The 144,179-nt window shown below is 37.9% G+C and overlaps 4 protein-coding genes across 7 annotated transcripts; 2 read left to right on the top strand and 2 right to left on the bottom strand.

Annotated features, from left to right (window-relative positions):
* The first annotated feature begins 1,885 nt into the window (after nucleotides 1-1,885).
* On the top strand, nucleotides 1,886-9,345 carry RBP4 (retinol binding protein 4). Its single transcript, XM_074592352.1, has 6 exons — nucleotides 1,886-1,947; nucleotides 2,114-2,249; nucleotides 2,903-3,039; nucleotides 3,199-3,305; nucleotides 4,961-5,173; nucleotides 8,966-9,345. The coding sequence occupies exons 2-6, from the start codon at nucleotides 2,121-2,123 to the stop codon at nucleotides 8,977-8,979; spliced, it is 600 nt and encodes a 199-aa protein (XP_074448453.1). The 5' UTR covers nucleotides 1,886-1,947; nucleotides 2,114-2,120; the 3' UTR covers nucleotides 8,980-9,345.
* A 2,225-nt stretch (nucleotides 9,346-11,570) lies between these two features.
* FFAR4 (free fatty acid receptor 4) lies at nucleotides 11,571-15,770 on the bottom strand. The gene is made up of 3 exons (XM_074593050.1): nucleotides 15,107-15,770; nucleotides 14,237-14,365; nucleotides 11,571-11,615 (listed from the first exon to the last, which is right to left on the bottom strand). Exons 1-3 carry the CDS (start codon nucleotides 15,638-15,640, stop codon nucleotides 11,571-11,573), a joined length of 708 nt encoding a protein of 235 aa, XP_074449151.1. The 5' UTR covers nucleotides 15,641-15,770.
* A 9,349-nt stretch (nucleotides 15,771-25,119) lies between these two features.
* On the bottom strand, nucleotides 25,120-39,856 carry CEP55 (centrosomal protein 55). 2 transcript variants are annotated; one of them, XM_074591439.1, is made up of 9 exons: nucleotides 39,730-39,856; nucleotides 39,346-39,538; nucleotides 37,354-37,638; nucleotides 33,247-33,312; nucleotides 32,309-32,450; nucleotides 29,937-30,253; nucleotides 27,982-28,053; nucleotides 26,997-27,122; nucleotides 25,120-26,216 (listed from the first exon to the last, which is right to left on the bottom strand). In XM_074591439.1, exons 2-9 carry the CDS (start codon nucleotides 39,526-39,528, stop codon nucleotides 26,010-26,012), a joined length of 1,398 nt encoding a protein of 465 aa, XP_074447540.1. In that variant the 5' UTR covers nucleotides 39,529-39,538; nucleotides 39,730-39,856; the 3' UTR covers nucleotides 25,120-26,009. The 2 variants fall into 2 exon arrangements, with proteins under 2 accessions (XP_074447540.1, XP_074447539.1); XM_074591438.1 differs by having other exon boundaries at nucleotides 33,226-33,312.
* Nucleotides 39,857-41,630: 1,774 nt separating this feature from the next.
* Nucleotides 41,631-112,617, top strand: MYOF (myoferlin). Of its 3 annotated transcripts, XM_074591539.1 has the most exons (54): nucleotides 41,631-41,818; nucleotides 47,897-47,952; nucleotides 48,847-48,938; nucleotides 60,329-60,437; nucleotides 61,221-61,305; nucleotides 63,608-63,768; nucleotides 64,292-64,420; nucleotides 65,502-65,564; nucleotides 65,674-65,724; nucleotides 67,308-67,338; nucleotides 67,813-67,928; nucleotides 69,146-69,272; nucleotides 70,456-70,559; nucleotides 71,499-71,567; nucleotides 71,687-71,730; nucleotides 72,149-72,231; nucleotides 74,484-74,522; nucleotides 76,983-77,107; nucleotides 77,584-77,700; nucleotides 78,066-78,243; nucleotides 79,064-79,188; nucleotides 79,695-79,801; nucleotides 81,958-82,150; nucleotides 83,193-83,348; nucleotides 84,352-84,483; nucleotides 85,840-86,003; nucleotides 87,300-87,414; nucleotides 87,534-87,639; nucleotides 89,501-89,643; nucleotides 89,941-90,114; nucleotides 91,237-91,348; nucleotides 92,752-92,829; nucleotides 94,672-94,853; nucleotides 94,966-95,124; nucleotides 95,280-95,378; nucleotides 95,672-95,833; nucleotides 96,376-96,541; nucleotides 97,143-97,219; nucleotides 100,995-101,006; nucleotides 102,269-102,367; nucleotides 103,025-103,150; nucleotides 103,911-104,066; nucleotides 104,177-104,268; nucleotides 104,974-105,144; nucleotides 105,670-105,818; nucleotides 106,040-106,179; nucleotides 107,150-107,238; nucleotides 107,324-107,419; nucleotides 108,020-108,161; nucleotides 108,461-108,560; nucleotides 109,114-109,307; nucleotides 110,334-110,443; nucleotides 110,798-110,945; nucleotides 111,730-112,617. In XM_074591539.1, exons 1-54 carry the CDS (start codon nucleotides 41,731-41,733, stop codon nucleotides 111,763-111,765), a joined length of 6,177 nt encoding a protein of 2,058 aa, XP_074447640.1. In that variant the 5' UTR covers nucleotides 41,631-41,730; the 3' UTR covers nucleotides 111,766-112,617. The 3 variants fall into 3 exon arrangements, with proteins under 3 accessions (XP_074447640.1, XP_074447641.1, XP_074447642.1); XM_074591540.1 differs by lacking the exon at nucleotides 74,484-74,522; XM_074591541.1 differs by lacking the exons at nucleotides 106,040-106,179; nucleotides 107,150-107,238; nucleotides 107,324-107,419; ... (4 more) ...; nucleotides 110,798-110,945; nucleotides 111,730-112,617 and having other exon boundaries at nucleotides 105,675-105,812.
* Nucleotides 112,618-144,179: the final 31,562 nt, after the last annotated feature.

The following is a 144,179-nucleotide window of genomic DNA, read 5'->3' on the forward strand; positions in this document are numbered from 1 at the left end:
TAAAGAAATAACTGTTTTCTTTGGTATTAAAGAAAGTAACAGATTTAAAGGTTATACATTAAGCTATAATCCCTCTTCATACTATCAGTCATGTGAGACACTCAAGAAAGAAAATCTATGTTGATTTTGATCTTGTATGATGAATTAATATATTAAGACTAGTGAGTGTTTTGTAAAATTTTTGTAAAAATACATATACATAACTGGCATCACCATTGCCAAGGGCCGAAGCAAGGTTTTAAAAGCCACCAGAGGGATATAGATTCCTGTTTCTCTTCAGTCTCTGTAGGAATTAGGAAACTTGAAAATCTCAATTTTAAAATGGAAATGTGTATTGAAAGACCACTGTTGAAAGTTTCAGGACAATTAATATGCAACAACCTTTCTGGTTACATGTGTTAAATATGTTCTTTACTCCAAATAGAAGCTTAGTATTAAACATAATGGAACTTTTAGTGTCTGCTCTTATCCAGGGAATCAAAGACTTCAGAGCAGACTTGGAAAACAGCCCTGAGCATTTGATGTTAAAGAAAATGAACAAAAATATACTCTCTATGCAAAAAGGTTCCAACACAATGAAGAAAAGAAAGAAAAACAGATAAATCAAACAGGCTGTGCCACTGTTTGCATTAGACATGAAAAAGATTGAAAAGGGAAGCAACAGTAAAAAGTTTAATATTTTTCTGAATATATGAAAGGAATAGAAGGCTGAAGTAAATTTCTGAGAAAGGCCATGCTAAATAAATTGTTTTAATTCTGTACATCAGCTACTATTGAATGATTTTTTTTATACTACATTGGTATCTCCATAACTAAATTGTATTTTTGCTTAATTCTTAAAGTAACAAACCTTTCAACTAACAAGCTTCTGCCTTTATTCTTTCAAAATTGGGAGGTGAAAAAAGTAGGCGAATTAGTTCTCTTCGTAACAATCATTCCTGTCCTGCTCTGGTTACATGTCTAGAGAATAATTAACAGGTTTTCTCTAATGCTTCCTAAAGATGTTGAAACTATAGAACAAATATTGACTGAGAGGCAGCAAAACTTGCCTGGACAGGAGAAAATAATGGTTTATATAACTGAAAACAGTTTGCCTAAAACAGAATAGAAATTCTGGAAGCTCTGACTTAAAATTGATGTCAAAAGGGCCAGACATGGTGCATACATGCACCCGGGGATTTGCAGGCCACACATACGTCCTGACACCTTTGCAGCTTTGCAGTACCACGCAAAAGTGCTCTTTTGCCTTCCTGAAGATTTACAGGGCCTCAGTTCCTGTCCCTGGGAGCTGATCATGAGACGGTTTAGCACCCCAGTCAGCCTTTGGGAAGCAAGAGGGAACCAGTCATAAGGATCTGAAGCGGTTCTGGCATGATCAGGCTTTCAAAAACATTAGCAGAAACTTGCAAGTATGATATTTGCCACTTTTTATCGGGGAAGAGAGGAAAGGAATTTGGGGAGGAGGTGACGGAAACAAGTTTGCATCTAGCACATTGGGTAAGAAGGCCTTTGGACTGCAGCGTGTAAAATCACAGAGGAGGTGGAGGTAGCTTACTCTCCCCGATGCAGAGATGGGCTGCCTCCCTTTTCCTTTGTTCTTCCCACACATGTAGGTGCACATGTGCACACCCCTTCCCCCAGATGTGAGCTCTGCCTTTGGGTTAGGAAAACCAAAGAGAGGCATTTGCTCCTAGCGCCTGCTTGGTTACAGGTCAGGGTCAAAGACCACCTGAGCCCACGGGTGTTACGCAAGAGGCTGTTGGTAAGGGGCCCCAAGCCTGCAGCATGCATCAACCCACCTCCCCACTCCCCCTCCAGTGCCGGCTTTGTACCTCAGGGGGTTGCGAAATCCCCAGGACTACATAAAGCTTCCCTGTCTGGGCACCCCGCCACTGCCAGCAACGCAACGCTTGGGCTCTCAAGAGGCTACAGGGACCAGCAGTGCCTGTAAGGGAAGCTGCTGTAGTGGGCTGGGGTGGGCCTTCACTGTGCATGCATCAGGGAAAGCTGTGCGATGCCCTGGGGACCTGTCAGGTCAGCCTTCCTCCCTTACCCGCTTGTGTGACAGAGCCTGTTTCTGATGCTATTCTCTCTCTGTTTGCCATTGCTGCAGGGACAGGATGGCCCACGCGGAGAGAGCTCTTCCCTGGCTGCTGCTGCTGGCACTAGCCTTGCTGGGCAGCAGCATGGCGGAGCGGGACTGCCGAGTAAGCAGCTTCAAAGTCAAGGAGAACTTCGACAAGACCAGGGTAAATTTTCTTTCTCTCCTGGATCTGTGATATCTTGCCTAACTCCTCTTCCCAGGCTACAAAATCTGGCATTCAGGAGTACCAGTGTGTTCATATTTTCATTTAAAGTCACAGACTTGCAATACTGAGAAACAGCAGAAGTGTGTGATGTTGCCCATACCTCCACAGATTCCGGATCCTTGATGCATCTGATAAAGGAATACTGCAGAACCTGAGGTTTAGCAGACTAGTCTCAAACCGTATGGTCTAAACAGAAAAGGAATGTAATGACTTGGTTGTTTCTATGAAAAATTAATACTCTGGTGTTTTCAGACATCATTGCAAGGAAAAAAACATTTATACATAGGTCTGTCAGGATCTGCCAGTTGTTATCCTCTTCCCACCAAAGTTTGTATTCTAAATACTAAAGAACTGCAGATACAAATAAGATGCCAAAAAAAAGTCAATTCTTTCACAAACCCTGGCTGAACTAGGATGTATTGGTGGGTTTAAGCTGTTGTAACAGCTAGGTTTGTTTCTTAGGTACCACTTTGAGGCATGATGTCAAAGATCTGCATGTCTTCCCCTCTGTCACCTCCCCTAGTTTGTAGTATCTGTTTGTAATGTTTTCCATACTTCTGTGCCTAACTGCAGCCTTTCTTATTTCCTTGCAGTACAGTGGCACCTGGTATGCCATGGCAAAAAAAGATCCTGAGGGGCTGTTTCTGCAGGACAACGTGATAGCCCAGTTCACTGTCGATGAGAATGGACAAATGAGTGCCACTGCAAAGGGCAGAGTCAGACTCTTCAAGTGAGTTGTTTGCGGTCTTCTTCTTGTTCCATTTCACTTAGCTTCTGCTTCACTTACTGGTGCTCTAATCCTACCTGCTGTCCCTGTGCTAGTCATACAGTCACACTGAATCTGTGCTGTTAGGTTTGAATATGATGTTTTCTTTCTCTCTGGCTACAGTAACTGGGATGTCTGTGCTGACATGATTGGTTCTTTCACTGACACAGAGGATCCTGCCAAGTTCAAGATGAAGTACTGGGGTGTTGCCTCTTTTCTGCAGAAAGGAAGTGAGTACTTAGCTATAGAAGATGCAGAGCTACTTGGGAGTCTAGTTATATCGTACGCCCATGCTGGGGAAGGAAAATGCAGTGTTGAATTTCTTCAACACACCTAAAACACATAATAACTATCATACAGGAAAGCCTTAATGTGAACAAGGTAATCAATAATTTTTATATGGAACAGCTGGTTGGCTTTCTTTAAACAAGTGAAGTGCAGGCCTTTGGATATCTTTGTATTTCTTTTGTTTGTTACCCAACAATATAGACAAAGGTCACTGTTTAGAAAGAAATGAAAGGCAGAGAAAGAATTTTAAGTCTTGTTTTAGTTCACAACTCTGTTACCGGGTGCTTCTGTTCTCTCTGAAAAGTCTAACATCAGACTTGGTCGAGCAGGGAAGAGGATTTTGCAATTGTTATTTTGCTTGGTCTGATGTCTGCAAATGTAAAGATTTATCTGTTTTAAGAAACAAATATGATCCAGCATATATATATTCATATTATCCTGTCATCTGTCACACCCTATGCAAAATTAGTTTATTGAGCCAAGTAGAGATTCAGATACTTGTAGCTGAAGACATTTCCATGGATTGTTTCCAAGAGAAGCAGGTGGAATTTGGAAGTGGTTGTAGTTCCATTCTCTCCAAAAACACATTTACAAAGAATGCTTTGGATGCCAATTGCTCTTGAATTGTTGCTGAATCCCCTCACAGCGTGCTGCTGAATCATGTTTTCATGGATACTTGAGATTGCTGGCTGACCCCAGGCTCTCCCTTTCTAAAAACTGTGGTCCCCACCCATAGGAGAGATGGGGAAGAGAACATACAGTGTTGCCTTCATCAGAGCAGACATAATACAAGGGAGAATCTTTTGCTCCAGGAGAGGAGGGTGCAGAGATAATGCTTTTTACTGCAAATACCTAGGTTCACTTCTGTTAGCACAGGGTGTCTGTGTGACCAGGTATTTATCAGATTACCTAGCTAAATAGTTAAGAATTCTCTGAAATTGTCACTGTGTTTTTGAGAAGAAAGTTTATGATAGAGCTTGTAGCAAATACACTTCTAATGCACATGGCAACTGCATGATAATCTTTTTCCTTAAAAATACAATTTAAGTAACATCCCTGATTAGGAAAATAGTTATGATTTTGAGTAATCTGCAGCATGACTAGTATGACCAAGAGCTCATTAAGCTTCTGTATTTATTTTTTTAACTATTTTCTGTCTGACTGTTCCCCTTTTTTGGTTAAAATAAGAAACCTTTCTTGGTAGCTACTGTAATACACAGTTCTTTTTTGTGTTTGTTGCCACATTTTATAATGATGTTCAGCCATGGATTCACAAGGCATTTATTAGCACTTCACTTTGCTCTTGTTCTGTGCCCATGTTAGAGGTGAAGCAGTGGTGCCAATCATTTCCTCTTCTCTCCATTACTGTCCCTGATATAGACGCTTATATTCTTTTTCTAAAGAAAAACCAAAACTCCCCCCAAAACCTTGAATTAAATACTGGACACAGGAATAACGTAAGAACTAATCTGTTATCATCTATACCAGTCTTCACCGTATTATTTTCTTTACAGAGTTATGGCAGCAATCTCTTTAGATTTACTGGATTTTACTTGTGTTTCTAACACCTTTGCTTCTTTGCTATGATGTCTTCCAGATGATGATCACTGGGTAGTGGACACAGATTATGATACTTATGCTCTTCATTACTCCTGCCGCCAACTAAATGAAGATGGTACTTGTGCTGATAGCTATTCCTTTGTGTTCTCCCGGGACCCCAAGGGATTGCCTCCAGAGGCACAGAAAATTATCAGACAAAGGCAGATAGACCTCTGCTTGGACAGAAAATACAGAGTTATTGTTCATAACGGTAAGAACTTTTTTTTTCCAAATAATTTTATTTCAGGGTTTAATGACTAAAGCACTGGGACTCCCTTCCTCATTAAATAGCAAGTGCATGAAGTCTTTTACTTTGTGGCTGTAATAGTGTCTTTTGAAAGCTGGAGCTTGTATTAAGTTATTTCCAACTTTTACTTCCCTTATCTGAAGGAGAGTTAAGGTGTATAGCTTTTTAAGTGGCATATCACATCAGCTGAAACAATAATTACAGGAAGTTGTAAAACAATTAAATCAATGTAGGATGAGTAAACATAGTAAGGATAAACTTCTTAGTTGCTGTAAAGAGAAATTGTGTCTCTTTAATCAGAACTCTCTGCCTTTCTCAACAAAATAGTTGTTGAAGGGAATAGAACGTATTTTCAAAAACTTCTTTGAAAAATTCTTCATAAAAGGCTTTTAAGGAAAACCAGAAGTCTTGGAAAGGATACCTTATAGCAGGTCCTTTCTCACAGCTCTGCATGCCAACTGTTTCACAAAGGGTTGTGGAAGAGGGACATATCCCTTATACTGGAAGTATGACCCTATCTTGAGTCATACAGTCAGGCTGAGCTTGCAACACAGGGAAGGATACAGATTAGCTCACTTGCGCTCAAGTATATTAGAACAGGCAAAATGGTAATTTATACTACTTTAATCAATGATCTCAAAGAAAACATAATACACTTACTGATAAAGATTACACCCAGAGTAGGGAATAGTAAAGAATGAAGACGACAGATCAGAATATTTAGGACAAACAAAACAGTAGTGTAGCCATCCCTACCCGGCCCTTGCATTCTGGAAGCCATGCCATCTGCAGAAGACTTCACTGGTTAATCAGCTGAATGTGAACTCCCAATGTAATGCTGTGGCCAAAAGAGTTAATGTGATTCTTGGACACGTAAACCAAGGATGCAAAAGGTGAATTTACAGACTCATATGAGACTGTTGTGCTTGGCATAGGTCTGCTTGCTATGTCATGTTTGATGATAATCATAACTGGAAAGGGTACTGAGGATGAATTAGAAGTTTCAAAGAGCAGAGAAAATGACTGAAAGTTTGTAAAACGTGCCCTCTAGTGAGTACTTCAAAGACCTTGATCTTTTCTTATCAGAAAGAAGTTAAAGGCTGACCTGAGTAAGGTCTATACTTGCCCACACAAGCAATAGGAATTGGATAATAAGGGACTTGCAAACACAGGAATAATAAATTAAAATGGATGGAACTTTAAACTGGACACATTCAAAGCAGAAATAAATAATCATTTGTTTAACTCCAAAGGTCATTAACCTTTGGAACAGTTTACCAAGACCTGTTGTGTGCTCTTCATCACTGAAATCTGTAAATCAAGATTAAAGGCTTTTCTAAATGACATGTTAGAATAAACTGGGATTGACTGAAGGAACTTTTGTGTATTATAAAGAAAGTCAGAACAGATGAGCACAATCAGCTCTTGTGGCTCTATTACCTGTTCATCTGATCTATAAACAGAGAGTAATATATTGCCATGTTGTAAAGTAGGTATGCTGATAACCAGCTGCCTGAAAGATCTGCTGAGGTGGGTGGTGTTCAGAATACTGATTAGTGACCTGGAAAAAGTGCCTGACAACAACGAAAATAAAAATTGTGTCCTTAATGAGAATTTGGAGACAACATAAAAGACAGTTTAGATTGAAGGCAGTCAGGACTAAAAGACATCACAAGCGTAAATTAAATTAGCTTTTGTGAATAATGTGTATGATTGCATAAAGCATAGGATAGAAAAGAAACTATGTAATTATATAAATTGATGATACTTTCTTCTTTTGAATGCTGCGTTCACTGCTCTTCAAATGAAGTATAGCAGGAATAAAAATTTTTGAAGATGAGAGAATAAAATGAGATGATTAGGGATGGTTTTGGATTAAATCTATGATAGAGTGTAGATACACAGCTGTTGTGCTGTGACTTTGAGAGGTGTGTGTTATGGTGGTTCCTTGCATTTCTGTCAAACCCAAAGTACTATCCCACTGTAAAATCAGGATATTGGGCTAGTCCAAGTACTGGTCTGATTCCACATGGTGGAATCTGTGTTTCTATTATTTCTACACTATATGAGGCTTCCAAGGCAATAAATGTATTGTCAATCTTTGCAAGAAAGAAAGTATAAACCAAAAAGAAAAACTGAATATATTAATTTATTCATAGTTTGTGATACAACTTTTTCAAATATCTCAGAGCTTCTATATAATACAATGCTTGCGGTTTTTTGACAGAATATAGAACCAATATTTTAATTTAAAAATAAAAGCTCAGAATGTCTTTTGAAAGTTCAGACTTAAATATTCTTTGACTTCCTAACCTTAATTTAAAAGTTGATCATACTACCTCGAGTTTGTTATAGAAATATCGAATCTACCAAGTTGCACCAAGTGCTATGTTATTTGTCTGCTATCCTAATTTATATTCAGATGTTACGTGTTGAGTGCAGTGTCTGATAAGACTATGTGAGTTCCGTAATGTTTGTAAATGAAACAGAAACATAAAGCCGGCAATTTGCATTTTCCCCTTACTGTGATCAGGACCTGTAATTACCGTAGTGTTAGTAGGACTCGATGATCTGAAAGGTCCCTTCCAACCTAGGCGATTCTATGATTCCATGAGTAAGCCAAAGTTCCTGCAAAGCAAGTACATTTGGGAATGCGAGAATGATTGTGAGCTAAACTGAAAAAGACATTTATTGAAAGCTTTATATCAGAAACTCTTACAGAATACACACTTAATTCCTTCTGTGTGGATTGGAAGCCTTGCTACTTTAGTTTTAATTCTGCTATTAAGAGTGACAGAATTATTAGCAAAAAAAGACAACTTCAATTGTACTGACCTGCATTCAGTTATTATTGTGGTAAAATCCTGACTGACGTTAATAGGTCTTACAAGAATAGGCTTCTGTCTATTGTGCATACTCTATGTCTTGAAGGTAAGTTTTTTCCCAGAGATATTTCATTAGCTTTTTAAATTCACACTGTACTCAAATTAAGTTCCCGCCCAAAAACCTAATAGATGTACAAAACTTACCTTGATGGAAAAAAATATCTAAAATATCTGTTCTTTGTATACTGGATCTTCAAGGCAAAAGAGAAGCCTAGGAAATTACAGGTTTTTTGGTTGTAACTTACATAGCATTTCTGATGGTAGCTGCTTTCCAAATCTGGATCAGGCTGTGATACGCTCAGAGTAATAGCTCGAGGTGCTTTAAGTTATGCAATGTGAGTGTGTATATCACAGTGTGACTACTTGTAAATACAATATGACGTCATGTTAATAGAGTTGAAAGCTGAATCTGCTGTTCGCATTTATTAGAAGCAAAAATTGTGACTTAGAGAGTAGTATATTCCTTCAGATAATTTACCATTGCTATTAATGTTTTGGAGATCAGGAGATTCTTATTTTGTTGAAAGACATTCTTAAATTAATAGTTTTTAAAGGGCAAATAATGGGAAGCTTGTTAAAATAAATAAATAACTCGTGTATCACTGATCTATCCAGTACCTTGTTTGCCAAAGTATTAAAATGCTCAGGACAGGTGTAAGAGGTTGGATGAATTCCGGTTTTGTTCTGAGTTTAAAATTCTTTGGAATTATAAACTGCAGAGCAAGGTATTGGCATTATCATTACAAGGAACAGACTGATGGACTCAAGCGTGTTTTAAAGGAATTAGACATGTATGCATTTTAAATTCATTGAAAGTTTTCATATTTGTCTAGTGTGGTTGAAAAAATTTTGTGGTTTTTGTGTGTTTCAGGATTTTGCTCTTAAGGAGATCCAAAACTATGGAAAGAAACCATGTAACAGCACCATGGATGTAAAGTTAACACAACGATCGGGTGTTCTCTTGAAAACCTTTTAAACGGCTTCATTTAGATTTTGAGTATATTTATCTGAGTTGTCTAGCTCACCTTGTTAACAAACCAATGAAACATTTTAATAAACTTGGATTACAGGGGATGCAAATTGTTTGTATGCACATCTGTACCTATGTCGACATTGGTTTTATAAGTAAACCGTTATCTTAATGCACTATTTTGAATTCGTGACAGATGGCAATAATTAAGAGTATAATCTTTCTTTTTTTAGTGGTTTCAATTTCTGTCTGAGTTTTAATAAAAAAAAAACCAAACCAAACCTAAAATATATGTATTTGCTTTCTAAAACTTTTAATTTATTTTCAAATACAATGTCACCTTTTTCTAGGAAATACTGGAAATCGTTCCCGATAGCATTTTAGAAAGAAGGAAGGAATTTCAGTGACCGTATAGGTCACTGATTGACTTTATTATATGACTACTGAAGATATAAAAAATACGCATCTTTTTTAAAGAACTATTTTACACGTGACAAGTAAACATTTATTTATTTATTCTTTATTTATAAATTAACAGGCATTATGTCCATATTTTTAACTTGAGATGGAACCAAATTTCTCATTCACTTGGTGATAATACATGTTTATCATCATGTTTCCTAGATGATACCAGTTAGTCTGCCCAAATCTATGTTCAGGAAGTCAGTTATCTAAGTGCCTTTTTAAAATGAGATTGAAAAAAAAGAGCAGCTGCTTTCCAAGGATGTACATTTTCATGAGAAAATTGGTCTCTCTTACTCATTAGAAAATAGAGTAAAAATGGATCAGGTGCCGTCTTGATATAGATTCTCTATAACTTCATTAAAGTTGATGACTTTTATGCCAACTGAAAATGTACCCTCATAAAAATTAATTTGTCTGGTAAGTACTTATTTCAACTATTTTACATCCACCAGGTTCACTGCCATATTCCTATTTATTTCAGTTTAAGTGGAAAATTCAATCGATTGGATTAAATTGTCCAAACCTTACTGAGGCAAAGCAGTAAAGTCAAGAGAATTTTACCTACAGGAATTAAAAATACAGATTTAGCTCTTTTTTCCCCCCCCTCTCTGGCATTTAATACTATAACATACTGACCTATTCAACCTGGGATAGTGTACATATTAACATCCAAAGCGTGGCACAGACTTTAAATAATTATCTGGTAATGAAAGACAAATGTGGTTGTTCATGGTTACTTCTTCTTGCAGTGCTTTCTGTACCAGCTCCATGCCTTACAGGGTTCCCTGTACAACAGAGAAGAATTTCCTGACATTTACGTCTGAAATAGGCAACATTGTACAAAATTGGATTGACAGCAGAGTTGGCCAAAGTGAATAATGCTATCCAGAAGAAAACTGATGGCAAGATATTGAAATCTTTTTTGTAACTCTGGACTAAAATTAAAAGAATCATTATTATAATTGGGCTCCACATGATGAAGAAAGAGATCATCAACACAAAGAGGGCTCGGAATAGTTTGTAGTCTTGCTGGGAAACACGAATCTGATGATTTTCTGAGTAGGCTAAACCAGCATTTAAACTCCTCCTTGATGCTTTTGTAATCTGCAGTAAAAGAGAAGAAAATAACTTTCATTGAAACCTAGAAGAATTATTAACACATTTTTACAAGTGCAAGAGTACATCGTGGCACATGATGCTTCTGTTTTGAAAAGTGACTACAAAAAAGGCATTGCAGAATTCCATTTTTACTTTTTGTCAATGGTTCCATTTCAAACATTCTCACTTTATTAGTATTTTTTTCCTCTCAGCTGTGAACTCACCTCAATACTAGTCAAGTTGATTGTTGTGCTTACGGCTCTCTACCAGCCATAAATACTTTTCAGCATAAAACAGAGTTTAAAACTTATTACAGTAACTAAATCACTATACATTTTAAATTTGAATGGGATTTTACGTTTTGTGTAAATGTTTAGGTTTTCAGTCAGCAAGCAGAATTGCTTTCTATGAACTAACCTGAGATCTTACAAATCCGTTTGTCACTATGAAAATCTGTGTCTTGTAGAAGTACTGTCTGATGTAATAAACCAGACTATGGGTAGTTTGGGAATCTAGTATTCATGGGTGTGAATCATCTGTCATTACGTAGAATATTGAATCCCAATGGCTTGCAGAAAACTCTAAATCTCATGCTCTAAATCCCTGTCTTCACTGAAGTTTGCATAGCACAGTAAGTCTGTAATTCACATACCTGATGCAAATAAAATAAAACTGAAATATTCAGCAAACAAACATTTAGGCTAAATAATTGAGATGCAATTTTACCGCCTGCATGGGTAAAGAAGGGGTATTTTCAAAAGCCTGGGTCAATTTGCTGGCTAAGTAGGAAAGTCAAAATTGTAAGACTCTTCCTGATAATTTTATGTGTGACATTTCCCTTTAGCAATAACTAAAGGAAGGTAAAGCTAATACTAGTAATACTTCATAGCTTCCTGGTTCAGGTAAGGATGAAAATGGTTATATATACATATGGAATAATTTGTCATTCTTTCTGCAGTTTTCTGAATTCGTCACAGAGAGAGATGGCCTAGAACAAATATTCATTAAGAACTTAGACATCTACTAAAGATTTCAACAGAATGTAGGTGTATAAACCAAAATCCATGATCCAAAAATGTGCTTCTCAGCAGCTGCTGAGCCTGAGAAGGGGACAGTCTCACTAGCTGCTTCCCTGATTTAAGAGGGACAGAGAATTCTGATGTTTTGAACGTGTAAAACTATTCCAGCCTATCTCCTGCTGTACCCATTTGGAATCCAGAAACTAGGCTAAGTCCTCCAAACAATCCCATCTAAGAGTTGTTCTCAGAAAGCACCTAACCTGCCTTAGTAAGAATGAAGGTTTCATAAAATGCAAAGGACTAATATCCACTTCTAATACAAAAGCAGGAAAAGGTGGGAAAACCAAATTCTGTACCCTCTTCAGCCTCCACCGTTCAAAATGGCTACAGAATGTCCTCATCAGATTCTTCTGTATCTGTCCCATATAAGTACCCTCCACCTTTCCTGCTGGAGCTGCACAGCCTAAAATGAAGAATGCAAGAATCACCAGGACTGCAGGAAGTTAAGACGCAACTGCATCTTAAGGAAGCGCTCAACTGAAATGGGGTGGCAGTGGTATGTTTTGGATCCCTTTTCAGTCTACCTAGCATAAGGAATCTAGATAACCTATCATGGGCATCTGGACCATGCTCTGAGAACCAGGAATTTAGAAGTCATGCATATGCAAGTACATAACTTCCAGAACTTGAACGTCCTTAATAGTCCTAGCCTCTTATCTAAGTCTTACCTGAGAGGGGGATCAGTGCAAAACAAGTTACAAATCATGGCTTCTCATCTGTCATTTTTGCCAGGGTTCTCGAAAGTGTTATGCAAAAATAATACTCAGTTTCAGATTAAATTCTGAAGCATACATTTGTAGAGTATATTTGTTAACAAATTTGAGGTATCCGTAGTGAATCATCATCATAGATGCTGTGTGATTTGAATACACAAATGCTTTGAATTGCTTTCTGCAACACTGAGCACTGTACTCAGTGTGCACTGGCACCATGGAGTGTTCTCACCAAGTGAGAGTGAATCTGCTCTTGGGAATGACTCAGGGATTAAGACATTCTCCAGCTGAGTTCTGGTTGCTTCTTGGAGAACTGTGTGAGGGAGAAGACTCAATTATAACAGATGGGATCCTGCTACGGGCCTCGCTCCTTTTTCAGTCCAGGAGAAATGGTAACACATCTTAGCATCTGTGTTACCAAGTTGGAAAAGAAATGTGAGCATAGCAGCATGGGGCTGTTTTGTAATCCAGTATTCCAAACACTTTTTTGGGCTTCTGGCTCCCTATGTGCCATTGTGTTTTCTAAATTTACTTGTTGTAATCTGGAGTCTGCAAGGACAAGAGGAACACCATTCCTGTCCTGCTCTCTGACCAAGGACTGCGGCATTCCTCAGCCTGCAGTTTTTTGCAGTTCTTTCAAAGGACTCAGATTCCCCACTGAGTTGCTGTATGTTCTTTGCCTACAGCAAATGGGAGGTTCCAAAAGGCAAGTGCCTTGCTTCACTAGAAGAGGTTTACTTAATGCATTTACTTCAAGGTTATAATGAGCTTATAGAGTGTACAGAAACTAAGAGCTGATGATTTTGATTATGAGTTTAAGCTCAATCAATAGAGCCCTGATTCTAGGTCCTACGTTCATGGAAACATCTATGTGCAGCTCTGGTGCATGTACCCACAGCCACTTGGTGCTCAACTCGTCATCAATTAATTCCCTGCTCAATAATCTGTGTATTTTGAGATTCCTTTCCAAAACCTATAATTTTCTTTATGTGTAGTATGAGAAGTTTAATTACCTGATACAGGAATCAAGAATCTTTTGGAGACAGTTGCTAAAAACTAGGCATTGTGGTGCCTAGTTGGAAGATTTCTAGCTCGCTCTCGCTCTGTGTTTAGAAGAGGAAGGGGTATGAAATCAGGTGTTTTAAAAGGATTTTAGGTAACTCGTATCATGCTTGCTAGAATATAGATTAAAACTCTGTGGTGCCCGGTATTTTGGCCTACATTTCAGCCGTTAAACAACATCCACTCAGAAAGAAAGTGGAAGCACAGTGTTTAATTTACAGGTTTTGTTTGCAAGGTTTGAAACTGTGGAGGAATAAGTGTAATCTAATGAGATCTGTGTACTAAAAGTACATGTAGAAAATCAGTAGATCTAAAAGGGGATGGATTTTTTGTAGTCCTGCCTCACTTTGCTTTCTTACAAATTCCTTGTGACTCTGGAGTTTAGGCTCAAAGAAAGCAAAATCTATTTTTTCATTATTTCAAATGCTTGACTCCTTTAGCATTTAGGAGATTGACAGTTTTTAAATACGAACAACAGATAAATGGAGAAGTATATAAATACTATATATAAATGAAGACAAACTTTGTGTTGGGCTTCTGTTAATGTGCTTTTCAGGCATGTTTTTAGTTCAAACATACAGGTTGTTATGTACAGGCTGAAGTGCATCATTTTATATCACATACTTCCCATTTGCTGAGCAAATGGTGCCTATTCCCTTCAGGCGTATTTGTATTCAGTGACGGTAAGTTGATGCCTATTGAGTTACTGTTTACTTCTCTTTGTTCTACAAAAAAAATTTAAGGGAAAACCATACCTGTAAGATTTTGGAATAGCTGATGACAATGACTAATCCTGGTATTAGAAAGAAAACAGTGGCAAAGGTCACATCCCAAGCTATTTCTCCTCCAATGCTGGGCCAAACCAAGGTGCAAATCTGAATCTCCTGTTTACAAAGAATAAAGAAGAAAATCAACATTGTACCATTATTTTACTACAAAGTTGTCCTTATCTCCCTCTGTGCCTACAGAGAAAACATCTGCAAACCAAACCGAGTCCGTGAAAACTTTCTACTCAAACAGAGCAGTCAATTAATGTATTACTTCATCTTTTTTAAAGCCCATACAATTACAAACACATGTGTTGTCCACAATCTAAATACTGCCATAAATTTCATATCAAATGGTAATGGCAACTTTAAAATTGAAACCTATAGATCTTCAACTTAATCATGTATTTGGGTGTCATGTTGGGTGTACTTTTGTACGCATTTCAAGATACCAGGCAGACAAATCTGTGCACGGCTGTTTTTCTACAGAGGCTGCCACCTGTGCTAGGCAGCTACTCGGCTCTCCCGGGATCCCGATGCCTCGATAAAGGGGGAAGGTTGCTGAAAAGGGGATTTCCGAGCTGCACTGGGGAATGCAAAGAAAAACAACCAAAAATCCCAGCCGACCTCACAGCGGGGCCCGCCGGGAGAGCGGGACGGGAGGGGACGGCTGCCCCGCCGGGGGGGGCGCTCCGGCCGCTCCTGGGGCACAACCCGGGCACCCGCCGGCACACGGGGCGCTGCCCTCGGTGGCAGAGGCGGATGAACCCCCCTCGCCTGCCGGCGCCCGCTTTCCCCCCGCCGCCTACGGCCGGCGCCCCGCGGGCCCTCCCCGCCGGCCCCGGCCCTGGTCCTCACCTCGCCGGCGGCGGCGGGCAGCCGCACCACGCTGAAGAACCAGCAGAGCGGGAGGGTGGCGAGGGCGGCGATGCCCCAGATGAGGAGGAGGGCGGCGGCCAGCGCCTTGCGGCGGCGGAGGGCGGCGTGGCGCAGCCGGGCGATGCTGACGACGCGCTCCAGGCTGACGGCCGAGAGGGAGAGGATGATGACGGTGCCGCTGAGGCTCACCACGTAGAAGAGCATGTGGCAGACGACGTCGCCCAGCACCCAGGTCTCGGTCCAGCGCACCACGGTGATGAAGGGGATGGCGGTGATGAAGAGCAGGTCGGCGCAGAAGAGGTTGAGGACCAGGCAGTTGGCAGCGCGCAGCCGGTGCTGCTGTCGTACCAGCAGGCAGATGCCCCAGATGTTTCCTGCCAAGGCCAGCAGGAAAATGCAGGCCAGGGCGGACGACTCGCCGATGCGCAGGGCCGTCACGTTGCGGCCCCTGAAGTCTGAGAAGAAGGGGAAGTAGGTCTTGTTCTCCTCTGGCTCACCCCCGGGCCCCGGCATGAGGGTGGCCAGTGGGCATGAGGGGCCCACTGCAGGCCACGGCACCAGCCCTAGGGGAAGGGCTGCGCTCCCAACCACCACGGCGGCACCCGGGGTGCCCTCCCAGCACGGGGCAGGGTGCTGGCCACCATCCCCATCCCTCCTCTTCCTCCTGCCTGTGCCACTGAGGGCTCGGCTGTACCAGCCGGCTGGTTTATGGCCCTCGTGCCGGAGTGGAACAAGGAAGTGGGAGGGTAAACAGGGCACAACTCACACAAAGGTGAGGCCGCCATGCATGGGGAAGCAGTGAGGGGGCGAGTGGGGCCCTGCCCGGGGAGGGTGTGCGTCAGCAGGCCGGCACCGCCATGCTGAGGGGCACAGGCCTGGCCACCTCCACTAGGACCGGCCCTGGTCTGCCCCGCGCTGCAGGTGGGCCCCTGGGGCACCGGTGACCCAGGGGAGCCACCCAGGCATCTCCCCTCAGCTGGGCTTAAAGCAGAGGGATGGCTGGCAGACTGCTCCGAGGGCTCTTCTCGGGAGTCCAGGGTAACTAGCGCTGTTCTAAAGTTCAAAAAAAAAGAGTAATTTATCCATCTCCTCATGTCTGGACAGTGGTGTTTGGAAACAGCAGTCCTGTGCATTGCTTGTGCTCACCGAGGTCCAGCGTGGAGGGGCAGTGTCACTGTCTTCATTAGTGGGATCTGTTTACTGAGTGGATACAGAATCTTACCCGCCTGTGTTATGAGTTCTTGTGGAAGAAGCCTGGTAAATAAAGACATAGCTAGAAAATACCATTTTTTCTTTGGACTTCAGTTCCTGGAAGCAGTTGCTCAAATTGTAAATCAAAGTAGGCCCTTCCACTTACGCTCTTCATTGCAGATGATTTAGAAATGGACTGGGAGTGAGGTGCATAAATCGTCACGGATGAGCAGATAATGCCTCATAAAAGAAGATAAAATGTTTTCATAAAGTATGTAAACAGTTGTGTAACATTAGACAGCTCTGGATGAATTCACTTGACTCTGTGCCGGTGTAGGTGCTTAAGGGAGCAGTAACAGGCTTGGCAGTATGGGGCTACACCTTCTGATTAGGTGAGAGTTATTCCAAACCAGTGTGCCAGTGGGAGTGCGGTACCAGGCGGTGCGGTACCCTGGGCGTGACCCTGCTGTCAACCACTTACGCAATGGCATTACTGGGGATTCCAGATTAGTGGAGATTCCAGAGACTCGGTCCTTCTAAGGGATGATCTAATGAGGAATGACAAGAGTGAGATCTTTCCTGGACCGCTTCCCACATCTTTGCCAGTGCAGAATTCGCATTGATTTTAATTAGCCTGTTTTCTCTTGAGCTGTAAGTGGTTGTAACTATCTATGCCATCTCATCGAACAGGGAGTTTGCAGGGCAGCTTAAACAGGTGGATGAGATGCTCCTCCTAATTCCTGCTGATTTCTTTGTATGAAATGTGGGCAGGTTTGCTGTTAAGTGGGTGGCTGCTATGAACTCAAGACAATAAGAAAACTTGGAAAGATGATTTTTTTGGCAGCCAGCAGCACAAGTGACTGGCAAGTGTCTCAGAACACATATTTTGTTCTAAATCATTCGCTGTGAGAAAAAAATTCTGCGCCCACATTGCAAAAGTTTCAGCAAATTTAATAGAACTGCTGAGGACAATTATTCCTATTTATGATCAAAGCTTGACATATCTAGCCACAATTTATTTTGGCTTTGCTGTGGACTGAGTCTGTAAAAAGATTAGTGAATCTTGAAATATAGCAGATATCTTCCAGTTGCTAAAACCTCACAGGTCTGGGACTTTATACAAGCTGACAAACTAGCCCTGAAGTTCTGGGCAGCTGGCAGTAGCAGTGGTGTGGTCAGCTCTGAACTCTGAATAGAGGCTGGGAATTGGGAAAGAGCCATCATTAGATGGCTGTTTATACCTGTGTGAAAACTTGGAAGGCATTAGCAGGAGGGATGGGGGGCAGCTAGAAATGGTAGCACAGAATAAATGCAAGTTGTGTTATGAATGAAATCTTTAGCTCCTTTGTCATTAGTGGAAAATGAAATTAGAAACTGGTCCTATCAATTGAGGGTAAAGTAAACACATTTGAAACAGAATAGGGGAAGGGAAACAGAGAAACATCCAAAGCAGCATTATTGAAGAAATGAAGGTATTTTTAGTCAGGGAGGAAAGGAATGCCATAGAGGAGCAGAAGGTTTGCAAATGAGACAATGTGGAAATATCTGGATAGACTTACGATCTTCTTTAGAAAGGATCATCTTTAGCTATGGTCCTTAGGTGTGAATGAGAACCTTCCTTACTTGGCATAAGCCTGTTGGTTACTCAGGAGAACTGAAGCAAAATGCTGCGTTTAGTGTGTTGTTAGGGAGTGAGCTCCACACTGACCTGTGTACAGGCAGAGCAGAGGTGTGAAGAAACATGCATGTTTCCATGGGGTTTTATCAAATGAATGGGAGCTCCTTGCAGGAACAAAACCAGTCTGATTACTCATGGGTCTAATGGATCCATTATCTAAAAAAATAGTTTTCTTTTCCCTCCCATGAAGTACAGAAGCTGTATTTGCTGTTGGGTAGCTACAATCATAGCAACCACCACAACATGAAATCTGAGGAAGGGAGGAATCATAACCTCGATAGAGCTACTCTGGCATTACTGTAATAAGTGGATGCTGTGTGCAGTGTATGCTCCACATGTGCTTATGACAAGGAAGTGATTAACAGAATGCTTGGAAACCTGTTACAGTTGCTTAACCTATATCATTGCTTCAACCTAAGTGCTCTTTTATGCTCAGAAGTGGTGGAACATGGAGTCAACTCAGATTTCATTTTTCTAGGTTAAATGAAAGTTGCGGGGACCACTGTGGAACGGGTTAGCTAGCCTAGTGGGGAAAAATCTTTTTTCCTTTTCCGTGGTTTTTGTCCTGAATGAAAGCCTCAGTCTTTGCCATCTTTATGGCAGATAAGGCCTGTGTTACTTGATACCATAAGTCAAGCTCTGTTTTTCAGATTGTTCCCTTGACAACAGTGAACTGTCACGACAGATGGGGATAGTTCAGCCTTTTTATTTCTTGGGCATAAGAAATCTTCCCAGAGAGAGGGACCTCCTGGGGTAGGTGATTCTGGTCTTGAGACGGGGATTCTTGTTCCATTTGGACGTGACCTAAAGATTTTGCTTTATTTATGCAACCTCTTGCATGTAGATTGGTGTTTAAGTCTTTCCATGCACCTGTATCACAATAAGTAAATAGTACTGACTTCTATAACAGATGTATTCATATTTAATGTTTACTAAGTGATTTAAATTCATTACATTAGAAATGTTGACTCTTTGTCTTCACAAAAGAGGTTCCAAGCTTGTAGGTGACTCAAGCTGTGTGTATGTAATAGGGGTTTAGCATAAGTTGCAACCAAGGTTAGCTTTCTATTTTCATTTTTGCTTTTGCATATCATACTGCAGCTTCCAGACACTATTAATTCTGTGCTTAGAAGAAGTTATGCCATTGTAAGGTTTGTTTCAAATACAAATCTGTTTTGGTTTATTGTGCTTTTTAGGAAGTTTCCTAACTGCTCACTCGTCGTATACTTTCGAATGAGTGAGCTGAAGCATTTACACCAATGTCCAAGGGGCATTTTTAAACTTGTAGTGCAAATATAAATGCATATGTTTGCCTTCATATAGTAGCAAGCTCCAACATCCACTGAAAATACCAGATGCTTCTATGGATCTCTGTGATCATGTCAAGAGCTAGTCCCTGTTTCTTCTGGGGAGTCTCATTGTCCTGTGGTCAATATCCATCAGAAGCCGGCATGCTTCCTAGGATATGTGCCAGCGATGCTGTAGTTTCAAGTTGTAGCAGCAGCATTGCTGACCGATGCCTCAGTCAAAATCAGAGCTGTTGATAACACTCTCAGTAGATGTGCTTTCTAGTAAGAGCTGGATCAGTTTTTTGTTATCAAGGCCATCAGAACTTTTGCCAACAGCAACGCTGAACAGTTTCCACATGACTTACAGTAAGGGAGGGATTTCTCTCCGAACTAAGTGCAAATGTAAGTACATAATCCATGTAACAAAGAATTCCCCTGGAAGGTCAAGATCTCTGTTATGCTGCATGCTAACCAAGCTTCAGCAGGGTGACTCAGCTCCAGCCAGACTGTTCTAAGTGAGGTTGTTTCTTAGCAGTTTTAGATACTGTATTACACTTACATATCTAGCCCATGGATTTAGGGAGTTTATCAGTGAATATAGGGTATGAGAATGGTTCATTTGGACATTGCAGAATCTGGTAGGACACTCTTACTAAGGAACTGAGACCCTGTGCAAGATTTATTTGGAGAATTACAGTCTGATATTTGAGTACCACCGGACCTTTGCTAACTTTCAGGTCTGCATAAAGTACCGACATTCCTGCTGATGAGCTTTGATGCAGAGCCATTGAAGGAAATGCTATGGTGTGCTTCTGAAGGATTTACAAACAACACATATCACCAACCTCACTTGCTCGTGATGGCAGAGATCACAGATGTCATCGTTTTCCCTCATATTCAAGATTAGGGAATGCTCTTATTCATGAGGTTTAAGGAGAGTCAGCTTGCTTTCTTACTTACAAGAGTAACTTCTTGGGAGCAACAGGGGTTCTTCAGGCCAGAATCAGGATAAAAGCTTTACTTCTTTTAAAAGTCAGGTATTCCTGAAGGAAGGTTTACAGAGAGCCTGTCTGCTGCAAAGAAAATCTGTCTGTATTGGAAGGCAAGGCTTGTGCTTAGCTAGCATTAACCTAGGGCTGGAGAAACAGAAAAATGATTCTTGCAAAACCGATAAGAGAAAATACAGATAACACTTTAAATTCTGCTGTAAACCCTTCTGACTTCACAAGTGTAATGCTAAGTCATGTCATTTCCCGCACTGTTCATGTTTTTCATTATCAGTGGCTGTTCGGGGTCTGGTTGCATTATAATTTAATATGAGATGATTAAAGAGCTGTGATTTAGGGCTTCTCGTAAACTGTGTCCATAAACTGTGGATGTCTAAATTAGGCTGTATAGTTTTCTATCTAGTTGAATGGGATAATACTGACCAGACCATACTTGTTACATTGGTAAAACTTGTGCTTTTGCTGATGCAGTGTGCTCATTCACCAGTTTGCAGTTGATCAGGGAAATTGAAACTGGTTGCACATCGGCTAAGAAGCCAGCCGGGTATCACTATGATAAGGTCCCAGGCGTGTTTCTTACAGGATATTCTGAGGCACCTTATCTTGCTCTCTCTCTTTTTTAAACTATTAATTCAGTGTGAAGTACTTAAACTTTTGGTTAGTCAGAGAGACAGCAAAAGGACTATATGTCCGTGACTGCTGGTGGGCAGCTCTGTTGCAGGTCTGAAGGAGGACTGTGTGTAAGGGGAGGTCTCACTTCATGGATATGTGTCCTTCTTGAAGTCAGCTTTTTTTTGCAAGAAGAGATAGTGCTAGAAGAGAATTTACATCTGTGAATCCTCAACAGCACCTCCTTTCTGTGCACCCAGCCTTTCTTAAGGAGTCATGTTTCTCGCTGGCTTGGTTAGCTCCCACTCAATACGCTGCCTTCCCGAGTCCCGTTCCTGGGCACCCTATGGAGGGGAGTCTGAACTCCCCAAATGCCAAAGAATCGGACACCCCAGCGCTGTTCATTAAAACAATGTTTGGATGAGGCATTTCCCAACACTAGGGAATTTTGTGACATCAAGTTGCACTTGTGTCATTTATCTCGTTTCCCAGCGAGGTTGAGATGCATCAATGCAAATATTGATTGTAAATGACTTTGTCTGTTCAGACTAGAAGTTTATACAGACACAGGAATACCAATAATTTTCCAGTTAAGAAACAAGTCAGTAAATAAACTGCTATATTGACTTCTGGTGCAGTAGCTACTGATTTTGCATGGAGTGAAATAACATGAAGTGTCAGTGCAGAACAGCCATTGTGTTACCTGCTTTTTTTATTATTTAAAACTTATGGTGTGTTGTTTGCAGGTCTATATGTGTCATTAAAAATAGAGCTTCAAGGGACTGAGAAATCATCTGGCTGATGTTCCTGACCCAAGGCAGACTTGCCTGTCAAGAATGGTTTAGACAGTTATTTAGGTGTCTCTGTAAATTTCCGGTGGTGGAGATTTTGCAGCCTCCATAAGCAATGTGTTTCATCTCTTCCAACCATCGGAAAGATTTTCTGTATGTCAAAATTTCTCCTGTTGCAATTTTGAGCTCTCTACTCTTCTCACCGAGCATAGGAAGACTTTATATCTTTCCTCTGTATGAAATTTTGTCATTTTTCTTCATTGTCTTTTCTGGACTGTATAACCCTGATTCTCTCATGAATTTGATCAGAAATCTGAAAGATTTCTACTGCATTCACATTAGCTAAATTGTTCTTAAAGTACAATACTCAAAATTGGATACAGTATTCCAGCTAAAAGTCTCATCTGTATTGACTAGAACTGAAAGCTTATGTGTAAAACATGTAAGAGGCTGTTTATTCATCATGTTGTAAAACTTGCAAAATCAGGCAGGTGGAATATTGAGTCGTGTTCAAGTTTCTGTTTATTGTAATCCCAAGAAACTTCCTGGAGGAGCTGATACACTGTCATACTATTTATTTTGGATTTTGGTAGTTGATTATTCCTATATGTAATATTTCATCCTATTTATTTCAGATCATTGGTGTTGGTAAATTGAAAATTCCTGCTGTCCTCTAAAGGGCTCACAGTTCCTACCTTGGAGTGTCTCAGTTTTTATGTCTACTCTAGTAGTATCTGCCTCACCTATGAAAATATCAGTAGTTTTGGAATCAGATAGACTACCATGGAATTGTCTAACACATTATTCTCAGTTAATCATTTCATGTTTTAAGAAGATAAATCCATTGAGAGGTACTAACACATGGGAACCACATCTGTCTCTTAAAGCTTGAGATATTAGAAGGTCCCACATATGCATCCCTTATCCTTAGGCTATATCCTAGGCATCCGCATCAGGCTGCTTGTCAGCGACAAACTATGCTCTGGCCATGTGGGTCAGAACAAAGATCCATTTTTTGCTGCACTTATGTTCTTAGGGCTATAAATTATTGATATTTAATTATGTAATGCAGCTTTTTGGCTACTTGTGCCACCAATTGTATAGACTAGAGGAAGTAATTGTATTTCCCTACATTGTTTGAAACAAAAGGTCCATGTTAGCACATCTTTTGTTTTTTCCCTGTCCACAGTTCTTGCTCAGTTAAGAAAACCGGGGACACATGACATGATTCCCACTGCCAGGTCTATGCCAGTGGGTTTTTTCCAGGAATGGCAGTTAGGTTGATTTGGTCTAAAATTCTTTGGCTTCCTTTCTTCCTTCTAAGGCGCTTGACTTTTATTTCCTTCCCCACCTCTTAAAATCCCGCATATGCTGCAGAATTCTCCAGCACAATTGCTTACTGTGCTGGTGACTTCAGGGAGGTCCTGCGCTGCCCTTCCCTGGGAGCCATGCAGCTGCCTTGCTGTGGGTGACTGCCTTGAAAATAACCCAAACAGACCCCCATACTGACAATACAGTCATGTTTTTAACATGTGGAGACTTTCAGCAGGACCCTTGCTGCAGGGACTACCACTTGGCTTCCTAATTCTGTCACATTTTCCATATTAGAGAAAGAAAAAGATTTAGAAATACTGCAAGTAGTATTCTGAGTTGCATAGTCCCAGTGTATGTAATGGAGCTTATATTACCATATCTTTCTGGTATGATGAAGATACTTGCTTATCATTTTTAAGGTAAAACCATAGCCACAACTGTTACTGTAATCTTAACAGTTCAATCAGATTACAAGATGTGGAAACTAATAGAAAGGTTGATTGCCAGATTAAAATAAAATGGCTTGAGCTCCTCTACTGATACATTTTCATCACTTGTAAACTCCCACCTGTCTCTGCTTTGCTATGGAGATATCATGAGAGCCACATTCCCCCTACTTTTCTTGAAGACATTGCACCATTTACGTTAGTTCTTTGCCAGGTGAACAGTGACATCCTGTTTTCTCTAGATATTTGTGCTGTTCAGTGTGATTCTTTTACAGGATAACCGTCACTACGCCTCCCTGCCACTTTTTATCTGCATAGTTAAACATAAGTGTTTTATTGTATAGCTTGCCTAAACATCTTTAGTACAGTTATTGGCACATGGCATTGGGAGTTATTGGCAGTAGAAAGCCATTTTGGCATTTTTCAACATACACCACACTGATGTTGTGTAGAAATATATCAGTAAGGGGTTTTATACTTAGGTCTAATACTTAGCAAGCAGGCCTAAACGCATTGTTAAAGTTCAGAAAAGGTGCTGGAATGAACAAAACTTGTTAAAGGTTATCCCATTATCAACTTTATGACTCTCCCTCTGCAGTATCAGCTTCTAGCAAGAAAGTGTTTTTCGTTAATTTGAAAAAGCCTCAGAACTATTGAAGAGAAGACTGCTGACCTGTAGCAGGCAAACTTATTTCATCTATAATACATAAAAGATCAGAATTTCTTTTTGCAGAAACTATGCCGAGTATGCAAGTGGGAACTGAATACTAGCTGATTAATGTGTTGTTAAAAGACAACTAACTTAAACTTCCAAAAGAGGTTTAATTAGAGATTAAAATTATTAGTCTGCAATGAAAGGCATAGTTATCATCCTGAATTTAAAAGATGTTTAGAAAGACAGACATGAAATTAAGACAATTTCCCTCATAGCAAAACCTTGTGATTCTGAAACATCATTTCTGTTTTACTTGTTAGTTCGTCATATCTTTGGTCAGAAAACTTGTTGCTACTATTGAGCAAATTGTCAAACACAAAGATTGGCGTGAGACGTTGTCAGTGAAATTGAAAAGCGGATAGATAGCAGCTAATACAATCGATTTGGCAAAGATATTTCAGATAGAAAGGTAATAGCTTTTTAACATTTTCTTTCTGTCTCACAAGCACTGGATTTAATAGATAACAACATCACTTGGTATTATAATAGTTATTGAAAACAAGCTGGAAAACATCCTCGTATTTAAGAATAATGTTTAACTGTTGGAGATTAGGGTGAACATTATGGGGTAAATGCATGTAGTTTTGCAGCAGAGAGTGATGGAATACTAGCTAGCAATCAGAATCAACATACTAGAGAAAGACAGACCTTGGGTATTTCACTGTCCTCAGCAAACCATAAACTTGTAAAACCAGCAAGTTTTTCCTTAACTAGTGTATCTTGTAAGATTTCTTCGCTTGAATAATTTTTGTGGAACTGCTTGTTGGTCTTCACTACAGGAGCAAGGAGCAAAATGCAAGCAACAGATCCAGGTTTACAGTAGGCACTAGAAAAAAAAATAATGCTGTGATTGCAAATCCTAAGGGAATTTTTTGCCAGTTTCTAATTTGTTGCAGGAATTTATTGCTAACCTGTTTTCTGTATTAATACCAAAATACAATGGCACTTCAAATCCGCTAGAGCAATTTATTAAAAACTGCACTTTTAAACTGGGACATTTGTCAAGTGTAACAGATTGAATAATGATATTTCCCAACTTTAACCTCTAAAATACAGAAGTGCAAACAAGTTTACTTCAGCATAATTCTACTTTTTTCAGTTCCAAGGAAGTTTGTATTTGCTAGGAAGTTTGTTTCCCAATGACATTTTTTTTTTTGAGAAGAGCTTAAACCTTGGTCAGCATTTTTATATGAGCTCTAAGTCACCCATGACTGTGGTTCAGGAAAACAAGCTACTTATGATTGATGTTTTCAACATGAATCTGAAGCAGCAAAGACCTCTTAACATGACCCTCCTGAGTTTTTAATGTATCAAGATGGTGATATGTCGCACAAGTATATGATACATGTAATACCTGTATATATACACTATACATATAGACACACCCCATGTATATATAAATATACAGTGCACCTACTGAGATGCAGAAGATTTTTGGCTCATTACTGTCAGTTAAGGTACAAGCACAATCATCAGGATTCACCAACCGAGAACTGGATATGCCGAACATTAAAATAATGTCTGACACAATGGGTGTGCTTCTACTGTTCTCATTTTTAACAGTGCAAAAAAATAAGTCAGTAGTTTACTATTTTAAGATATTCCTAATTCTAAAAATAGTTCTATTTGCAACCAAAAATGTAGTAGCTGGTTTTTTTTGAAGAAACCTCTGTTAAAATATTTGAGGCCAAATAAATTACTATAATGTTTTTGTGGAACTGAATTATAGAATAGTAGTCCTTTATACAGTCTTCAGAAAAAAGCTTTAAAGACATCTTTTGGCTTTGTAGAAGAGCATGCTGGCAGTGCATGTAAAGCAAATATAGTAAGTCCATTTGGAGTTCAAGCCGTACAAAAGTCAATATGTGCTAGTAGTTCTCTATGCTGGCTTGTTGGATACTGCACTTTACATCTGGGACACTCAAGAAAACTTTCATCAAGAAGGCTTGAATGTTTCAGGGAAGGGCTTCTGTCATACATGGTCAGCTTTTCTTCAAACACAGCTTGCAAATCTTCTTGTGGTTCCAGATGTCCAGATTCATGGAGTTTCTGGAAAAGGAAAAGCTTTAGTATAAGACAGGCATGCATGCACTTACCAAATACTGTAGGAAAAAATATTACGGTTTGATGGCACACAAGCCTTGTGTGTGTTACAGCACTAAGGGTAGAATTTTAAGATTGATAAATGCAGGTATGCTACTCATGTTAATAATGGAGGGCCCATTGTACAATTCTAACACCACATTTAAATTAGATTGCACGTAGCTTTTCTGCAGGCTATTTAAGAGAGGTTTCCCCTCAATGTCTGACTGGGAATCCTTCCCCAACCATCTTCCTAGCCACTCACACACTATTCCTTAATAAAACAATGCCTCACAATAGAACAAGTGTCCTTTTTCATTGTGGTAGGGAACTTGTATTTTTGGAAATGAAAACCCCAGGTTTTAATGACTCACCCATCCTGTATCAGATAGAGGTGAGGGAGGAATTTAAACGTACCGCAGCTTTGTCATTGGGCAACAGACAAAACTAGATACACACCGTGGTACAAAATACAGCTATGTTCCCTGCTCAGGAACCTGACTGTTCTGGCTCTCTTTCTGCAGTACTAGTTCTCTGTGCATGCTGTAGAGAAGAATGATGCCTATCTAGTTGACATAGGGTTCTGCACCTTGGGGCCACATACCTAAAGGATGTAAGGGCCTACCATGAATATCTGATGACATTAACAGAAGACTCACTATGCTTAAAATAAGATCCCAAAGTGAAAACATGTACATTTATGCAAAATCCCTGACTAAATCCACTTGCAAGTTATTCAGTACATACCAGAGGTTCCAGACGGGTTATTTGCTCCCTGGCCTTGCGCAGTTCCTTGAGGACTTTGTTTAACTGATGCTGCAAGTTCTGGCGATCAAGCTTTTCATTCTCAAAGTCTATGGTGCATATCTGGATCTGACAACCCCCCAAGTGTGAAAATGTAAGAATTGAAATCAGAATTATTAAGAAAGGGGGGGGGGGTGGGGGGGTAGGAAGAGAAATGTTTCCCCTTAAAATATGTAAAGTAAGTTTTACTCTGCTATCATATCCTAAAATGGGATTTAAAAAAAAAAATTTAAGAAGTCACTTGTTGCATTCACCAGTGAAATTCATACGTGCCCAATTATGAAAGTCTCCCTTAGTAGAGGTGGAGTTTGAAGTTATTTTGGTTGGAGGGTATTTCAAGCTGTCTTGCAATCTTAAACTAAGCATTTTATAGAAAAGCATATAGAGCAAGTTCTCATTAAAAATGCCAGTTTATACTCCAGGATCTTTCTTGTAGCAAGACAATTTGGACAGAAATTATGGGTAACACTGCACACCCAAGCTTAACAAATAAACATAACTATTTTGTTTCCAATAACATCAATTAGATCTGCAAGAACGTACTTGGAAAAAATAAAGAAGATGGAAGAGATGGCAGTGCAGTTATTTGTATAACTTTATCAAGAGTATATTACAAAACTTCAATGAGGTGATTGGTTTTAGGATGTTTCCCATACCTAATTTGAGGCTGTACAGTTGAACAAGTGATTGTGGAGAAAATAGCATCAGGTTTGATCACACCCTCTTATCTATAAAAGGTTACACATTTTCCTCTTGACAGATGCATCAAAATTTTTAGAGGCATCAAGAGATGATTTACAGTTGAATAGTCATATTTAATGTTACTTTATTTAATATACTACTCATTCTTAAATTTGGAAAGTTAGTCTAGAAAGCGTTTGTGCACAATACAGATTAATTATCAGCATTTTAGCATATAATTCAGTACCTGTTTTTCCAATAAAGCTATCCTAGTGTGTTCCTCCTGCTGTTTGAGCAATGATTTACGAAGAAGTTGCACCTACAAGGCAGAAAAACATTTGTAATAAAGAGCTTCCATATACAACAATTAATAAACTTAACAAATAATGAATCTAAGAATGGATAAAAGTAAACTTTTATATTCTAACAGCAACAGAAAAACGTACGCCTGTTATGCAACAGCCAAATCCAATTCAAGTCTTCTACTTCTCTGGGGAAAACCTCAGGGAAACATTATCATTGCATTGAGCAGGGGGAACACAGGATGAGGTTATAGTTCAAAATAATGAAACTGAACTTTCCTAGGTGATTGCTAGGATGTAGACAAAAATGTACACACAAAACCTATGTTTGCACTAACACACCATGCTGTTACAAAAAAACATGTGATACGCCTTTTTTTTTAAAATAGAACAGGTTTAAGACTCAAAGTACTATACTGTAATGGGTTAAGTAAATGTAAAAAAAAAAAGAAGAGTAAAAGTGTCCTCCATTATCAGCATGTATCAACTTTTACAGTGAATGCTGTTGTTCAGCTGAAAAAAAATAACAACACCTTTTAATCATAATTAACCAGTGAGAACCAGCCTGTGCTTAGGGAGCTGAAGTGTTGTTCTGGTTTTAGCCTACTTTGGTGCCTAGTAAGCTTTATTCTCATATTTCAAATTTCAGTTTTACATGCTTTGTTTAGATCACAAACATCTCCTAGTAGCAAGTCTATCTTATTTGGATGCCTTGAGGACAGTCCTTCAAGGGGGACTTCCCAGTTTCTCTTCAGCAGGTACATGGTCATGATTTCATGTCCAGAAGAAAAAACGAGTTTTGGGGGTTTTTTTTGTTAGCATCAACATGCTGATAGGAATATTCCAAGACATCACTGTAACACTCCATGTAGGAAAAGTGGCAAAGTCCTCATAAGAATCACAAACAAAAGGAGATAAGCACTGAGCACTTTTAAATATTAACATATAGCACATAGATGTCTTCCCCCACCTCTGATCAGCCAGAGTGGTTAAAGTCATTAGGCTCAAAAAGAGAAGGAAGGAAGCATTAAGAACTTGAGACATGAACAGAATTATTTCACTGAAGTCATCACAGTACTCTGGGAGATGGGCAAACCCTGTGAACAATTAACCTGATGCAAAAGCAACAGAACAGATCTGGCAACAGGGTAAGCCACACACGTTGAACAGCCTGCCTGACAGGCACTTCTTAGGCTTTATAGGGAATTACAGAACTCTTCTCAGTGGTTTCTGCCATAGCTGTTTTCAAAACAGTGACAACATCCATCCCTTCTCTTGCTTATCTGGCCATTGCTTTTTAGTACTCAGGTGTGCCCGCATATTTCTTAGCCATGCCATCATACGGAGAACCAAACACAGGAACTGCTCTGGATGGAAAAACACACACAAACAAACCCCAGCTGCATGGCCACAGTGGTTGGGACTGGGACACAGCTACTTATCCAGCATGAAACTACAAGCCCACATGGGTATTTGTAGCAGCCAAGTGACAGCAAATATCAGTGATGTTCCATAGTTGGGACCGTGTGATGAAATAGCCTGTATGGACTCAAGTTTTTACCTTTCCTGTTCAAGTTTACTACTAACCTTGAGAATGAATTAGATTAGAATCACTTAAGTATTCTCTCACTTCTCCCTCTTGTGCCCCATGAGACCAGGGAAATAAGCAGACAAGTTAAGTTCCTTGTTTAAACAGGGAAATTTCACAAGAGTTTGGATTTTGATTCAAACCAATATATTAAAGAAGGAATTCAGTTTTAACCACAAGGACATGAGTCTAGATATATGTAAAGACCAGTTACCAGAGCAAGTCAGCGATTGTCCATACTTATTAAGTATGACTTTTCAGCTCTCTTGATTCATTGCTACTGATCTCAAACCTCCAAATGCACCCACTTACCTGACATAAAAGATCTTCAGACTTCTTCTTTTCTTCTCTGAGCTGTCCTTTAATAATTTCATTTTCTTGTTTTAGTCTCTGCACTTTCTCTTCTTTAATTTTATTTTCATTTTCTAGGGTCTTCATTTCAGCAACCTGTTGTGACTGCAATAAGGCATTTAAACTCATTATTTCTTGTTGTGTTTCTTCATACTTCTTTTTGAATTCGTTAAGTTCAGATCTCAGCTGGGTTACAGTGTGTCTTTCAGTCTCAAGATCACTCTTAGCAGTTAACAACAGCTGGTCATAATATTTTTGCTTTTCCTCTTGTAGATGACCTTAATGAGGTAAAAATAATTGAGATTGTAATGAGGGGGGAAAAAAAATATCACTTAAAAATCAGAACACCAAATCCTTGACAGGATTTTAAGGCATATTGATAGAAATTGACATTCTAAGCTATTAAACAGCTCAGATAGGCACCAAACTTTAGTTAAAATAGCTTCCAATCCTTTTAATGCACTAAAGTCTCCTTCACAATATAGTTACTGGAAAATTGCAACTTGGCTTGTGTTTAGTATTCTGTGGTGCAGCCACTTCCTTCACTAACCTTTATAGCAGTATTATATCCTTCACCCTGACTACATGAGCTCCGTGACCCACACATGGTTCTTACCTGGCCTCATGCATTATACTGATGCATGGCAATCAAGGCCCAAAGACACTCGATTCTCACTTCCACGTTTGGGGTCTGGCATTACTCCCTCCCCAGAGATACCCTGGAGACGCAATGGGCTCTTCTTCACCATTGCTGACCAAAGCCAGACTATCCATTGTCTTTTGCAGACTATCTTCTTCAAATTGTATGCCATCATTTACTTCTAAGTTGCAAATAAGAGGGACTAGGATAGTTTTATTGATAAAAAAATGCCTGCTTCTTGGATAGTGACTGTTACTTAAACCAGAATTTGAAAAATTTCTGCTTGTCAACTCAATAAAAGTTTAGAAATAGGAAAAAAAAAATAAAGGAGGCAGTCTGTAGAAATTCAGTAGTAATACAAAATATACCTAAAAGCAGAACAAGGAATGCAGAATTTCACAGGCTTTGCCAATTTTGGCACTGTGAACTTCTTGACTTTTATACTTTTCATATTGAAGGCTTCCCTTCATTCTTCGAAGTGTAATTTACTAGGCAAAGTTTCATGCTTGAGTGTTCTCCCTCCCCTCAACTACTTGAGCTAAGCCTTACCTTCTCATTAGCAATGCTTCTTTATAGGGTGGTGAGATCTTCAGAGAAATACCAAGTTTTTCCTTGGAAAAAGTTGTCATATCTACTTTCAACTTGTATAGCTAGGTTCGTAGAAACTAAGATCTCTGCTACTGTCTAGCCACTTGAAGAGGTGAACTCTTTTTATATCCTTATTCCTAGTCTCCTGGCTGCTCTGACAACAAAGCTTTGACAGCAGTAACTCTGAGTTACGTTTCCTGGTGAGCTACTTCAGTCTGCTTCCCTCTAGAAATCTATGAACTGTATTTTGAACAACATCAAAACAAGATTATGGTATTTTACTGTTTTCCATAAAGATTCAAGCGGCAATGCAGAAACCAAGCCACTGCACATGAATTACTAAGTGCTATGTGTCTGTGGGCATACTCTTACTCCAGATGCTGCTAGTTCTATTTAGTGACTTTACCTTGCAGGTCATTTGCAGCGTATATAAAATTAACAATTTGATGATAAGAAAAGCAAGCCAAATCCTGGTTCTTCTGTTCAGTGTGATTTTAACTTTATTCTACATGCCAGTCAAGCACAACCCAAGTCAATCTGAATGCATGGTACCGAAAGGGCGTTTGTTATTGAGGAGTTACATAGCATGGAAGTGAGCTGGAGGTGGCCAGATCCATATTGCGAAACACTGTTCTAGACCAGTGCCAAAACTTACCACAAGTTTTCATGCCCTGTAAGAACTGTTCAGGTGAGTAAAGAACATGTCAGTCTTGAGTCATTTTTATAATATTTATTTTGAAAAAAAAATTTAAAAATCTGATCCCCGCCTAGCTCATAAATCCTTAGTACTTCTATTATGCAGGTTGAAAGTGTACTTTGAAGGTTGGGAGACATGCATATATTTGCCTTAACACTTTCTGCAAACAGAGGGGTTGGTAATAGAGTGTCAAGGCTGTTAAAAACCATCTTTGAAGTAGATAAAAACATGAAATACTGTTGATCAAGTAATGTAGCTGGATAACAGGAAGCAAAGAAATTTTACATAACCAAGTTTTACCAGTAAGATACCAAAATGTTGAGAAGAAAGTCTTGATTTTGTTTAATTTGTTTATTCTAGAGATAATTATGGTTTGGGTCACTTTTGGTGAAAAAATAAAGTTGATACCTTCTGATTTGAATTCTTTAGATTCTTGTTGACTAACTATTTCTGACTTCTGTTCAAGTTCAAAGATCCTTCCAAGCAGTCCCCTGACATATGCTTCACGTTGCTGGTCATAGAGTAGCCACTGTTGGTTTTTCTCAAGAGCCTTCATGAAAAGGAACAGAAGAACAACAAAAAAGCCTCTCGCAATTTATCAGACTTTAAAAGTATTAGTCATCTTAAAAATGTTAAGAGTTATGTATTACACAGTTTAAAGATAAGCTAGTTAATTCTGCTGCAAAATGTAGTAGTCTTCTCTGTACAATAAATAAAACCCATCTTCATTTGGAAAGATAAGTCAGGTTGTTGAGCATAAGTTAAAATTGCAGCAGTATTAAACATCGATTGGTTTATTTCTTGGAATGGGAAGATAACTTAAAAACAAAGGCTTTCATGAGTCATGCCCAGATTGTGAAGGATTAACCTTTCAGTCTCAAATATAAAATAATATAAAATAACATCTGAAAGTTGAATAAACTAAAACTATATCATCGCAACTTAAGAGTTTGTAAGAACAAGGACATGGATTTTATATCTGGATCCAGAATTATTCAGGCTGAAAGGGACCTCAGGAGGCTCCTAATCCAACCTCATGCTATCCCAGGCAGTGTCAGCTCCGAGGGCCGGCCAGGTTTCTTGGGGCACCTGTTTTGTCAGCAGCCACTTTGATGCTCCAAGCAAGGTTTTTCAAAGATGATGGAAATACTGTCTTTTTATTTTTGCAAGTCTTTTTTTAATTTAAATTATTGTCTTGTCACAAAATAATTTTAGATATTATATTTTAGAGGGCAACATACCCTCTGAGGTCCCATACTACCTAAAAATGTATATGGTGATAATCTACATTCCTATGTATCTTGATACAAGTGATTTATACTCACAATGTTGTACATGAAACTTACGTCTTTCAGTTGTTTTTCAACTTCATACAGATTAGTTGGTGATCCAGTGCTGTTTGTTACAGCTTCCTGCAGACAAAGAACAACCTGTTAGAGTTCTTTAAAACAGATGACTGAAGTAGTAAAGCTAGTCCTGTATGACTATTAATCTCACATAAATAACATGAGAATATTTTAAAAATGGAAAACAGATGCATACATGTGCCTTTTGTGTTTAAACATCTTTATAGTCTTTCATTTTTTAAGTAAAGGATCTAAGTTACATAGAAAACCGTTTCATAGATTTAAAATAAAATCTCCTGGAATATACAGGACAAAGATTTATATTTAATTCATGCTATAACTCTTAACATTAAAAGATTTCCCAGGAAGAATATCATGTGTCTTCTGCTGAACTGCTATCTTGGAAGACCTGAAGGGTACATGACAGCTTCTGAAAAATATTATTTAAATACACAAAAAAAGGTAAGTGTTTGTTCTGTTTCCATATTCTCGCTTATTTGACAATAAGCTAGACCTATAAGAGTTGTCGAGGTTTTAGCTTTCCCCAACAACTTTATTGGGATAACAGGAGGATTATATACATCTGGGAAACCATGCAAGCCTGTCTGGAACCATAAGGACATACTGACTGGTTGTCTGAGGCCTGATCCACAGTAGAGTGCCTGAAGTATGAGTTGAAGAGTTTTTTAGACCCATCTAAAATTAAACAGCAGGTAAACAGTTATACTTCTTGCTGACTATACTGTAATCTGACATGTCTATTCACTGCATGATAGAAAATTTTTTGAAATTCTGTAGGTATAAGTCAGAGGGAACTTTAAGGAAATAAAAGAGTAGATTACTACCAAAATTCAAGCTACATTTCCCCAAAGTTTTCCTGTGGTTTTTGGAACATGATTTAGAACAAGCTTTACAGCTGAAGAAATACAGGAGATATTTGAATGCAATTATTAAACTTTATCACTTTCTAATAAAAATAAAATTTAGAGACACTACAATTTCTCAGATTCTTATTTCTATAAACATTAGAACTCTGTCTCAGCAAAACCCTTCTCAAAATTGTGTCATACAACCATTGTTTCCATTTCAGAGTATACCTGCTGCTCATATGCCACCTAGCAGTTTCAAGCAGCATTGCTAGACTTGTTTTCAAGTTTTCCAAGACATCCAGTCAAAACATCAGTCAAATTTTGTTGCCCTCTGTTGATAAAACAGTAAGAAATTTAAAAGAAAATTCTAATTTTAAACAAAAAGCTATTTTTGTAGTTCATTGACAAAAATATAATGGAAATCTGTTGAATTAACACACATTTCATATTCTCTAACAAAGTTAAAAGTCTCTTGAAAATAAAAATAAACACATCGCAATTAAGGTGGTATTTCACAAGATACTGCAATACTAGAAGTGGTGTGTATATATATATATATGTATTATCATTGAAAGTTAGTAGATTAAGATATTTTGCTATGTATGTGGCTAAAGCTGGATTTCTAGAAATTACTCCACTTCCTTGTAGCGCATGGGGAACCAGCTCCATCTGCAGGTCAAAGTCTGGAAAAGACTCGTAGGCACTAACTTCCCTGTGCCCCTTATTGAGATACTACTGCATTTTCCATGGAACATTAGAACAGGCAGGTGTGGAAAAACAACTGTAGAAAACTAAATGCACAAGTAAAAAGCTGCCACATACCTGGCACTATACCTATCAGCTATTTTAAATGAGAGAAGCAATGCATTATTCCTGTCCTATCTTCTGTCACATTGAAGTACTTGCCATGTGTGATGCCATGTAAAGTACAAGCAACTAGTTTTAACAACTGAGGAGCAAATGAGGATTCACGAGACCAGGGAGGAGACAAATATACTCATTGAATCACAGAATAGTTTGGGTTAGAAGGGACCTTTAAAGGTCATTAGTTGAACCGCCCTGCAATGACCAGGGACATCTTCAACTAGATCAGGTTGCTCAGAGCGCCATCCAACCTGACCTTGAATGTTTCCAATGATGGGGCATCTGCCACCTCTCTGGGCAACCTGTTCCAGTGCTTCACCACCCTCATTGTAAAAATTTTCTTCCTTATATCTAGTCTAAATCCACCCTCTTTTAGTTTAAAGCCATTACCCCTTGTCCTGTTGCAAAAGGCCCTGTTCAAAAATTTGTCCCCATCTTTCCTGTAGGCCCCCTTTAAGTACTGGAAGGGCACAATAAGGTCTCCCTGGAGCCTTCTCTTCTCCAGGCTGAACAACCCCAGCTCTCTCTGCCTGTCCTCATAGCAGAGGTGCTCCAGCCCTCTGATCACTTTTGTGGCTGTCCTCTGGACCTGCTCCAAAAGGTCCAGGTGTTTCCTGGGCTGAGGGCTCCAGAGCTGGATGCAGTACTCCAGGTGGGGGTCTCACCAGAGTGGAGAAGAGGGGCAGAATCACCTCCCTTGACCTGCTGGCCACACTTTTTTTGATGTGGCCCATGACATGGTTGGCTTTCTGGGTTGCAAGCACACATTGTTGGCTCATGTCCAGCTTTTCATCCACCAGTCCCGCCCCTGCCCAGATCCTTCTCAGCAGGGCTACTCTCAATCCCTTCATCTCCCAGCCTGTATTGATACTAGGGGTTGCCCTGACCTAGGTGCAGGACCCTGCTCTTGGCCTTGCCTAACCTCATGAGGTTTACATGAGCCCACTTCCCAAACATGTCCAAGTCCTTCTGGATGGCATCTCATCCTTCAGGCATGTCAACCACACAACTCAGCTTGGTGTTATCTGCAAACTTGCTGAGGGTGCACTTGATCCCACCATGTCATTGATGAAGATATTAAACAGTACTGGTCCCAGTATGGACCCCTGAGGGACACCACTTGTCACTGATCTCCATCTGGACATTGAACCGTTGACCACTACCCTCTGGATGCAACCATCCAGCCAATCCCTCATCCACTGATCAGTCCAACCATCAAACCCATACCTCTCCAGTTTAGAGAGAAGGATGTTGTAGGGGACTATGTCCAAAGGCCATACAGCAGTCCAGACAGACAACATCTTAGCCCTTCCCTTGGTAGTCACGCCAGCATAGAAGGCCACTAGGTTGGTCAGGCAGGACTTGCCTTTGGTGAAGCCATGCTGGCTCTCTCGAATCACCTCCCTGTTCTCCATGTGCCTTAGCATAGCTTCTAGGCTAGGAAGATCTGTTCCATGATCTTCCTAGGCACAGAGGTGAGGCTGACAGGTCAGTAGTTCTTCCTTTCCACTCTCTTAAAAAAAGTGTGAAGTGTTTCCCTTTTTCCAGTCACCTGGGACTTCACCTGACTGCCATAATTTTTCAAATACCATGGATAGTGGCTTGGCAACTACATCAGCCAGTTTCCTCAGGACTCAGATACATCTTACAGACTTCTGTATGTTCAGGTTCCTCAGGTGGTCACGAACCTGATCTTCTCTTACAGCAGGAGGGACTTTGCTTCTCAAGTCCCTGCCTTGTGGTCCATCCACTAAAGAGGTGTGAGGAGAGAGGGCAGTTTCCCGGGGGTCCTACTGACTCACACCTTGAAGAACTGGAAGTTTGCTTTTCTAAAATTCGGCATCCGGACTTTACTCTTCACCTGACCCATATTCCTCAGGACTGCAAACTCCACCAGTGCATGATCACTGCAGCCCAGGCTGCCTCCAATCAGCTTATGACTGAAGCTGGATTAGGTGAGGAGCTTAGTTTGTCTTTATTAATGGCCCACGTTTCTTACTGCTGCCTTCTCAGTCTGTTTAATCACAGAGCATACAAACCTGAGAAGGGCATAATATCTTCTTAAGCAAGAGTGGATCATTACATGTCTTGCCACTAGTCCTACCACCTGCATGTGAGCTTGAAAAAGGGACCTTGCAGTACAGAATTAGAGAATTTCCTCCCCAGCTGTGTTGCCTGAAGTTATGCTCCTTTACTGTTCTTCATTTAGAATTCAATCTGGCTATTATCTCTCTTCATATAAGAATATTTCAGCATGCAATGCAACTTGTAAGAAGATTAAAAATCTATCCTATTTTATAACAAATATCAGTGCTTACTGGGTGCAAATTACAATGAAACTACATTGCCATTACAATGTTTCTTCAGTGCTTACCTGGAATGCCTGAGAAGTACCAGCTCTGTTTTCAAGCTCAGAACATTTTGCAGTAACAGTGGATAAATTACATTTTAAACAGTTCATTTCTTCCGACAGAGAAGAAAATAACTGTTCTCTTGTTTCTGCTTCCTTTGTTTTTTCCTCTAGTTGACTTTGTAACAAGGAGACTTCACTATTCTTGGTTTTGGATCTAAGTTTGTCTTTCAGGTTTTGGATTTCTTTGTCCTTCTCTCCAAGAAGATGGTTGTGTTTTTCTTTCTCTTTTTCAAGGGAAAGTATTTTCTAAATGAAACAGAATAAGAGAGTCACACAAATGAGTAAGCATCAGTCTATGCAACCAATGCATTAGCAAGTTTACAACAGTTTGAGGAGATACTCACTTTGTAAGATCCTCTCAGCCTTTAATTAGCTAAGAATATTACTTTTTACTCAAAATAAACAATACTACAATGATCATCACAACACTACATTGATCATCTGAAATACTTCAAGCAATAGTAAAACAGTCTGAAATATATGAAACAAGGAAAGAATGCAAAGAACCAAATTTCACAGACTTGGTTTTGTATATACATACAGATCACTACAATAGATGAACCTTAAAACACAAGCAGTACAAGAACTCTTGAACATTTCCAGTGAAGAGACTGGTGATACATTTCTTAGTGTTGGTTAGCTTTTGACAAGCAGCATAGCCTTCTTGCAAACTAAATGACAATAAGTGAAGTTACAAAAGAGTTATAATAAAGCATTCAGGAGAAGGAGCCTGTTTTCCAAGTTACCTGGCCTTTTAGTTTCAAAATGCGCTTTAGTAGATATTTTCAACAGGCATTCTCTTTTCAGTAGGCCTCCAGCACAGGTAATTATTACATAGCATTAGTACTACATTTGAGATACCTTGAGGCTCTACGTAAACTTCTGTTACAATAGCATTTCGTTTTCCATGAGAAAGGTTGATGTTGAAATCCTACATGTTGGTATCAAGTCATTAGAAGAGGACAGAGAAACTGGAAGAAACTGAATTTTAAAGAGCCTCATTTAGGGAGTGGACCACACAGTACTCACTAGAATTAAAATATTGACACCAAATAGCACCTAGTGTATCTAAACATGGCTGTGATTTTCCACCTGTAAACTAGGAACCCAACATTAAATAATCAACACTGAGCAGACAGCAAACTCCAGCAGACAGAGCAAATATACTAAGGAATTTAGCAACAACGGTACATGAGCTATCTAACCATAGCTAGTACTTGCGTTAGCATTTCTCAGCTGATGTGGCACAGACACACAAGAAGCCTTATTGTCAGAAGAAGTAGCCTAGAAATATTGGTGTGCCTAGTCTCCATTAGTTGTATCCTTTGCAGGGGTCCATTTAAAGTTTCCCAGTCCTTCTGGGAAACTAACAGTACATGACTTGGTCACATGCTAAGTCATCAACTTCTTTCTCTGCAACCATAGGTTTACCCTGGATGGGCTACAAGGCATGGAAGTTGCAGTGTCTTAGTTTCTGCTCTTTGGTTGTAATGGAAGAATAGTGTGATGAACTGATTACAGTTTTATTTACCTATAGTGCAGTGGGAGCTTGAGAATACAGTTCAAGCAAGTACTCAGCACTTTTTGGCATGTTCTTAGGCAACTGTTTGCAAACACAATATTGTTTGCTGGAAATGCTTAAAATAATTCTCTGTGACCAACCATTCTAAACACATGAGGACAGGTCTTAATGGAATAATTGGGACCTCTGGCCTCAAGTCTTTGTATTTAACAGCCCTATTGGATGATTGTAATTTGATTAGTTCAGCCATCACTGAACAATATTTAAGAACAAAAACGTCAGACTAAAACAGCACTGACATCAAAGTAAGCTAAGTTTTAAGAGGAAAGACTGGCACCTTGCTTTACAGGGTCAGACATCCTCAGACTCACGTTAACCGTGCACAGTGGGGACCTCACAAACACCAGCTCGAGTTCGAGCATCCAGCTCACCTCCAGGAGCCCGTTCCTCTCCGGGTCTGTCTTTTTGCTTTTCCCTTTCTCCGCTTCCTCCAAGGACTTTCTCAGGGCTGCATTCTCCTGCTTGTACTTCTCGCGGTCGCTCTCTGCTCTGGAGCTACCCGACTTTAGGCCCCACTTGCCAGCGATTATACCTTTGGCGGTCTTGGAATTCATCTTCAAGCATCTATAAAAAAATAACCGTAGTGTTAGGGAACAGCGACCCCTTCCACCGGGCGGGACAGGGCTCCTAACACGGTTTTAGTCAGCCACAGGCAGACGCAGGGCTCCCCGGCTGCTGACGGCGGCTCTCGGGCCGGGCCGGGCCGCAGAGGGGCCTGTGCACACCCCGGATAACGGCGGGGGAAGGATCCTTACCCAGCAGCGGCTGCCGCCGGCCCCAGCGCAGTGCCGCTTCCGGGAATTTGAATCCCGCGGCTCCGGTACCGTCACTTCCGCCCGGGGCCGCCTCACAGTTAAAGCGAGGGGCTACGGCGTCTTCGATGGGTCAGAAAAGGCGGGGGGAGGGGTTAAAGACTGCTTCCGCGAAGACGCGGGCTGGAGGGGGCGGGGCCACCAGGCGTGGGCGGGGCCACCAGGCGTGGGCGGGGCCACCAGGCGTGGGCGGGGCCACCAGGCGTGGGCGGGGCCACCAGGCGTGGGCGGGGCCACCAGGCGTGGGCGGGGCTGGAGGGGCACGAGCTGCGGAACGCCCGAGAAGAGGCTCCCCATTGGCTGGCGTGGGCGGCAGCGGGACCTGTCTGGCCAATGCCGTGGGGCCTTTCTTGTCCCTCGTTCGTGTTACTGCCCCCGCACGGGTGCTCGCGAGCGGGCGCTGTGAGGCGAGGGCTGCCCCGCCCCGGCACGGGGCGGCTGGGCCTTTCCGAGAGGGGGGCTATAGCGTTTATTTCCCCCTTTAATTCATTTTCCCTTTGAGGCGATTTCCATTTCCTCGTTAAAAGGTGGTCGTAGGTGAGGGCGAGTGCCTCTTCGTGTTACGTGCCGGCGGGTGGTTCTCCCCACATGCATGAGGCTTTAGTTCACTCGGCCTTGGGACAGAAAGGGTGGTGGCTACCAGCTGCCTGGGGCAGCAAGCCTAGTCTGTGTCTCTGGCCGCGCACCAGCGCGGGGGGACTTGTCTGGGACTGGGATGGGCAAGGGCAGAACAACCCGCCGTGATGCTTCGGCCGAGACTTCTGGGTCCTCTCAGTGCTGTGTTGTATGTGTCTGTCCTTGTGCCTTGCTGAATGTGTAGGCTCTAAATTACCCTTTCTTCACCAGAAATCCTCAGCTACCCAAAATCTAATCATTTCAGAAAGGAAGCAAGGTCTGTCTTGGCTTGAAAAGCAGTAAACTAGGATAGTTCTTGTGTGACTAGGCTGAACTTTGTCCACACATGACTCATTTTGTTCCATCTTGCTGGCTTCCCTCTCATCTCTACTTAAAAACATATTTTGCAGTGGTACTGTGCACCACTTGGTTTTTTACATTTGGTCTGCAGCTGAGAAAAACTTCTGTAAAGCTGAACACATGGTAGCTTAGAGCAAAGAGTTCCTTTTATTTGCCATGTTTTAGTTTTACCTAGTTTCATTTTAGTGGAGTCTACTGCATGTATTTATGTTAAGACAAAATATTTGTAGTATTGTTTGCTCACATTTTTTGCATGTATTTCATTAATTCTTCTTTATTTTTACATATGCATATATGTTTTAATACTTTCTCAAGAGATATCTAAATTCAGCTTGTTAAATGTGGGACGTGTAGTATTTGTTCTGTGTAAATCCTAGAGCACAACTGAAGGGGGAGCGCTTAAACTATTTTTGAAGACCGTATGTATTTTGTGACTATACACTGACGTGGGGGCAAGCTAAAAACATTTACAATGAAGTTCTAAAAATTAAGAGGGAAAAAAAATAAACTATCGTGAAATTTAATACCTTGGTAAACCAAGAGGCAGATGTGATGTATCTTTGAGTACTGGAGTTGTGCTTAATGTTCGTGTTGCTTATGCTTATTCTTGGCTTTGTTGCTTACCAGAGACTTGCAACAGAGTTTAAGAATAAAAGCAACAAAAAAAGCCCCCTGCAGTCCTTTGTACACTGTGCTCTTTCTGTTGCTGAATTTCACTAGCAAGGGCTCTTTTTATGCCGTTTCTGCAGACAGAACTTGGTGTCAATTTACAGGTACTTCTTTTTTTTTTTCATAGCCTGCAGTAGCTAGTCCGTCATAGATCCACCCATAGACCTTCTTTACTGTAAACCAGCTATTCCCAGCCTCCTCTTCCTGCTAGCATTTCAGTCCAGAAGTTAAGGAGTTTGAAACTTAAGACTTCCTTGAATTTCTTTGGTATCAGTCGATGTTTTGTCAAGACTGCAAGCAATGCTTCGGGTGATTGTGGAATCTGCTAGCAATATCCCTAAAACCAAGTTTGGGAAACCAGATCCTATTGTTTCTGTTATTTTTAAAGGTAAGGAAAACTGTTATAAATTACTTAGGGAGGAGGTTTGCTGAAGGACAGTGCCCTATGTAAGTGTTTGAAAATCTGTGAAAATGTGTTTTCCTGAAGTTACATCTGGTGTAACTTTAGGGAAGACGTTTTAGTTAGAGAGACATGAGTTACCTGAATGAAGTTTGAACTGGGTGGAGTGCATTGGTCTTTTCTGGCCAGCAGTGCTTTTGTTTCAGGATCCACATTTTACAAGCTTTTGCTAAGGCTTTAGCCCTTTGCTTTAAAAACCCAAATCCAACTACACGGATCAACAGCAGAATCAAAAGTGGGTTTAAGATTACCTTGTTGCTGTCCTTCTGAAAAAATCATTCCTCTGTCTTGATTACTTCGCACAGCTGCTGCTTACCGTTACACCTGTTTATATTGAGACTGGTTTATTGTTGTTATTACTAGCATGTTGAAAAACAGTAGTACTGAAGGTGTTTTGTTGGTTTTGCTTTTTTGCAAACCCAATTGCACTTTAAAATTTTGCCTATAGAGATTATTTAATTTAAAATAAAGATTTAGGAAGGAAACCACATTTTATACTGTCATTGCTTATTGGAGACATATGGGAGAAGGAGAAAACAGTGTGATAAAATTAGCATTTATATGTAAAGCTAATTATATTTTACAGTATGTTTTACTTGTTGCCATCATTTCCTTACTTGGCTAGACTAAAGGAACTTTATTTCAAGTATTAATTTATCTTTAAGGTGCAGAAAGCTCCCAGCAATTTTGATCTTGTAATATGTTAAACCAAACGGTGACAAATGATCATCTTAATTCCTGGTGACCTCCTTTCCTAACTGCACTGAAATGGAAATGGTATTTCCTAAAGTATGAAAAATCATTGCAGGGTTTTCTCACCTTTAGAAACCAAATCTGAAATCATGACATTTTGCTGGAGGATGGAAAAGGACAGGGCAGTGCACGTCCAGTATCTTACAAAATAAAATGTTTTTGGATACTTTATTTCAGCCTCAGAAAGATGTGATAACATTCCATTTCCTTTCTTTTCCTCCTCTTTTTCAAGTTTGTTTTTTTTACCCCTCCATGTGTTAGGGCAAGTAACTGACCCTGTCTCAGCTTTTGGAACTTTATAATTCTTAAAGTATTATTTTATTTGCCCTGAAAAAAGTGCTGTTACTGCTGTACTGTAATTTCTCTGGTTTGTTACATTTGTTTTTGCTGCTTCTTAAGCATTCATATTCTGTGTCTTTCTCTTTGCTTTCCTGTCACAGTTTTGCCTTTCGTGTAACTTCTGTTTCTGCAGTCTCAAACTCCAGAGTTGGTTTATGCCTTTGCTTCTTTATGCTTTAAGTGTCTATTTAACCCCTCCTTGTAATCTTTTGTTACTACTGTGTGCTCTAATGCAATTCAATTTTACCTAGGAAATATAAGTTAAGGGTTTATATTTTTTTCTGCATTGATGGATTTGTTTCTTAGTCCTTCAGTTATCCAAACACAGGAATTGGGCAACAGACATTAAGGGAATGAGTTTATATTTATCCTTTATGTGCTATAACTGGGATTTTTTAATGTTCACAAACATGCTTAACCATTGTCTGAAATACAACTTCATAGCTGTAACAGCTTTTTAGTAGGATATTTAATTTCTCATCATACTTGCCACTTCTTTTTCTGTGGTTTTACTACATACCAACAGTCTAATTTTTTGCAGAGTGATTCAAGGGTGCCAGAAAATATCAGACTTTTGTCAGATATTGAGGAACTCTGATTTAATTTGTAAGTGGAGTACCTTGTTGACAGGTGCAAGGGTGTAGGGATCATATCTGAAATATGTTGAACGTCTGGCTGTTTATTTTTATAGTTGTTTTTTATATGCAGCCTGTTCCTCCTCACCCTGTTGTGAGTGTGTAAAGATAGGAAACCAACCTTATTTTGGGGAAGGTGTATGTCAAAAGGGCAGTAGGCTTTAACTGTAGTCCATACTCACTGTAGCTCCTGGGGGAAATAAGAAACACAATTGGGAGTTTATTTTCCAGGTTGGGAAAACAGCCATTTGCAGGACTTTGGCCATAGCCTTGCAGTACATTTTCGTGTTCTTGTTTGACTATGGGTTATTCTTGAAGAAGTCTTAGAGAACAGCATTCATTTGACAGAAAATCACTGTGTAAGTTGACATTTCATTGAACAGTGTTTTGTTCATTAGCTTTGTCAAACTATAACTTACATAGCCTTTGCTGATGTCAGGTTCAGTAATTTTAAGACTTCAATGAAAACCCCCAGTATCTCTCAGGAATAGACCCTAACAGCTACGCTGTGAAGAAAAAGGCCATGATCCTTCAGCTATTGGTATGTTAGTGACTCTGCAAACACTTTGTATGTTAACACACATATGTTAGTATAGTTTCATCTGTGTATAGCATAGACCTCATCAAATTTGTATGACTAAGGTAGTTATATACTTATATATATAGTATTATATATACTGATACATATATATATATATAAAATATAAATAATATATATAATATACATAATATAGTAATATATATTAGGTTCATATTAGGAAGAAATAGGCAGCTGTTTCTGTTGTGATATCTTATTTGCAATAGAGGGGTTTTGTGCAAGCATTCAACCTTTTTTTACCCACTTATGTTCAGCCCTGTGGGATGGAACTTTTCTTTTATTTACTTTAAGAACAACTCCCTGTTCAAAGAGAACTACACCCTAAGAGTAAATGAGTATTACTGTCTGGAGCTGGGTGCTGTTACTGCATAATTCTGAGCTTGTTGTCACTCTATGTGAGACCAATTATTAGTCAAATTAATATGAAAAACTGTTGCCATTTGTTGCAGTGGCACTAAGTGGTAACGATTAAACCAGTACAATTCTTTTGGTTTGTGAGGTACACCAAACTAGAGAAAGATGTGTCAGATTTTTGTCTTTGGGTGTGTGGAAATTGACATAATTGCTTATATGTTAATACTAGGACATTGAGTGCTTTGATAATACTAGTTAATACTAGGACATTGAGTGCTTTGATCGTTCCTTTTGACTGCCTCATTCGGCTTTATGCATTAAAAATTGATGTGAAATGGCATTCAGTTTGATTGGGCCAACCTGAATAAAATTTCTTTTTCCATTTGTGCTTAATCTAGGAGCTTTCCATCAGGCCTGCCGTGTTTCATAGCTATGTTAGTTTATATATCTGTGTGAAAGAAAAGAGTATTAAGAGTATAATTATTGCTTAAATTTATATTTTCTGTTTTACAGAGAATTAAATTACCCTAATTTTAATTTCCTGGGTTTTGGAGGTCTCCCTGTTTGATGCTACAGTTGCTGCCACCATGCTATCTTAATTCTTCATTCACAGAAGTTTTATGGAAAACATAAGACTATTAGAAAAGATAATGTTTGCTTCTGCTATTCCCCAACTGCTAAAATTGACAAAAATGCTAGTTATAATAGAAGAAAAAAAATTAATATGTAAGCACTAGTTGTTTTGCAGTACTGTAAATTATCTTTCTAATGATGGAATAGTTATTATTTAAACAGCTCATCTTGAATGATTTTTTTTTGAACACTGTGTCATCTCATTGACTATCACTAAGTTCTTAATACATTCATTTCCAGTTGAGAATATTAAACAACGCATGGTAGTATAATGCCTCCATCAAGATAAAGCAAATAAGTATTTCTTCTACATTACCAAGGTTGTTGTAGTAGGCTTTTAAAGAACAAGTATATAGAGTGTCCTACCTGTGTCTGTTATCATTTCTTACTCTTATTCCTTGGTAGGGCTAAACTAAAAATGGTGACTGGCCCTGTCTTACAGTTTATCCTGATGTAGTTTACAGTCTTGGCTACTGTAGCTGGATTCATTACCAGTAGAGGAAGGCAGCCCGAGGACCTGAAACTTATGTGAGCACCTGGAACAACCGGGCAGTCCATCTTATCCTGCTTGGCAAAGATTTTTTTTGGTGGGAAGAAGAAAGCTTTTTGCCAACAGTTTAAAAAAACAAACAAAAACCCCCCAGTGCATTAAAAGAGTGATAAAAAATGCAATAAAAAGAAAGTCAGTAAAGTGAATAAAATACATGCAAAATATATGTTTGAGGAATGCGAATGCTACACTCAGACTGACTAAAATTACAAGTAAAACTCAATGTAGACTGTCTTTCCCAGTGTTTTTCATCCAACTTTCACTCAAATACATAACACAAAAATTTTTTTTCTTACTGTAATCTAGAATATGCATGTTGTTAGTGGAATCATAAATCTTACTCTTGTTTTTATGAAAATGGATAGTTCAGAGTGGAAAATTTTCCTCCTTGTCAAGAACTGTCTTGACTGTTGTTCAATCCAGGGATTTCCTTACCTTACAGAATTACATTTGAGCTTAGGCAGGGATCATAGGACTTTTATTCACAAGTCCCATCAGGATCAGGTCTATGATTCACTCTCCCTTACAAACAGCTTTTTTGCACCAGCACAGGGAACATCTTTTCCCTGACTCCAGCTCCTATTTGTAGGAGGACTTAGAGTACCAGTGCGATACCCCAGACATTCTGGCATATTCAGTTTTGAAAATGTTTTGTCTCTTATTAGGTAACATGAAGCTGAATTTCTCTTACTAGCATGACAATTAGTTCTTTGTTCTGCAAAATGCGAGTCCCCAGCATGGTGTGTTATGAATGCTCTTTCCTTTGTGGTACTATGTGAGTCAATATCCTGTATAAATTGTAGACAATTCCTGTTACATAAATGTGAGTCAGTTCTCGCAATTTACAGCATGGGCTGACTTTTTTTTCTTTCAGTACACCCCACTCTCATACAATAAAAAAAAAGAGCCGCCAGTCTACTGCTTGAATAGTGGACGTATGAACTTGTCCATGTGGCATATCTTCACTCTTGCTTCCCAGGCCTTTATGGTGTTTTCCTAGCAAAGTATAGCCGTAACTTGCAAATAATAAAAATGCTATTACCTTTACTATAGTCATTAAATACAAGAAGTGTGTCTGAAACTTAGCCTTCTTGTGGTGGCTGAGCATTTGAAAGATCAGCAGTTAGTTTACTGACTACTTAAATATACTCATTTGTTATCACTAATATGTGGAATTTCTGCTTAGACAGCTGCTTGTTTGCAGTGTTCTTTTGTGCTTCTGAGTGTCGTGTCAAGACTTCTGCTCCATTGGAGCCGTATATGTATAGTGCAATTAAAAAGTAAAAATAAACCCGTGGCATGTTACTTGCTTTCAACCTGTTGTAAGAACTGAATTTTGTTTTCCTTTTTAATAGGTGAGGGGGGGCCTGCAAAGGGCCTCTGCAACACTTGACCTGTGTTATTCCTCTCAGGAGAAGGAATTTCAATTGAAATGCCACAGTACATATAATGTACACCACACCCCACACTCCCATGATTTGTACATTGACCAAATGCAAATTTTACCATAAAATATCGAAAATTTGTAATTTTTAGGCCACGGTAAATGTCAGTGAAGTGATCTGCATAACCTCTGGAAACCATTTTTTCAGGAAGGACTGCATTTCCTCTTACATGCCTGTGTATTTCTGCTAATATTTGTTCATTTAAAGCAGAAAGTGCTGACACTGTAAGTGTCAAATTTTCTTGCGAAAATTTTTTTAAAGTGGTTTTATTTCAGAGCTAAACACTTACAAGTATTTTGTAACTCGGATATGGTAAATGTGTAACACATTTTCTTTACTACTGAAGTTCATCACTTCAGGGTTACTGTTTGGTTTGATGTCTCCAAGCCTTTTAGCCTGTCTTCTTTCATCAGTACTGAAGTTGCAGTCAAGGGTCATAAAAGGTTGAGAAACCTAAACATTAATTTTGCTTTTTGGGAATACATCTAGCTATGCTTAAGCAAAACAGCATAAAAAGCCTCAACTACTAAAATTGCCCAGGGGACTTTCTGATTGCAAAATCTGCAGCTACTGGAAGAGGCAAAAAGAATCGGAACATTTGGTTTAAAGCTCAAACTTTCTTTTTAAAAGTGAAAGGAAAAATTGTGATATTTGTGTAATGCTTTAGCAAAAACAGATCATCACACTTTGTATTTGCAGATGAAAAAAAGAAAACAAAGAAAATTGACAGTGAACTTAATCCTTTCTGGAATGAGGTAATTTTTTTTTATTCAGTTCTTGGTCTTTTTTTAAGACAAAATACTTGTAAAATTGCTAAGTCAATTTCTGCAGTTGTGACTATAGGCTAGAAACAGGAGCTAGTGATATGTGTTGTTACAAGGTGTTAGAAAATGCAGGTGAATGGATTCGTCTTGCACCATGGATTACAATTCATTAATTAATGCTTTCATGTAAAAGCAGATGGATATCTAGTGAGTTTCTGGCCTGGTTTTGTTCCCTCTTACTTTTGGACCAGATTATATTCAGCCATTGCTTAGCCACATATATGGGAACATAATTGGATCCTTTATTATATACTAGGAAAAAATCCTACAGAGTTAGAATAAATCATGTATTGCAGTTCCTCATGGTTTAGTTGTAGGACTGGTCCTATTTTGCACCTTAAGTAATGTTTTTCTTGTGGAAAATGTTTTCTTAGTGTTTTTTCACAACGAGAAATGAAAGTTAAAAATTATTCTTACATTTTGTACTTATGAATACAAAGAAAGGGAACCTACAAATATTTGTCTAAATTCAACAGCAACTGACCTCAACCAGTATTGCAGGGGAATCGTATCAGATCTTATGAATGATAAGGAAATACTTATGTTAGTATGAGGAAGTGGAACTGCAAAAGAGGTAAAGGCTCAGTATTAAAATATTTAGTTCTTTTTCTGTTATTGTTACTAGTAACTAGCAAATCAAGAACGTACTACCAGCATGTTCCCAGATTTTTAACTTTGCTTTTGCAACTGTAAGCTGGTCTGGTCTGTCTCTCACAAAATGAAAAAATTATTTGTGAAAAATTTTGTTGTATACGCTGTTCTGCTGTTAATTAATTTACATATAACTTGTAATTATAATTTGTGTTTGCTCCATTTTTTGTTCAGATTCTTGAATTTGACTTGAAAGGAATTGCTCTGGATAATTCATCTTCCCTGACAATTATTGTGAAGGATTTCGAAACAATTGGACAGAACAAGTATGTTCCTTTTTTTTTTTTTTTTTACCCCCAGTATTAAACACAACTTTCAATTGAGAAATCCAGGGAAAAATGGAATTGATAGTTGCTGGAGAGAAATGATGAATGGAATTAGATGGTTTCTGATGTAATACCTACTTGTAGTCTATAAGCCAGTGGGGTTTCCATCCCCCATCTCTTAAGCAAAATGTCAGCTTTCTTTTTATGCTTAATTTTAGACATGCTGAAGCTAAATTCAAGGAACATTTTAGGCATTTAAGGCAGAATTTGGGTAAAATTTAGATCCCTTCAACTATCACTGTCATTTGAAAACCACAGCTGCCATATTTCAGTTGGTGCTTACTTGTAATAAAGGTCCTTGTGTAACTAAATTTATGTCACTACAGATACCTGGTGCAGGTTGTCATCTTGCAGAATGGTGCAGGGCAGTACCTGAGACTACAATACATAACAAGTATCCAGAGAGTAGTTCTGAAGAACTCTTAATTTCATTCTTAGAGCACAGCTAACACAAACCACCAAAATTTACAAAATGCAGTTAAGGCTCTTAGCATCTTTACAAATCTCCACGAGTGGCTATATTTTACATCACTTATTTAAGTCTTGCCTAGGAAACCTAAGTTCAATTTCCTGTCTTGCCTGGAGGGATTGAAGTCCTAGACTCATCTCCTGGGAGACTGACTTAGTCATCAGGATAAGTATGTTGGATAAAATACAAAAACTGTCTTGAGAATGGAATCTGGGGTTCTGGGGTTTTTTGGGAGGCCGCTGAGAATTGCCTTTTCTGACATTCATTTCTTGGAAAGGAAAGGCAGAGACTCTTACTTATCAGTAAAGGATTTAGAGTTTAGGTCTTCAGCAGATAGAAATACCCTTTTTCATGATGCCCCTGGCACGCAGGAATTTAAGGCTCTTTCCCTCCTGCATCATTTCTGTTTTGGTTAGTGCTGTTGGTACACGTCGATAGGCTTGGATCCTGCTCTAAAAGTCTAAACTCTATCAGTGCAGTATGTATAGCACCTATATACATAAAATTGAGTTCTTCATTTTTCAGACATCTAAAAATCAAGTATCATGGGATCTAAGGCTGCAGATCTTTTTATGTATTGTCTTTTTTTTTAGTTTTGTGAGGTCCTAATGGAAAGTTTTGTTTATGCAGTTGTTTGTTGAGTCCTTAGTGCTCAGACAAAAACTTCTTCACGTAGTCGTTAGATGCTTAGTTTTAGTTTTAACAAAACCAGATTTTATTATTAATTTTAGAGAACTGAAGGTAAGCAAAAAGTAGCTATGTGCCTGGAAGGGTATCACACAAACCACAAATACATTTCCTTCAAGTAAAAAATGAAAAATATATCTAGTTTTTGTACACATTAAGTAATTACAGCAGAAAAGATGCACAGAATGTATGATTTTCTGGAAAACTTTTTTTTTTTGTTTAATCTTGCTGTTGAAAACACTGAGAAAGCAGCCACCTAGAAATGAGACTTCTGTCTTTACACAAAAGGAGAGGACGTTACAAAAAGTTTTAGAGTACTGAAATGCTGTCAGGTGTCCATGTTGGCATTTAAATATTTTTGTAGGTTTATATGCTTACAGAATAGGAACAAGTAATAAGTAAACATCTAAGTAATTAAGATGTCTTGTTTGACTAACTTTTAAGAGTCATCTTTGTATTTTTCAAACTGTTTTTTTTTTTTGTAAGAATACATCTGTTACTGTGACTTGAGTTGATAGGACCTTTTGGCTATGGCCACTGAAAAAAATTGCTGCTGTGAAAAATTAAAATGGTATATATGGGAACACTAGAATTCAATTAATTCACATTCCATTAAAAAGCATAATGTATAAGCTTTAGTAAAGATGGAAGAAACTTTTTGTCATTTTGACCTGGACTTTGAGTTTCCTGCTGTATTTGTGAAGAAACAAATACATAATGCAGACTCTGAATTAGGTGATAGAGATTTTAAAAAATATATCTGGAGTTTTGTAGGATTTAAGCTTTAATTTAATAACAGAATTGGAGGAGTACAGGAGACCTTAAAGCAATGCATGCAGATCATTTCAATGAAGAAGACATAAATTACAGGTTAAGAATGTTAGCAACCTCTTGTGTTCTGTATGCCTTTTTTTTTTTTTTTTTTTTTTTTTTTATGCCTTGTCACACAGAAACAAACCTGGTCCCAAAAATCAATTGCAGGAAAAGGGTAAGGTCTTGGGTGGTGGCAAGCTAATTAGAAAGCTTTTCTTTTACATAATCACAGAAAATTGTGACTAGGAAGGGACCTTTAAGGGTCATCTAGTCCAACCCCCCTGTAATGAGCAGGGCCCCGTCCTAACGTGACCTTGAATGTTTCCAGGGATGGGGCATCTACCACCTCTCTGGGAAACCTGTGCCAGTGTTTCACCACCCTCATTGTGGTGAAACTGCAGGGATAATTTACAGCAGGAATAATTTACACAGAGTGTGTATTATTTTGTGTTGAAACATGCGTGTACTAAAAGCTCTGGCAAAGTCTAGGAGTTCTTTCTTAACACTCATAGCAAGATAAACCTTCATCAATGTTTTTAATCTTTAGTGGTTAAGATCTCCTGCCTATCTCTGCTTAAATCATGGGATTTATGTCTAAAAACATACATGTATACATTTGGACAAGCATCACTCACAGAGATTTTTTAAATCTGTACAGAAAAAAAATAATAGCTTATAAAAAATGAGATGCCAGTTCCCTACTTCTTTGTATAAAAGTCCTAGATTTTAAACAAGGATCTATTTCTCTGTTTGCTCCACACTTGCACTCTGTTTTCTGTCAATGCCAAGTAGTGTTGGCTATTGCTATTTTGAAAGGGAATATGATATCATGTTATCATCTTTCCTCTTTTTTTTTCTTTGTGGCAAATTTGGATGTTTTATTACACTGAGCTAGGCATACATTCGTATTTAATGATAGTAGTCGACTTCCATTGTTAGCTTTTTTTTACTACTTTCTGCCTCTTCCCAATATGCAAATTCAGGTTTTTACAATAGTCCAACAGCTCTGTTGTAAAATCACTGTGAGTCAAGCCGATGCCCTCACATCTCTCATTCTTGAGATTCCTGTGGGTCAGTAAAGCAGGAGTATATTGCATGCCTCTGACTTTAGGGAAATCCCAGAAATCACACAACTTGGTATAGGAAAACTTGCCGGTAATCAGAATTTTGTAATGCATTTTATAATGTATCGGAAAATAAAGGAAGTTGCTTGGAGGTCAGTGACAAGTGGTGTTCCCCAGGGGTCAGTACTGGGTCCAGTCCTCTTCAATATATTCATCAATGACCTGGATGAGGGGATAGAGTGCACCCTCAGCAAGTTCACCGATGACACAAAGCTGGGGGGGGCGGCGGCTGACACACCAGAAGGCTGTGCCACCATACAGAGAGACCTGGACAGGCTGGAGATCTGCGCAAAGAGGAACCTTATGAAATTCAATAAGGGCAAGTGTAGGGTGCTGCACCTGGGGAGGAATAACCCCATGCACCAGTACAGGTTGGGGGCTGACCTGCTGGAGAGCAGCTCAGCTGAAACAGACCTGGGAGTCCTGGTAGACAACAGGATGACCATGAGCCAGCAATGTGCCCTCATAGCCAAGAAGGCCAATGGCATCCTGGGGTGCATCAAGAAGAGTGTGGCCAGCAGGTCGAGGGAGGTCATCGTCCCCCTCTACACTGCCTTGGTGAGGCCGCACCTGGAGTACTGTGTCCAGTTGTGGGCTCCCCAGTTCAAGAGGGACAGGGAACTGCTGGAGAGGGTGCAGCAAAGGGCTACCAAGATGATTAGGGGACTGGAACACCTCTCTTAGGAAGAATGACTGGGGGATTTGGGTCTCTTCAGTCTGGAAAATAGATGGCTGAGGGGGGACCTTATCAACACTTATAAATACTTAAAGGGTGGGTGTCAGGAGGATGGGGCCAGGATCTTTTCAGTGGTGCCTGGGGACAGGACAAGAGGTAACGGGCACAAACTTGAGCATAGGAAGTTCCACCTAAACATGAGGAAGAACTTCTTTACTTTGAGGGTGGCAGAGCACTGGAACAGGCTGCCCAGAGAGGTGGTGGAGTGTCCAGCTCTGGAGACATTCAAAACCCACCTGGACGCGTTCCTGTGCAGCCTGCTCTAGGTGACCCTGCTCTGGCAGGGGGGTTGGACTAGGTGATCTCCAGAGGTCCCTTCCAGCCCTATGATTCTATGCTTATCTGAAGCCTCTAAAATGTTTCACTCTGTGCGTGGGTTCCAAGTTAAGCAGGCATGTGAGGTTCTTTTTTTTCAAACCATATTTTTAAATGTCACCTGGACTCGTTTTTGTAGTGCTTAACCCCCAACTTGTGCAAACGCCTGTTTGTTTTGCTTGGGTTTATGCACTAGAAGTTCTCCACCACTTACTTATTCTGTGTACAATTTAAGAAGCAAACCAGTAAAATTCTTTGGGAAAGTGACTTCCATGCATGGAGCTGTGCAAAAATACCAGTCCATACCAGATGCAGAGCAACACCTTCAAAGTAATGCTCTTTGAAAATAAATCATCAAAAACTGCTACATATTTGCAGTGTGTGATGTGTTTGGAAGGGCTGTTGGCAGGGAAACAGGATAAGGGAATGTGAAGTGGGAAGCACATGAGTAGACTTCCTGACCTGTAACAAGATAATAGGAAATGTCATATTGGATTTCTTTTAAAGACACAAAGGTCTGTAACAGCAGAAGAGATTTGGTATTAATAAACATTCACATTTAGACAAAGGAGCATGTGAAAGAGGGACTGTGGAATAAGTTTCCCACCTATTACTTACATGTGTGCATCACCTGTATTTCTGTACAGTTACTGATTCTTTTACTAATACTGAGTTTGAGAGAGATTTAGGACTACCGGATCATAGTTTTGCTATTCTTTCACAGTATCCTCTTTTAATACTTAAGAAAAAGTCTGTAGTTAGATACATGCTTGCAGTGCTGCAGAATTCCAAAAAGATGCTTGGTGGTGGAGTGTGCAAATGATACTCCCTTGCTTTGTCTGAATGCTAGTTCAGGATTGGAAAGACGGAGTCCTACGCCTACCTAAGGTCCTTGCTGCTGAGAGCTCTGATAATGACAGTTTAAAAAAAGGGGGGATGGGAGAGTGAGGGATGGACAATATTGTATTTATTTTTACATGTAAATTTGATGTCATTAACTGAAGTCTTTCAGAGGTAAAAACTTATTATTTCAGAAACCCAGTGTTTGTCATGAGCTTTTGACATTATTCATGAGTAGACCCATTAACTTGGGAGGTGTATCTGGTGTTAAGTGGGCTTTGAGTCTAAATCAAGAGGTCTTTACCTCAGAGGTTTGTGTTTTGATATATTTTACTTTAAAGTCTAGATTGAATTGGGATTTAGTTCTTGAGTGTAAAGGGTACATCTAGGGGATTGTCTCACCTGAGAAAGAGCACTGAGAAGAAATTACACTATGTCTTTGGCTTTATTTTCTCTCTCTGGAGGAAAATAAGCAGTGGATATTGCTATTTTTATTTTCAAGGTAGAGACAACTTTTGCTGAAACATTCTGCCACTGTTCTTTGCTGCAGTGTAGGGTAGAAGCAGAATAATGTGTTTCTCAACCCAGCTCCCTCTGGCTGCTTACTCAGCTCCTAGCAAATACACACTGCTGTTCCATGCAGCGTTACTCCTGACTTGTTCTGGGCACCTGGTCCATTGGTGTGCCTAAGGGGTGACTACAGAATTCATACTCTCCTTGAGAACAACGCAGCAGAAGATTGCAATATAACCCATTATTTGTTACAGTTCCTAGAAACTTACATAGCTGTTCATCCAGCCCATTCTTAACACCGACGCAGGAGGAGGAGCACAGAGGATGTTATTCTCTCTTAACACTGTGCCAAAACGCTTAACTCATTGCTTTGGCATGTTTCTGTAAATCAAGCCTGAAAGAACATTTGAATATTTTTCCATTTCTTTTTTCCTGGAGATAGAATTTGCTGCTTTATTTACAGGATCACTAAACTTTTGCAGATAGATTAAATGAGTACTCTTCATGGCAAAAAGACACAGTCATTGGAAAAGATAAATAAAGCAAACCACTGACATATATGCAGACAGACCATCGTAGGAATAAACTAGAGAAGACTCATATGATCCATGCTTAGCTAGATTTTCCAGCATAAGAATGTTTGAAAAGAGAGCACATCTGTTTTCTATTATGTCTATTACTGTTGGCAGAAAGATTTCAAACTCCCAGAACACAAATCTTTATACAGTTAGAAAACAAACAAACAAAAACCCCAGTAACTTCAGTTGTACCTGTAAAGTTAAGAAAAAAAAATGTTAACAGGAAGTTACCGTGTGCCTGAATGAAGTGATTTTCATTCTATTTGAAAGAGAGTTGGGATTATGCGTTTCCCCATGTTCTTTGCGTAGTTAGTAACCTAGCGAGACAGAGGAAAACCAGATGGGACACACCCTTTTCTCAAGCAGAAAAATGCAGCCACAAATGCACAGTGCAGCAAATTATTTAATCATGTTTAAGTATTTTCCATACTTAAATAATTTCTAGATTGTTTGAATCCTCGTACAGCTTTTGTGTGGGTTCTTGTCCACATCAGTTTGGCTGTGCATAGCTGCAGGTTTTCTTTGCATACATTGTATGCAAGATCCAACCTGATTAAGATTCAGTTTGGGGGGTTTCTGCCTTGTACAAAATAGTAACAATGCTTTGTTTCTTTTTAAAAGTTATAACTGCAGTGTGGGGTCAAGTTTGCTAATGAGAATAATCAATATAAAACCTGGGCCAAAATAAACCCTTAAAAAAAGGTTAAAAGAATTTAAATGCTTGACTCTCGGGATTATAATCACTGGGCTTCCAGTAGAAGCAGCATGTAAACAGCTGCAGGATATGATATGCTAAAGAATTTAGTATAAATTGCTACCTTCTAACAGAGGAGGAGTAATAAAATGGTTGGCACTGTGAGTTAGCATTTCCTGATCCAGGCATGGGTGTGAAGTTTCACTTCTCTTGGTTATTTGGGCAGCTAACAGCAAGTGCTAACCACAGCACTAACGGATTAATTAGCTTTGTCATAAATGCAACACTGTGTTTCGTAGTTGGTCATCAGTAGTTCATTGATTTCATGCTGATAAACTAAGTATTTCCCTTTGATTACTGGGGAGAAGGTATCACAGGCCTAGTACTGATAAGGTATATTTGAAGTGATTTAAAATCTGCTTCTAAATGTGGACTTTGGATTTATCTTTGGCACGTTACTCAGTGGTAGACCAGAATGTTTAAACTGCTTGTGGCAGGACAGGTTTTTTGCTTTACTTCTGTAAAGCTGGAAAAGTTTAAGAGACCTGGCTACCTGGGCACTTCACGTATGCAAGTCTTAGGGATGGCCAAAAGGTACTTAAGCAGAGTTAAGCAGCAATACTCATTGGCTGTCTACTGACGAAACAGCTGAAGAACAAAATGTCAGAGGACGTACTGAGCTATTTCAAAAGCAGAAACTGTTCCACTTGATGGTGTCAAGAGACCAGTGTGATCTGAAATTAAATGGGCAAATGTGGTCTGCCTAGGCAAGAGGAAGGAAGCTGAAATAGCTCCAGCAAAGAGCAGTGTCCTTTGAGGGTGAACAGGTGACAGAAAGTCTTTTCGGCTGTGCTGGAAGGAAAGGACTCCTTGTCACCTTGAAAGTCATGACTTCAGAGGGAGATTGAATGCACTCCTGTCTGAAGGTAAAAAGTCTTCAGAGATCAGAGGAACACGGCAACTTCACAACAGTTGTGCAGAGAACTGGGGGTCTCATTACATGTCAGAAGTAAGTACAGTAGCTGACCTTGCAGCAAAACATTAAACGGCAATGAACTGTTAATGGACATGGTGTCACAACAACAGCTGCTGCTGTTAGCTGACTCGGTCTTACCTGATTTAGCCCAAAGATTAGAGACCTGAGAGAAGCTTCTCAGGAAAAAGGCTTTCTCCAAGACCTGTGTGAGTGGCAAAGATGAGACCTAGCAATGACCTTGTTACTTATGAAAATATTACTTCAGCTGTATGATCAAAACTGGACTGGACATGGTCATGGCAACCTGTTCTATCTGACTCTGCTTCAATGGACGGGTTGGATTAGAGGATCTTGAGTGGTCCCTTCCAACCTCATCCATTATGTGATTCTGCTAAGGGAGGGGTGAAACATCCACAATCCAGTGAACAGAACGACTTCAGGACAGGCAAAAGACTAATTGCCTAAAGCTTAGAATTTGGCTAAAGCTTAGAAGCAGGCTAAGATAGTGTATAGGCTGAATAGTACATTTCTCACTCTTGCTAGAGTGGAGAAAGATTGTGGACTATTGTTTCCCAACCTGTTAAAGGAGGGGGAAACAAAGGACTTTAGAAGCAACTGGTAGCAAGCAAGTAGTCTATGTAACTGATTCCCTCTTCAGTCTTCTGAAGGTGATCAGAATTTTAAAAACAATTACTATGTACTCAAATGTGTGCACAGTTATCATTTGCACAGGACGGATGAGGATGTAGAAATGGAAATTTACACTGGAAAATTTCAAAAGCACTACTGTTGAACAAGCTGTTCTTGAGTTAATGTTACCAGATAGGAAGGTGTGGCTGCTGAAACAGTCACCCAGATGATTTGAGACTGGGTGACTTCTGAACTGAAGTTCTTTTTGGACTTAGTGTAAGTCACTCCAGCTCATAGCAAATCAAAATAACAAGTCTACAAAATTTTTCTGCAAATGTACATAGGAAAATATTTTCTTTGCCTTTCTTTAGAATCAGGTTTGGCCTAGCTGGTTTGGGTAGTCTTGTTGGGTTTTTCCCTTCTATGATACCTCAAACTATGTATGTTTCTCTCTGTTATTCTCAAATGGGAAGGCATAGTCACGGTTGAAGTATTTGGGGAAAATAAGAATATTTGGAATTGAAAGTTCATATTGATTAATTTTGCATTAAAGGAAGAAGAGTGAAGAGAAGTTGGTTTCTTTCAGTATCCAGCTGTGTAAATGAAATTCAAGAATTTGTTCCTCCCAATTGTAGGAATAGTTTCCCATTTGCTTATATTATACTTGCTTTCAAAGCTATTAACATGTTAGAATGCTATGTAATAAAGATAAAAATGCATTAAGCTGCACAGTATTTTTCTCTCTTAACTGCTTCAGGATTTGCAGTCATTAAGGAATTAACCTTTTCTGCTTTTTTTTTGAGTATTATCAGTGGCTGTCTGCATGACGCATGCTCTTTACATAGAAAAGTTTGGTCAAATATAGGAGGAGATGCTCTCTTTGGTGTGTAATGTGAGACTTACTTGACTTCTATGTAACACCAGTTTTTGGAATGTTGAAGACACGGGAAAAAATAAAGCCTCTTTCTGTTTGAGGAGTTGCTGTTGTTTCCTGAGCTAGGTTGACCTTACTGTTTACTGTCAAGATTTGCTACATCAAATCATAAGCAATGTCACATAATACTACAGTTGGAAGGATATATAAGACCACTGCCATGTATATCTGATGTTCCAAGCTAGGTTTGTCTTGTGGGTTGAATGCAATTTTGATTGCGTAACAGGAGAAATTGCTTCTTAAGCTCCCTAGAATTGGGAAATGCATCGACTCAGTGTTTCAGCTAACGTCCAGCTCTGTACAACAATTCGTAAAAAGTGAACATGTACCTACAGTTAATCTAATGCTCACTGAAATAACTAGGTGTATTTCCAATAGTTTTTTAAAGGACACTGGATCGACTACAGTACTGAATTTAGGTGTCTGTTCAGTAAAGGAAGGAGAGGCAGGTGTTAGAAATGATATCAGAGTTTCAGTTCTGGTCATCTTAAAGGTTAGAAACAGCTTCATACATTTCCTCTGCAGCGCAGCCTGATCTTAAACTGCTTTTCATATCTAGGCCATTCCCTGGATATGACACATATGTGAGGCACAGATGGAATATTACTATGCTCTGGCAATTTGGGGGGCAGAAGTAAAAGGTTTGAGTAGTGAGTCAAAACTATCAAAAGATAACTGAGATTGGAGGAGGGAGATGAACTGGGAAAGCAGAGTTGAATGAGGAGGTGATAGCACCACAGTAGTAATTCTAACAAGTCATTCAAACAGAAAGTGTAGGGGGGTTTTGTTCACAGTTAAACAAAAGTTGTGATGTGTAATACCTGTAATGTATATTTGCAGGAAATTAATGTTTTATACTTACCTATCCTAATGTACTTTGCAAAATGTAAATTATGTTCTCACGAAATAGCCCCTGGGAGTAGCTATAATAATGCTCTTGTTCCATGTCAAAAAATGCCCTTGCATCCTTAGCTTCTCCATGAAAAAGCGCTGTAATCTATACACAGGGACCAAAGTTAAGTTCTCCATGTACAGATCTTTTTTCTGCTTTGGCAGCAAAGCTGGTATTTTATTTGTAAAACATGTTCTTTGTAATATTTACAGAGTGAAATTATCTTTGTTTTTTTTTCATTGGCAAAAATCTCAGTTATTCCAATAATCCACTTCAGTATAGGAGTGAGCTCTTATTACATATTATGGGAATGAAATACAGTGCCAGATATCATGAGACCAATGCCACACTGTTAGAAACTCTGCCTGAAAGAAGTTCTTCAGGTTAAAAGTGCATGCAATTTTTACTTTTTTGAAGGATGGGCATGAGAGATGCAGACCCAAATTAGGCAGAAGTAGCTCAGGAGAGTCTGCCACACAATGTCAGATCTCCTGGCCTCTCTAAAGCCGTATCAAAACATTCTGAGAATTTAGAGGCAAGGAGATGAACCTATTCCAAAATGTAGAGTATGGGCAAGAAGATTAATTTTGTGAAGCCTCTAGTAAGCACATTGATTGCATTTGTTCTGTTTCATTGTTTTCATTACAGAGATGTGTGTATGTCTTTTTGTGTCTCTTTCTGTGTAGTACAATGGCTGTCATATCTAGCTTTTATACATTAATTCTCACCTGAAAGTTTACAAAGCTATATAGGGATAGAAAGTATTACATCCTTCTGTTTGCCAGTGAGAATTCAGTGGCTGAAACAAATGACATGGCTGTTGAAAGTTATACAGATTATTTTCAAAAATACACATAAAATTTATTTAAATTCAAGTTTTTAACCTCTTTTAGGTTAAAGCTGTGTCTTCTGTAAAGAACGCCAGCACATTTATGTGTACTGAAACAGAAAATACAAATTAGCAGTACACAATTACTAGATAACATTTGCCAAGATCTTTTGTTACGTCTTGGGTTTTCGAGTCATGGCTGGAGTTATTTGGTCAACTAACAGACACTAGCAGAAAACAAAAGGGAACTTCTGTTTGATGTATACTTGCATTCTAATAATGATTCTTACTTCATTTCAGATTAATTGGAAGTGCATCCATAGCACTTAAGGATCTTGTAGGTAACCAAAGCAGATCTTTTCCCTTCAAACTCATACCACTGCTAAATGAAAAGGGACAAGAAACTGGAGTGAGTGGCTTACATTTCCTTATTTTACTTCATTCTTGATCAAAATTCTCCAGCAACAGGGCTAATAATGAAACAATAATATTTTCAAGGTATTTCAAGGGATTTAAGGGTAATTTCTGCATCTCATCAGCTGTAGTTTAATATCATGGTTAGTTGGTCACAGGGTTGGGCTTTTTTTGCTGACTCCTCATGTTACTGTGGCAACTAGGAATAATAATGGTTTGTTCAATAATCCAAAACCACAGTCAGGCACAAAAAAGACAATTCTATAATTAAAATGGAAAATGACATAGTGTTTTTCTTCCAGGATGGAGGTATGAGCAAGCAATTAGAAGAGCGAGATAGGAAATTTTACTTATGGTTCAGACTTGTATATTGTTAGTTAGATACTGTTATTTCTCACTGCCTTTGTTTTTCCATCTGCAAATTTAGGATGTCACCTAGTCTGCCATGAATATTGTGGAACTAAATAAATTAACATTTGTAGAACATCTTATATACTTGTATTGTGACAGATTTTTCTAAATATAAACACAGTGATTCCATTTGTTAGATATTATTTTAGAGCCTATTCCATTAGCTGCAAATCGTGTCATCTGTATTGTTTGTATGTATATATAGCTTAATAACAGTTTATTAATTTACTAATAGCTGAAATCTTATTATAAACTGTGCTATGACTATGAATAGTTAACTGTTCATGTACAGTGTTAGAACAACTTACTGCTTTAAATCAATTGTGAATACTGTGTGCTACGTAAAAAACCATGTGTTTCTCCATAGGCGACAATTGATTTGGTGGTAGGATATGAGCCACCAGCTGGACCTGCAAATCCAAATGATCCAGGAGGGACCAATACACAAGAAGGTATTTCAGTCTTTTCTCAGAACATTTTTGTTAAAAGATCATGGAGATATTTAAGATAAGGCAAGAAAGTGATTCAGCAGCATTGTTCATCAGAAAAAAATGTAACGAGAAGCAAGCATGTCAAGACTGTCAGATAGTGATTTTAAAGAAATTAAGGATGATTCAGAACTACATCTATGAAGAAAATTGGCATTTCTTGACATAAAATGATGTTTAGCATAATTTTCTCCGGTGGAATCAGGTTACAGAAGAATGATGTTGCTTGAAAGATTTTCAAAACAGCTTTTGTTTAGGAAAGAAAGTTTTTTGAATACTTTTTGGCCTAACCAAAAAAACAGAGAAGTCACATTTTTTGAAAAATATATTTTATTACTTTCAACGTCAGAGAGCTTTGTGAAAAGATTTTCTTAAGTCATTAAACTTTTCCTGGAGAATAAGTAAGTTTTGAAAGACACTGTTGTATGGAGTTGCCATCCCTGGAGGTATTGAAGAGATGTGTAGATGTGGTGCTGAGGGACATGGTTTAGTGGTGGGTTTGGCAGTGTTAGATTGGTGGTTGGACTCCTGAAGGTCCCTCCCAACCTAGACGATTCTATGATTCTGTGATCTTATATTAGGCTTGATATTTGACTAGCCTATGAAATATTGTGATCAGTAGGAAATATCCTCTGGTCTCTATATATCATATTAACCGGGCTTTTGCTGAGAATGTTTTTGAGATCCTCTGGTTTTCCAGACTCTTAAAAGAACTATGAAGTAACAACAGTTTTTTGCAACTGACAGGCAAATAATTACCCTAATATCCAGGCTGTGTTTGTGCAGAAAGAAGTAAACGTAATAAATGTTATATGTTTGAGGAGAAATAACTCAGTTCGACCATAGATAGATAATAACATAAGAGGGAAAAATTGAAATGAGGAGACTTCTGGGGGGCAATTTTGATTCCATTTACTTCACTGAGAGGTGTTTTTGGGGAGTGGAAGGATAGGTAAATGCAAACACAAAAGCCGTGTGTTAAATTAGTACACTTCAAAATAATTTTATAGAAACGTGGATGTGAAGGCTTAAAAGACAAATTAATTTTTATGAGATTATTTTGATAGCTTTTTAAAAAGGTACTTGAACTATAAGGTAATACAGGTAAAATAAAACATGGCAAGTTTTTAGCTAGTATCCAGCAACTGTATGAAAATTATTTCAGTGCAAATTATCAAACATATGTTAGTTAATTATTGTAAATACCTATTTTCATTAAATGAAATCACATCCCCAGCTGAGATTGCTACAGCTCAGTTTCAGAAATTAAAAATTTAGTGCCCAGTCAGGGTGAGTAACCAATCAGTTGCGTGGATCCATCCAGGCAGATGGATTTTGAGAGATGTTAGGGAGGTGGGGTCTTCCAGTTACAAAATATACGGTATGTCAGTCTCCATGGTTTTATGTCTCTTGCAAGGATCACTGAGGACATCATTATGCAAAGTGATTTTAACCCTGTGTCGGCAAACTACTTCATAAAGTTAACAAACATTCTGTTAATGCTAACCATCAGAGACACAGCTTGTTCTTTCTGTAGACTGTAGATTTTACCATAGTCACTGTCCTTCAGTTAAGAAAAGAAGCTGGAAACACAAGGGAGTGACACACTTTTGTGGTCTAGATATTTATGGATCCTGTTTTGCAATACTGGAATCTCACTGTATGATCCATGTGTCATGTGGTTGTAGACAGTCTTACACAGAGGTATTGTGATTTCAGAACTCTCAAAGAGGCTTACTGAGAAACTTTAACTTATTCCACAGTTAAATGCTGTGGAGGAGGATTTGGAGTTTTATTTTGGATGGCAGACCCTAAACGTCTTAATGTTTTCAAGATTCTGAAGTTAAAACAAATGCTATGCTATAGCCTAGTCTTGCCGCTGGGAAACAGCTTCAACTGGAATAAAACTAATCACTTCTGGTGTATTGTGAACTAGTCTAGTGACAACTACAGCTGAACTATACTTTGCTAAAACTTCAGTTGGATGGTTTAAAAAAGTGTATGAGAATTGTATTAGATACTCTGCGTCCTGAAGAGGGACAGATCTACAGTTACTTTGGTTAGGATATAAATTTGTTCTTAAGTGGGCTAAAATGACTAGCTTTCAAAAGGAGTTGCAAGCATGTGGTTAGCAAAACAAATTGTTGAAGAGAGATAATAATACAATTTTAGTGGAACTCTTGGATATCAGACTCCTACTCCTGTAACTTTAACATCAAGTTGTATTATTTTTTCATTAATTGCACTGTTTTTTTTGCTGTATGAGATGGAGAAGATGATGGAGGTTATGAGGATGGCTTGGATGGTCCAGTTGGTGGTAACATACCAACAGTTCCAAGTGGCACGAAGGAAGCCCAGCTAGCTAAACGCATCACCAAAGGAAAGAAAACACGGAGAATCCTTTCTAACAAACCACAAGATTTCCAGGTAATAGATTTATTAAATGTTGCATGTTCTCTTTTTCTGCCTGGCATGACATTGGTCTTTTCACATAGCCTGAATATAATTCAATGTCAGATTGTGCAAATCTAATGCACTGTAGAGACAATTAGCCTTTTCATTTGAAAGCCTGTATTTCAAAAGTATTCTTCAAATTTGCCTGTTACAGAGATGTCCAATTTTGTGCAGTTCTGACTGAAATCTAGATGAACCTTATTTAATGCATAGTTTATAGATAGCAAACTACAATAGCAGCTTTCACTATAAGTAGTAAAAGCAATAAAAAAGAATTTTACTGAAATAATTATCTCCAACTCATCTTGTAAAATTCAAGTAAAATTATACTTGCTATCATAATTAAGTTTGAAAAGTCTGCCCAGTCCATATCTGCCAGCTACTTCAGGTGCTGGGTAACTTTTTTGGTGTTATAGTAAGGAATTGTTGTCACCAGGATGATAGATAATACAGAGAATGAATTAATAAAAATATTTGAATTTATTTTTTTTTTCAGATTCGTGTTAGAGTTATTGAAGGTCGTCAGTTGCCTGGAAATAACATAAAACCAGTAGTCAAAGTTCATGTTTGCGGTCAGACACACCGAACAAGAATCAAAAGAGGAAACAACCCATATTTTGATGAAGTGAGTGTCATAAGAACACTGTAGCTGAACTCTAGTAGCTATCAAATGTATAAAAATAGTTATTACAGCTTTCATTACAATCAATGAATAAGTATTTAGTAGTATTTAAGGGTAATTATGGCTAACATGCATTTTGCAATTCCCAGTCCCTTCCTTTATGTATTCACATCACTAAACACATCTCTGTCGCTGGCAGTCTTAGCAGATAAAACTATCTAGAAGGAAGTCAAACTTCAGCTGAGACATATGGCACATGTTCTTTGATGCAGTTCGCCATGTGACTTAATAATGTCTTTGAATAGTTGTGTGCATGTTATAAAATCATAGAAAAAATAATTAGGAATCATTGTAGACCTTTATGGTGTATGCAGATGAGCTTTCAGTGCAATGCTCTGGGGGAATAAGACTGCCACACAGAATCTGGAAATGTCATTGCCATGCTACCCATGATTTATAAAAGCACAGCTAGATTTCTTTGTCTAGACAGGGATCCGTACATCGAACACGCTGAAATACAGGAGAGAATTCAAAGGTGTATAAGAATGACACAAGAATAATAAGACACAAGAATAAATAGTATCTTTATCTTCACGCTATCAAACTATTAAATTTATTCCTGTGGCCTTGAATTTCAAAGATGCAAGTCATTACAATTGCTATCACCACTATCCCTAAAAGACTTTTTTGACAGCTACAATAGAGGTGGCTAGACCAGGATTGAATGTCCTGGAAAATGAACAACCTTTATAATTCCCAAAGTTGTTCCCCTGAGGAAAATGTGAAGTGCAGAGCAAGAAGCAAGAGCAATGTGAAAGTCTGCAGCATAGCTATGCCTACTGCATTCATTCAAATGGAAGTTGTGACTGTCTTTTGTCTATTTTGTACTAAATTTATTTACTAAATTTAGGTTTTTATTAAGTGCTTGATTATCATATAATGTGTCCAGCAAGGAGGCAGGGTAAAAGTCCTGTAGCAGGCATGCTTCACAAGTCTCTTAAAATAATGTGTTTACATTTTCTGTTCAGACAATTATGTGTTTGTCACTTTGAGAAAGGCTTTTTGTTTCTTTTTACCTTAACAGATATTTTTCTACAATGTCCACATGACTCCTCTAGAGTTGCTTGATGAAACAGTTAGCATTCGGGTAAGAAAAAACGCATCTTCAAAAGGTTGCTGGATGCATATAGCATTGTCTGGCTATTTCGCTATGATGTTTAGGAACATTCCTGTTTCATGCTTATCTGTCTTTTTAGGTGTATGATTCTTACTCTTTACGAGCAGACTGTCTAATGGGAGAATTTAAGGTGGGTGTGAAACAACTTCCATATCTTGAATAAACTAAATAAAATGAGAGAAATTTTTTAAGTATTTTTTTTAAATGTTTAAATTTATGCTACTTTAGCATGGGACCAAAGAATTACCTGATGATGTCTCACTTCTTGTGCTAGAAACCATTTGCTCAAAGCACTAGCAAACAGTTTTCTAATTTGAGTAAAAGGTTATTGATAAAGAAAATTGTATATTTTATAAATCACATTCTCTAACTTGCATCCAAAAGAAAAAATATTTACCAAAAGGTAAATTTTTTCCTCAAAAAACCCCAGGGTGATTATTTGGTATGAGGTAGGGTTTGAAGAGATAATTTTGTTAGATAGCTTATAGGCAGAATAGTGATATGTACGAAGGCATAAAGATACACATTCACAAGTAATGTGGAAAGGTGTTCCTTTGGTCAGAAGGCTGTTAAGTAAAAGAGATGGTGGAAAAGTCTCTTAGTTAAAGTATTTTCTGTGGTCCTGATGATATTAGTGAGATTGTCTCAATTTGTGTTTGTTATGGTCAATATTGGGAGGTAGACATCTGCCTGTTGAAGATGTTCCTAAAGCAATACAGACAAAGAATTCACATGACAATTGTAATTGCTACTGGGATCCCCTATTATAACATTTCCGATATCGGTGTTGGCTATATTTTCTGTTTGCTTATTTTGTACTGAATAAATTCAGTAGGTCTCCAGACCAGCTTTTCCACACAAAAAGTATGGAAGTGTGCTCTTTTCTAAATGAAGCAGTTTCTGCCACAAAGCTGGTTGCTTTTTCTTCTCACTGCTTATTATCTATGTAATTTTTAGTGATTCAGACAGTGGTATGTTGAGCTCTGGAGGACTGATCCTTCACCAAGCAGGTGATAGCATGTCCTTCAGCTGCTTTCTGTTCCTGCAGGCACACATTCCAGGAGAAAACCCCAAGGGTAATTCTCTCTAGAAAATCACTCTTGCAGACCTGCAAGGAGTACTATCCCCAACTGCCATAAGGAAACATACTTACCTTCCTGAACATGTTTGAAATCTGATATAATCAATACAGTCGTGGTATATGTGCAAGATTGTCGAGATTTGACACAGTGCGGGGGGGAGGAATTGCCGATCATCTTCATAAAAGAGAAGGGAAATTGCTCATTAAAAAAAACAAGCTTCATTTCTGGAACTGAAGGATAAAATGTTGAGCAGGAAATAGAAACAAAAATGTTCTGAAAAGCCTGTCTGAACATAAAATAATGGGGGAACACAGGGAATTCAAGAAGCAGTAAGCTAGCCTCATCTTCTGTCTCTGATAAATGAAAAAGCTGGGGATCTGAGGAAAGAAGAAGTAACTACAGCTCTTAGTTCTGTTAATTTTTTCTTGCATTTTCTTCTTGGCTGCTGTATCCATTCAAAATCCCTTATTTTTCAACGTAAGGCATTTTCTCCTCCCAAGAATATGCTATGTAAACTTTTGTTTGTGACAGGAGAAAAATGTAGTAATACTCATTAAAAACTTGAGGGGAGTTGCCCTGGCATTTTTGTTTGGTATTTCTTCAGAGGTAATGCCTTTGATCTTTATTTCAGATTGACATTGGCTATGTTTATGATGAGCCTGGTAAGTACCAGTTACTTCAGAGCTTCTTTCCTAGCTTGAAACTTGAAGTTGAAACTTTTTGTTAAGTTTCTAAAGTAAAAGAAGAAAGTTAATGGAAAATTATTTGAGGTTGCTGCTTTAAATATTAACTTTTAAAAATCCAGCAATATATAACTCCATTCAGTGGTTTCAAGATGAAGTAAAAGCACCTAAAATTTGGATATTAATTTTGGTATCAAAGGCCTAAAATGTGAAAAATAATAATGCAAAAATGTTTGATAATTATGTCCCTGAATTATTCTGCCACAACATTTTAATGCCACTAGATTTCTTGTTTTGAATGACACTATCGAGTCCTGTCTAGAAAGAATAAATTTTTTAAATAATTAGTTTTAGGATAAAGCATGATTTTGGAACAGTTGACTGATTTTATGATTTCTGCCATTTTGTAATGGATATTACTGGGGGCGGGCGGTGGTGTTTGTTTTATTTTAGGCCATGCAGTCATGAGAAAATGGCTTTTGCTGAGTGATCCTGAAGATACAAATTCAGGAGCTAAAGGCTATATGAAAGTCAGCATGTTTGTCCTTGGAACGGGAGATGAGCCACCAGTAAGTTTCATTTAAATGTTTTTCTTCCCCTCTCCACCCCACAGATTCATGTCCCCTTGACATATTTTTGAATAATGTATAATTCACCCTGTGAGCAGTATTTAAGACAAGATTTACCAGTTGTTTCAAAGGCATCCATTGCTAAGTTAGAGCTTATTTTGTTATCCTGTCCAATTAAGCAACCTCTGGACCAGTTCTGGGTGTGTTGATCTACCATTTGTAGAGACTTCTTCACATCCTGGAAGAAGTAGAGAGGCATTAGCCTGGTGTCGCATGCAAGCTAATATGTAATTCTCCTTAGCATGGCTAATCAGGCTAAGCAACATACTGATACCAGTTCCAGGACTAAGTCAGGAATGTCTCCACTACTACGTAATGTAGACAAGCCCATAGAGGAACCTGAGTACCAGAAACCAACAAATATTCGCCAGGTGAAAATCAGACCCATCAATAATTACAAGTTAGGCACAAGTAATTTGATGCATATGAAAGCAGTAGGTAATTTTAAGAATCTAATCCTTAACTGTCTGCTCTTCTGTCAAGGTGAAAACAGGCCCTGTTTTCTGTGCCACGTTTTTCTTATTTGACCATTTTCTGTAGTTTAAGTTCTGCTGTTCTCCCTGCCTGAGATTTTTGCATACTGCAACACCTTAGTTAAATATAATACGGTCACCAGAACCGTGGATGATCTTCTTGTTCCATGTTAACTCTTCTGTTCTGCTATCCACATGATTCTTGAAATCACAAGAATATGTCTAATTACCTGTGGTGAAATCTTTTATTTCCTTTTTTTTTTTTTTAAGTAGGAAGCATTAAGTTCTGGTAAATTATATCAGAGTTGCGTGCATTTTCTAATTGCAGTAAGATGCCTTACAACAATATTTATCTTGAGATAAGTATGAAAATTGTATGAAGCTGACATTATACGAGTGCCAAAATCATCATCATCTGATGACGATGATGATGATTTTAAAAGTATGATTATAATGGGCTCCTGCAATTGAGTACTTTAGAGATAAAGATGTAATTAAAGTAGTTTAGGTAGAATTAATTTTGGTGGCTTGATAATTTGATTAAATTTGATTCTTTATAATGAAACTGACAACAGTCTTCTATCTGAAGAGTGTTGTGGGCACCAGTTTAACTAGTCACCTTAATTCTGTACATTACTCTGTCTTTCTTATATACCAGATACTATGTACTGTATCTCCCAACAGGTTGAAAAAAGGGAAAGAGATAATGAAAGCGATGATGTGGAGAGCAATCTGTTATTACCTGCTGGAATTGCACTTCGATGGGTCACTTTCCTTCTCAAAATCTACAGAGCTGAGGACATTCCGCAAAGTATGCAGCTTCTTACTACTTGTCCACCAATGTATTTGATTACCATTATAAATATTTGTGTTAGCTGTTCAGAAACGTTTCTTGAACATAACACATCTTGAATGTTTTACATTGTTACTTGAGCCAGTAATTCCGTGATGGCTTAGGTAGCCCATTTCAAGTCCTTTGGTAATGCTTAGTAAGTCTATTTAATTCTTTTAATGGATAATTTCATGTGTTACCCATTAGATGGGTAATTGTTCATCTGTTCATCTGTTGCTGAGTGGGCCACAGAGCTTCTGGTAGTGGGAAAGGGTCATCTTCATTAGCCCTTCTCCAAGTAACTAACATTCGAGTGCCACTGATCTGCAGATAAGCTGGATGTTCTCTGTATGTCTGCCTCAAGAATACAGTGCATGTGTCAACTTCCTGTTGGATCCCAACCCTGCCCACTTTTGAGAGGTTATCAGACAGGTGGTTCCCTGCCGCCCTCTTATCCAAGGCCATTTAGATCCTCGTAGATAAATAGTACTGCTGATAGCCCCCCACACCTTCCTTTTCCCAGCAATCCATTAATTCTTCTTCATAGGTACTTATAGCTGCAGCTGTTTTGCACTGGGTGAAAGGCCACAGGACTACTGAAATCAGCCAGCTGCTGCTGTGATGGCCGAGGCAGCCTGTATTGCCAGCAGCCTGCTCCTGAGTGGCCACGAGGAATAAGGAACTGGCTGTATCCCAGAAAGCTGTATGCAGATTTTATTTGTGTCAGCACTCTAATGTTGAGAGAATGGTTATTTCTATCACTATATGCCATATGTGTTTTCTGATAGAATATAGGTGGCTTTTTATCCCTTCTTAGCATAATTTCTCACTTATATCCGTGACAACAAATGACAATGTCTACAGGTATATGCATAATGTTTTTCAAATACAACTATGCCTCTAAATTCAGGAGCCATCAGCACTCCTAATGATGTTTCAGGAATTTATATTCTTGAAATTGCTCCTCAGCCCAAATTCTCCATTTTTACCAGCAACACTGATCAGAATTTGGTTTATCAGATTAGACTTTACCCTACCTAGATCTGTAAGCTGGTTGTTTTTGACGGGATTGCTATGGGAAATTTATTATTTAGGCTGAATAAATAAATAAAATAATAATAAAAAAGCATAAACCTTAATTTCTTCTTTGACACCTCTCCAGTGGATGATGCTTTTTCACAGACTGTCAAGGAAATATTTGGAGGAGAAGCAGACAAGAAAAACCTGGTAGATCCATTTGTAGAAGTTTCTTTTGCTGGGAAAAAGGTAATTTAGTAAATAACTGAATCTTTGCATTCTGATCACAGTCCTGAGAACAGATTTAATATGCCAATATAAATTTTTAAGTTTACTGAAATTATGGAAATAAAAAAGCATTAGCCCTAAAGTTCACTTTGTAAAATGAGGACAAACTGCAAGGTACAAGTAGAATGGGTGTAAAGCTGATGACTAATACAAGGAATGTATGAGTAAATGCTAGGAACTGATGCATGCCAGATGGTTTGCCTACAGGTTCTCCTGATTGCTTTTTTGTAATTGATAGTACACATCTTTCTGGACAGATTAACAGCATTTGTACATTTTATTACTAAAGTGTTCCAGAGAATACTGAATTTGAGCTGAAGCACAATTGCACAACCTCTATATTCATTGCTTGCCAATCTTCTTTCTTATTTTTTAAGAAGAAAAATTTCAGTCCTTTATTAAGGTATATAGTCAGGTTGTCACTCCCAGTAATGTAGATTGTCTTCAATAGACATGACTAGCAAATAATATAGGCTCTCCCACAGAATATATTCTTCATCTGCTCTCAAATCTGCCTAAAGCAAGCTGGAATCAAGTCATTCCTTCGTCTTGTTTCTCTGCTGTGATAAAAGAGATCAGTACTACTGTGAAAGCAAATTGTAGCTAGTGGAAATAACAAGCTTTTCCCTGCAGGGTAACTCCAGTCTCTGGTTTAAACACTATTTCAAAACTTTCTTTTCCCTCCAATAGTTATTAATGTTGCATATGCAGATCAGTTTAGCAGTATTTACTGATTGAAAACTAATCACTCACTGCAGCATAAACCACGCAGGATTCATCATTAACTACTACCCCTCATCTTGCCAAACAGAATATGATTTATCCTAAATCATAACTAGTATGTGCTTTTTCATCTGTCTTCTCTTTGATGTGCTGTATAGTTGATTTCATTTTTTGCAGGTTTGCACAAATATAATTGAGAAAAATGCTAATCCAGAGTGGAATCAAATTATTTATCTTCAAATCAAGGTCAGTTTTTTTTTTCTTGTTTCTCTGGAGAACAGCCATCCTTTTGTAACTCAGGGCATTAACATTACAGAGATTAAATAAGTAATGGGTTATTTTATTTTAATTGCTTTTTTTTTCAGTTTCCTTCCATGTGTGAGAAAATAAAACTTGCAGTTGTTGACTGGTAAGTTATGACCTTTAATCAAAGTACTAGATAGCGTAAATTATACTAAGTGAAGAAGAGTCTGTTTCTATAGATGTCAAGGTATTTCTACAGTCTATGAGAGAATTTAAGTACGTGTTTAAGTTTAATCTTCCTTTATGGAGACCTGGTTAGTGTAACATGGGAGTATTGTTAATTTTGTGCAGTGAGCACTGAACACTATCGCTATTTAGGTGATGGTGTAGAAGTCACAAAGACTTCTTCATTATATAGCCCACTTTTGGAACTAGCCATTGCCTTCTGTGTTAGTAATATTAAAACTTTCCAGGTGACGTAAAACGTGTGTACGTGTCTTGGAGTGCATTTAACCACTGTTAGCTTGCTTCTGTGTAGGATGACCAGCGTTACATTTAAATAAAATCTTTCTGTCTTTTTGTAGGGATCGTCTTACAAAAAATGATGTAGTAGGAACAACATATTTAAGTCTCTCAAAAATTGCTTCTTCTGGAGGAGAAGTTGAAGGTAATTGATTGAGCAGTATGTAACTTACTGTCTTCTCTTGTGTTACGAGGCATAGCAAAGATGAGTGTTATAAGAAAGTATCTTTTCCTATCATTCTTCAATTCTGTGGCAAAAAGATTATCTGTTTCTGAAGTTTTCAAAACAATGCTCCTAGAAAACATACTGTGGGGCTTTTCAAAATAAAGTATTAAAATTTTAATATTTAAACTACATCATCATGGAAATATCAGTAACTAATTCAAAATTCAGTTCTTTTATATATAAAAAAGTTAATGAATTAATTAAATTTGTGAGTACTTTCCCAAATTCAGAAAACTGTGATATCACAATCTATCATGAGTAAGATATGCAAACTTACTAAGATATTTAATAAGACGTTTAATTTAAAAACAATCTGAAGTCACTGTTTCAGAATCCCTGCTTCATTGGGCACTAGTAGACAAGACTTCTTTTGTGATCTTTTAATCGTGTCTTTTCTTTCTCTGGGAAGAGAACATAAAAGCTGGGGAATGTTCCTGAGTAGTTCTCCTACAGGAATGATCTGGAACCACCTGCTCGTTTCCTGTATACTACCAGGTTGCTTTTTGATGCTGGGGGGATTGGAGCAATCTCTGCTCTCATCAGTAGCTTACTAGAAATGGGCATTGCATCTCATTGCATGAGTGCTCCAAATTACTACTTAGTAACCCTTATTTTAGTACCTTCAACAAATGAAGATTTTAATTGCAGTGCCATGATCGCAGACAATTAACTTACGTGCTTCAATCAGTACAGGTGACTAGATATGTAATTTCATAAAAATTAAAAACCAAAGCTGACTAACTGCAAGAAAACAAATTTAGTCGGGTGGGATATCAAGTTTCAAACATGTTGTCCCTATTGGACAATACTTTATAATAAAACTCTTCTTTACAATATTATAAGAAACATTTTTTGTGACAGGATTTTGGGAAGTATTTTTAAAAATCCTCTTATGTTTATGTTCTAATATAATATTTTGGTTATTTATTATTTCTTTGTGATCTCTACCTATAATCTCCTCTTCTTTTTATAGCAAGATCTTTCATACAATTGAGCCAGCTCCATGACAAGGATTCTGTGTTAATTTGCCAGAAAAAACATTTTGTCCTTTTTCTGAACATAGTATGGCATACTAGTTGTCCATACAGAATTGTAAAGTTCCTGGTTAACCAGGCTTAACATTTATTTGACTATCTACACTAGGCTGAAGGACACTGACTCAAAACCATTTCCACCATCATCACAATAAGAATCTAAATTACTATTTTTTCTGTTGTGTTTACGAAACCTTTATGATATGTACTTGTCTGAGACCAGACCAGTTTGTCCTTAAGTTGGTAGCTATGTCAGGAGTTTTAAAACAAGATTAGTGTCTCCAATCCTGTAGTTAGTTGAGCCAAGTATTTATCTTATGCGGATGGAACTGTATTTTTCAGTCACATAACTTCAAGCTTATAACCCAGTCCTCTTAGAAGTACTGCTGTTGAGGTAAGACTTTGTGCAAACACGCTTTTCGTATATGCCACACACAACCAGAGGCAACAGAAAGGGTTACAGAAAAAGCCACTGGGAAATCAAAGAGAGAAGGGCTGGGCAGCTGGGGAAAATTCAGCTCTGGAGAGATCACTTGTACTACCCCTGTAAGTGTGTAACTTGAACTGCTGCTGAGTCACAGCTCATTTATACTTCAAACCCAGGCACAGTCACTGAGAAAATCTCTTTTGGATTCTCTCTCTACTGAGGAAATGACATTGGAATAGACATTTCCATATAAAAATCACAGATTATCTTCCCTTGAGGTGAATGTCATGCCCAAAGCCTGTTCTGGCTTCTAAAGGCTTGGCAAACTGAAGTAGTTTATGGCCTTCAGTAAATGAAGATATCCTAATGGGCCCTGAAATGTAGTGGTTTTCCTAAATGTTCATAAGATATTTAAATAATTTTTAAAATAAAATGTTACTTTGTTGGGAGGAGAACTGTAGAAAGCTGAAAAAGAAGCATCAAAACAATGTATTTTGTTGCCTACATGCTTTTTTATTTTTTTCTTTGGAATTTGTACAGTAAAAGAAATACCTTCATATTTTAATCAGGAAGCAAAATTCTAGCCCACATGAACTTCATTTTTTCTCAGGCCTTCAACTATATTTTAAAAGCAGACTACTTTGTGATGTATTTGTTTTTAAAATGCTATTGTCACTTGTCATGTAACTTCTTCTCTTTTCATAATCTAGAATTTTCATCTTCGGGGACAGGGGCTTCATCATATGAAGGTTTATATCTTCGTCTGTTACTGATTTCACTTTCCATTGCCCAAACTGAGAAGCATTACCTAAGAAAACCTATAATTACTTGCCTAAATGACTTCACCATCATGATTAATGATTGTCAAACATAACTTACTGTATAAAACAGTTTTGGCACTGGAACTGGTTTGCAGATATTTCTGTTTGGCTGGTGCTTCAAGCTGTGTTTTAGAGTTGAGCATGCAGTTGCTTCAGTTATAAAGTGCTTCGTCTAACAATGGCTTGCAATTTTTAATTTAGCTATGAGATCGCAACTGTATTTGCATCTGCAGAACACTGCAGAAGTAAATAACTGCCTAAAATAATCAGTGGTTCTTTTGCTAATGCTTAGCTAGCTATATAAATAAAGTCTGAAAAATGAAATCTGATTCTGTTAAAACCTGGAGAGACGGCTTTTTACATAACTGTCTAGGCTGACATACAGTTTTGAAAGACTTTATGGTAAATATATATATAGTGAGAAATAAATACAGTTGCAGTGCAAATGAAAGGTAACAAACATTCATCCACACAAATAGTTCATTTACTTTCTTTCTTAAAGTAATATTAAGTTAAATGCTGAAATAATTTTTCAAAATTGCTTTCTGTAATATGTGATCACCAGTCTTCTAAATATAAACAATTGAATTTTAAATGTAAACAAATAATTAAAAAAGTCTTTTTATTCCAAAAAGGGGGTGTTTGTTTTGTTTTGTTTTAAATTTATATTCTGTTTAATTTCTTAGCATCAGTAAATAATGAATGTATTAATTCAACACAGATCTGTACCTTAAATCTAGTCATGTTGAGATCTGATGTGAGCAATTCAGTGTTAGAATTTTTAAAAAAATGGACAGTGTTCCAACAAGAGTCTGAATTCTTTTTCATTCAATTTTTTATCTGTTCCTGATTCAGATGTAAGGACGTGAAAGTATCCAAACGCAAAATAGGCAACTGCAAATCTTTATTTTATATTTTGCAGATTTTATGTGACTTTGTGTTGTCAGGAAATTACATCAATACAGCACATCCATTTTTATTATCAGTTTGTGTCACTCAGTAGTCGCAGTGGCAAAGTCATACAAGGCATAGACATTTTTTTTCATTTTTTTATCTCAGCCGTCCTTTCCTGTGATAAATGCATCCCTCTTTGTGCTGCAGATCACTCTAAGTGATATCTGTTGGAAGGTTTAGAACCCTATTCTTACCTCTTCTCATACCAGGATAACTTGTTCAAAGACAAAAGCTAGGATACAAGACGGAGAAGAATCTAGAATCTTTCTGTTCTCTCAAAACTATGTAGTATTTTTCTGCATGTGTGTTGCTTACCTTATTCTAATTCTCTTTGTACTACTCATCAAATTTATCAATCAATAGCCTTGGCGTGTGTTTGTTACTGAAAGAACAGCTAGCTCCCTTAAGTATAGATTTCCGTTGTCTCCAAAAAGAGCTTTTTAGAATCTCATTCATCTAATAAATTTGCAGGCATGAATGCAAACCCAAAAGATAACAGTAGTAATATAACTAAGGCTTCCCCATATATATTTTTCTGCTAAAAAACACTGTTCAAAAATGCAAAGTTATGACAGTGCGCGTTAGCTATAGAAGTACCTTTTCAAGTTCTTAGATATCTTAAATATCTGAAAATAAGCAATAGCTTTTGTGTGCAATTTCCTAGTTTAGCTATTAAAACTGACAAAATTTTCTAAATCCTTATTATATTTATTATTTTTTTTAAGATAGATTAAGACATTGGGAATTTTTAATTTGTTAGTCATGGAATAAGAATAATATACAAATCAGAGTTTATTGTCATCAGACGTAACTGAGAATTAACTGGGTTTGCAAACTTTCAGTCTTGGATGAATTTTAGATTACTGAAAAGTGAGTTTGTGAGAAACAATGCACTGTAGCAGTTATGATTAGAGTTTGCAGTAGTCTGTGTTTTACCCTGGAATATAACCAGAGAAAAATTATAATAAAAATTAGAACAGTGGGATTAACTATGCTAAACAGTGGTTGTTTTTTTTCCTGCTAGGATGTCCATCTTTTTTGTAGCTGTTTAGCTAGACCAATGGCATGCATTTAAATGATTGCACATGTTTTACTCAGTTTCATTTATTTCTAGAAAATATGTTTTCTGTTAACATAAGAGTGTATTACTCGTTCACACAAATGAAGACCTGATATTTGGAGTGGGGCAGAAGTTCTGTTTATTCTGTGGGTTTTTTACTGCCTGAGTAATATCTAATAAGTATCGTACAATGAAAGAGGAGGTTAGGAACAAGTATGGTTAAATTAATAAATAATAAAGTGTTCTTACTTTACTAATAACTAATGCCTAACTATTATCTAACATTTGTTCTACTGAATTTGATAGTAATGTTAATTGTTTTTCTGGCTCTGAATGATAATTAGGAAGGATATAATGGTCATGTTTTCCGTTAGTGAACAGCGGAGAAACTGAAGTTGGCTTTTTACCAACATTTGGGCCTTGTTACCTAAACTTTTATGGAAGTCCAAGAGAGTACACTGGATTCCCAGACCCATATGATGAATTAAACTTTGGAAAGGTCAGTTTCTTTATTCTTTGTTTTTAATACAAGGATTAACCCCAATTGTTTTTAATGAATGAATTAATGCATTTTAATATGGTTTTGTTTCACATTATGCTCTTTTTGGTGTTTCTTTTGAATAATATCTTATATTTGTGATTAATAAGGAAGCATGATAGCATTTTTGATTCTTGTTTTTGTTTGAGAGATGTTTTTGAAGGAGCTGCTGTGTTTTTGATGATTTTCACTATTTGCATCTCTGCGTGCATTTGTATTTCTTACATCCTTCTTTTTGTAAATACGTTTTTTTTTTTCACTTCTAGCATTAATTAAAGCCAACTGCTTTGTTTCATTTGTTCAAATATGTCCATCCTTGCCTCTGTGGAAGTTTTGAGAAGACTTCAGTGAGGCCAGAATCACATACAGCTAAAGAAAGAGTATGTTACTTTAGGAGAAATATGTAAAATTGGATTCAATGTATGATTATGTTACAGGGAGAAGGAGTTGCTTATAGAGGGAGAATTCTGGTTGAACTATCCACAATACTTGAAAGCAAACCTGTTACTAAAAAGTTAGAGATGATTCCTAATGATGACTTACTGGTTGTTGAGGTAAATCCTTGTTTTATTGTCAATGTTCGTAATAGAGATGTGCCGTGGGTGGTTATTTTTGGAGAATGATCTAACTTACTAAAATCGAAACAATTGAGTTGAATCTCAGAATTGAGAGAGGTGGTTATTGATGGTGTGGCTACAAAAATGTCATACCCTTGTAGCATGAAATGCTAATTCGAAACATTTTTATAGTTTCAAATACCGTAATTTATTATACACGTGCATTATATCTTTTTGGTTGCTTCTCGGTAACTAGCAAAAATATTAAAATTATTATTTCCATTAAGAAATTGCTATTGTTTTCAGTAACTGAGTCCTGTTTTACAAATATTGAAATACGTCTAAAAAGATTCTTCTTGTAGAAATACCAGCGCAGACGAAAGTTCTGCTTGGCTGCTGTGTTTCATTCTGCTACCATGCTGCAAGACACTGGTGAGCCTATCCAGTTTGAAGTTAGCATTGGCAACTACGGCAACAAGTTTGATACCACCTGTAAACCTTTGGCATCAACAACTCAGTACAGTCGTGCTGTTTTTGATGGTAAGGATGCTGCTGGTATTAGGATAAAATAATGTAAAATTCTCTTTTTGAGGTGCTATTTTATAGCTTTGGAATGACAGCCTTAACTGCACTAAAAACTTATTGAAAATGTGACAGAAAGAATGCGTGGCTCTTCACAGCTTTTGAGATGAAGTTACATTTATGGATTACACGCTGCATAGCCTACTGAGGTTATTAAAGAAATTTTCACAGAATTCAGTAAAATCTTTTGACCATGTATTAAGTACGTACAGGAAAATCGGCAAGGAAAAAATCACGTTATTCTACAGATATCTTAAAAACTAGGGATTAAATACCCTTTGAACATTCTGATTTAGAATAAAAGAAAAACTTGGTTTTAAACCAGGTGTCTGGCAGCCTAGAAGAAAACAACCTAGCTAGATCACAGGAAATATATTTTAGCTATAACTTTTTTTAGTAACTCCAAACAGTAGCAGTTCTTTTTTTTTCTCTGTATTAAATGAAGTAATCAGGTTTACTCTGGAAAATCATTATTTGAATATTTTATTTCAGAGATACGCTTATATTAATATAAGCTATAGGAAAGAATAATTAACATGTTAGCAGATAATTTATTGAAAAAATCCATTGGATTTTGAAACAATTTGAAGTAAAAGTTTACCATCCAACAGATGCTACAGTGGCCTGAAAAATGCAAATCCTATGATAAGTTTGGACTAGCTCATGTGTTCTTAATGAAATGTTGTACATAAATGAAATAAATATAGCAACTTGTGCAGTTTACAGGATGTATTCCTGCCATGAATTCCAACTCTAACATACAAATGGTTCACCCCAGGTAATTATTATTACTACTTGCCATGGGCAAACACAAAGCCAGTTGTAACGCTGACTTCCTTTTGGGAGGACATAAGTCACAGACTAGACCCCGTGAATGTAATCCTACACATGGCTGAAAGACTGGTAAGACCCTGAAGATCTTTCTTTTGCTGATATGCTTTTCATTTTTACTTTTTTTGATTTAGAAGTGTAATCAAAAAGTGACATTTTGAGCAAATTACGGAACAGTTTTCTGACACTTTTCCTATTTAAAATTAAACATAGCTCAGTGTAACAAATGGCACTGCTAATCATAGGTCTGTATTCTGGCAAGGCCCAACACACTCCTGCTTGAATCTGCAGGGAATTCCCACAGGAAGGAGGCGTCCTGGGTGATGGTTAGGGGCACGTTAAGTCTGTAGAACTGTTATTTGCTTTGGAATTTAGGTGGAGTATTGTGTATTGTTAAATAGAGTGAGAAAGAATATAAGAATAGTTCTGTTAAATATGTATCAAGTTTGAACATCTGAGTCTTTTTTGATTGGGCTTTATGCATACAAATAAATAATTTTAAAGTCTTGAAACTCATATTGACTATGAACCCCAATGGAAGTTTATAAGTGCAAATCCTTTTCTTTTAAATTCCTTAGCAATCCAACTTAGCCACCTTAAAATCAGGAATGCAGTCTAAAATTTCTGAAAACCGATTAGCTGAGATGTGGTTGAAGCTGATTGATGAGCTTGCAGAAGATATAAGGTAAAGGTACCTTTTTTATCTCTTACGTTATCATTCTAGGCCTGCTCAGAATCTTCTCTGTTGCCTTTACTAAGTCAGAAAACAAATTCTAAGGACTATAAAACTGATTAACCCTATGAACTGACCTGAGAACTGGAATTCCAAAAGTCTCTGAAAGTAGTAAATCAGCATGGGTATTGCCAATGAAGTCATCCATCTAGTTTTGTAATTCTCCTTTATCTTAGTCACTGACAGTAATAAAATAGCATTTCTTGAAAAAATCTAAGGCAGGACTGTTCTGAAAATCTGAAATTGTGGATCTCTGCTGCCTTTCTACCATCTTGCCTTCTTTAGAATTCCTCATGTACCTTTTGTTTACCCATGTTTCAATGTTGTTTCTGAAACTGAAAAGGGAAGAAATTCTGTGATTTACTGGTAATTTAAAAGCCATTTAGAGCTTAAGGGCCATAAAGACAGTATTTTTGAATAAGCTTTTAGTCAACATGTCATGTACGTGTTCAGAGAAGGCAATAGGAGTCAGCGCTTAGGGTTTTGAAGGAGAATAAATTCTAAATAGAGAGGAAGGAATTGTATGAGAAAGAGACATTAATCGAAGGAGACATTGAGGTGGGGAGAGACACTTTAAAGACATCAAACAAGTGGGTGATGAAACAGCAGAGGAAAAGGAAAGGGAAAATGAGAGAACAGTTATTATCCATTAGAGGAAATAACAGCGTATGTGAAATGAGAGAACAAATTCATCAAACTGTAGAGCCAATATAAAAATGAACAGAGAAAAAAGCAAACAGGGGAGATCAATATATACTAGCAAAGAATTATATGATAGAAAGCTTATGTCAAAATAGAAACTAGGAACTTCCTAGAATACCTACTGAGAGAAAGAACTGACCTACTTCAGGAAGGCAAAATGTGAAGGGCAAACTATTGTCACATGGATCCATCTAGTGAGCGTAGGAACTTCAGGTTTTATATCAGTTATGTCAACCCATCCTCCAGACACACATCTGCACTGTTATTAATTCATTCCACTATTTTAGAAAATATCTTGTCACTCAACAGTTATGGAGCAGTAGCACCTAGATGTATCAACCAAATGAGCTTCCTGTTGTTCACAGGATGCAATGCTCTTTATTATTTTTTTCAGCAAACTCATGAAACCTGTGTCAAAAACATAATTCCCTGTGTCGAATTCATAGAACAATTTTCCTTATCATGCTAAAGTTTAAATGAGTTAGGAGTCTGCAAGAGCTTTCAGTACACTATTTAAACCTAAAATGCAGTGACTTTCTGGAAGTTCTGATTTGGTACATTTGATTCATGTGTAAGTACTTCCACCAGGGCAGGCAGCACTTCCATTCAGACTAGTAGAACTAACAATAGTGGAAGGCACAATAGTCAGTATCAAGGTTCTGCAGAATCAAAGCCCTTAGAAGAATGGCTTGTCATTAAAAATAGGACAGAGAAGAGATAGTCTTTTCAAACTTGGCGGTGTCTTCGGACGTATTTTTTTAAAGTATCATATTCAATATAGGGATATGGTAATTGGTCTTTGAAAAGCTGCCTTTTCCTCAAACCTCCACCAGTTCAAAAAAGTTCATTTTTCCAGGGGTCTACTGTGATGCCATAAGATTTCTAGGTTCCATTGAAGTTACTCTGCCCTCTGGTGACTCAAAAGTTGTATGTCATGGATTTCTTGAGAGTTCGATGTTTTCATGCCAGGGGATTAAATAACTGTAGTCATAGATACACGAGCGGTATTTGTTTATTGACATTCTGAGTATTTACAGTTTCCAGGGAAGGAAAGGAAACTAATCTTGGTCTGAAGGCGCTGATTTCATCTTTGGGGTCTACGTTCTGAGACAATAATTTTCTAATTTGAATATACAGGGAAAAGGATTTTGCTTTGTTTGATTAGCAGTAATTACATTAAAGCATACACCTCGAGCTATTCTATATTGTGTAAGCACAGCATTTCCCTTGCTTACTGTAAACACTTTGTCAGGTGGAAATCTCTGCAGAAATAGATGCTCTAGCACTATTTGGGTGGTTTGGATAATGGCACTCAATCTGTTGCCACTGTATGCATGTCCGCATTTAGTGTGTGGCTAAATAAAATCCTCTTAGATTATTAACCATAAGAAATATTCTCTTTTCAGTAAACCATTTCCCCTCATAGAAAGCAAATCTAATATTACAGTCCTTGACACTCAGATAGAAAAACTGCGCCTCAAGTCTCTCAAACAGATTGGAGAAGCAGCAGCAAGGATGAGAAATGAAGCTACTGATGTGAAAGCCACTCTGACAGAAATCGAAGATTGGTTGGATAAATTACTGCAACTGAGCGAAGAGGTCAGTATGACACAATACTGGTGATTCAGTTAGTTTAGAAATAGCTGTCTAACGCAAACTGATATAATGTTCACTGCTGATCAAGCAATACCCACTCTCCTTAGAATAGTAATTTTAGTTGCTGTGAAAGTAAACATGTTCCCCTCTGTAAATAAGATTTACTTAAATATAATGTCCTCGGTTGTTAGCTGTCTTCACTGAGAATGGGTGTTGGGGTACCACTCTGTGATTTATAGAATAGACTCTATTCCGTTTAAAGTGACAGTATTTTGTCCTTTCCTTTCTTCCAGAATTGCAAGTCATGTTGCTGGTTCAGGGACTGCGGGTTATATGTTGTACTTCCGCAGCTTGTTAGCCATAGTAATCAACTTCTAACAGAGTTAAATCTGTTTGTTCCTATGTTTTTTAAATTTTCAGTAACATCTTAAGTTTTCATCTCAGTTCTCTCATAATTGGCTTTCACAACATTGTAGAAATGTGTTGGTTTTTTCTTTGTCACTTCTTGAAAAGTTACTGATTTAAAACCAAAAGGGCAGTTGATTTGGCAGACTTGCAGCTAGCACACAAAGGTGTGCACAAAACTGCGAAAAGAAAGTAGGCTGTTTCCGTCTTCTGCTAAAAGTTTTATGATGATCTACCCTTCACGTGGAAGCATTACAAGCACATAAATATGTAGCAGGTCAAAACAAAGCATTAGTATTTGGGATCAGTCACTACAGTTGCGATAAAGGAATTGAGATACAAAACATCTCTAGAAAAATTTGCAAAAGATAGAGGAACTGGCTTTTTTGTTAATAAAACTTTTTTGTTTTCCAACAGCCTCAATGGTATTTTTAATCATTGTTTCAGAACTATATATTGTGTTACTTGCAAAGTAAAAAAATTTCCTCTATTTATCATAAATTCATGTTAATTATTGATTCTAAGTGGTAAATCCTTTGACATAAATCCTAATTTATGTTTCTGTTGTCTAAGCATTAAATTAGTTCAATATTCTATTAATTACCATTCTTACCTTTCTTTTCCCCAAAAAAATCCACAGCCACAAAACAGTATGCCTGATGTAATCATATGGATGATCCGAGGGGAGAAAAGACTGGCTTATGCTCGTGTTCCTGCACACCAAGTGCTGTATTCCACAACAAGCCCCGAATCCTCTGGTAAATATTGTGGAAAGACCCAAACAATCTTCTTAAAGGTACTTTTTTTTTCCCCCTTAAAAAATAATTAACTTTAACTCCCTAAACTGTGATGCCTTCTGACATAAGCATGAAACTTGCAAACAAATTATGAGCCGTGAGGTGTCAAAACTCAGGACTGCATATAGCTTCTTCAAAATATCACAGAAATTATAACATAAAGTTCATTGTAAATCAGTTAGAAGCAGCATTGGCCCCTAACTCTGAGGCTTTTCTGAAAAAGCTCAAAATTGTGACAGGACTTTTAAAGCGTTACTGAGGTTGGTGCATTGGGGTTGGACATGAATGGAGACTTTCAGAGGGAGTAACTAGTGTTAAGTCAGAGAAGTTCCGTGGATGGTTTTCTGCAAGTAATATAGAGCTTGTCTACACCCAGAAGCTCCCTAGTATGTCTCTCTGCATTGAGTCTTACTCTTGAATAGGAATGCCTTTCTCTATTTAAGTTTATATTACCTTTAACTGGAATAAACCAGAAAAAAGGCAATCTGACTGTAGAACAATAGCATTTACAGAGTTTGTCCATGTACTAGTAGTTATATTGATTAATGCTTCAATGCAGACATGCCTATATCTTCGTGTTTTCATGCGTGCCCTCTTACCTTGCATGTTACAATGCATTGTTTCTACATGGAGCAAACCATTCTGACTAACCTCTGCGTTTCCAGAATGTCCTGATGAGAAATGCTAAAATCAACATTGAAGGTTTAAGTTACTGTCATAATTAAAAGTTCATTGCTGGATGAAACTTGGGAGAAAATAGACCGGAATAGGGATGATACTACTGTTACAGTGTTTGGTTTTTACATGCCTTAGGCAGTTACCATTTAATTAATGTTTCTTTCCTGAGCTATTTATTACTGGCTTTTGAGGAAATGCATTATAGGAAGAGATAAATAAATCATGTAATATAACTCATATCTCTATGTTCTTGTGTATATTTTACTGAAAGCTGCAATACCTGCATAATATAACAAAGAATAACTTTTTTTGTTTGTTTGCCAGTACCCACAAGACAAGACGAAAGATGTCAAAATGCCTGTGGAGTTACGAATTAACATTTGGCTTGGGCTCAGTGCAGTTGAGAAGAAGTTTAATAGCTTTGCAGAGGGAACGTTCAGTGTTTTTGCAGAAATGGTATGTCCATCAGTGCTTTCTTACTTTAAACTTGGATGTGAGTGTTAGGAATTCAATGAAATTGGAGCTGTTCTGAACTTTTTTTTTGCATGTCAGGCAGAAAGGGAGAATAGTATTTATTATACTGAAACAAGTAGACCCCATTCAAGGCAATTAATGATCAAGTCCATTGTGCCTACCAGATGAACTTCAGCAGACCAGATTCTGAACTGGTTAATCAGGTAAAAATCTGGTTAACTCCAGTGATTTCAAAGACATGTATTTTAGATTTTTATCAGTGTAATTAAGATTGGGATCTAGATCGTTATGTTTTGGCATGTGAATAACCCTTTTATTTTAATTGCTTCTTCACTTCTACAAATGATACATGGATACAAGTGTTTTGCTTAATAATGGTTCTTTTGTAGCAGTAGAAAATTTACTGTTACAGGAAAAACTAGTCAAACCCAGTAGATTTTGCTGACAAAAGGCTATAATAACATTTCAATGGTAACAAATTTGGAATAAAAATGCTTGAAATAGTCCCACAGCATATAATAGAGATTTTGAATGATAAGGGTAAGTGGCAGGTGTCTTTTATATGCCCCATCACCTAAAGGTGCATATAATCCAATATCAGCATGATAGCTAATGAAACAAGACATTTTTACAGAGGCTTGTGTCACCATTGCACCTATGCTTAAGTATTTAGTCGTGCTGTAATAAGTCACTTAAAATAGTCAATGGATGTTCAAAGCCATTATTTAAGTATGGAGTTTAAGAGGCTATTGAATATCTCTCTTTTTTTTTTTTTTTTTTACTTTACATACAGCAACCCAACAATTTTACAGGAATAAGAGCAGAAAACTCAAGACCATCATAAACTATGAATAAACCCATTAGCATAAAGGACAATATACTACATAAACTGTATTGACATCAGAATCATGCCCCTGGTAACTTCCATGATAAGGCTGTAATTCAGTTTTACATGTTACAAATAAAGGGATTAGAAGTAGGAGGAGATCTGAGATGGAAAATAATGGGAGGATCATGCATTTAGGGAACAGAAGAAATTTGTTTGAATAATGTAATGGAATTTTATTTAACAAAGCTTTAATTTGGAGGAAGTTTGACTGTAATTGTAGATTAGTTTAGCAGTGGAATCATTGTTTACCAGGCAGCATAGAAGAAAATTAATGTTAAGAAATTAATGATGACACTGCAGAGTAGTGTGGGAAGGGAGTACTTAATTTCAGAGAAAGAAAATATATAGTACAATGTTTCAGTTGTAGCATAAATATATTTTTTCTTCTCTCCTAAAAGCATTTTATTATTCCTAAAGTACTGATTTTTATTTTTTTTCTTCTCGAACAGTATGAAAATCAGGCTCTTCTTTTTGGAAAGTGGGGTACCTCAGGCCTTGTTGGTCGCCACAAGTTTTCCGATGTCACAGGAAAAATCAAACTGAAAAGAGAGTACTTTCTACCCCCAAAAGGCTGGGAGTGGGAAGGAGAATGGATGGTTGATCCTGAAAGAAGGTGAGATTTTTTTAATTTTATGCAGGTGGGAATAAAGAAGTCCAATCTCAGATTGTAGAGTAAAAGCTCCTCTGTTTTCTTGGCTGAGAAAGAAATTTTAAGATGAACTTTCCAGGACAGCAAAGGCCAGCCAACAGGCAAAGCTAGTTAATACCACTAAAACTAACATTACCTTTTTTAAAAAGTAAAATAAAACATACAAGCGAAAAAATGCATCTATTTCTTACGAACCAGCTTACAGTTTAGAAGTGCCCATGTGAGGATGGACGTATTGCATATATTCTCTGTGCCTCAGTGCCTCATCTTTAAAAAAGGGATAACGCTAGTTTTCCTTTCTACTGCTACTCTGAGGATCACTTGTGTCTATGTCAGGTTCTCAGATCCTGCGTTGATGGTTTCAGACAAAACCCTCAGATAGCTAGATCTTCTATAGAAAAACAGAGCAGGAAAAATATGTGCTATTATTTGATCCATTTTTAAAACGTATCAGTTTATAGGTATAAATGGATGCATTTATTTTTATATTCAATGAATAGTTTTTATTTCAATGAATAATCAGACATGAAGAAAAGCAATAACAGATATGGAGATATTTTCTCAGAAAATGCAAAAAAAACCCTACTGTTAAAATGCATAAGCATGCTTAGGCCTTGCATCTGCTTTTTTTGGAAGATAATCTGCATGGCTTTGTTTGACCAGCAGATGGCATTTTAGAACATACTTCAGTGCTTTCTGAGCTACAGTTAATCATAAGTGGAAATCGAGGCTATTTTGTCTGATTTAATGTTCTCTTTATTTCTTTTACATGCAAGTTAGAAAAATACTAACCAACCAATAACTTGCCTTGTCAACAGCATAAAGGGGAACAAAATTAAGTACAATGCCAAATTTTAGTGCACAGCTATATATATAACTGTTGTGTGCAGTCTGGGTTTTCCTGCACTTAAATATATGATGTTTTTCCTTTTTCCAAGAGAAAGTGTTGAAGCAGATCCTGAATGACACAGCAGTTAAAACACTCCTGCCAGTCATTCGTTCTTACGAGTAATGTTCCTCCTATTGCTTACTGCTACTGGAGTTGCTTCAGTTTTTGGAAGACATTCTAAGGAAATAAGTACGGATGCCTCATACAGATGAGGGCTATACTGTACTCTATTATTAATACATAGAACTTCACAAAAATGGACAATCCAGAATTCCAGCACATGTGCACATTCTTGTACATTGCTTCTATATATTCTCTGTAGCCCACTAAAATACATTTGGTTTGGTTTTGTATTTGCTTTGGATTTGCAGTTTGTTGACTGAAGCTGATGCTGGTCATACTGAGTTTACTGATGAAGTATATGAAAATGAGAGTCGCTATCCTGGAGGGGAATGGAAAGCAGCTGAAGAAAGTTACACTGATGTGGTGAGAGACATATTTTTCACTGAATAAGGAAGGGTTTAAGAGCAGGATTTCTAGGATTTGCTACAAAATGTATTTCATCTATTAATGCACAGAACTATTATGTTTTCCTTACATAAAAGAATGGAGAAAAAGCTCCACCGCCACGTGAGTTCACGTGTCCTCTTGGATGGATGTGGGAAGATGATGCTTGGAAATCTGATTTAAATCGAGCGGTGGATGAGCACGGTAAGACTCACTGTTTATCTGCTGATTATTAGGACAATCCGTCATAGTCTATACTGAAGGAGGACACTTGTCAAGACTGTAGCAATGTCCTGAGCATGATAGTGGTTGCCCTGTGGAAAAATGTCAAGGAAATATTTGGATAGCAGTGCTTAAGGAATCAGATAAAATGACATTGAGAAAGTGTTCACTGTCTGCATCTGTTTCTATTTCCATTTTAATCGATGTTCCATCAAACTCACTGTTCTCATTGAGTCTTTCTTGTATCAAAAGGGACCATATAGGTAATAAATGCATTTGTAAGTGCCTACTAGAGAGATAAGTACGTAATCTGAGAAGCTGTACGTTGGTCTTAACTGCAGCAGCAGATGAGAATTTCGAGCCAAAAGCTTTGACAAATTAAAAAAATGAAGGTGAATGCAAATAACAATCTACTAACATGAAAGGTTCCAGTTGGGAAAACTGTGTGTATAAACAGTGTGCTTGGAAATCAAACCCTTCCTTGTTTGAAGTAAGTTTCCAAAACATTTTTCCCAAGTCCAATGTTAATGCAGTCCTATGGTCAGGATCAAGCTTGTAAGATATGGATTAGTAGCAGTAATTGGGCTTGTTTTAGAGACGTCAGAAGCTTCAGTTGAGACATCAAGCCTCTGTAATTGCACCAAGAATAGGTGGCAAAGCCAGGTTTGGATCTCTCCGGTAATTTAACTGGGAGCCTTTAGCCAGGGGAGGCGTCACCATGCAACTCTAAGAGGTGAATTCAGGAGGTCTGGGGACCAAATGAAGTCAGGAACCTGTTGGTCACACACCACGCAAGTGTGTGAAAGATTCTTTGCTTGTTGAGAGCAGAATAACTGCACTGAATTTGTGTGGGGAGAGCGCCATGCAAGAAAAAAAATCCTAAGTGCCTAAAGCCACTGTTTTTCCTGGAGTTGACTTTTATATGCTTGTTACTTACACTAAATTAAAACTGTTACCAGCTTAGAAAGTTGTGATATAAACAACCTCATAAGGCCGTAATTTGGATTCTACAGCAATAGGAAGAAGCAGTCAATCTCTCATAGCAAAGTATTTACAGATGTTAATTTGATGGTTCAAAAACAAAATTAATAATAAAAGCAAAAGGGAACATCACAGAAGATGCTGGAGAGCCCAGAATTTTGCAAAGCTATCATGAATTTTAATTTGTTCTAAAACAGCTGAAAACTCTCAAATAGTTATTGCTTTTAAAGAAAAGTGAAATAAATAGCTATTTCAGTAGAAAAAAAGATTTTATTTATCTTAAAGACTCCTGATAACTGTCTTAACTGGAACCTCTGGTAGGAGTCTGCAGTAACTTTTTAATAAAATAACAATCTAAGTAAAAATCTGACTCCTAGATACCTGGCTGAATTATAAGATGTAGAGCAAAATACAGTAACAGGTTTACCAGTTCTTAAAGTTTTAAATTCTTAAAGTTCAAATATTTGGTGCTCCTTTAAAAGCCAAGCTTCTGGAGTTGCAAGAGTACACAGGACACTCCACTCTTACTTAAAAGTAAGGATGAGTTTTCGCTGTGGTAAAATATGAAAATGTGGTAACAATACACCTAACATTTGAAAAAACAAGAATGCAGAGAAAAAACTTAAAATGTATTATATATGTTTTAATGTTGAGATTTTTATTGTCATATATATCATAATATCATCATCATCAAATGTCATCAGTTGCCCCCGAGCTATTGGGCATTTAGTGTCTGCAATATCAAATAGTCTTGTGTGACTAAAGCTTCATCCTCTGTAGGTACAACTGTATATCCCATGCTTTTCTTTTTTGCGTCTTGCTTGTGTTTCTGTAAATATACCAATAATCAATCTCATTTTAGGATGGGAGTATGGAATTACTATTCCTCCAGACACTAAACCAAAGTCATGGGTTGCTGCAGAGAAAATGTACCACACACACCGACGACGAAGGCTGGTGCGGAAGCGTAAGCGGGATCCAGCTCAAGCAGTAACAGCAGGAAGGGTAAGCGGAAGAGAGATGCAGTCAGAGACTTGCACATTGTAACTGTTTGAGTTTCTTTTATTTTTAAATCCGCATGAGATTACTCATTTCCTGAATAAAGAAAAAATTTAATACCAAACAAAAAACTCTCAACCAACCTTGTATGTTTTCATTATACTCCTTTTCTTTGTTTTTTTTTCCTAATTGGTATTTCCAGCTTTGGTTTATGAGGGGATTATTATGCCTGCCAGACCAAGTGCCAGTTTTTTTCATTACATTCATATAACGCTGTGGATAACTAGGATTTATGTCTTCCAGGGAATGTCATCATACGAAGATCAAGAAGGATGGGAATATGCTTCCTTGATTGGCTGGAAATTTCACTGGAAACAACGCAGTTCTGATACTTTCCGTCGAAGACGATGGAGACGAAAAATGGCTCCCTCGGAGACACATGGTGCAGCAGCTATCTTTAAACTTGAAGGTGCTTTGGTAAGGGATAGTTTATCAAAAAAGTCTTTAGAAGTCCAATCTGTTAATTTACAGTAAATAAACAATTAAGCACAACAGCTATTTTAGTCCCTGAATTGTTAAATTAATATATAACTGAGGAACTAATACAGTTTATATTATTTAAATTGTTCAGAGTCTGAAAGGGACCGTTAAAGTTGGAGTAGAGACTCTTGCATAACATGCCTATTATTTTTCACATTCTTTTTGTTATTACATTACGTGAGATTTAGAGCAAAAGGCCAAATTACTAGATGAGCCTTTTGCAAGTAAAGAGAAAAGATAGCTCAAGCTTTTCATGCACATAATTTAGATGTATTAACATCAGCACAAGAAATAACAGGCACTGAAATAGCTACTCCTGATTAATATTCACATGTATAAACAACCAAACAGAAGAAAGGAAAACAAAATATCAGAAAAGCCAGAATGTCATATGTCACAAATAGATCATCAGAATGTTATTATTCCTTAAGTTTTCAGGTTAACACAGTTTCATAGATAAGCTCTATTTACCCAAATACAAACTGGAGCAAATAATGTGAGAAGGCTTTGTTTTTCTAAAATAATGATTCTCAGTCTGACTGTATAGCATTAACAAAAGTTTGCTTTTTTTCTTGGTTTGTTTTTCCTTTTTTTCCACCAAATGTTAACCCGTGATTCATTGATAGCATTTTCTTTCTCCACTTAATTTAGTTCCATACAGTTAAAAATTCCTGTTTCAGTTCCTCTTTTGACTATAGTTCCTGGGCTATTGCTAGATAAAACCTTAGAGCGGTTCTCTGCAACAGAGCGGGACTGAAGACCTACAACCTCTCCTTCAGTAAGAGCTGACAGGCAGATGGTTGTGTCTCCAGAAATAAGACATTCTGGAAAGTAAGATGAAATGACTAGATCTGATTTCTGCACAGCGTCAATGGCAACAAGAAATGACCTTCAGACACGAGTAAACGTCTTTTAAAGTACATTTACTCAGGAAAGTAAATTTCTCCTTGTCCTGGAGAAGAGACTGAAACCTGTGTATTCCCACACAGAGTCCACTTTTATCAGGTTCCTTCTATGCTCGTAAATATACGCTAACTTTTTTTATATATGTAACTTCAGGGAGCAGACACTAGTGTTGATGATGGAGAAGGGAAGAGTTCAGACAAAACCAAGGAGTCAGCTACAAAGGTGTTTGGTGCCAATACACCACTTGTTTCCTGCTACTTTGACAGTAGGTTCTTTAACAATTCCTTCTTTATAAAACACGGCTGTTTCTCTCTGATCTCAAACAGAATTGTAATTCTTTGTGGTTTACATCTAGGTTTATACACCTTCTGTTATAATTACCATCTGATCCTTGATTGGGCCCTATTTAGGGTGCTAAAAGAAAAATTACAGTTAGTCATTTTGATGTTTCAGTCCACTGTCAAGCAGATGTTTTTAAAATCTGTATGGAACAGGAATACTTAAGCTAATTGTTGCAGCACCTGAATTTTAGGCCATCTTAAATGATGCATTTTTAGGATTAGGGTCCCTCCGTAACAATGCAGGGAGCTAAGCCAGCAGAGAACATGTATGTACAGTGAATGTTTTGCTGGTTTAGCTCACTTAACCAGCTCAGTGCAGGGCCTGACCCAGAGGAAGCAATAACACCACGTAGTTGAGTTGGCAAATTGAACAAAACTGTTACTTTGCCAGCCTGGATTGGCTTTAAATGCCTTGGAATCACTGTAATGGGAGTCACAAAAGCAGGGACATGGAGATGGGAGCCACCAGTGCTAGTTAATAGGAATAGAGGCCAATCCTATTCACGCCTAAGATTCCTTTTTGAGGGTCTCTGACTGGAACACTTGTCTTTATTCGGACTCCACAGAACTTGATCTGCTGGGAATGGGTGCCTAAGTCTTAACTCCTGTCTTTCAGAAGCTGAGGAAGATTATTGCTGTTTCTTTTAAATAATGACCACAATAGGAGGAAAGTGGACAGAGTTCAGAGGTTTCAGCTCATTGAGGCTATGCGTGGCTCAGATTTTTCCAAGGGCTGAAAGGGTTAGAGCTGACATCTTCTAAAGAAAAGCTGTAATAACTTAGCCACACGCTGTCTTGGGTTTGGGCCTCCCTCACATCTTCCTTTTAAGCTATTCCACCTTGCCTGCAGTGATTTTTTTATTTTCTTTTTAATCTTTTAGCCAAAGAGACAGAGTTGCAATTGGAGTAATTTTCTAGAGCTAACAGCTAAAAATGTGCAACTCCCAGGTCCCTGCAAGTGCTGTAGTGAATACTTAAATTAAGCACAGGAATCCCACTTCTTGATTCACTTCGGAGGAGCAGATTATCACACTGTTTCAAACAGGAATTTTTGAAGAGAAGGCCTTTTAGATGATCATATGGTGAAAAAATCCCAAATAATATTAGTGGGTATCTTTCCTTTCTGCATTAAGTTGTGTTGGAACAAATGTTCTCAGGTGCTAGCTCGTTGGTATTAGCACACTCGTCACTAGAAAAGCAGAAATGTTGTTGCAGTGCTTGTGCTTGAGTTAAAATGTGTAAGGCATTTTTATAAACCAAAAATAATTTCATTACAGAAAAGAAGCCTGTATAATGCAGTTGAACTTTTTTTATTTATTTGATACAGGAGTATATACTTACCACCTTCGCTGTTATGTCTACCAGGCAAGAAATCTCATGGCTTTAGACAAAGACAGTTTTTCAGGTATGGAAAAATTCTGCTAATCCTGGGTGCAGAAAACCCACTTCTGCAATGAGGTAGCAACTTGATTTAGCTATAGAATATCTTAAATCCTTAAATTCTGTGCATAGGTCCCAGCTACTGAAACTTCGCCATAAAGGAAGTCTCAGCTTCATTACATATGATCCAGATTTAGTTAGTACTGCCCCAGAAGCTGCCAAAAAAGAGCTGCTCTGAATGTGCAGCACCTGCTTCTGCCAACAAATTCTCAGTGAGGGAATGGGAGTTCAAATAACGTCTGAATTTCTCACGACCGATCCCTTCCCGACGCCTCAGCTTCTCCTTCTAACCAGCGCCTTCATACAGCTCCTAAGCTGTCCTGCAGGAAGTTTGCACAAAAGCAAGGATGACGGAAGCTGGATGGCTGTTACATTATCAGCTGCCTCTCAGTGTTCAGTATTTTATGTTAATTGATTACTGAGATGCACTTGTAGAAAACTATGCTGTGCATTAATAATAAGCATGCATTTTGTTTGTTTATACAAGTGTACCCGCTGCCCGTTATTTCCAGGTCTTAAGTATTCCAACAGTGTCATATCCATTAGGCATCTTTGTAGTCAGGCTAATTCAATACTCAGTTATCAAGTATTTAATTTCTGCTAATTAGAATTAAAATTCCACTGGGAAGTCAGAGGACAAATTGAAATTAGATGTACTGTAGTACATACTGTAAGAGTATGACTTTACACTTTCTTTAAATAAGTTCAGCCAAAGATAAAGATGAAATGGGCAGCTTAGAATTTTCTTTCTCCATCAGTCTCCATTTGCATCCTTCTTTTTCTCCCTGTTTTAATTAATAATTGAGTAAGTGTAATGCATTTGTTAATTTGTTACAGAAGATAAAGAGCTATAGATATTTTAGTGCTGTTTCCTGAAATGGGGGGGGGGGGGGTGGGTGTACAGCTGCCTGTGTACATTTGATCTTATTTCAATATGCAGCACTTAAAAGCAATACAAAGAAACAAAAATAAGTGCCTCTAATTTGCATATGTAGAATTCAAGATAGATACCTCAGATGCCGTCATATATAGACTAGCATATCTACATTTTATTTTCCTCTAAACCTAGTTTGAAGATTTAGTCAAATTTTGTAGAACTCTGATCAGGTACCTAGCCAGAAGCTGTTGAAACTGACCTAAAGATCACCTTTAAGATAGCCTCTAGTCCTTAGTAATTGCAATTCGTACCGGAAATGTTAATGACCATCATCAGATACCTTCTACAGAGCTCTTGATGATTTGAAGACCTGCCAAACACTGGGCCTAGACCACTTTAGTCATTCAGCTGTTTCACAAGAAGAAATTGCTACAAATAAGCATGTTTGAAACCAAAACTTGATCTGAGCAATATAGCCTGGGAGAATTTGTTGTTTGGCAACTAGTCAGAACTAGAATGATTTTTTTTGTATTATTTATGAGGTTGTACAATTGTATATCAATGGAGACAATAAAAAAAAAGATTCTACAGACAACATTTAAGAGGAGATTAATATAGCCAGTGTTTTGGTTTAGTTTTCAGGTTCTCTTTCTGATTTGCAAGTTGTTTTACCATTTTCATGTATTACTCTATTAACCAAGACTTGTATAAAGGCAGCTATTTAGTAATCAAATGGAATTTGCTCTATTAAATGTAAATTATGTGTATGTGTGGGGCTTTTGTTTTATATAGAATGGCTTATAGAACTGGTAATGACAGAAGAAATATAACATACTAGATTTGATAACAATTGTGCTTGTGTGCCTAATGGTTTGATGGGGTTTTGTTTATCTGTAACTATATGCTTTTAATCTTTGTGTGATATTTCAGATCCGTATGCTCATGTTTCTTTCCTCCATCAAAGCAAAACAACTGAGATAATTCATTCAACTCTAAATCCTACATGGGACCAAACTCTCATATTTAATGAAATTGAGATCTATGGGGACCCACAGACTGTAGCCCAAAACCCACCAAATGTTGTTATTGAACTTTTTGACAGTGACCAAGTGGTAGGTGAATGCTTTTTACCCTTTTTATTTTAAATAAATAAAATTAATAGAAATAAATTTTCTATTAATTGGCAATAACATTAATGGCTATGATTGCCATTTTTGGCTGCAGGGTAAAGATGAATTCCTTGGAAGAAGTGTTTGTTCCCCCATGGTCAAATTGATCCCAGAAGAGGACAACACACCAAAACTGCTCTGGTATCCTGTAACAAATAATGGCAAAGCTAGTGGAGACATTCTTTTTGCTGCAGAACTTATTTTGAGGGACAAGGTGTATATTTCTTATACATCCATATTTTTGTGTGTATATATAATAAAATGTGATATATTACATATGTTTCATGGTGAGGCATAATGTGAATAATTGCCTTAATACTTATTTAAGGAAGATGAGAGAAACTAATACTCATGTTTGTGTCTTAACAGGGTGGCACCAACCTTCCAATTCTTCCATCACAAAGAGCACCAAAGCTTTACATGGTTCCTCAAGGAATCAGACCAGTAGTTCAACTCACTGCTGTTGAGGTAAAGTTTATTCTTAGACAAACTGAATACAAGTACAGTCATCTCATCCTCTAGATAGTAAGTCTGTGTATTTGCTACTGTGTGTGTCATAGTGAGAAATACGGGGGATTATTTTAAGTATTTTTGAGTTTCATTTTTTCCATTAAATTTCCTAGAACCACCACCTTGAAATATTTTGCTGGTCACATTTTATTATTGAAAAGACTTCATTTGTTCATTCCTACTTTTTGAGTATCATATTAAGCATATTGATATCTCTCCCACTTTTGCTTATATTGGATTTTATTTTACAGATTCTGGCTTGGGGGTTGCGAAACATGAAAAACTACCAACTGGCACCTGTTATGTCTCCAAGTCTCATTGTGGAATGTGGGGGTGAAATGGTGGAATCCGTGGTGATCAAAAACCTCAAAAAGACACCAAATTTTCCATCTTCTGTTCTCTTCATGAAAGTTGTACGTTGCAAAAAACTATATACCAGCTACCTATACCAACATCAGTTATCCCATGCTTTTAGAGGTCAAGGATTTGTTATGCAAGAATGAACCAAAAATACTTGCACATCCTTTTTTGACTTAAGAAATTTGTCGAGCCTGAAAATTCTAAGATCATGTAAGCATGTCTGTAGAGTTGTTGATAAATTATAGAATTTTATATGCACAATCCAGTGCAGTATATATATATTTATTTGAAAAGGCATCAATTTACCTGCTGATGTGTGGCTACTTTCCTACTGCTAGGATAGGAACTGTGCAAGAGTCAAGAAAATTCAAGATTTGAGGCAATTAAAATTATTCTTACTGACTTCTGTTGAATCATAATATAAGGTTAGAAATTTTCATTCACCATACAGCTATAGAACATAGCAGTTCTATGTAGTAGTAGTTTAACGTAGTAGTAGTTAAATAAATGAAGTAACAGCTCTAATTTAGGGGAGAAATCTTTATTCTTCATTTTCCTTCTGGATTATAAACAAACTCTAACCTCTCATTTTTAGCTTTTGCCAAAAGAGGAGTTATACAGTCCATCTCTTGTTATTAAAGTAATAGACCACAGACCATTTGGACGGAAGCCCATCGTGGGACAGTGTACTATTGATTTATTGGAAAGCTTTCGCTGTGACCCCTACACTACTAAAGAAGACATTGCACCACAACTGAAAGGTAGACCGTTCTACTTTCTTACACGATGCTAGAGTAACCTGTCTTCGGTGTTTACTCTTCACATAGTGTACTGATGAACAGCAGTCTCATGTTGTTACTTATTTGTAGTTATCTGAAAGAAAAAAAAAAAATCTAACTCAGAGTATTAAGAAGAGCAATATTCTGTGGAATATGGGAGGGCACAGTGCAAAGGCAAGTGCACTCTCAGACTGAGTGTACTAGTTCCCTGAAGTTCCTCTTCAGTATCAACTTGGAATTGAACTACCTGCAGATCACCCCTGCACCAAGTACCAAAGTAATGATCCAGTATTCCAGCAAGAATTCTCTGAACACGATGCTGAGATTTTCCTCTATATTTTTTCCAAGTTTTACTCTTTTTTAAATTCTAAATATCTGCGAAATGTCTGCATATCCTGCACAAAAATATATCGTGTATTTTTAGCAAAAAATGGCAACTAATTGCTTTCTTTAGAGGATCAAATATTCAGCCAATTAATTATTTTACGTCTTCTGTAACTGTTTGAGTTTCAAATCTGATGGAAATGTTTAGTAAGATATTTTTCCTATGCCATATTGCCTTAATAAAATCTTTGGCTTACAGTTAGTCTACTCTCTGCTGCACCTCGCCAGGATACAGTAATTGAAATGGAAGACGCACAGCCACTGCTAGCAGCTCAGGTAATCTTTGAAATTTGATGCTGGACTTTCTTCTTCAGATCTGTGATTTCTGAGAAACTATCTAGACAGCAAAATTGTCAGACACATATGCAACCTTCTGGAAAGCCAGATGGAACAAAGTTACTTTGTGACAGGAAGGCAAAGGAAATATGTTAATAATTTTAACCTCTGTTTTCATACAGTAAACATCAAACTATAGCTTTTTGTGCATGGTAAAGTTCACCCAGTAGCTTAAGAACGAACTCGTTTGTTCAATAGCTGCTGAAAGTATATGACAGAGCATTACCCAGTTGTCCACTGGTGATAGTTACAGCAGCCTGATCTTGCACAGACTGTGCAGTTCTAAATAAAGGAGCTAGAAGTAGGCGTGTGCTTTGTACAGAATCAAAGGGTACAGAATCAAAGCCATGGTAACACAGACCTTCAGCCATTCATTTTATCAGTCATAGCTTTGCCTCTCTTACCGTGAAGTCATCCAAAACTGATGCCGCCAAAACAATTTTTGCTGCACAGACACCTTTTTTCTTTCCTTTTCTGTTGTGCCTTGTGAATCTCTCTACTGCTCGATTCTTTCAGGATCACCTTAGGACAATTTTACTTTCCAGGTGAAAAATCATTCATCTTGCAGAATTTTAACCTTGAGTCGAAACATGAGTGAAGACAAATTCCAGACAGTACATTTTCAAGGAAAAATTTTCATTTATTTTAGGACTGTAAAATGTTCCCCTTATCTAGAAATTTTTTTCATAAATTTCTGGTGGACCGTTATTTTAAGGGAGGCACAACAGTTATGCTGTTTAATATAGTCATTTTGCAGGCTTCTAATCCACAACTTTGATTTTTCAAAAATGCAGATTTTTTTATTTTGTTAGGGAGGTCCCAAAGTAAATACTACTGAATTTAAACTTTCAAACTCTCATTGCTGTTTGAGTACGTTATTGACTGCATAGTTCTTCTTTCATTTCTTCTTCTGTACCTTAATGTAATGATATTCAGACTCTCATAGACCATGTTCTTCTATTTACTTTTATCATACATGTAAATTGTCCTTTATATTTCAGTTAGAACAGTATCTAACTTTTACCTGAATTAGGCCTTCTGTTCTAATATAAACGTTTTATAGCTGATACAGAGAATTTTTATTTCCTTTAAAAATTTTAAGAAAAGAGATGGAAAAAATAAAGAACACAGCACTTTGAACCAACTGGCATAATGGATTGAATTGGTGTATTTGATTTCAACTACAAGAGGGAAATTTTTAAATGCTATATAAGGTGAAACACAATTTCTTTTAGCTTGACATCACCCAAAACAAATATATTATAATGCTAGGTACAGTGATAGCATCAATATGAGAGAGGAAATAATAATCAGAACAATTTAAAGTGAAATAAGTACAACTGTGGAAAGTGTAAGTGCTATGCAGACAACACCCTGAGGACACAAAATGCCAAAATTTCATCAATTACGTTCCAATTTCCAGTGTTTAAGCAGTATGTCAACAGCACTCAGCAAAATGGCTTCTCCAACAACAGTGCATGTATGTATGTACCAGATGGGGCTCGGATGGGGGAAGAATGTTAATGTGCTGTGGTCATGAGGCTGTACTTCTCTTGGCAATTATTCCTTAGAGAGATTTTGGAGGAGATGACGCTCATAAGTCTAGTATGATTACTAACAAATATTATGGTATCCTCCTTCTGAAAATCTTACTAGGTGTGTACAATACGTATGAAATATTTAAAAAAATTGTTGCGTGTCAGCTTATTTGGACTCCATGTACTAAAAGCGCAAAAATCAACAGGAATTATTTAACCACACTATTAATATTTAAACTTTGTTTAAAACTTTACTTTCTGGAGATTAAAATAAATTTACAGTAAATAAAATTCTAACTTTTCTAGGGATCCACTATAGCTCTTCATTTTTTTTATACAATTTCAAGACGTTCAAAAAGCTAATAGTTCAGCGTTAGTGTCTTGAAGACTTCATGTGTAACTATCTACAGTGAAGTCACTGGGCATATTAAAAAATGGGCAGTAACCATTACATGATCTTTACCATGTGAATATTTCACTCCAAAATCTCAAATTTATTTCTTTTTATATGGCATTTTATTCTGTGTTTTGGCATTCTGTGAGCACATACATCCTGCTTACCAGTTTTTGTAACAATAATGTTTCCAAATATTGAAGACTCATCATTTGCTTTGGGAATTTTTAAAGAAGGTCTTAAGGTTTTGATTTTTTTTTTTTCTTAACCTCTTCTTCCTAAAGCTACAAAGTGCACTGTTTGAAGAGACATTTGAAGGTATATCAAGGGGAAAACAAATAAACAAAAAAAACCAAACACCCCCTCCCTATTTAAATTCTAAACAGTATGCTTTGATGAAAGATTCAGAGTTCTAAACAATATGTTTTGTGAAAAGGCTCCAAATTGAGAGTTTAAATTATTATTGCATAGTTATGCAAGATACCCTTCATGTTGTCAGCATTACAAACGTTATGTTTAAACACTGTGTTTAAACAAAGTCAAATTTAAATATGGCAAAGTGTTCAAAATTACCTCATGAATTCTGCCTGTAAGGTTTGCAAATCACTAATGATATGGGTTCTGAGAATAAATCACTCCAATTTCCTACAGAAAATCTCACAGTCCCATGCAAATCTGAAAAAATTCTGCTGCATTTCTGATTTGAAGTTAGACAAGGCTACTAAAGTACAGTAGACCCAAACATCCCAGCAAGATAATGACTTAGAGAATAGAAATGGGAGTAAATTAGTATGATATACCAGAGTGATGTCCTAACCTATTGATGCATTTGGCTTGTACTCATAAAAGGTTTCGCATATTTCTTCTGCTTTGCACAAAAAATTACGGATTATGCCTTTAACTTAAAACACAAGGTATCACAAATCACACTTGCTAATCATTGCTTCCAAATGGGATGCATGATGCTTGCTCTTAATGGACTATCTGGTCATAATTACGGTATCTGTGATTTAACAGGTGAAGCGTTTTGGATTGTGCAGATTGTTATTACACTTACACGGATAAATCTATAGACAAATATACTGGTTGTTACTGTAATTTATAATTCTTCGTATTTTTTCAGACTCCTGAAAATCCACAGCCTGTAAACAATTGAAAAACAAGGAAAAAGGAAAAGGCTGTTGAACATTAGCGAATTGTTTTATAAAGAAGCAAATATTCAAAATGTGCAAAAAAATAATTTGCATTTTATGTATGTGAAATTTGTTTGGAAAAGAATCTCTGGAGTAGATTCAGTTTTGTAAATGCTCTTAAAAATTTTTTCATCTGCAATAAATCAGATCCAGTGCTCTTGGCAACCACAGTTGAAAGCAGGAAATCATGCTACTGTGGAAATCAATAAATAGAATCCAGAGTGTAACACTGCAGCGATACAATAAGAAAACCAAACTTCTCTCAGTTTTGCTTTGTTATGTGAAGAACAAAGCACAAGGTGATAATATCTTCCGGTCCTGAAAACTTGCTTTCTTAAATTTACATATATATGCTCCAGTTTAATACCTAGGACATACTGACAGCTGCAAAAAAATAAGTTAAACACATGGTGTCTGAATATGCTTCAAAAGTATTTATAAGTTATTGACGTTAAGAACTTACTTTACATCCATACTATATACAAAACCTTAACCTTTAAAGCCTATTTAACTGTATAAAATTCTACAAATCATATCCTTACTCTTGTTTTTATTTTGTTCTTTTTTTATGAATTGATCCTCATGAGCAGCTTACAGAAAAGGTAATGTATACTACTTTTAAAAATCGACACATTGCTTTCTTGTAAATGAGATCTCCAGCTGAAAATTGGTGTATCATACTGCCTCCTAAATTAGTGTTTTAAGTGTAATCTCTGAAAATGTTTGACGTAAAACCCACCATTAACTTGTAAAATGGTAAATTTAGGAAAAATATGCAAGACTGCAATAATAACCTCTAGATATTAAAAAATAACCCCAAAACCTCTTATTTAATGATTTGTATAATACTTTAAGACTCTCTTTAAATCCAAACAGTATTAAAGATTTTTTCAAATTTACACGGTGAATGAATACTATTCATTACCAACTGAAGTACGTTTTCGGGGCAAATAATTATATTATGCAATCCCTATGGATAAATACAGAAAATAGCATTCTGTTGAACAAAGTGATTATCAGGCTCAAATAAATAAAAATATAAAAAACTTCACAGAAATAGTCTTAGTGGAATGTATAGATTACTAGCATCTAGGGCTTCATGGGCCTCACTGAAGCAGTATTTTTTAAGAGGGCAAGACTCACTGCTCCTTCTTTTCCAACTGCATTTGGTATCATTAAGGTAGATCTCCAGCTGCAAGATTCTGTCACAATACAATCTCCACTGGTTTTAATGGAATGATGTATGGTTAGAGCAGTTACGGGTCTGTCCCAGTGTTATATAGCAACAGTTTTGAGTTAAAAGGGAATGCTGAAAGCAAACTAGCACATTTATGCCTCAGGAGAAAGATTTCAAGGTGTCCACTGTAGTTTTTACACTCATGCAATTCCCGTAGTGAATACCAGGAATGATGGCGTTTTTCCTGAACAGCTGAAACAATGACTGCACCAGCCAGGTGCATGTTCACTTCCTCTGCCTTGAGTGCTGTAGAAGTAGGTGGACAGGCTGTGCTGCACTGCCAGGAGGTGCAGGAGAAAAATACACCCACCTCCTGAAACCAGTCCTTTGAGATAGGTATCTAGATACCAGTAATTAATTGCTTGCTTGGAGATCGCTGGCTGTTGACTGTCAACGCAGCTGGATTATAGACTAGATACTTAAACCTGGCTAAGAGAAATTGCATCTTTTTAACCTTAATATTTACATTCTAATTCTCTTTCAGATGAACCTTTAATATTACTTAACTAAGTTTTAGAGTATACTATCTTTTAGTATACTTAACTGTTCATTGTTTCTCCTGTACAGCCTGATATGAAAGAGGCTTTATCTCCCAATAAAAGAATTTTTTATTTGCTTTTCTTTCAGGAGGAAGAAATTGTTGATTGGTGGAGCAAATTTTATGCTTCAGTAGGAGAATATGAAAAATGTGGACAGTATATTAAAAAAGGATATGACACTTTAAAGGTATAGCTCAGGATAAAGTAAATTAACGTATCTCAATGTTTATAGGCCCAAAACCTGGTCAGAGCTGGGCCCTTTGTTTTTTTTAAATGCTCTTCAAAATTTAACTGTACATGATTTCATGTAAAGGACCATTACTAATTCACGTGGTGACATGAAGGTTTTAAGAAAAGATATCTTTGCTGCTTTTCTACCGAACTACACTCATTAAGAGATGTATTCAGAGTTTAATCTAACCTTCAGTCAAATGGAATTTTACTCTTGATTTCTTTGGGTGCCAGGCAGATCCTAAATAAACTTATACATTAAGTATGAACACAGAGGCTCAGTACTTTTACCGTCTGTTGATTAAAAGTTGAAGCCAGACCACTTTCACTTCTCATCTAATACACCTGACGAAGAAAGTAAAGATAAGCTTGTGGAATGCTATTTACTCTGTTTTTAACAAGGCCTAAATGAAGCTTGATGGCTTATTCTCCAAACGTTGCATTTGCTTCCACTTCGATGTAAAAATAAAAATAGTTCCAAATGCTTTGGTTCCTTAAGATATTCCATCAAACGCACAATACAGTTTGCAGTGCCACAACGGTGGAGCTGATATGTATGATAATTTCTAAACTGCGCTTTTTTCATTTTCCTTTTTCTTTTATTTTTTTTAAGGTGTACGACTGTGAATTGGAAAAAGTACCTGAATTTAATAGCTTAACAGATTTCTGTGATACATTTAAGCTATACAGAGGCAAATCCGAGGACAGTGATGATCCGTCAGTGGTTGGGGAATTCAAGGTAAAGTTCAGATAACAGGCAATAACCAAATGCTAGATACAGTCTCCTGTATGTAAACCACGACAGCAGTTATGTGGGTAAGTCTACATGCAAGCATTTCAGTTTAAACATGGATGGCATGCGTTATATGGGCAATAGATGCTCGTAACTGCTTAGGTACAGGCCCTTCTTTTTCAAGGAAGGTACAGCTACAGATTGCTCACACTAAATGTCATACGTGTTAATTGAAAAGAAATCTCATTCCTGCTAATCTTCCCTGGTACCCGTGGAAGAAAACCTTCCCAGATAACCTCTTGAACAGGGCTAAATTTTCACCTTCAGATGTTCTGACCGAAGCATGTTTTTAGAATGAGTTTGGAATAGATTCTGTCTATGACTTTTAAAGATTAAATTAATGTTAACATTGTATGTAAAAAACAAAACAAAAAAAGCCCCAAACCCCAAACTTTAAATGATGTTTTTGGAGAGGGAAACAAATACAAAGTATGTGTTACATATTCTCAACTGGAGCAAACTGAGTAATTGTGTTGTAATCAAAAGAACCGTATTGATTTAAATCAGCTAAGGATATAACCTTGCCTTTGTAGTAAGTCTTTTACTAAAGTAAAACACAAGACTTCTAAGTGAGTGTGGCTCAGGCTATAATTTTGCTCTTCCTATATAGAACAGAGCGTGTATGTGTGGGATAAATAAGAAAAGACAAACCTAGCAGAATCACCTTTCCACATTTATCTTGACTGAGTCTTTATATTATTTTTAGGGATCCTTTAAAATCTATGCGTTACCTGACGATCCCGCTATTCCACCTCCTCCTCGCCAGTTCCGTGAGCTACCAGACAGTGGGCCTCAGGAGTGTATTGTGCGAATTTATATTGTTCGAGCTTTGCAGCTTCAACCCCAGGATAATAATGGGCTGGTGAGACTTTTTGCTTTTGGAATGTCTGTAAGCTAACTCTGGTGTAGTATATTTTAAATAAAGCTAGTCTTGATAACTATTTCTTAATATTTTTTTCTTATTTTAAATAGTGTGATCCTTATATAAAAATATCCCTAAGTAAAAAAGTAATTGAAGACAGAGATAATTATATCCCTAATACTCTCAACCCAATTTTTGGCAGGTAAGAAATTTTTTTGTATTTCCATTTTATTGTATTTTAGAATGTTTTCCTATTTTTTAAGATGTGTATGTGTATAGAATACAGAGAAGGTTTTAACTCCAAAAACTACTTGGATGTCTCGATGAGTAATCGGCTTAACACATATTCCCAGTACACTGGCCCTTTCCTTCAAAGGCTAATGATATCTTTGAAATACGTGAATAGAAAAATGCAAATTAGGAATGGAGAGGTTGCATCGTCTTTATAATCACTAATGAAAATTCTGGGTCTGGTTTGGTGTCCAGAGCTAGAGGAGGATTTTGATAAATTAGAAAGTTAGGAGAGGAGGACTAGAAGGATTATTAGAGTTTGGAAAGCACACTTCACAATGACGTGCTACAGGATTTCAGTATTTCAGATTATGCAAAGAAATAGGCAGCAAAGAGACCTGATTACAGGTACAAAATACTTTCAAAATTCCAAGGTTTTCCAGAATTATTCTGGAAGTCAAAGTTAAAAAGTTCGATTAGAAATAAAGCAAACAAACAAAAACATGCAGAGAATAATTAACCATGGAGTACTTTACCTCAAGGGTAATGGATTCAGCAGCTGTAGAAACCATGAGGCTGCATATCTTGAAAGTAAATTCAGAGAATTAGCAAAAGAATTTCTAATTCAGAGAATTAGAAAAGAGCAAATAGCATTAACTGGACATTTTTTGTTTAGAATGTATGAACTCAGCTGCTTCTTGCCTCAAGAAAAGGATCTGAAAATTTCTGTCTATGACTATGACACATTGACTCGTGATGAAAAAGTGGGTGAAACCATAATTGATCTTGAGAACAGATTCCTTTCTCGTTATGGATCTCACTGTGGCATCCCACAGCAGTACTGCATGTAAGTCATTTTGTCTATTGAAAATTTTTATCTGTAAGATCTAGTATCCAGTCTCTGTAAAAAATCTGGGCTTCCTTCATCTTAATTATATGGTTAAAAAACAACGCTATGGCTTCTCATGGGTATTTGTTGTGCTCACTTCATCATCTGAATTCCAAGTTAAGCTGCAAAGTCTCCAGAAGAGCCTTGACTGAAAACCATCATGTCAAACATTTTAATATTCTATTTATATGGTAATGTGTGTTATTTCTGTCCAGATAACATACACTTAACAGAATTTTCTGACCTATTCATGGAAATAAATATGAAAGCACCTGTTAGCATAAATTATTTTGATATGTAAAGAAAAAAGCACTCTGTCTTGGAAGGTAATTGAGCTGTTACAAAATTATGTCACTCTATCAAACTCAAGTGGCCCCAATCTAGGCAGTTACAGTTACAGCTGCCCTTTCTGGATTAGTTTAATAAATACATACCCTGAATGGTGAATAATTTTAGGATGTGTTTCTGTTGCTTTCCTAAAAGTTCAGGTGTGAATACGTGGCGTGATCAACTAAAACCAACCCAGTTATTGCAAAATGTAGCCAGGTTTAAAGGCTACACTCCTCCTGTCCTCTCAGAGAATGGCAGAAAGATTAACTATGGGGGACGAGACTACACTTTGGAGGAAGCTGGTGAGCTTGTTCACTTATATTTCTGTCTTAACTTCATATTGATACAAATAATAAAACTTTTCAGTTATTTACGGAAAATTAGAAAAATAATTTGATTTTTTAAAATGTTGGGCACAGTTTTCTGCTCAATTTTAAATATCTGGTTTTAAGTTTTTTTAAAAAGTTCAAATTCAAATTCTGTTTCATGAGCCCTTATTCTTTTTCCATTTCTTTTATTTCAGAAGCTAACAAAATTTTGCATCAGCATCTTGGTCCAGGTGAAGAGCGGCTAGCTCTTCATATCCTCAGAACCCAGGGTTTGGTACCCGAACATGTGGAGACAAGGACCTTATACAGCACCTTCCAGCCCAATATCTCACAGGTACTACGAACCGGTTTACTTCTGGTTTCTTGAATGCAGAAATGGAGCACTCCTATATTTATATCATGTTGTCAATTAAGTGGTATCATTCAGATGGAAGAGGCTACAAATTATGATTACTTGGCTGAGAAACTGAAGCAGGTTACTCTAGAAACAACAAAATGCAGTTATGTTTTGCCATTAAGACCCCCAAATGACACCTTAAACACTGATAGAGTGGAAATTGGGAAAGATTTATTTATTACTTTGTTACTGAAATAAATGGGAACATGTGTTTATTACCTCACTAACAATAAAGGAGACAGCCTGTCTCAAGAGGTTGCTAGCTACATTCAACAAATGAGACCAAACTTGTCATTTCTCTATAGGTCCAGAGGTGCTAGTAAACTAGTCTTATACTGGACCTCTCTGTTAGAGAGGAACAAAGGCTAACATTTGTTTTGCAGCATTTACTAACTCTCCAGTGGTTGTTTTTTTAAGACAGTTTCTGCAGCAACCAGCAAACTTATCTGCAAAAATAAAGCAGCTTGCATTTGAAATAAAGTATAAAATCTGCAGTGGTTGCCTTATTTCAGAGTCTAGTTAAGGGGACTGACCATCTACACTGGATAGGCCACTAGCTGCAAACTGTCAGACACGTGTGACACTGTACTTAATGCCACCTGTGAGAGAACGGAAACTTGGACCTACAGGATGAGAACTACTTAGGCACGTGACTTGCAGTGAATTCACTAGAAATTAACATCCCCACCATCTTCTGAATTCTTGGCATTGTTCATTTGAAGAAGCTTATACAACATGAGGGATTGGGCTTGCTCCTACCTGAAGTCTGTAGAAGTTCTGACATTGGTAACATGAGTGTGCTGTGCTTTGTGGCTAAAATTAACACTAAGCATGTCAAGTAAGCACTTCCATGGAATTACCATGACAAACCTGTATGCAACAAACAATCCCTTCTCCCCTGCTACAGGGAAAGCTCCAGATGTGGGTTGATGTTTTCCCCAAAAGCTTAGGACCACCAGGCCCTCCCTTCAACATCACTCCCCGAAAAGCCAAGAAGTGAGTATCTGTATATACTACACACCACCTGGCAGCCCTGACAAAAGCAATTCAATTCTCTTTCCCCAAACATATTCTCTCCTAGGTATATCTTGCGGGTGATTGTCTGGAACACCAAAGATGTCCTTCTGGATGAAAAGAGCATCACAGGGGAAGAAATGAGTGACATTTACGTAAAGGGGTATGAGCACCTTGTCATGTAATGCTTACAAATGAATGATGTTCAGAATGTCCTGGGAATGCCTAGACCATGGGATCCAAAGATTATTTGGTTCAGCCAAGTCAGTGGACACTACAGCCTCTGAAATAGTGCTAACCTCAGAGAAGTACAGAAGTATTATAAGATAAAGCATGACCATTTAATGTGCAGTGAAAGATCCCAGAAGTTCATCTCTTGAGATGGGAAGCAACTGAAAAGACAGTGAGTTAGTTTTGGTGATGCATAACCTGGATTCTTACTTTTATGTTTCCTAGTCTTAATGTAAAAAGTTAAATAGAAATCAGAGAAATATACTACTAGGCTATTGATCTTCTTTCTCCTAAAAAAGAAATAAAAAACCCCAGCCAACAACTCACCACTGATATAGTACTGGTTTTAGCAGATCAGAAATTCAGTTCAGATGTTCCTATTTACAGTGCCAAATTGAAAGCAAACTGAGAAAGGGTGTGAAAGACTCTCCAGCCCTCTTATGGCTTGTTTGCAACCACTTAATGACATGGTTACAGTACAAACAAGCACCAGTGTAATCCCACTGCAAACACCAGACACATCTATTTTCAGATGGATGCCTGGTAATGAAGAAAATAAGCAGAAAACCGATGTCCACTACCGTTCATTGGATGGTGAAGGGAACTTTAACTGGAGATTTGTTTTTCCTTTTGACTATCTCCCAGCGGAGCAACTCTGTGTAGTTTCCAAAAAGGTAAGATTTCTAAAGATTTCAATACTTAGAATACAGATTGTAATTAATCCGATAATTTTGTACCTACATATTGAAAGAGACAGTTTGGCTCAGTTCTGCATACTTTTGAACAGATTCAATTTTGCCTTTCAGCCAGGAACAATACACTGGCAACAACAGCAGTCTCGTCTTAGCAAGGGCAAGATTAGATTCTTAATAATTCCACCAACCCCAGAATTCACAAGTACTAACAGACCACAGCTCTTAATTTTCGTCAGTAATGTTAAAAAGGTGCTTGGGTTTTGTTTTTAAAATTTTAGGAACATTTTTGGAGTCTTGACAAGACAGAATTCAGAATCCCACCCAAACTCATCATTCAGATATGGGATAATGACAAGTTCTCCTTGGATGACTATCTGGGTAAGACTTCTAAGAAAAGAATTATTCTTGCCTCAAAGAAAGAGATAAAACCAAACAATTCTAAACTATCACATAAGGATTGTGTTTACGAAGTGAGCCACTGAGCATGCAGATACACTCCTGCTTTCCCACACAGTGCAAGGTTACTTGTGCTCGCGAACGAATGAGTGAATTAAAGTTAGATAAATCACGCATTTAACTATCAGAAATTACATTAGTATTATATTGCTATTTGGCTATCTTCTGTTTACTTGTGTGGGGAAAAAAACCTCTTAAAAATCAAGTGATCTTGCATTAAAAAAGGGGGAGGAGAGCTTGCTAAGTCCCATTTATCAACATCAGTGCTTTCAACGCCAGCAAGATGGGCTTAAACACAGCCTGATGTGTCCCACTTCCCGGCCCCACAACATCCTTAGACAAACAAGAATGTAATGTGTATGCTGATTGTTTTTCCTGTGTAACATGTTTAGAGATAGGAAAGGTTGATGTTGAGCCACTGTGCTGTATGGTTGGTTGTGTTATGTGGTGTTTGTTTTTTTTATCCATCTCCTAGGCTTTGTGGAACTTGATTTACACAAAACAATCATTCCAGCAAAAGTTCCAGAGAAGTGCAATATAGACATGATTCCAGAGTACAAGGCGGAGAGTTCCCAGAAGGCTCCCCGGACCGCTTCTCTCTTTGAACAGAAATCCATGAAAGGATGGTGGCCATGTTATGTTGAAAAGGATGGGTCCCGTATTTTAGCGGTATGATTATTACTTCTTTAACAAGTACTTGAAACATACTCACCTTGCTTTTCAAATTATAAAGAAAGACTGTAAAGAGTCCCCCACTTAGCTGTTAGCTTTCAGTGGATAGACAGGAGGAGTAAATAGAACATTCCATGCACAAGTTCAGGAATTTTGCTCCATCAATAATTTTTTGTTTTGAAGTATGAGTTTAATACCTACATTTATTTATTTTGTTTTTAACTCTGTTTAACTTGAAGGACTCTTGCACCAGGTTGAGTCGTGTTATCTCGCCAAAGCAGCCAACAGAGTTACTGTGTGAATGAATTTATCACGTTATTGCTTAAGAGAAACACAAGACATCCTAAATGCATTAAAGACTACAGAAAAAAGTTTAAATCCAAAGCATTTTTGTACACAGCAAATATAATTTATATACTGAGAACCCAGACTTGCTTCATGAGTACAAGGGCAATGAGAAGACCTAAAGCATTTTAACCTGTTCTGTGAAGAATATAAATGCATATTTATCACTTGCTAGAATATTAAGCCTTTCAAGTGTATCTGTTTCTTCTTTCTAATGTTTCTGCCTTTAAACTTTACTACTGGAATTGAATAAATAAGGAAAAATATTCAGAAACATCTATCAGCCATAGCATTATAAATAATGAGATCCTTAGTCATTTGGAAAAGATGCAGTCCTTCGTTTGTTCTGGAAAGAAGAGAATTGGGGTTTTTTTGCTCTTGAGAGAAAAGAACTGGTTTTGTTTAGCTAAATTGGAAAAAAAACAATGTATAGCTTAAAACAGAACTACAAATTAATTAACAGAACCATTTTATGTACTGTGATTTTCTTTTTCTATTTGTCATTCTCTAATGCTTTGTTGTGACTCTGTCATAGTGCAGAAATAAATGTATTTTGAGAAGGAAAGGGAAAACACACAGATACACACAATGAGCTGATCCTAAACTGTGCTGTACAAGTACCAAACAAGTATTATTAGTGCTGTTTCAAGCTTGTCTCGTGTCACATGTTTTCTGAAGGGCAAAGTTGAAATGACATTGGAAGTTGTCAATGAAAAAGAAGCTGAGGAAAGGCCAGCTGGTAAAGGAAGAGATGAACCCAACATGAACCCCAAACTAGACCTACCAAAGTAAGATATTTTTCTCTGACTAGCTTGAGAAATATGTATTATCTAGCTACTGTGATGTTCTTGACAAACTCTGCATGCAGTAACGGATCTATTAGACATCAATGATCCTGTGCAAAAGTTCATTTACAAAAGCCAGTCTTGTTTCTTTCTGCAAGCATTAGGATAAAATGCAAGGTGGTTTCAGTATTAATGGCACGTGTTTACTGAAACTGCTATCTTACATTACAAAACTATCTCTGTTTTCTTCAACCTCCAAACTAGAGTGTTTTAATGGGTTTTTATGTGTTACATTCTCATGCTTAAGTATTCCCTGTTTTTATAGTATGAGTAATATTTGTTTCTCTCAAAATGCAGCCGACCAGATACTTCCTTCCTTTGGTTTACAAATCCTTGCAAGACAATGAAATTTATTGTGTGGCGCAGGTTTAAATGGCTCTTTTTAGGCCTTATCATCTTGCTGATTTTGCTCTTGTTTGTAGCAGTACTCCTCTATTCATTGCCGGTAAGAATTTTTAAATGTTATTGTTCTTCAGTTGTGGTATGAAGCTAGCTTATATGTGAGTCATCAAGAGGATACACTCCTTACTCGGACGAGAGATTCTATCAACTCAGTCTTAGCAGGGAGATAAGAATTATCATAGAATCATCAAACAGTTTGGGCTGGAAGGGAGCTTTAAAGGTCATCTAGTCGCAACCCCCCTGCAATGAGCAGGGACATCTTCAACTAGATCAGGTTGCTCAGAGCCCTGTACAACCTGACCTTGAATGTTTACAGGGACGGGGCATCTACCACCTCTCTGGGCAACCTGTGCCACTGTTTCACCACCCTCATTGTAAAAAATTTCTTCCTTTTAATCTCCTCCCTTTTAGTTTAAAGCCATTACCCCTTGTCCTATCACAACAGGCCCTGCTAAAGACAAAACAGGCCCCACAAAATGATAGGGATTATATCCTTATAGCTATAAACAATTTCAACTGATTTTTATTGAGGAAAAAAAAAATTATGTTAAAATTAACCTATTAACTAAAGATGAAGCAAATGAATGCTTTAGAAGTGTTAATAACCTACACAATTAAAAATAGTTAATAGATGGTCTAGAGTCTGGATTTCAGTCTACTTTAATCTGAAATATTTTACTCATTTTTACTGTATTTTAACTGAAATTACCATACCCTGAATACCTTCTGATCCATTTTAATATCTTAAATGTCTTTTACAAAACTAAACTGAAGTATTTTCTGTACATCTTTTTACGTCTATTGTTTCTTCCTTTCTCCCCTAACAGAACTATTTGTCAATGAAGATCGTGAAGCCGATTTAAAGAAGAGTTTTTTACTTCATCTTTTTAGATAGTAATGAGGTTTCGCCTCAGGCTGTGGACCAAATTCAGCAAGGCTCTCCATCCTTTTTATCTGCTATTATTTGGAACTGTAAAATAGATAAGTACAAATTTAACAGAGGTTAGCCAAGGTTCAAGGGGTCATGACAGGTGTTTTTATAAAACAAAGGATAAACCCCCTCATATATCATGCACACTTTTTTTACTTCAGTAGTATCTACACCTGGTAAAATTCTGACTTCCTTGCTCTTAAACTAGATTTTTCATAAAAATCACTCAGGAGGCTGCCTGCTATTGCTATCTCTATTTTTTTTTAATGCATACGTCCTGTTGAGAATTCCTTTCTATTGGGGCACACTTTGAAACTTTGCATTTTAACTTAATGAAAAACAAGCACTACTTATGTATACTAAAGAAAGCTCACACTGCAATCAAAGAAGGATCAGACATTGTTTCTAGAAAAGTTTTCAGCACCATGCTGAGTAAAATTCTTAATTACTGCACTGTAGACTTGACAACGCTATATATGTATCTTGACAACAACTGCATGCGCAGAGAAATAAATAATATACTGTTTACTTAGTATAATTTACAAATGTTTAAATAAATTTATCCACAAGTAAAATGCAAGTTTACAGGTTTTTTTATGTATTGCAAAACTACAATGCATTAGGTATTGTATAGTGTCTATCAGAGGATGCAATGCCAGAAATCTGGACTTTAAGGTATTTTACTGTTATCTTTACAGTGAAGAATAAGGAAATACTTTTGCACAAAGTTCTAATGAATTTCTTCATTAATTAGGAAATTAATAAAGAAATGTTGAATAGTTTCACTATACTTGAATCAAAACATAAGAGGATACACAACCCAGATTCAACCCGTGTTTGAAATCTGATCTGCACATGGGAAGTATTTCATGTAGCCTGTTTCTTCTCCCTAGGCACAGTAAAGTATAATCTGCACTAAAAATCCAGTTATAGTCTGGGATTCCACCTCCCTTTTATGGAGGGCCAAAGCAGAAGCACGTCTCTGAACATTCTCTGGTGCTTGAGATGTAGAAAATTTTCAGCAGAACCTGAAATCAGCATTTTGTATGACTGCTACACTCTTGACTGGATAAAAACTTCAGCTGTCTTTAAAAAGATGACAAAAACAACTGCAAGAATGAATTAGTCTTGAATAATCTCTGCAATTGTATTTAGTGGCACACAACGCTTTCTTGTAACACAGCACTGTAAAATAAGCATACGCTTGTCAGGCAAAATAAGTAAATTATACTGACTTAATTCTGTTAAACAAGCTAGAGTAAAGGTATTACATGAAATAATTTCCAGAATGTGAAGTCCCATTGGCTAGAGTGCAGCAAGCAGCAGTCACCTTGTCAAAAAGATAACAACGCCCTTATTTTTTAGTTAAGAAACTCTCAAGCATCTTGACTTATGAAAGAGAGCTCAGAGCTGGAACTAATCACCATCCAGATGGATCGTCCCTTCACTAATGACAAAATAGCACTCCAGAAATAACTGGTAATTTGCATGAGCTAATGTTTGATCATCCACTATTAAAATCTGTCTCAATCAATGCTATAAATTTGACGTACGGTGAAAATCACAGCAGCCTTATTCTCATTGTAAGACAAGAAAGCATGTTCCTTGTAAGGGTTGTAATTAGAAAGCATTTAACTTGAAAGAGCATTCCCCAGAAAACAATTATGAAATGGAGTTGAGATCTGAGCAAGCCTGTTCACCCAGCATTTAGAGAGTGGCAGGTACTGCCCTTCTGAGCTGAGTTCACCCTCTTTCAGATGCCTTTTTGTCCAAGCATGCATAGGCTTGATAGTTTCACTACAATTAGGCAATGCTATTAAAAACATAACTGAAAAGTCTGAGAAGCCATTCTGTTTCCCAGCCTGCTCCAGTAACAAACAAAAGAAAACATATGCTCACAAGAAAGAAAACGTGATCATTAATATTTACATACAATATTAGTCAAATCTGTAATCCCTGGTGTAGCTGCTGTGCGTCACTCCAACAAACAATAACTTTTTTGCCTAGTTCAAACAGTTCGCAAAGATTTAGTCCTGTGTAGGGAACAACTTTATGCTGCTCTTGTTCTGCACTGACTTTGGCCAGGACAGCTCTGTACTGCTTCAGTTGCCAGCAACTGAGGCAAACATCCTTTGAGGCCACAGAAAAAAGGGCAGAAATGTAGATGTGCCTGATATCACTCTTTCTTATAACAGGAAATTACTTAACCCCAGGAACTCCTCCTCCTATGAGTTTGCTTTGCCTAACCTGATAAGCTGACATATATTTTGGCCTGTGAGCTGATGGGGCCAGTCCAGCTGCACTCCAGTCACCAAATCCCCAGTACGCAGACTCTGTGCTTCACAGAAAAGATTATCTGGGTCTAAAGGAGCTGTAAGGGCTGTAAGGAGGCTAACGGCTACTGTCACATACTTTACAACTAGACAGATTGTACAAGAAAGAATCATCATGTAGCTCAAGAAGAAAAATCTGCACCTAAACCAGCTCAGTGTAAAATAAAGAGGCAGTAAACTCATCCTCTACAAGCTGTTCTTGCATTTCTTTGAACAACCACAAGATGACATCCCAAGTCTCATGTGCTCACAAAGTCCTTCCAGTACCTCTGTTTTATTCCTATCCTAAATACATCTCACATACAGAAATGAACAAGATACATTTAATAGTTAAGGGAAAATACAGTCCCATCAAAGTCCATTGCTTCTAAGTGTATTTGGAAAGCACAGCTGTCAGCGCCTTTGGGACCTTCCTATTCTATACAAACAGAAAGTGACTCCAAGTCTGGTCCTCACTGACTTTAACGCTGCTGTACAAGTAGGATTTCCACTCTGTGCCACTGGATGCCTAAGTAGCTATTTAGCAACTTGAAGGCAGTACCAGAGAGAGATGGCAGCATTCAGTGTTGAACCTTGTGTCAACGCTAGCTCAGCTCGTAAAAGAGCACTCAGCTTTTTACACGGCACTTTCCATTGCTCAGAGTTGCATGTCACATACAGAGACAGGGACTTGAATCAGAAAGACAATTCTCTAAAGAATGAAAATTACAAAGTTCTTTAAAAATTCATATGCAGAAAAGAAATGAGAATACACATTATGTCTGTCGAGTCTGACCATGCTCTGACCACAAAACTACCCTCTGAAAAAGTTTGTCTCCTTTGTAACCTTTGCTGTGGCTAAGAGATGAAATCCAGCGGCAAATACAAGACGAGGAACACAGTAGGGGAAAAAAACATACTTCCCTGAAGCCACCAAAATACTCTGAATGCATTGTAACTGCTCATGAAAGACTCCGAGGCAGTTCTGTTCCCAGATCTACAAGGTGTCAGGACCAGTAGAAAAAAAAAAGCACCAGGACGTTCAGAACACAGCAGGAGGTACACAGACACCCTTAGCGGAGCACCGGGACCACCAGCCACCTCAAAGGGATCCACGAGAGCCTGTACAGAGGAGAGAGGCACTTGCTGAACGCTTTTAGGGGATCTACCTCGAGATGGTCACCGAGAGACAATGAGCCTACAGCATGTCTTACACCAGCCTAAGTGCATGCCTTATACCTCACAGCTCAGGCTGCAGCAGGGTGCCAGCATCCACGTGGAATCTGCAGACCAAACAACCTCCCCTCCATTCCCTTCTGCAACAGTGCTGCTACCACAACAGGAGCGCTGAAAAGTGTTCGTTCCCTCCAACACTGCATCAGTAATGGCACGCTCAGCCAGGCAGCAGATTTGGGTTTAAACCTTTCGGGCAGAGAAGTGACCTAAACCTGCACTTCCAGTCTCCTGTGTAATTCCTATTACTGTTAAGCAATTATGGTAAAACAGAAGACACGATCACCACCATCTTCTACAAAGAAAGTGTGGGCATTCAGTGCTGCAGCTGGTTGCACTCTCAGACTGCCTACCACCTCCAGCCCAGGCCTTCAGAGATACTGAAACTTTTGGTCACAACGAAGATTAGGTGCCAATCTGCTCAGCCATAAGACACACATACTTCCAGAAAGGAAGAGATGTGGAACTAGGAGTGACTGGAGAGTTTATATAAGCCTTAAGTGCAACTGCTCTTAGGCAGCAATGGAACAGTTACAGATTTATACCTAAGCACCTGAACTCCCATCAGTACCTCTTTACACAGCTGTGTCCTCTATTGGGTCTGCCTTTGAGAGCACCTCAATATGAAACAGCAATTAGGAATACTAATAAAGTTAGAAGCATCATCAAACAGGGAATAATGAATAAACCACAATATGTCATAGTGGTGTATCAATCATAATCCTCTTATGATCAAACTTCATATTTGATTTTGCTACAGGTCTCAAAAAAGGCACATTATAAATCAATAAAGATTCAAATGTGGGCAATGAACGTAATCAAGAGCAAGCAGATGGGATAAGGCCTCCTGCATAAAAAAGCTTAAGAGGTCAATGTTAAGACTAGAAAGTGACAGAGACTAGAAAGAAAATAAAAGATATCTAAAGTAAGCTGCAGAGAGGTATAAAACATATAAATCGGATGCCTTTCTTCAGGGATTATATTAAAACCATGCACGTGCACACATGAAGACTCCTTGTTCCTCCCTCAAAACCTTCTAACTAAAAGGCAAATTTACAAAAGGTTAAAGGAGACATTTCAGCGCAGATTTTAGATAACTGTTGCAACTTACTTGGTTTAATAAGAACAAAGAAAAGCTGTAATACCTCCCTGCATTTACATATTAGGACAACATTACAAAATACACTAGCTGTTACACTTCACCACATCCCATGCTCACTGGCAGGAATTCCCGGAACGGTATTCCACTCACAGATAGCACTGTGTAACTGGGAGCAGGATTATACACTCACAGCTGTGGGATATGCCCTTCCTTGCAGAATTCCCAAGTTTTATAGCCTTGAGTGCACACTCCTTACTACCCAGGTTATCAGATAAAATACCAGAAAGAAGTGATCTCTAAAGATCATGGATCAGCTTCAGAGTCACCATTCCAATGGGGCCATGGCTTCACAATGCATTGGTGGCATTACTAACTTTACATATTTATTCCTATTCACTACCATGCCCTTGACGAACAAAATCAGACTTAGAAAAAAAGGAACCACCACCAACCTCTTCCTACACCCTTTCTGAATTTTTTTAGTGTGGGACTACTCTCTTGCTTGCTTCAAACCATACTACTACGGTGTGTTGAAAGAAATCATGGGTTACGGCCTCGACAGGACTATCTTAAGTTGATGTAGTCATCAAACAAAATATTCTCAAACCGAGTTGTCATTGTCAGCAAGTTCCTTTGCCCCAAGACTCTATTTCAGGACTGCGGGCAGACTTGGGGAGACAAGAATACATCAACTGCAGTGGAATGACCTTCAGAAGAATTTATTTGCTCACAGGAGGACAAATATAACAGGGAAAATAAAAATAAAATAAAGTAACAAAAAGGTACTTAGCCACCAGTCCACATAGGTACCAAAATAGCTATGGGCACTGCAAACATGACAACTTATCAGTCGAGATAAAGAATCCTTTAAGAAGACCAACACTTAGTCTAAATGTAAAAGACAGATATTAACATATGCTAAAAGAATGAAAGCTCCAGTTACTATCAAAACGCTAGACATCATTATCTTGGAGAAAAGCATCAGGCTTCCGCAGCAAAATTCCATATCTCTTAACATTCCTTTCCCTGATTTCAAGGGGAGAAACTCTGCAGAAGTATTTTGTATATGAATTTGCTCTGCTGAATACACGAAACCTTTGTTTTAATTAACATAGTTAACAAACGTTTTGTTCAGATAGCTATCTTGCTGAAAACTGACAGCACAGTTAATTAGCGCCTTCACTTCAGCCTTATGCCCTTACTTCTCCAGTGCAAGAAACACACACTGGCCTCCAAAGGCTACTTGTGGCCTTGGCACTTCTGGGACTTGAGCAAGGAGCTCCTGCTCTGGACCTCTGACACTCCCTGGCCTGGCAGAGGAGATCGATTTCACTGGGCTTTTTTCAAAGCTAAGAAGTTCCCGTTCTGAAGTAGGAGGCAGCCAATTAAGCTTTTAAAGCTAATCTCACCCACATCAGGTAAGTCTAGCCCAAAATATACCCATTCTACCACATAATCCATCTGCCCTCATGCAAAAGCCTGCACCGTATATGCACTATATATGTATGCCTGTTACTGTCAGAATATTAGGAAAGGAAAAAAAAAAAAGAAAAAAAGACTGAGACAAGTGTTTATGCAAGAAAGAAAAGAACTGGAACACCTAGTGAGATCGTCATCTGCTGTTGCCATACAGGGGCTCTGTTATTGGGGACCTATTCCAGTTTTTGGTTCTGTTTCTTGCCTTAAAAAATCCTGAAAAAAACCGGGATGGTCCCACTGTGCTGTCAGTTTAAACACAAAAAAAGCAGACAGGTAGAAGCAATCAGCTCTGAGAAAGGATTTACTTTTACTTCAATTGCACAAGTATATGTGCGTCTATTTATAATTAGAAATAAGATGCCTCCACTCATCTTGCTCCAATACATGCTGTGCCAGCTTACACCCTGCCAATGAATCTGAATAGTCAAACAAACCTCTGTCCCTCCCCAAATATCCACCATTCATATTAAATAAAACACGTTACAATAGAGGGAAAATAGACCTGAAAAGAGCTTATTTCCAAATGTAAAGGTCTAACCTGAGGATAGCTATTTTCATGCAAATCTGAATTCTTGCTCATATACATGGACCAAGAATTATCTGTTCACTTAACACTCTAAGCTTCTCTTATGCGATTAACAGGGAGGAGCAAATTAAAGGAAAATGGAATGGAAATCCCCCAAAGCAATGAAAGAGAACCCTACCTCCCCTCTCCCAGACTAGCAAAAGACCCTGAAAAAAACTTGTGCACTCAGGACAATAAGAAGGGAAGAAAATAAGCTGGAACCCCAAATTCATCTTGCACAGCAGAAGCCAGGCCAGCCTGTGAAATCATGGGAGACTTCTGTGAGCATCAGTTCTGATGACTGATCTGCTCTTTGTCCCTTTTGGAGCACATGGGAAAATATCTTCCAATTCAGCCAGCCACCAAATCAGTCTTGCCTTTGCAAAGCTCACGCTGTACAGATGCTGATGCACCTCTGAAACACCTTCTCACAGCAATTGTTCATCATGTGGCCACCTGCTCTGTAAAACTTCAACTATTATACATACCCACTGCTGCATGTCACTACTAGCTCAAAAGCTGAGTTTCCAGTTTGGAAACTGGAAATACCAAATTTCACCCCCAATATTCTTTTTACCTGAATGCAATGAAAAAAAAACCGCTGTAAAAATTTGGTGTGAAAGCAATTAAAAAGGGATAAAGAAAAAAATCCATTGCCAATCTGTGATAATAGCACGGTGCTTGGTTTTGCCATGAATAACAGTTTCAATGAAAAGCTGCAGAAAGCCACCAGAATTGCCTGTGGTAGCAGTAGCTACATCTAAACTGGGCAGAGGAACCCACAAGCCCAATGCAGTGCTGGAGCTATTACAAGCTCTTGGGAATACAGGCCAGGCTGTAACAGACCCTTGCCCCTGTATCTGCAAAAGATGAACAAATCCACAACACCTCAACTGAAATTTCAAGCTCAATGAGCTTACATTTTCTTTTTATGCCTAATGAAGTGATTACATTTTACCCTGCTTATCTGAATCAGAAATGGTCTCTCTACTGGTGGCTCCAACTGAATAAGCTACTCTAAGCCTTGCACAAGGTAGAAACTGTTTCTATTAATTCACAGAGAAAAGGCCAGGTGAATTAGCTACTAATTTAAGTCCTAGTCCTTTTAATTTATTTATTATTATTGAATTTTTTTCATTGTTCAGAAGTATGTCTGGGATTAAGGCAGGACTACAAATTTTCAGTGGTATGTATATAAAAGATCTGACCCACACTAGCACTCACAAGGATTAAACAAGTTACTGTAATTTTAACCAGAAAATCACCTAAACCTTACGAGAATGAGAAGAAACACTAGTCAGAATATCATGAACTGGTCTGCTCTAATACATCCTGTACTCCTCCAGTCGTAAGACAATAGTGAAAAACCATATGGAAATAGCTGGCAAACACAACACCATAGAATGCACTCTGATGTGAAAGCCAAGCGCTAACATGAAGACATCAGCTCCAGAGACCTCAGTGAACTGTAGTCTTATCAGGTCGGCATTTTCATATGAACTATTTGTTAATGCCTTTTGTCTTTGTCTATATTAAATAAGCAAGAGAATAAGTAACAGAGAAGGAATCAAAAGGAGACACAAATTAGCAGTATATTAAATTATGCCATATGAGCCACTGCCTTGTAATAATGTGGCTTTACAGAATTTTCATGCTTTGTCATGCCAGTAAGAAGATACATTAGGAAAAACACCAATGATTTATGTTCCCGGAGAAAAAAAATACACCAGAAAGCAGTGATCTGGTGAGAATAATATTATTCAGTGAACATGACTGCTTCTGTGGACTGCTGTCGTAGGATCATAGAATAGTTTGGGCTGGAAGGGATCTTTAAAGGTCATCTAGTCAAACCTCCCCTGCAATAGCAGGGATATTTTCAACTAGATCAGGTTGCTCAGAGCCCTGTACAACCTGACCTTGAATGTTTCCAGGGACGGGGCATCTACCACCCCTCTGGGCAAGCTGCGCCAGTGTTTCAGCACCCCCACTGTAAAAAATTTCTTCCTTATATCTAGTCTAAATCTACCCTCTTTTAGTTTAAAACCATTGCCCCTTGTCCTTTCGCAACAGGCCCTGCTAAAATGCTTGTCCCCCTCTTTCCTGTAGGTCCCCTTTAGGCACTGGAAGGCTGCCATAAGGTCTCCCCGGAGCCTTCTCTTCTCCAGGCTGAACAACCCCAAGCCTCTCAGGCTGTCCTCATAGGAGAGGTGCTCCATCCCTCTGATCACTTTTGTGGCCCTCCTCTGGACCTGCTTCAAAAGGTCCATCAAAGGACTGTTTCTCAAAAATCTTCTTTTCTAAAAATGTACATTACTCATCCATGACTATTAAACAAGAAAACTCACAGCACACCAAGTTTCTCACAAATGTAGCACTACTTTGACACAGTTACACCAAGAAGGATTCTATCTCCTCTTCAGGTACAATGCATTACTCACTGTCAAACAGATCTGCCCACGCAGATGTCAGTGTATCTTCTTAGCTACCACTTTTATTGTGGTATTGGATAATCTGCTATTAACAATACCTGTCAGTCAAAAATAAATCCCCCAAACCCAAAATTTTGCTTATGTTTCTCAGTTCCCTCAGGTAAGTACATCCCTCTGGAAGACTTATGTCTGACAAAAATGAGTATTTTTAACCAATTTCAGACCAAAATGGTATGTCTCAAAGGAAACTCAATTCTAAACTCATTTGTCCTAACTCATAACTCAGAATTCCACCATTAAAATAAATTATTTGGCATAGGACATAGAATCACTAAGCAGCTCAAGGAAGGATGTAGAGTTTTGGAAGGATTTGAGGGAGAGGAAGAGTTTATGTAACAACAAGCATCAGCCTGTGGTATTACAGAAGAACATTCATGAACAATGGTGCCCTTATGATATCTGAGAAAATAAAGTGAAGTTAGCATTTGTAAAAGGCACTATTAATTTCCAAATTTTTTTTCAGTTTATTTCACAGAACAAAATTTCTAACAATGCATAAAACTAGGGCAAAAAAGGTCCAAGGAGGAAATAATTATGTTAAGGGAGCGCACAGTCAGGATTAGGAGAATACAAGATTCCATACCCCAGTGTTAAAGTAGAGAGGAAGAACACCTCCTGACCAGATTCCCTCATGACTGTGCTCGCCTCAGCAGCCTCAGCTCCCATTCAGCTCTTCAGCCACACGCTACTCTGACAACCTGCAGAGCCTCCTCTTCCCAACACAGTCTTTGAACAACAATTCTGGTGTGTAAGATGCAAAGAATAATGGTGATAGCATGATACATACCTGCTGCATGCAAAAGAGCTGCATGGCTAAACTCAATCAGCATTTCCTGCAAATGTGTCAAACAATCCTATGCTTTCATTGTGTAAACCACCTAGAGAAAGAAATACCACAGCAGGTAAGGAATTTCTTAAATATGATTCAAAGTTATTAGTAGATATTACCTTTACTACACTACCTCCTTTTTCACACGTTATAACAAGCGAGGTTACTTCAAAGTGTAGCTGTTTTAGTTCACTTACCTAGAGAAAGTCTTCCTTCGCTTCTCTGCACTCTGACACGATGACTGGAAGTGTCCCCTTTGTAATAGAGACAGCATATGCTAAGTCAACATTCTTGTGTAATACCACTCAAAAGTTATAAACGCCTGAATTGTGAACTTATCTGAAATTATTCAGAAAATAATTTACTCTAAAACAAACCAAAGCCAGTGAAATTTTAGAAGACCTACTTTTACTATGGATTATTTTACCTCTTGAAAAGAATTTGCAAAAAAAGAACTAAAAGGGGTAAACTTTGTTCACTAGTTCTCCTAGATGGACATCTGTTGAGTTTGGAAAGGGACTTTTTATCAATTCAGAATTCTGCCTGTGAAAAGGTCAGAAGGGACTCTTGGGACCTTTGGTTTTTGTCCTGCACTCAAACCCACAGGGAAACTGTCCCAATATCAAACTGATATTCAAACGTTCTAGCTTTTTGTGCCCAGGGCTTCACCTAGAAGCACAGTTCCTTTGGTCTGGAAGACTGGATCATTGAATACATTATTATTAGTCAGGTCTTCTCTTATGGTCCATCTACCCCAAGATAAAAGCCTTGCTGTTGAAAATCTAATCAGCATCCTGTTTGGGTTATGCACAATAAATCTCCACTGAGTTCAGCCTGCATGCAGTAAAGAGGGTCTGAACTCCAATTAGCACAGAAAGCAGTTTTGATACTTACTAGTACTTATTGTGGCATGTAAGCAAGTACTCAACTCAGAGGACAGATCATTCAGACTGTAGATTCATCAGCTCCTACCTTCCCTCAGTAAAACTTGCCTGCAGCCTCACCCTTGAGCATGTCACGCAGAGCCCATGATGCTTCACTAAGCTTGGAAGATACTGGGAAATCCTCATGAACAGTTGCCTATGGTTAGCTCACCTGCTAATTTTGTTCCTTCAACACAAATGTTATCTATGATTTCTGTAACACACAGAGTATCCTCCCTGCACTCTCTGGATTTTAGAAAGCTAACAGTAGTTCCATTTTGCCATGAGGGGAAAGAGAGGAAAGGAAAGGAAAGCATCATTATTAGACTGTGCTAAGTGCTCTGCTAAGAGGTAACTGCAGGCTTAATCTAGCTGTCAGTGGAAATAGGTAAGAGCCTCCTAGACAGCATCGATAAATGCTTTGATATGTGTGTTTTAAAACAGTATCTCCAGACTATAAAAGCACTGTTTATCAAATGAAATATATTATGCTTAAAAATTCCATTATATACATTTCAAGAAAAAGAAATCTCAACACAGTAAATATACTACTAAAATGTTTCTGAGGTACAAATATCTCATCCCTGGTTCTTTCAAAAACTGCAAACAAATAATTAGCCCTTCTGGACTTCAGAGTCTGTAGCCTGTAGTTAATGTGATGTTACTAATGCATTTATAAACACCAGGCTCCAAAGCCAACACTGAGATATTCCATCATAATTTAGATCTCTCATTAACTTCACCACCCTGACCAACATGCTGTCACTGGCAGAGCATTTGACAGTTTACATTACCTGCAGACATGAGTTCGTGTCAATTCAATTAAGAAAGATTAATTCCAGAACTGACAATGCATAAATATTTTTAAATTACACCTGGCCTTGTTGGCAGTGCTTACTCCAAGACTGACTTTAGAAGAGAGAACGTCTTTAGCCTCCTGGGCAGAAAGGGAAACTAGAAGGAAGGTGAAAGAATTTATTACGAATTCAGTATTCCATCATACTGTACAAGTCTATCTTTTTTTAATCCCCCCCACCCCCCCCTCCCAATAATTAAAAAAGCTTATCTCTCACTGTCTGTTACAGAATTAAAGGAAACAGGAAAGATTTGATCCAAACAGCCACTGCCAGAAAATTGTCAGTGACATCTTTATGATGATCATTTGCTGACTGGTTTAGGTCTAATTTGTGTACATTATTGCTTTGGAAGGCATTCAGATACCATGGTGATAGACATTATATGAGAATGTAGATAGATAACATTTGACACTTATCTTCATGAGCAAAGATCTGGGTAACTCCCTACTGAATGCACTTCTGATGAGTTGAGATAAATGTCACATCAGACTAAGCCATCTCGTATTCTAGTGAAACACACTTACTCTTGGCTTTGCTGTATAAAAATATCTAGCTTCAGTACATATGAACAGGCTTAACTAGGTAAACATCAAGCACAGGGTGATAAAATGATTTGCTCGCTGTCATCAAACAGGTCAGGAGCCAGAGAAGCCAGATTTATTAAATTCTGGTCCAAGGTCTGATCTACTAGAAAAAAAACTTTCTCTACGATTTCAATGTAACAATTACACAGACATTGCGGGAAAAGAGCATTTTAAAAAGCAAAACCTACTGCTATAACCAAATCAGTGCCATACCCATATAAATAAACTCTGTTGAGAAAAAGTGCCCAAGAGTCCCACGTGAGTATCACTAGTATACTGCTTTCAGCACCAGAACCTTATCTTTGTGCTAAATTATGCTGAACTATGCAGAGGCACCAACTTCAGTGATACTAACATTGGCTGATGCTAAGCAAGGCAGACGTCCTTAGTGCAATAGGAGTGGGAATCTAAACATAAACTGGGAGTACAAGAGAGCACATTCAGCCAGCAATGGGAAAGGCAGGGAGAGGTATCATGCTCCTGCCATTTTTAAGCTGATGGCTTGTCCCATGGACTGTTTCTCCTGTCCTATTGAGTGAGCTTAGTATTAGGGTTAAATGGGACAAAAGAAGTCACGGAATCCAGAACCACCTGACGTAAGCATTTAAGATTCTGATACTTAAAAATGGCTTTTCTAATTTTTCTGCACCCACCGTTTGAAAAAATGGATCGAGTGGCTTGCAAGGTACCTTAAATTCATCAAATTTCAGTACTTCTGTACTAGCCAATATGACTAGCAATACAGCAAGAAAAACCAAACCCAGAAAGTAATAAAGCTTTCAAATCCCTTCTAAAGTACACGATTGATCAGATATTTAAACACTGGCCCAATTCAGGGGTTTTGCTTGGTTTCCTAAGAAACAAAGGCTCATGCTACTGTGTTGTTTGTCCATCCCTCTCTCATTGGTCCATTCCTAATAAAGCTTGAAGCTGCTGGCCAGGCTCCATCTCACAACCGCAAGGCTTCTAGATGACCAGCAGCATATAAGAAAATTCAGGATGGATCCAATAAAAGATGTAAGCGCTTTCATGTTGGGCAGCAGGCAGATCTTATTATTAGGTGCCTCTATTCCCTATGAAGTAGACAGCACATGGAGCAGCCTACACCTGACCAACAGTGGCATTCTTCAGGAGTCAGTACTGGGACCGGTGCTGTTTAACACCTTTGTCGGTGATGTGGACAGTGGTATTGAGTGCACCCTCAGCAAGTTTGCCGATGACACCAAGCTGTGTGGCACAGTCGACATGCTGGAGGGAAGAGATGCCATCCAGAGGGAACTGGACAGGCCCAAGAGGTGGGCCTGTGCAAACCTCATGAAGTTCAACCAGGCGAAGTGTACATGCGTTATGGCAATCCCAGGCACAAATACAGGTTGGGCGGAGAATGGCTTGAGAGAATGGCTTGAGAGCAGCCCTGAGGAGAAGGGCTTGGGGGTGCTGGTGGATGAGAAGCTCAACAGGAGCCGGCAATGCATGTCTGCAGCCCAGAAAGCCAACCGCATCCTGGGCTGCATCAAAAGAAGTATGGCCAGCAGGTCAAGGGAGGTGATTCTACCCCTCTACTCTGCTCTGGTGAGAGCCCACCTGGAGTACTGCATCCAGCTCTGGAGCACTCAGCCCAGGAAAGACATGGACCTGTTGGAGTGGGTCCAGAGGAGAGCCACAAAAATGATCAGAGGGATGGAGCACCTCTGCTACGAGGACAGGCTGAGAGAGTTGAGGTTGCTCAGCCTGGAGAAGAGAAAGCTCTGAGGAGACCTTATGGCAGCCTTCCAGTACCTAAAGGGGGCCTACGCAAAAGATGGGGAGGGACTCTTTGTCAGGGAGTGTAATGATAGGACACAGGGCAACAATTTCAAACTGAAAGAGGACAGATTTAGATTAGATATTAGGAAGAAATTCTTTCCTGTGAAGGTGGTGAGGCACTGGAACAGGTTGCCCAGGGACGTTGTGGATGCCCCATCCCTGTAAGTGTTCAAGGCCAGGCTGGATGAGGCTTTGAGCAGCCTGGTCTAGTGGGAGGTGTCCCTGCCATGGCAGGGGAGTTGGAACTAGATGATCTTTAAGGTGCCTTCTAACCCAAACCATTCTATGATTCTATGATAACAGAGAAGCACTCAGGGCAGGTGTGTCTAAGATTCACTCTCTGCAGGGTTTAGCTTTCTTCACAGACCTGAAGCCTTCCCTGTGGGTAGAGAATGACATCAAGACTGATGTGCGGCCCACTCAACAAGGAATTTTAGCCCTCAAGGGCTGTCGTTCATTTTATCCAATGATTATCTTATGTAAAGGTGGTGCTCTCTTTCTTTTTTTTTTTTCCTAAATATTTTGTTTTATTTTTAAATCCTGGATTGTATTTGCAAGAGTGTTAATTGTTCACCACTACCATTATCATAAGGTATGCAAACAACACATTTCCAGATTCTGTCATCAGCTTATGGGGGAACTTTCAGTTCTGGCTGGAATTTTTTTTTTTTCCAAGACTGATTATTTTTACGATGTGCCAGGAGAAATAAAACATTTCAGAGGCTAAACCTTTATCAAGTCATTTCAGAATTAAAAGTCCAAAGAGAAATCCCAAAAAAGGCAAACAAATAAAAACCCCAAAGAAAATAAATAAATTGGTCTCAAATGCCACCAAGACAGCATCTAGGTCTTTACACATATTCAACCTCACACCCCCCAAAATAACCTAACACAATGGAGGGGGGGACGGAGAGGAGGGAAGAGTAGTCCATGTGTGACTAAAACGGTGGGCCTGTGTATAAACCAGAGATGCTTAGAGTGTCTGGAAAACAAAACTGTATACATGCACATTACAGTTCTCACTTATCCAGTCAAGCTTTACTATAACATACCACATCTGACTATAACATAATACCTGACACATAGCAAACCTATTTTCACCAGACTCTGTTATCCTGTCTAACAAAGGCATCCACCTGTGGGTTTTCTGCTTGTGGTGAACATAAACTTGGCCTTTTGAGCACTGAAATTGATTAATCTTAGCAAAGTGGAAAAAACTACAGCTGAATACAATTTCTTTGGAGGTCCTTCATTAGAGCAAGATTTAATGCATTTGTATTCTTAATTCCAGAAGTGCACCAAAGAAACCTGGACTTACTGAAATTTTATGAAAAAAAAATTAAAAAAAAAAAAGCACCTACACCAATAGATAGTGACAAGTCATTAGAAATATGTATCTGTATTCAAGAAGAAAAACAGAATTAAAAACATCATTGTGATCCTAGGAACTGCTGTCATTCCATGGAAATGATGTTTCTATGTGCAATGGGAAAGACAGTCACAAACTGCAGTGAAGCCATACACGACAATGCTTCAGCTGCATGGAAGTTATTAGCCCAGAGAGGCACACTACAGGAAACAGGTGACATTTGATTGGAGATTTTTAGTTCAGCCACCTATTAAATAATTTCATATTCTTTCATCTATCGCCTGGTTTAACAGAACAATTACTTCACAATCAGCACTAAATGACATTGAATTGCAAACGTCTCTAAATAACCAATTTGTAAACTAGGTGTTGCTATTTTCCCACATCTCAGCTTTGTAAATGTGTTTCAGATTGAATAAAATTTTGATGATACTCATTGATTAAAGCTTTTGGCTTATTTTTTAGTGTGGATGTTTTTGGTTTGGGGTTTTTTGTCTGGTTTTGTTTTTTAACTGGAGGACTTCATTTTTATTTTTTTTTAAAGCCAGTTTTGTTTTTCAAACCAATCTCCTCCAGTGGGCAGACAATAAGCTTGGGGTCCAATGTAAAAAACCGTTGAGGCTTTTTAGGGGGAAGTCAGAAAAATCTACAAAAAAATCTGTATTAAAATAACAAATTTTATTTTTATGTGAGAAGACATTCTCTGTTCTCACTCTTTCTTCCTTTCTAACATTGCCATTTTTAGACAGCTGACTGGCTTAGCTATGCTGTCTTTCCCTGGAATATTGCCTTAGCTGGAGAAGAGCCAGCATCACCACTTGATGTCTCAGGAAAGCGAGGGGGGCTTACACTATGATTTCTGTCAAGGATCAACAACAAGGCAAAACTTGCATCTTTAGGTGGTTGAAAACCTACTGTTATGAGCTTTGCACCACAATTCTTGACTCATATCAAATTTGTCCTATTGCTGGTAATGTAGAATAGCTGATAAATGTCTTCTTTGATTTAAAATCTTAAGACTACTTTTTTTTTTTTTAAGGATTTTTGGGATTTTAAGGATTTTTTTTTAAGGATTTCTGAGTTCCAAACCCTTTTGCACGCAATTTCCACTCACGCTGCTCTCTCCACTGCATAGTCTGGTTTTTTCATATCGAAAATAAGTGACTAAAGTAAAAATTAAAAAAAGAAAAACCCAAACCAAATACAAGTAAAAGGCAGCATGAGTGCAGTAGCAGAAAAGTATGTCAAAGCCTTTGGATTTAAGCCAGTTCACAGATCTTGAACTCAGAGCTGAAATATGACTTTCCCAGCCTAGCTCGTCAGTTCATTCAGTAATTGTTCTGAAAGTATTGATGTTCACTTCATTAACAGTTTGATAATTTTCAGAATAGTGTGATTTTTATAAAGCAGGGACAACGAAAAGAAAAGTTTCTTTTTTTGAGAGTCCATTCAGTGAGACTATAAAATAAACCATGAGTAGCAACTGAAGAACACTGCAGTGGTTGTTAGCTTGGGGTCCAGCTATCATTATTTCTTTATATACTGCATTATTTTTTAAATTAGATTAGCTATAGAGACAAATGGCAGCTAAAATAACAAGAACAGAATGACTTATTTTATGTTCTCCTCATCTTCAAATAATCTGCCCCGTTAAGATGTTTGAATTGCAAAAGCTAGTGTCTCCATTCTTCTTTAGCTTCTCAGTAATCACGGAGGAGACAGAAGACCACTGCACTTTCCTTCTTATGGTCAACAGCATCCTGATATGGGGAGTAACTGGCTGTGTTTGTGTTTGGGGACACACATGTGCAGGTCACACTGTTCTTGCAACCAAGTGAAAGATGCTCCAGACTGCAATATCCCAGGGTAAGCAAGCAGAGCGTAGACCAGTAGGAGTACGGACAGCGCAGTCTGTCTTGCTTTAGGCATATCTTTCATGACCACAAAGGAGATACCCAGTGGCTCTGGCACAGCAAGATCACTAGCAGACTGATCAGCATTTTTAACACATGCTAGAGAGAGATTCCCCCAGAGGCCTGGGACAAGCAAACAGTTTGAAGCAGAATACAAACTAATTATGTTTTACAGATGAAAGAAATGTTTGTACAGAAGTACGAAAACAGAAGAAAGCTAAAAGGAAAGGGAAAAACTCATAAAAGTTGTATGATAGATAAAGACAGCATTGTGCGTACAATTAAAGAAAATGCGTAGTAGCTACAGAAAGCAGCTAGAAAATAGAGCAGCTACAGAAAGCAGCAGAATGGGCAAAACAAAATAATAGAATAAAGGCAAGCAGAAAGAAATAAAAATGTCCCTCCTTCCTTTGTATTCCATTTGTTTAACTTGTAAGATCTTTAGGCACAGTGCTACCTTCTTACATGTTTCTAACACCTATAGCACAAACTTTCATACACTACAGAAATAAATAAATACTTCAAGAGAATCTTAGTGTAGCATGTGGCAGATGGCGCAGTATCAGAACAAAGGCGGCACTGAAAGGTATCTTATATTTTGGTTTTGGTCATGGAGGGGTGGTTGTGTTCTGACTCTCTTTGAAAAAGAATATAATCTACATTACTATATGAGTAGCCTCTGCACTGGGCAACAGAAGACCTCTCCCTGAGATGTTTAAACCCCTCTATATTTTCCTGAGTCAATCCAATATGACCACAGGGAAATCTAAGTTTCCTAAAAAAGAAGCCATGAATGACAGCAAACAGCATACTTCACTGATAGGTTTGAAACCAGCTATTTAAATTCTGTATCGGCTTTATCATAATATTAGGGTTTGGTACAGATTTTTTTTTTCTTATTTACTATTAACAAATGGCTGTGGATAACTTTTTGCATTTACCAGTTTTTAAAGTTTCCAAATATTAACAAGTCCCTTAAATTAATACTGTCCTCACATTTTAAATCAGTTTCTCATCTGCATGAGCCATACCTAAATAGCATCTTCCAAACACAGATGATCTCTGTCATTTTTTAAGAAGTCCATTCTAGGTTATGTTAAGATAACCAGTTTTTGTTGGTTTTTAAGAATAAGGAGAAAAATAAGTCTACTTTGTTCCTTGTACTTTTCAGTTTTGCATAATTTGCTTTTTAAACTACAGACATTTTGTGCGTTTCTAAAACATGCCAGAGCAAGAGTCACATGTCAATAGCTGCATTAAAATATCACACTCATTAAATAATGCCAGAAGACCTGGCCTAAAATTAAATAGGCAGGAAATGAAAAGTTACATCTGACACTTCATCTTTAACTCAAACCACTGAAAAAAGGTTAAAATGACAAAGATTCTTTTATCTATGAAATTCATCTGAGAGACTGAAGAGTGAGACAGAATGTGGTAGACTGTCTGCATGCTGTGCCATTGCACAGTCACCTAAATAGTTTGCCGTCACCCTGGACAGGCAAGAGAACACACAGGACAATCCAGGATGCTGTAAGCAATGGAAACAGGGGTTCAGCAAGTGACACTGCTCCCACCAGGCTTTGGAGCATTCTGAACCCTACACTCAGGTACAACAGGCACAATATTACTCATCTCTTATATCATTAAACGTTTCAAGGCATTTATAGGGGTAAATATATCAATTCCACTGGACAATTCTATTCATTCTTCTACTCTCCTTATAGCCCCACAGAGTGCACATCCTTTGTTCCCTTCCTTGGAAATCACATGGCTCCATTTTAGGAGCAGATGAAGTGATTTCAAACGAATTTATAAACCTCTTCCAACTGAAAAACATTGTCCTAATCTATCTGTTCAGTAATTTCTCCATCTGGTGTACTTCAGTGTTGTTGAAAGGTATCTCCAAAAACTGGTAAGTTTCACCTGTTCTTAGAGTAGCAAAAATAATAAATAGTAAATACAAGAAAATTGGCAGACCTGAGACCTGCTCTGTCTAGAACAGCCCAAGAGAGATTCTGAAACTACCTGCGGTTCTCTGAAACACCACCAAGTCATTCTTGGATTCAGTGAACTAGAGATTCGGAAAGCAGTGATGACCAATGACCTTGTGCTCAATTAATATCAAAAAGGTTTGGTAATTATTCGATCACACCAGTACAAAGAGAGATGCTCACTTATCAAAAGCATCTAAGCAACTTAGGTCCCTATCTTAACAGTCAGATTGCGTAGACACTTCTAGCTAAGCAGATATCCAAAAAAGAAACCAGTCTCCCCAGTAGAAAGCTGATACACTTCGCTGACTCAATTCATAGTCAGGTGACAACAGGATGTAATAAACCACAAGATATTGCCTTGAACCGTAAAAGCTTCATTAAGTGGAAGTGCTGCCCTAACAGTTAATGGACCATGAAGAAATATCCAAAAGGTTATGGGTGAGCTCAGCTTTCTCCTTAAGTGGAAGGCAGAGATCACTAAGTCTTCATCCACCTTTGCTCTTTTTCTTCTGTAGGAGTTCCTCACCCAGAAATCAAGCAGATTACAGACACATGGATGATATTAAGCAGCTGCAGTAGATCCAATGGACACATTTCTATGGGGATGAACAAGGAGGCATGGGACTGAAATCAAGAGTATCCCCTTTTTACACTGGTGGACAGAGGAGCTTCATGATTGCTGGGTATGGTCAGCACTGAATGGTGTCACCTCTAGCAGGACCAAGAATCATGATGTGATGCTGAGACCCACAGAACTCAGCACACCTGAGAAGCAGACAGTGCCATTCTGGGCCAGAAACACAACTACCCCAAAAGCAGAGCATTTGGATTTAGCTTCACCAAAACCGAACTAAGACGACTTGAACAGATTACTGATGCAAGAGAAGACCAACAACTAAAACTATTAACAGAATTTGCCCCAGGTTTTGTGTGGGTTTTGTTTACCAGCAAGCATTTACGTGGGCTGAATACTGATGATAAAACAGCAGCAAACAATAGCAGGACCAAAATCTACATGATTTCTCTACAGCAGAATTGTTTTTATCCCTCAGGCAGCTGAAAGAAAGTGAAATTGTGCTAGACATACTCCACCTGCACTGAACATGAAGGACAGCAGAGCGTGAACACACACCTTCTATATGAAGGCAAAAATTGGTCAGTCTCAACAGCAATGCACACTTGCTGTGTAAATGTACTTGCAGACTATCACTTCAAAAAGAAAACAGCTGGGTCCAAATATCAGACATGGTATATATGATCCTGTATTACACTCAAGGTAATACTTAGCTAATGACCATAATATCACTTACTAATAATTAAAAAGATGAAATCTAAAATATTATCGCTCTTACAGAAAATATGCAATGAGTAATCAGCAGCACTGTAACCAGACAGGAAACAAAACCAGAAAGTCTGTCTTAAAAGCAGTGAAGTCAGAAGTTCAAAAGCAGAGAAGAAAGGTTCGTTAAGAGTAAGACCTGTAACACAAGAAAGAAGAGAAGGCACAACTATAAGGAGTGAGAGTCCAGCAGCTAAATGAAAACAGGCCAAGACCAACTGAAAACAGGATACATGCGCTTGTGAAAGAGATTCGTCTCTAAGAGTCCAAACAGAGAGAAGAGCAGTCATACTTTGCAACAGACAGCTATGACCTGTGTTAAGCATGGCTCCGTATCACACTGTATAGTCACAGCTAAGCAGCTGCCCAGTTTTCCTCCCTCCTTTCCTCTTTTTTCTCTGCTTAGACTATGGCTGAGTTTGCACCAGTAGAACAATAGCTAAAGAAAAAGAGTTAAAAAAAAAAGTCTAGTCTAGTGCGATTCTGACCTCTTCCACGTGTGACTCCAGGCAAGGCTTCCTGATCCTCTGGCAAGCAGGCATGGGTAATCTAATGAAGTCACAGGGTGATGGGATCAAATTAAACAGAGGAATTAGTAAAACTGATGTGAAAGTTAGGTAGTCTCTTCCTGGTTTCTTTACAGGAGGGGCAGGGGATAGGCCTAGACAAAGATGGCATGGAATTCTACTGAGCTGGGAAAAAGACACTACATGCAATGCACACATTTTGAGTGAAGAAAGTACAATAATTTAAGAAAATATTTCTGAGAAATTTAAAGTTTTAGCTTTTCCATTACCTTCCCTCAAAATGACACTTCAATAGAAGTGCTTTTTCTTTCCTAACATTCAAAGATTAGACAGTTTAAACCGATCTCTCAAAATCTGTGGGTAAAAGAAATCAACAAATTTTATGCAGATTAATAATAAGAGTCAAACACAAGTACTTCAATGGGTGAATAAGGCATAAGGAAAACCATGTATCAATGGAAAATAGTATCAGTTTATCTCAAAACAATATTACACATCTCCAGCCAGCAGATTTCTAAGCATAGAACAGCTTTTTTTCTTTTCTTTTTTTTCTTTTTTTCCCCCCAGCAATTTATTACAACACTTCCATAACACATTTATAAAGCCCAGAGATACAGTCCCATTACCAAGTTTTTAACATCCCCACAAGAAAGTTAGGTCAGAATGCAAAAAAATTGTCTGAACACAGCAACAATATGAAGAAGAATTACAGTTTACTGAAAAAGAATCATTAATATTGCTACTAATTGATGCATATTATATTTCACTGTGACTCAATGGTTTTTGCCCCAAATCTGTGTAATTAAATATATCATGGCAAACAGACACACATTCATAAAGAATCTCCTATTTGTACTTGATCATGAAATCTTAGGAACTCTGTATAGCACCCCAGTAAATTGCAAAAGATCTTATCTCTAAGTCTCGTTATATGGGTCATGAATAATATTAGAAAGGATTGCTGTGTCTCAAAATTGGACAACAACAAACAAGGGAGCTACAGAAGAGGGATAACAAACACAATAGACCAAAAGAAAGAAACATACATCCAAGGCACTATGTCACTGCCCTACTTCATTTATAAAAGAGCTGGCTAGTAATGAGCATTAATTTAGTTTACGTTTTTTAATGGTATGACATTACTCTAGACATACATCTCCAGTCAAAACAGAGTAGTGGCACATTAGCTTACTTTTTTTAGTTTTACATACAATATAATTTCAGAATTGGCTAAAAAACAAAACCATTTATGAAAGATATGAAACTCAAATAGGACACACAAAAGGAAAAACCTGTTTTAATCACAGGATTTACCCAGAAAGAAGTGTAAAATCATCATAGCAGGTCCATTTTCATCTTGACTCTCTGTAAATGTTTAATGTGAAAAAATGTGATAATTAACGTTTCTATACTCTTATGCTTAAGGAGTCATTACAATCAGCCTTTGTTTGCTACAGAGTTGGCAGCACAGACCTGCTGCATTTGAGAAGGGAATGTTTTAGGGTCATTTAACATTATATCACTCTTGGTGATCCAAGAGCTGCTATAATTCTGCCAAAGAGTATAGAGGGTTTCCCAGTCAAGTTTCATCCTGATTTTGATTATTGTTTATCTGTAGTCCACGTCTGAATAGTTGTAGTAAAATAGAGGAAGTTTTACTCCTGAATTTGAGGTCAGCTTGTAATGAACCATGGTTTCAATCGCATGAACAGCTGCTTCTTTTATAAGCAAAAAGGGTTCACTTACAGTTCAGGGTAACACAGTAATAATTTAAGGAACAAGGAAGCTTCTATTCATTTCTTTATTTTTTATATGTTTTTGAAACATTTTGACATCTGAGTGCCTATAGTGGACTTGTCTGAAGAGAATGTAATATTGACACTATTCTGCTTTACAAAAAAATGAACAAAGTGAATTTTAAAACCAGAAATACAGTAGACCTATCAATCATCATATAAAAGCCTTTTTCATTGAGAACTTCATTTTTCATAGCAAGAAAAACTATTATTGAACTTCTAAAACTTTTAAACTCAAGTTAAAAGGGACACAGTAAAACAGGTATGCCCTCTGAAAACAGGACTAAAAATATCTGGAAATGACAACAAACCAAAAGGGGAAAACATCAAAAAACCCAAGATGTTACTAAAGTCCGTGGTACATAAGATTTCTTACAATTAACCAAGACCTCAACAGAAATAAAAGGGGTGGTGGTTGTGGGGGTTTTTTTCCCCCCTACCTAATTTGTAAATGTTCTTCTGGATGAGCAGGAATAATTTCTATGAATTACAGAACTAACTAAATAAAAGAAGATTAACAAGGAATTTTACATTTGTTCTCTTTTGCTCATTTGTCCAACTACGATTTGTTACAGTACTTGTAAATTGAATGGTTTTAAGAGGTGAATTCAAGTGCCTTTTGGCATTTGTCATCTCAAACATATTATGGATTCCTATTTTTGCCAAAAGTCGTGTTGATGCTTTTTTGTTAATCACCCTGTTTGCTTTTGGCAGTGCATAAGTTACTCAACTAGAAGCCAAGAGACCTAGGCTGTAGTCCTGGCACAGCCATTAACTTGTCACATGATCCTAGGTAAATCTTCGTGGGCCAGATTTACTCATAGTGATTCTTAATCATCCAAGTAATCCCCATGGCAGCTCACTGAAGTTCATTCTCAAATAATTTCACATTTTAGCATTGATCATCCTGCATTAAGGTCTGTACAATCAATCCCAGAACTTCTGTGAGCTAGCTCAGTTTCACTACCTGTACATGGAGGGGATGCTCATCTTAGAAAGTCCTTTAAGACAAGACTGCCATCTTTTCACTTTATTTATGTTCCGATAAAGGTCTTGTGCACTTCGGTGGATGTATTAGGGTTTTTCCCTTGAGCAGGAGATGAACCAATTTGTTTCTCATGATCACGGATTAAGCATGAAGCTGGAGGTTTTCACTTTTCTTCCCCAGGAATAAATTAATATCCCTATTTCCCACTGCACATTCTTTGTTGAAGGTAGCAAGATGGTATTGCAGATACTCAGTAACTGGAATACAGTAGTAACTTAAATTTTAAGCCTACAATTTAGATTTCTGAACTCCTCCTTTATCTGTTTTTTTCCTTCTTTGATACTTTCAAATACCCAGCTGTTTACAAGAAAGAAAAAAAAAAAGGAAAGAAAAAAAAGAGTACCTATGATCATGAGCATAATACAATTCAGGAATAAACATGAATATAAAAACATCACAAAAGCAAAGAGAATTTAGTAATGAGATTACCCCACAAGCTTACAAAGATCTCACCTCGAATCAGTGCCACTCACTGGACCAAAGCAATCTGAGCTGTGCTGAAACTGCTGTAGCATCAGCAGAGACTGGGCATGGAAGCACATCCACTGTCATTGCTGCAGGACTCTCAACACCTGCCTATTTTCTTATTATTTTAAGGCAGGATTTTTCTGCTCCCTGGGCTCTGCCTGCTCTGCCGCCCCCATTCTCATAACATACTGTCAACACTGTTTTCTTGCCTCCAAATCATGCACAGGGATCCTCTTCATCCCAGTAGCGTTTGTGTTCTTATGCTAAAAGTCCCAATGGGAAGTGCAGCACTGATTATAGGAAACACAGATTATAGGAAGGCAATTAACAAGGGGCAAGGAATAGACGCATAATTGACAACAGAAGTGTATCTGGCATTCAGATCCACTCCAGAGGTCACCGATGACAAGGATGAGGCTGCTGGCCATCAGCCAGTACCACTTGATACTTCAGAAGTCCAAATTGGGAATGCATTTGAGATGTTGAGAACTACTATGTAATACTTAAGATCATCCAGTGCACACCAGAGACATCCCTATAGCAACACAGAAAACACATTGCTGGGCAGACACAGGACTATGCCATTGTCCCCACTCACAGTTGTCCTGAAGAGAACTTTACCAGTTCTCCTTCCTAACTTTTACAGAAGACTTTACCCTCCCTGCTCCTGCCACTGTGACTTCAATTTAGCTTGGACTTCAAGCTACTCCACACCTGTGCAACTCTCTTCAGTGGACCTGCTCCTTATTTACAGCAACTGAAAAGGTGAAGAAAACCTGCTGGTTTTACTTTACCTGACTCATTTCATTACTCAGCCATATGCATGCATTTTTCCACTGTTATTTTACTGATACAGTAAGTGTTTTGATTTCTACCAGTCCTTTTTAACAAGACTTTACTTGCCAATACCAGCACACCCACTCACACTAGGCTCTCCCACTTACAGGCATTCATTTAAATGTATCCAATTGCTTTGCAATGCAATTTAATTTCTTTTTATTTCTCTTCTTTCTTAACAAGTAGTCAAGTATGAATGTTGCTAGCAGTGATTTCACAGATTACTAAAGGTACAGTAAAATTTAGTGTTGTTGGGTTGGTCTCTTTGTGATGTATATTAGAGTGGTGATAGCAAGGCAAATCCAAATGCAAGTGTCTGAGTTTCATTTTACCTAGGAGAAAAAGCCATGGCAACTTCCAACTCAACTGAAAAAAGACTGTCACGAGGAATTCTAAAACGAAAACCCAATTCTAAATGGGACAGCATCCTGAATTTAGAGGTAAATGGTTTCTTTACCTGTCGGCACATAATCAGCTGTTCACAGGAGAACTAGCTGATGGAGCGAGAATACCAGGAGGAAAGGAATGAGAACATTAAACACACAGAAGGGTACATGACTAGCAGGCTGTGCCTTTAGTCCTCTCCCATGATTGCGCTGTTACTTGTCTGATAACTCTAACAGGCTCTTGGCTCCTTTCTGAAGTGGCTGAGGTAGGGATGAGCTAATTCAGCATTTTATGTGACCTAATTCAGAAAATATGCAGCTATTCCACTACAGCATACAGTGTTCTGCAAAGTTATTTTATTCATGTCTGTGTATCTCTAAGGCTTTGGAACACTCGGAAACTTACATTTCTGAAACCTGCTGCTCTACACATGTCCTCCTTCCTCCCTAGCACTTGCTGTAATTCACCTCTCTACCAGATGAAAAACTAACTGATTAGTCAGGGTACACTAACCTCAGATTCCTTGTTGTATTGGCCATTTTTACAATGTCATAGAAGAATTGCAGGACACACTTCCTACCATACATTCAATGGCACAACACACTACCAAAAAAAAATTGCATGATGAAAGCAATCTCTCCAGGCCTCCTATCCTAGCAACAATTCTTGCCAATTCTTGGAGCACACACTTGGGGACACTGGATTAATGCAAGTTCCATATTTGAAATCTTTTTTATTCCTTCATTTTCAATGGAGAAAAAGCCTTATGGAATCTTCACGTTTCTAACTCGCGCCGTTGCTTCTTTTCATGCCTAGTTAGATTTGCTTCCATTATTCTTCTTCCTAACTTTTAATTTTTCTATTTTTGATGCTTCCTAAAGTAAGGATGAATTCCTGAGGCAGAAGCATGACCAGCAAAGCAATGCTGCTCATAATGCCCCTTCAGGTTTTTACTGTGCATTACAAATTTTCTTTCCTTTCTCGCTATACCAAACTAAGATATATTGACAGGCAGACACTCCACCTCACAGGTCTGTATGTGTCCTTTTAAATAAAATTTAGCTTTGGGATTCTTATGTTGAACTTAAACAATATTTGCTTCAACATGTTTGCCCTGCTCAAACTACCAGGCATACAAATAACCTTTAAGTGCAAATAATGATTTATGTAATGGAAGTTTTTAACCTATTACTTTACCTAGAAAAAGAGATTAAAAATTAGAGATATTTTACTTTGTCAGCCTTAAACACATGAAAGTATTTAGTATTGTCTCAATACGGTACAGATCCTTTTTCTAAAGCTGAAACGTTCTCAAAATGCTTTCTAGTTATCTGAAGTTACTAATTGTTTCAAAAAAAAGGAATGCTCTGGCAAAAACAAGGAAAAAAAATCCACAGCTTTAAAGAGCAAATTCTCTCCTTTTCTTAAAGCTTGTGGAATATATAATTCCCATTCCTACCTCACATACAGCAGTGAAGAGACTATTTATATTAACATAGATTCTTATGGATTATAAAAATGTATCAAATGCTAATTTTTAGGTCATACATCATCTTATTTGTACACAGAGATCTCCAAAATATATTAAAACTGATTATATAATTTTAAACAAAACTTTAAAACCATATAAGAATTGTGTACATTTGAGATCAGTATATAGGCTATATTACAGGTGATGGTGTTTTTCTGAAATATCCCCCATAAACTTTTGTCCCAAACTATGCAGAGCTCCCCAGACTTGATTAAAACAGCTTTTGAAATTTTTTCCTACATCTCTGTCTGCCTTCTCTCGTAGCACAACATGGATAAGAACCAAATGTGAGCTTATAAGTAAGCATATACATGAATTGAGTCTATTTTTTCCATGAAGAAAGAAAGACTGATCTATAACTTGGCCTACAACTCCAGACTAGAACCTTGCGAAGGAGACAGAGAAGGAGGAGGTGGAAGAGAGGACGGCAGCTCTGAGGCTGCTGGTCCTTTCTGATTCTGGCCCAGTAGAGCTCCTTGAGCGTAACTCTAGTTTTGCACTGCTCCTTCTTGTCTCAAAGGCAGAGAGGAGAAAAAACAAAATCAACAGTAAGAAGTTAACCAGAAATTACCAAGCTCAGAAGCATTTTTCTGATTGAAGTTTTGGAAGCCTCCCTAAGTGCATTCATCCACTTCAGCCTTCAAATTAATTCCTGTGCTTTGATTAAAAAAGGCATTATTCAGAATGAAGCATTTAAAAGTTTCCAACCTATACAGAAGAGGGTTCCAAAAGTAAGCTTTTCTTTGATTATACAGAAAACTGTATACAAACATGTATGCCGTGTTTTTCAGCTTCTGTTAGCTGAAGACCATTACACAAAAATTACTAGATCAACAGGACTACAACCATCATCCCTGGTTAAATATCTCTTTAGGAAGTTAGACTTAGGATCAACAACAGTAACAGAACATGAATTAAATTTAAAATGTGAAGGAAAAAAAAATGGTAGCGCTAATGGAGCACATTGTACCAGTCGAGGTATGGAACAAAAAGCTTACAGACAAAAAAGGACAGCAGATTAGACATAGAGACCTAAAGAGGAGGTAAGCTGCTGACTGTCAACAAACATGTATTTATTTAATGGATGTTATTAGCCACTCCACATTAGCAAGCTCTAAAAAGATGGTCAACCCCTAAAAAAGTCATTCATAAACAATTATAAACCAAACAAGAGGGAAGTAAGCACTAACTGAAGTCATTATCGGAACAGGCCTACTTTGTAGTGTGAAACACAGTAGACTCCATTTTTAAGGTTTCTAAACCTTAAAATTTCTAAATGAGATAAGAGAAAATTGCACCTCTGGTAAAGGCACACTAGGTGCCAGACTCTTTTAGAGGTTTTATATGATTTAAGCACATGTATTTCTTAAGCCTTTGAAAGCCTCCCTCACAACTTCATTGACAAACCACGCCGTCACATCTCCAGCTGTAATACAAACCTTTCTACCTCTGTGTTCCCATCAAGAAATAAATTCAAGGTAACAGGTCAAGCTAGTGGATGTCACCAATCCTCTAGGAATTCTGAAAAGAAATTAATCACATTCTATGTTTTGCTGCTTCCTTATAAGCATGCTACCCTTACTCCAGGGGATCAGCAAAGCCATGCCATGTAACATTTTAATTAATAAAAGGACTGTTTATTTCTCAAAGTCAATTATAAACAGCATACTAAAAGCAGGCCAAAAAATCTCCTTGTGATCCAAAGCACAGTGTAGTGCCATGTTTTTATTTCCACCTTGAATCAGCCTGCATTTGAGCTAGGTTAAATCTTCATAAGCTTGTAATGATTCCCGCTAATACAGCTCATCTGACAGAGAGAAATACCTCTGCAAGTAGTTACTGATCATGGTTCACTACTTAACAGAGTTAATTTTAGAGTTATAAAAAAAACGGTGAATCTACTGCTTTACCAGGTGGCATCCCTTTGTTTCATTGAGATGTTTGTAATAGCAAGTCATTAGCTAAAACCATATCCACTACATTGACCCAAAACAGTATTAAGACTCATCACTCATTCTTCTCTTTTAGCTAAGTTTACTACTGTCTTTAGTTCTTCTACTTCCATTACCATTTGGGTTTTATATTAATAGTACTTTGGTTTAGCGTTCCTCTGAAGGTCTGTTTTTGCTAAGATAGTGCTGAGGTAGGTATCTGTTATTTTGAGGATGCAATTTACAATCAGGGATAAGGAAAAAGCAAGTAAGCCTGAAGAAAACAGAATGCAAGCTGACCAAAAAAGGGGAATGCTGTTCGTGGGTTAGTACTTTAAAATAAAGTGACAGAAGGCTATTACAAGTAACTAGAATAAAACACACAAGAGAAATTTCAGGTTCCAAAACGGTGCAAAGGGACGCTATACTGTGAACTCTAATGCTGGAAACCAGACAGTGTCACTGGGTTCTGCTCTCAAAGCACTTGGTAAGATATCAAGCAGGAGATGCACATATCTGACAGAGCAGGGATAGTTTTTTAAACTAACCATAGCACATCAAACAATATTTAGACATCAAATACAACCACGAAGGAAAAACAGCAGTGCTAAAATATAAGGGTGAAAAGGAAACTTTGATAACATTCTACGTGCATAATAAGAAAGTGTGTCAAGCATGGCACTTCCATATCATGTCAAATACAGATTCCTCAGGATTTTTAAGAATGAACAGCACACATACAACCACATACAGACATGAGAATGTTTCTATCACTTACAAAGGTGGAGTCTTAAAGAAACTGGTGCCAACATCTCAAACTCAACGCAGTGAGCAAAAAAGTAACTATTGTGCACAGGGTTTGCTTTCTTTGCTTTATAACATTGGATATTTCCATCCTGGTTACAACAAGCAAATCCAAGGTAACAGCAGCTCACTGAATTTCCAAGCTGAAATCTACAGAAGAGTTAACAGGAGTTACGGCAGCCTAGATTCTGGTACCTTCAGTCACACTGTTTAATACTATTAAAAGCCAATTTAAAAACAAGCAAACAAACAAGACACAGGCAAAAAAACTTTCAAATATTATAGAGGTTAGCTTTCTTGCTGGACCAATGTGAACATGCAGCCCACTCTTGGCCCAGTATAAACATTTTTCAATCAGATGATGTTTCATTTATGTTCCTCCACTAAAGAGGAGTTTCCTTTACACAGGTAAGACTGCAGCATGCACATGTATGTATGTGTGCATATGCACAATGGAATGTGTCTTGACCATGGAAATCCCATCAGACTGTAAAGGTTTATGAATAAAATCCAGAGGCCCCACAGAATGCCATCAATGATGAGCCATTTTATAGACTGGGAAATAACAACAAGACTTTAAAAAAACCTGGAATCTGTACTCACAGTCACACTAATGTAAAACAGACCACTTCTTGAATTGCACGCTTGATAGGATCATTCTAAAATATTCTCTTGATAGAACCATTCTCCACAAACTATGCTCAAGGATCTTGCACTGTTGTTTAGAAAATCAAATCAGCTCTAGATATAGCAGCAATTGCCAACATGCCATTATGCAGCTATTACAGTTAAAAAAAAAAGAAAGAAAAAAAGTACTCGTATTGCCATACTTTGCCCTCCCAACCTGCCTAATCTCATAAAACTGTACGAGCAAAAGATGACAGTTTTACTTCTGTGGATACACTCAGGTTACCCAGACTCAGCTTTCTGCCAACATATTTCAGTAACTATTGTGTAAATTCAAGTATTGTCCCGTCACTCTCATCTGTTTTAGAAATACAAAATTACTAAACCAGGACTCACTACAATTTTCTTTAGGGTTGTCAAGTTACATAAGGAGGAATAGAGACACTTGATGTAACTAAATACTAGCTGAAATAAATGGCAAGCTTCTTTGTTTAAACAGGTCAAATCCCATGGTCAGCATTCAGAAAAATTCAGAGTGAAGTTAATGGGATTCCTCCCTAGACAATTATAGCAAATTGGCCCCTGTGATAATGAAAATAAATTAATTCTGTGATTTCAAATATTTGAAGCAGATCAGAACAACCAGGATATGTTTTTATATTTCCATCTTAATATATGGGTGATTGCATTGTATTTAGAGGATGACTCTTTCTTAAAGTTACAGCAAAACATGACAACATTCACCCGTTTCAGTCACTAGTCACACTACTTTATTCTGCATTATTTACTGGATCACAATGATCATATCCTTCTTTTGACCCCAAACCTTGAAAAAAATACCACAGACTGTTAAAATACTTACAGTAAAAGCATCCATCTAATCTTTCTACTCGAGCAAAACAGTATGCTCTATCAGGAATGAAAAACTGGTTTCACTGAGGCTCACTTGACATAGGAATGAACCCACTGAGTATGGAAGGTAAAGACAAAGGGTGTTAAAATAGGAGTGAAATGTTGCAAGGAGCGTTTCCCCTTAATGAATTACTGGGAGATTTGTAGCAGGCCAGCCAGGCTAAGTCTTTCAGCATGTGTATCCAGAAGTGTCATGGACTTGCTGCACTATATCGTTGCTGCCCTTTCCATGAACTGGGCAGTTTCCTTTCACCAGTTTATTTTCACTTCTATTCTGGCAGCTGTCTACAGCAGTAGGCATTTATCTTAAATAATTTGCTACTTGTTGAAGAATTCATTGGGGGGGGGTGGGGGGGGGGAAGAGGGAAATAGCCATTCTTGGTGCACCATGTCATAACTGATTAAAAAGAAAATTTAATAAAGATAAAACAGATTTCCCACAGATTTTTCCCCCACTTCAGAGGAGATCTTATACATATAGGTACCTTCCCCCGCCCCCAAGCAAAACACTACCAGAACTTGCCAACTTTAACTTTCCAGTTATTCTAAGTAGCAAAATTTGTGGAAGCTGTTTGCTTTTACTTAAATCCTCCAAAGGATTTTCCTTACAGAAAAAAGCTCAGTGAGGACTGCAGTAAAAAATAAACCTACTATTAAAAAAAAGTGAGGGTTATCCCTTTT

This window comes from Larus michahellis, chromosome 6, assembly GCF_964199755.1.
Source record: "Larus michahellis chromosome 6, bLarMic1.1, whole genome shotgun sequence".
In the NCBI taxonomy this organism is placed as follows: domain Eukaryota; kingdom Metazoa; phylum Chordata; class Aves; order Charadriiformes; family Laridae; genus Larus; species Larus michahellis.

What these genes read in the sequence shown, in the direction of transcription:
- RBP4 (XM_074592352.1), top strand. Translation starts at nt 2,121, where the DNA reads ATGGCCCACGCGGAGAGAGCTCTTCCCTGGCTGCTGCTGCTGGCACTA. An exon ending in GGCAGAGTCAGACTCTTCAA is followed by an intron (nt 3,040 to 3,198) that starts GTGAGTTGTTTG and finishes CTCTGGCTACAG; the next exon opens with TAACTGGGATGTCTGTGCTG. An exon ending in CTCTTTTCTGCAGAAAGGAA is followed by an intron (nt 3,306 to 4,960) that starts GTGAGTACTTAG and finishes GATGTCTTCCAG; the next exon opens with ATGATGATCACTGGGTAGTG.
- FFAR4 (XM_074593050.1), bottom strand. Translation starts at nt 15,640, where the DNA reads ATGCCGGGGCCCGGGGGTGAGCCAGAGGAGAACAAGACCTACTTCCCC. An exon ending in TGCCCGCCGCCGCCGGCGAG is followed by an intron (nt 14,366 to 15,106) that starts GTGAGGACCAGG and finishes CTTTGTAAACAG; the next exon opens with GAGATTCAGATTTGCACCTT. An exon ending in GCTATTCCAAAATCTTACAG is followed by an intron (nt 11,616 to 14,236) that starts GTATGGTTTTCC and finishes TATTTGTTCTAG; the next exon opens with GCCATCTCTCTCTGTGACGA.
- CEP55 (XM_074591438.1), bottom strand. Translation starts at nt 39,528, where the DNA reads ATGAATTCCAAGACCGCCAAAGGTATAATCGCTGGCAAGTGGGGCCTA. An exon ending in AGAGGAACGGGCTCCTGGAG is followed by an intron (nt 37,639 to 39,345) that starts GTGAGCTGGATG and finishes TGTTTCATTTAG; the next exon opens with AAAATACTTTCCCTTGAAAA. An exon ending in GTACTTCTCAGGCATTCCAG is followed by an intron (nt 33,313 to 37,353) that starts GTAAGCACTGAA and finishes CTTTGTCTGCAG; the next exon opens with GAAGCTGTAACAAACAGCAC.
- MYOF (XM_074591539.1), top strand. Translation starts at nt 41,731, where the DNA reads ATGCTTCGGGTGATTGTGGAATCTGCTAGCAATATCCCTAAAACCAAG. An exon ending in AGGGGCTTCATCATATGAAG is followed by an intron (nt 74,523 to 76,982) that starts GTTTATATCTTC and finishes GTTTTCCGTTAG; the next exon opens with TGAACAGCGGAGAAACTGAA. An exon ending in CTGTTCTCTTCATGAAAGTT is followed by an intron (nt 95,834 to 96,375) that starts GTACGTTGCAAA and finishes TCTCATTTTTAG; the next exon opens with CTTTTGCCAAAAGAGGAGTT.